This window comes from Mytilus edulis, chromosome 9 (genome assembly GCF_963676685.1).
Source record: "Mytilus edulis chromosome 9, xbMytEdul2.2, whole genome shotgun sequence".
NCBI lineage: Eukaryota > Metazoa > Mollusca > Bivalvia > Mytilida > Mytilidae > Mytilus > Mytilus edulis.
The window spans coordinates 20259316-20403494 of NC_092352.1; the positions used below are offsets into that span (position 1 = coordinate 20259316).

General features: G+C 31.7%; 4 protein-coding genes, 1 long non-coding RNA gene and 1 pseudogene across 7 annotated transcripts; 3 read left to right on the top strand and 3 right to left on the bottom strand.

Moving 5' to 3' along the window:
* Positions 1-237: 237 nt before the first annotated feature.
* Positions 238-26411, bottom strand: LOC139487785 (protein HID1-like). The gene is made up of 21 exons (XM_071272877.1): positions 26248-26411; positions 24627-24840; positions 23601-23710; positions 20310-20354; positions 19695-19748; positions 19083-19251; positions 18547-18604; positions 17747-17975; positions 17291-17347; positions 16135-16275; positions 15191-15281; positions 13030-13181; positions 9560-9638; positions 8734-8795; positions 7987-8089; positions 5952-6182; positions 5427-5617; positions 4797-4904; positions 4130-4221; positions 3620-3778; positions 238-1911 (listed from the first exon to the last, which is right to left on the bottom strand). The coding sequence occupies exons 1-21, from the start codon at positions 26311-26313 to the stop codon at positions 1848-1850; spliced, it is 2475 nt and encodes an 824-aa protein (XP_071128978.1). The 5' UTR covers positions 26314-26411; the 3' UTR covers positions 238-1847.
* A 2481-nt stretch (positions 26412-28892) lies between these two features.
* On the bottom strand, positions 28893-47136 carry LOC139489621 (mitochondrial dicarboxylate carrier-like). 2 transcript variants are annotated; one of them, XR_011656207.1, is made up of 10 exons: positions 46750-47136; positions 44443-44559; positions 43506-43666; positions 42931-42972; positions 39614-39728; positions 38506-38598; positions 37468-37539; positions 35081-35137; positions 29840-31883; positions 28893-29805 (listed from the first exon to the last, which is right to left on the bottom strand). XR_011656207.1 is itself a non-coding variant. In XM_071276236.1 (9 exons), the coding sequence occupies exons 1-9, from the start codon at positions 46849-46851 to the stop codon at positions 31785-31787; spliced, it is 858 nt and encodes a 285-aa protein (XP_071132337.1). In that variant the 5' UTR covers positions 46852-47127; the 3' UTR covers positions 28893-31784. The 2 variants fall into 2 exon arrangements, 1 of the variants encoding a protein (XP_071132337.1); XM_071276236.1 differs by having other exon boundaries at positions 28893-31883; positions 46750-47127.
* Positions 39794-41007, top strand: LOC139489334 (uncharacterized; annotated as a pseudogene).
* A 198-nt stretch (positions 47137-47334) lies between the features above and the next one.
* On the top strand, positions 47335-73189 carry LOC139489614 (NACHT domain- and WD repeat-containing protein 1-like). Its single transcript, XM_071276211.1, has 13 exons — positions 47335-47406; positions 47776-47874; positions 48535-48639; positions 50611-50657; positions 52101-52168; positions 56284-56324; positions 57640-57765; positions 58108-58310; positions 58727-58894; positions 60339-60522; positions 60970-61127; positions 62041-66021; positions 71453-73189. The coding sequence occupies exons 3-13, from the start codon at positions 48594-48596 to the stop codon at positions 71678-71680; spliced, it is 5250 nt and encodes a 1749-aa protein (XP_071132312.1). The 5' UTR covers positions 47335-47406; positions 47776-47874; positions 48535-48593; the 3' UTR covers positions 71681-73189.
* A 5652-nt stretch (positions 73190-78841) lies between these two features.
* LOC139489615 (uncharacterized) lies at positions 78842-99017 on the top strand. 2 transcript variants are annotated; one of them, XM_071276214.1, is made up of 11 exons: positions 78842-78870; positions 80183-80259; positions 81640-81742; positions 82872-82903; positions 85569-85697; positions 89281-89483; positions 90105-90275; positions 90561-90747; positions 92214-92368; positions 93586-97566; positions 98357-99017. In XM_071276214.1, the coding sequence occupies exons 2-11, from the start codon at positions 80205-80207 to the stop codon at positions 98582-98584; spliced, it is 5244 nt and encodes a 1747-aa protein (XP_071132315.1). In that variant the 5' UTR covers positions 78842-78870; positions 80183-80204; the 3' UTR covers positions 98585-99017. The 2 variants fall into 2 exon arrangements, with proteins under 2 accessions (XP_071132315.1, XP_071132313.1); XM_071276212.1 differs by lacking the exon at positions 78842-78870 and having other exon boundaries at positions 80167-80259.
* A 21295-nt stretch (positions 99018-120312) lies between these two features.
* Positions 120313-122539, bottom strand: LOC139487786 (uncharacterized). The gene is made up of 2 exons (XR_011655875.1): positions 122500-122539; positions 120313-121795 (listed from the first exon to the last, which is right to left on the bottom strand). It is a non-coding gene; the product is annotated as an uncharacterized lncRNA (long non-coding RNA).
* Between the last annotated feature and the right edge of the window lie 21640 nt (positions 122540-144179).

Consider the following 144179-nt stretch of genomic DNA (forward strand, 5'->3'; position numbering starts at 1 on the left):
TTAATTCTTGATTAAACTTTACTCACCAAATCCATGAAAATTGAAATTACACAGTAATAACATTATCAAATAGAAGTGGCCTTTAAGCTCTTGTTGATTTTAATGAAAGAATACATTGACCACAATTTTGACGAATGTTTTGTAATAATAAAACCGGACTGTATGTGGAAAATACCATGACATGTTGAGGGATTAAGGCTCTTGTTAGTCCAGATATCATCAAATATTACAATATAATTTCATTTGCAACAAATATTTAATGACATATAATATAACATAGACATTAACAGAATAAATATCATCACAACAGATGTTGACTTTAAACAAACTTTTTGGCCATATTTCATAAATATATCTATATATATATATTTCACATCTTAGATTTCAACAGTGGCATAGGAGTAAGGGAAGACTTACAAAGTGAAAAAAGATCCTTTGAAAAATGTACACAATATATCAGCTATATGTGCCAAGATGTGTTATTTAATAAAACTTTCAGCTGGAATTAATTAAATTCAATCAATATAATAATGAAAATTTGTAAAGTGTTCCCCTCTTACTGTTTTCAAATACTCCTATAACAGGGTCAAAAGTAATATTGCATACTACAATATATATTTTTCACAACTCTAATCTATATCACAGGTTTTTCTTAAGCCCATATTTACATATTGCTTGGAATGATATATTTGAAGACCATAAAATTTATATTTACATTGAACTATACAGAGTATATAATTTTAAAACCTAAAATAACCCACTTTGATGTATTTATTTGTGTCACTGTGTTGCCATTTCATTGAGTTGTAAATTGGTTAATAATGCCATTTCTGTAGTAAGCCAAAAACATACTTAAAGACATGTTGGTGATAACTATAACATTTCATACAGAGCAGTAATCAAAAACAGGTTTTACCAGAAAACATTTGATAGATTTTTAGAAATGGTTTGTCATAAACACTAAATTAGAAATTATCAATTTTTAGAAATTTCTCTGATGGAAATCCCAACTTTGAAATAATGTTAACAAGTCTTTTTATTGACAAAATAAGCCAAATAAAAATCAAACAATTCCATTGCTGGAAAAATTCAGCATGTGTATAGGTTGATGGAGTTAGTGTGAGTTGGATATAAACATATAATGTATGACTTTATCAATAAATTCTCGTAAGTTCTGATGATGTTACATAAAGGGTGTTTGAAAAAATTAACAGATTGGTACTGTCTTAACCTGGACAAATGTGAACTTTAAGCAGACATAACAATTTGTTTCAGAGTCAAGCAAGAAAAAAGTCTGATCATTTGGCTAACTTCCAGACAGGTTATGACGGCATTTATATCATGACCTTTGTCATTATTCTTATTTTAAATACCCATTAAAGAAATAAGCAAAGTTTAACATATGCATCAATAATAGTCTTAAAAATAAGGAAAAATCTCAGTAACTAAAAACCAATGCACTAAAAAAAAGGTAGATACAAGAAAAATAATATAAAGAAATTTGACTAATTCATAAACTCTGCAAATGTTTCTAATATTCTTCAGATAGATATGCAATATTATTCTAAATTTTTGAAATGTAATTTTTAGAGTTTTATAAAATAAATGTCACAAAATAATTTTAATAATGGATGAAAACATTATGAATACTAAGTAAGACTTAAGATTATGCAGTATATGAGATTATTTTTCAAATGATATGAATATTATGCAAATAAAACATTGCATAAGAATATATTCCCCAAGATTTTTATTTTACCCCAACAACTACATAAAACATAAACACAACACTACATGGAAATGTCAGATCTTTGTAACAGGATTTCATTGGCTGTAAGTATTCACTTTTATACTCTCTGGATCTCAAACAGTTTGACATTTGTGTCATACCATATTGGTGGATCAACATTTCTGTAATTAAAGAAAATAGTGTTAAACATAATGAAATACATGAAATGCTTTTTTTGGGTATAAAACAGCATTTAAAGGTACATTTTAATGCCACTGACAAGATCATATAAGATGAATGTCCTGTCTCTGTACCCGTTCTCATTTCTCAAATGGAAAGGATGATCATTCTTTCAAGTTTATATTTATAACATCAAATTGTAATAAATTGCAAAAACATAAAAAAAAACCAAACAAGAATGTGTCCATAGTACACAGATGCCCCATTCACACTTTCACTTTCTATGTTAAGTAGACCGTGAAAATGGGACAAAATCTCTAATTTGGCATTAAAATAAGAAAGAATATATCAAAGGGAACATGTGTACTAAGTTTCAAGTTGATTGGTCTTCAACTTCATCAAAAACTACCTCGACCAAAAACTTAAACCTGGAGCGGGACAGACGGACAAACGAACAAACAGACAGACGAACAGAATACAGACCAGAAAACATAATGCCCATAAATGGGGCATAAAAAAGCTGGCATCCATTTCAGCAAATTGTCAAAAAGAGACATTGATTATATGAAGGAATCAAATCTCCCCTCTTCATGTTGCAAAAGAGTTACGATTCAGACAGTATTTGATGGTCTACTATTTAGAGATATATGTAAGTATAAGAAATGACTTTAATTTCTAAAAGCCTATCTTTTACAAAATGTACTTTAACCTGATGTAAAATTTCAAGGTTTCCAACTGATTGACACATTTTGGAAAATAATATATCAACTCTGCTGATTGGTCAATGGAATCATGTTAATTAAAAGGTGACAACACTTTCTATGAAAGTGAGAACTTTAAAAAACATTGTTTACTTTATTTGAAAATGTCCAACATGAATTTAGTCAAGATTGGTTCAGAGTAGCAGATGGCAATATCAAGTGATGGCATCAATTCCCAAGACACTTGCTAAAAGAAACTCCAAGCTGAGTGAAAAAAAAATCATTTTAAAGCATTCCATGTATAAGGCTGGTCAATTTTTTTTTTAAATCTATTAAAGATATGAGCTGCTTTGGAGAGAAATTGAGTCTATGCAAATGAATATCGATAGATCTGTTAAGCTATTTCAAGTTGAAAAAAAATCTATATGGAAAGTCTGTAACTGTTTGAAAATGGATTTTTTACAAGAACCCTACAAAACAGACCTAAATTCATCTTTTATTTCGTATTTGAATGTTCCAAAATCAATATAAAAAACTTAAACATGTACAAAGTGCACTTGCATAAGATCAATTTCTCTTTGAAGCAGCTCATATATTAAGCAATATATTGTTATACACATAAACTTACCATTACCAAAACAAACATCTAAAATAATATCCTTCCTAAATGTTAAGTGATTCAAACTCATTCAAATGGACTAACTTATCAATTTTGGGACAAATCTTAATTGCTTAAATTAATTTTTTTTTTAAACCTTGACCTTGACTGTCGTTTTTTTCCTTTAGATTTTACCACAATTAGCCAGGAGACAAAAAAGGTGAGCAGAATTATTTAAGCTACTTGCTACACTACATGAAAAATACACCAGAGCCATGTAGTTATTTCAGTGTTGATTTATTTGATCTTTAAACAATCAGATCAGAATCATATCTTAAATTTCAATTTTAAACTCTGAACAGGTTAGATCTTAACCATTCAATTAACTCCACTGTTTACTTGGCATATTACCTCAGATATATAACTCCCCATAGGTAGGTTCTGAACCACATGGTAGTACCAGAGTTAGCCTGGTATTTCCTAATCAGAATAGGATGTGGCACAGGTAACAGACCTACTAATGTACCATGCTGTAGAAATTTCAGGATCTCACTTTCATCTGTTAAACCCCTGTAAATAAAAGAATCATGTACCCTTTCATGTTTGTTATAAATTTTCTATTTCAAATTGTTGATGTTCTCCATTAACTTAATATATGATTTTAATCTCTCGACAATCTAAGAGAAACAAATACATTTCAATTGTTCTTGTACTATATATAACCACTACCTCTGCCTTTCTACTAAGAAATATTTCAAACATATTTTTTTTCATTATAAAAAAGTTATTAAAATTAGTTGATGTTGTAATTCTAAATCAGATTCAAGGCTTAACAAACAAAAAAACTTTCAATCGATTAATACTGATACAATTTGGCATATATGTCAAATAATGTGTTTTATCTTATATATGTAAACCTACTTATCAATACATATTTTCTCCACTTGGGGTACTAATACTTGTAACATTCTCATTATTGTCTGTAAAGGCAACTTCTGTTTCCAAGACTGTACCTATAAATGATAGATATATACACACTCAGTTAGCTCTACTGTTTTGTTAAAAATAAGGTTTATATCAATTCTAAACTACAGATCTAACTTGTATTCAAATTTATATAATGGATTGTATATATAAATTAACAATAGTGAAATACTATGACAGAACAATTACATGAAGTTCGAATCTATATGTAGTGCAAGGGGCCATCTTAAACTTGCAGTGAGATGAGAGTTTTTGTTTGCTCTGTGTTGAAGGCATCATTGTGACTTTGAGAACAGTTATAAGGATTGTTCCTTTGCTTCTGCTGTACCTATTATGTATCATGGATGTTTTCCTATGATTAATTATATCCTTGATTAATTATATCCTTAAAAATTTTACTATTCAGATTGAAATGATTGATTTTCATTCATGCAGTCAAAACCAATGATGAATAATGTCTTTGTTACAACTTAAGGCATGCAAAAGACAAAAGATAATTTAAATTCAGATAGTGCTGTACTTTTTCTTTAGCACCACTTTTTTAGCGTTCTTTGAATTACCAAATGTTTCTTGTATATTATAATCCACAAAAGAATATACCTACCCAATCAGGTGTAGCCACCCAGCCACCGGCTGTGGATCCCATCCTAGATAGTGGAGGCTTGCTTGATTCACTTGTGACAGAATGCGTAGGACTAGAGGGAGGGGTAGGCTAAAATTAGAAATTATGTAGAATGAAGTTATGATCCCTCAGTCATTTCTTTTAAATTAATAGATGAAAATGATATGTTGGGATGGTTTATAAAAATGTTGAACAGATAAAACAAGATTATAAACCACAAACCAAATTCGGAACACGCTTATATAACCTGTTATTCTATTTTTTCTCAACATCTATCAGATAGTAACAATTGATGGTATATAAAAGGAAACTGTGTTCATATTCAGAGTTATAATAGTAAAATAATAGTGAAATTAAGTATTAAAGATAAACAATGTACTAATATTAAACAATGTCTTAATGACATATAATATATTTACTTACAAATTATAAATATATACCTGAAGATACCCTGGTCTAAAGATACTAATATTACAGGGATCTCCACTGAAATAGCTGTACCAGTGAAGAAATCTGTTAACAGCATGTGATATATTGTTGTTGAATAAAAAAAAAAGATTATAAATACATTGTTTGCTAATTAACATCTGGACGAAGAAACAATTTACTTACCAAACTTTTAGATTTTTGAAGTTTTCCTCTGGCTTCCTGTTCTTCAGATTCTGTTGGGTTGTGTATTTCATTTGGAGGCTGAATACTATGGGTGCCACTGGGTGTGGCCAGATCTTGCATAGGTGGTATAGGAGGCGGAGCATCTGCATGTGCTTCATCTGGAGCTGCCTTCTCAGTCATTTTGTCGATTCCTGTAAATTATTTTATTCATGTACATTAAACTCAATTGTCTAGATGAAGAGTAGCAAAATATAATCATTTTTTAAAAAATATATGATTATTTTAGTATTTCAACCTAATGGGTATCTTATGTAGTCTAACAAGATTTTCTTAATTACATATGGTGTCATTCAATCCTTATTCTTTTCTTCTTTTTTTGTATATACCCCTCTTCAAATATCTCACTTAATTGCCACCATTAAGATTTTATGATGTAATTATTCAGCATTTGTCTAATTTGTTCTCTTAAAGTTTAAAACAAACAGAATATAAGGCTTTATTATGTATACACTATACTGTACTTACTAGGCGTAGCAGCTAATGATGTTTTAAGTGTGCCAGGCTCAGCTTCTGAAGCAGGAATAGCTCCCTCCATTGTTTGTGGTTCTTTGTGATCTGCCCCAGCAGCTAAGTTAACAAACTTCTTCCCTCTCTTAGACAATGCTTTAGCTATAGCCGAGTGTTCTACAGGTAGATTAGCCAGCTGGTGGAAAACATTTCTCTTCCGTATAATTGTGTAGATAAGGTTGGAGTTGCCTTTAAAAAGTGATTAGCTCATTCTTAGGTAATTTTGTTTTCATATGTGAAAAGGTTTATTATCTTGTAAGAAAAACAAGAACGTGTCCCCAGTAAACAGATGCCCCATCCGCACTATCATTTTCATGTTCAGTGGACCGTGAAAATGGGGGAAAATCTCTAATTTGGCATTAAATTAAAAAGGTCATAGGGAACATGTGCACTACGTTTCAAGTTGATTGGACTTCAACTTCATCAAACACTACCTCGACCAAAAACTTTAACAAGAAGAGGGACAGACGGACAGATGGTACAACGAACCAATGAACAAACAGACGGACGAAAGGATGCACAAACCAGAAAACATAATGCCCATAAAAGGGGCATAAAAATCATCTTGCACTGCATTTTATTACATAGAAACAAATTACTTCAGCTTATCCATTTGCAAACATAAATAATTTTTTTAATAGACAGTTGAATTCCTTTAAAGTTGTTGTAATCTAAACTTTTCAGAAAATTTCATGTACACACCTCTAAAAACGACAAAAGATGAGTACCTGAAAAGTTTAAATCTAGTGCCTGTTAATCATGAAAGATGTGGATCAGTAGATCCAAAACACCAATAAAATGGGATTTATTTTTATCATTTAATATGTATTTTAATCAACTTTGGTTGAAAGTTAAACATAAAATATATTTAATTTATATCATGAATTGGATTAAAAAAAGAAATCATTTCTATTGTGCTTTTGAAATTATTTTAAGGTGCAGTTACTATATAAATTCATAATTCTAATATGACATTCTTTTTTAGCTTTGGGTACAAAGCCATGTTCTAATTCGAATAGAACATGGGCTGCATGTAATTGACGTCACAATTGAAATTGCAACGTCAGATGAATTTTGAACAACGCTAGAGATCAAAATGGACATTTTTGTTGGTGTTGCGCACTAGAAAATTAATAAAAAACATTCTAAAAGTAAGTTTAAATGTTTCTGATTATTTTATTGATAAACTGCTGATTTTTGTAAGACGTTTTTGTTCATCAAATGAAAATGGCGACATTTGGAGCGCCTGCTATAGGTCCGTCTGCTATAGGTCCGCTTCGAAGTACAAAGTTCAAAATATTCCTATCAGAATCGAAATAATTCTATCAAGCCATGCTCTATGCTCATTTTAACATGGGTAGGCATTATATTTGTAAACATTTAATACCTCGCTAAAGCTCAGTATTAAGATATTAACAAATATAATGCCTACACATGTTAAAATGAGCATAGAGCATGGCATGAAAGAATTCTTAATTAAAAAAACAGAAAATTTTATTTGAACTCACATTCTGTTTAATATCTTTTATTTTTAAGGATAATTAAAAACAGAATTGGAAATATTAATTTGCATTCGAAGACCTTTAGGAAAATCATTTCCACACAATTCAAATCATCCTCAAAAACTAAGTGTTCAAGGGGATATATTAGTTTTCAGATGACTATATAGCTCAAGTTATTTAATCTTTTGTAACAAACAGAAGACGAAAAAGAGGACAGAAGAGACCAAGATTGAAATATAAAAAGCAAAAGTTGAAGAAGAAGAATAGACAAGATATTGGCCAAATAAAGATAGCAGAGGAACAGATAAATAACATAAAGCCCAACAATATTCAGATGTGAACTCAAACAATTGCAATATATTTATAGGTATAAGAATGTTATAAAAATATGAGAGTGATTTTAAAAAAAAACTGTAAAAAGTCTGACTAAATTATAAAAGTATTAATTACCTGAAGAATGCATGTCAAGAAGTACTTATTATGTTACTCACCATCAAATTGATACTGTATGATATTATTGAAGACTTCCAAGATGAAGAACACTAGATGGTGATTAGTAGGACTGGCATACAGAAACCAGGGAGTACTAAATGCCTACAAATCAAATCAAACAATTTATTTTGAACTCACAGTTGGTACAATCCCAGTTTTTGGTGGGGTTTGTGTTCCTTAGTCTTTAGTTTTTTTATGTTGAATTTTTGTTTACTATTATTTGTCTGGTTTTTTTTTTATCTATGAGTTTTAATGTCCCTCTGGTATCTTTCGCCCCTCTTTTTCAAAGCACTTGTGAACACCACTGTGACTAAAAATTGCTTTCATTTATCATTGTACTATGCATCAGAAAATATTTAAACAATATTTTGAATAAAGTTATCTCCCTTTGTCAATAATTAAAGGTAGAAAAGATAACTGCATATGCCCTGCACTACTTTCTGTAACTAATGTAATTTAAAAAAAAAAAATTTTGTATGGTATACAAATACATATCATTTAGTTCCTTGCATATATTATTAATCAATAGCTTGACATGGGCATATATTTACCTTGGTAAAGGTAAACTATGAATTTAAATGTTCAATGAGGCACAAAGTTTCTATACACTGGTAAGGAGAATTTGGCTAAACAATGAAATCAAATATCCACGTTAATACAATATTTCCCTCATTCCACCAAAAATTGTTAATATTCAAAAAAATGAATAATTACACAGTAGTTGTATGTTTTAAATTGAGCATTACCTCTAATAAATGTAATAATTTTGTACTGGCAACCATCGACAAGGTTTTCAGGTAAGGAGATACTGAAATAGAAATGTATACTGATTAGAAAATTTAAGCTTCTGGTTAAAAAAATTATTTGGTGATAAATTTGCCTATAAAAAAATCAACAGCATAAACTATAAAACATACTGAACTAAGTAAACCTAAAAATATCCATTAAATTTCTAAGGCTATTTATACACTTTTAATTCCCAGTATTTTATAACATTTTTTTTAAGGAGCAAATTCAATCATTATTTTATTATTTCAAATATGAATGTTGTTTGCATATATGCATTATACCTCTGAACTCTAGGTACCAGTCTTGTATTACAACTCCAGTTACCGGTGCATGTCAAAACATGGAGGGAAACAAAATAGTCCATTTTTTTTTAAATTTTTTTCTGGACTCAATTTTTTCTGTTTAATTATAGGGTTATGCTGAATTGAAATATATATATATAGATTGAAAAAAAATCTTGCATCTTTTTGGGGATATCAATCCAGGAAAGTCGAAAGATATCATGTTTACTGGAAGTGGTGCAGCCTAGTAAAAACAGCAAACAGAAAGTAGAAAAAAAATGTTTTGACTTCAGGGTTACGTAACTTTTTATTCTTTTTTGACCCACTTTTTTTTTCTGATTAAATCACAATTTCACATGAGTACATACATGATATGAACATGAAAAATATTTTCTATGTAGCATTTTTTTTATTTTCAAAGATCAGCTGTTTTGCATGTAAGCCTATGGAGCAGTCAATTACAAGACTGAAACCTCTAGAACTAACAATATATTCTCCTTACCATTTACAATAATAGTTAGCAGACAATCAAACAGAGGCTGTAACCTTTGATGACCTGTAGTAATTATCTTATGGAACACCTGGAAAACAAAATTATTTCATTACATGAGTAATACAGCTTCATTATAGGTGTCATACCACCAATTAACCCCTATATAATCAACCATATTTTTCGGTCTCTAAATATTTTACCACAAGAAACTTCACTAGAATCATAAATATCCTAGTCTGTTTAACAAAAAAACTTACGACTCAGATTGATCATAAGTCATGAACAGTCTTAGTCGTAAGTTTTATTGTGAAACTGACTCCTGAATTGTACATGTATCCCCTTTCTATATGCCATTTTTCAACCCATTTTTAAAGTATAATAGTGAAGCAAGATAATCCAGAAGTCCCCTTGTTATGAAAATTGCACTCTCACAAACGTTGAGAAAGCATACCTTTCTTTGGTTGGGTTGTTGTCTCTTTGATATATTCCCCATTCCCATTCTCAAATTTAGACTGTGAAGCTTATCTTCAATTGTAATGCACATTCATAGACAAGTAAATTTGAGCTCAAAATAGTCTAAATATATCTCATGTTAAATTTTTTTTATAGTTTTAAAATTAATTAGAACATCATTATGATTTGTCAAAATACAACAAATGAAGTTTTTAACGACCTTGACTGACTAACAGCCCTTGCACAGTCGGTGTTTTGTCAGAATATGGCTACATTTATATATATATATATATATATATGTTCTCGATGCTGATTGGTTGAATTGATGTGACACATAAATGAGTGAATCTCAAGTCTAAATAACATTCAAAAGTAATCCTTACTCACACATTTATTTTCAATATGATATTTCAAAATGTAAAATGGTATTTGTATCTCAAGTATTTCCATTTACATACATGGATTTTTGAAGAGGTGAAAAGAATATTTAAGAATTGAATGCTTCTTTTTGTAACTTTATTGGGGTGTAAAAGCGTTGACCAAAGTACATTTTGTATGAAGCGCTTCATTCTAAAAATGTGCGCACAGTCAACGCTTTTACAACCCTATGAAGTTAAAAAAAGAAGAATTCAATACTTATAATTACATTTTTTAGCTTGGATCATGAAAACATGATTTACATCAAGTTTTTATTTAATTCACCTGTGCACTTTATTATGGGACCTCGTGTCATCATGAATGATAAGTTTTATTGTGTGATACAACTGCTTAAGGAATAACACGTGATGTGCAGTTAGCCAATCAGAATAACGTATTATAAAGAAACATACATCTAATGTAATTATTATCTGATAAAATGTAATGATGCAAAATTGTGAAAATTTCTCAATATATTTCTATTTGAATTGTAATGAACTTCGAAGATGATGTTTGCTGGATAGAATACATTTAGGACAAAAATATTACAAGTTAAAATGAATTATGAGTAATATAAAAGCTCAGGCCTTGTCCCTGCCCTTTTTTCCTAGCAATGTGGGCGAGAAAGGCAGATATAAGTTTTCAAAGCAGGAACCCAGATCCTAAAAGCATCAAAGTCTCTTTAATTCTAAATTGGAGAGCATACCATTATAAAATAAGGTAAACAATTATATGTGGAATGTGTCCATGCTGAGCTTGCATGTAACATTATAAAGCGACATAACTCAAGACTGGTGAAAGACCAAAATGTAACACTACCCAAATTTGAACTTGATATAATGAATGCCAGAATCTATTACTTGACCATATATTATTTTATCTTTATGCTTGTTGTAGGAAATCAACATACTATGTTCATGTCATTATCTATATATAATAAGTTATATAACTACAAATTCAAGAAACCAAATTAACATAGCATTAGGAACCTTAACTTCTATTATTATAGAGGGTCAGCATTAAGAACCTTAACTTCTATTATTATAGAGGGTCAGCATTAAGAACCTTAACTTCTATTATTATAGAGGGTCAGCATTAAGAACCTTAACTTCTATTATTATAGAGGGTCATTAAGAACCTTAACTTCTATTATTATAGAGGGTCAGCATTAAGAACCTTAACTTCTATTATTATAGAGGGTCATTTCTATGTATAGTATCCTAAAAAATAAAAATAGGCAAAATCATGCAAAAGATTTATTTTTACTTAGAATAAAAAATTCCACACCCTTGGGCTGTTCCATTAATAAGCATTATTAAAACGTTTCAATTTATGAGATGAATTGCTGGGTGAAGAGCCATGCTAAAAATCAACAAAAACATGTGATACATAGGAAAATAATGCTCAAAGAAGAAATGAGGAACAGCCCATAATAAAAAGGCAATGTTAGTATTCAAAATTTAATGAAAAAGATGAACAGATAAATAAGTCAATATCCTTTGAACTGAAGTACACAAATCACTGTTTTACAATAAAATAAGACACATGACCTTGAGAAAGTACATCTTAACACTGGAGATCAGCTAGCAAAGCATATGTTTAACAATCTGGTCTGAATGAAGTTAGAATATCTATAGATGTCTATAATACATACAACTAAAGATAGAATATAAAACTCATAATAAAGCAAAGAATACATAATTAGGTAAAATTTTGAATAATCTTCAAAATATTGCCAATTACAAATACAGAAATAAATTAAAGAAAACAAGAAATAGATAAATGCATTTGAAATGTTCACTTTGTGAGTACAGAAATATTATTGCGTCTACAATATTGACACTTGTATTACTTATTTTTTTCTATGGAACAGCCCCTTAAGAAGAAAGGGAAATTCTGACCACTTGTTAGTAAAATCAACAAAAGAAGCAACCTCCCAAGAAATGCTGCTAGAGAATTATTTTTTTACATATTACTTAACTCATAAACAAACTGTAAAATATGTGAAAAAAAATGTCATCAAAAGTCCTCTAGCTGTTATATTAAGAACAAACTTTGGTTAATTAATATATAATGTAAACAATGCAGGGCTATTCTCTTCTAATGACAGAAGTATGAGTCCCATTCCATCTGGTTCTACATGTTAGAATTATGACGATTTTTTGTTTGTTTTACACATACAAATGACTAAAATCATACTAATTTTCTGTAATTGTGTATCAAACATCAATAGACTAGGTTGACATTTTCTCCTCTTTTACTAGTAGATTTAAAAGTAAAGTGTGTTTCTTTGAAGTTTAAACAAGTGGTTCCTTAATTTAGCAATAATTTTCTTAAACTGCAACACGCCAACAGACTTGAACTGACAATCACATTACACTGACTTTTAACTTTAGGACAAATTTTACAACTCACATGGACTTGAAGGTGTTTGTAAGACAGTTAGTAAGCGATCATTTTTTTCTAAAGAGGACTTAAAACCATCTAGAAAATCTTATCTTCATCACTTTTTTATTCATTCCTACGTGACAATGTCAGATTATAATTATAAAACAAGATCCGCTTGGATGTCCATTTTTAATCATTACATGTTATGGGTTAGTACTTACGATTATAAGAAAGTCAGCATGTGTTCCAGTGAATACTGGTATATCCATTGGTACTCTTACAGTATAGGGCTTGTTTAATCTAACACCAAAATTCCTCTCTCCACTCAGAAGTAGCAAAATAAATACACCAATATGCATTAAACCAACACGAGCTGTCAAAATAATACATTTCATATTTAGTAAATAACTACTACATGTATAGACATTAGATTTCAAGGAGTCATGATGTAAATTCCTCCCACCATTACTTGTGATTTTTTAATTTCTTTATCTCACACAAGCAACAACCAAACTGTTAAGCACTTAATCAACCAATTATTTTGGAGGCAAAATTATATGATGACAGGCTGTATTTTAACAATGTTCAGATGATTGCACTGCCATTTGTCAGATAAAACTTTGAATGATCTTTTTTTTGAGGCCAGCTTGAAAAATGTTCATTCATGAACTTATTTTTATGTCTTTATTTATACTTCATAGAGAAAATCTTTTAATACGCAAAAGTTTATTATCAGTGTAATGGAAAGTTATAATCAAAATCACAAGATCATTTTGTAACAATACAGAATTTTCTAAAATAAAATAAGATAATATTATATTTTTATTCTACAAATTGCATCTTTACCGATCTGGGCCTCAAGACATATGTTATCTGAATAATTTTTAAAGTGTGCCATCTCATGAAGGAGGGAATATTCAAACATTCATAGTAAAATAATAAAATTAATTTTGATCCATGTGTTAATTTTTCATTATAAGTGAGACCATCATATCTTTAATTTAATAGATCCCCTTTCTATAAATACAATTAAATATGTAAGTCTAACTTAAAATATGTTGTCTTACTCATAAATATAAAACCATGATAAACATATTGAAAAGTTAGTCACTTTCAATTACGTAACAGTCATACCAGGCATTAAACTTATAACTTTAACCTATATGTTTGAAACCACACAATTTCTGTCTTTTGTATAACTATATCACAATAAGATTGAGAATGATAAGAAATAAGGTACTTTCTCAAAGAAGCTATTCAGAAATTTGCAAGCTCTATTTCAATAAAAATTATTTTTTTCTGTCCTTTTTTAGAGAGAAAAAGGGGAACTAATAAATTTCTGCAATGTGCAAGTGTTGCAAATCAACTACAAGTTCTGTAAGGCAGTTTTTGGTGCTAAAAAAGATGTGTGTTTAGCTATCTTGTATTGAAAGGAAAGTACACATTTACATTAGATGTGTCAGAAAAACACGGATTCTTCTGTCTGCAGCCTAATTTTGAAAAGTTGGTCAACCAAAACTTGATCTGTACGTCATCATTACAAATAAATGTACCAAAAATCAGCTATGGAACTGAAGACGTAACAAAACAGTCCTGACTAGTACAAGTCTAAGGTCTATAACTCTGTGAAAAGTAAATCACTCAGAACAGAAAGAATACTTGATCCATTAATGCTCTGTTTGATTACAGGAGGGCCAAATGATGAAATGACTCAAGGACAGACAAGGGTAACACTAGAGTGGTTAAGGTTTAAAAAAAAAGTATTAGTTTATATATGAATATATTCAAAGCCATAAACTCAGTGATTTCTTATATCTAAAGATCTGTTTCACTCGAAACCATTTGACTAAAAATTGACCAACAAGTACTTTTCCTATCTTTATACATGTATATATGTATATTAATAGGCTATGCAAAAATCATAATTTATTCAAAGTCGTAAACAACTTTTCTCCATTTTTTTTCCATACTCTTTAATTTATTACTGTTGAAATAATAAATAATTTAACATATTAGATATTAAAGCAAAACTTATACTTGGATGTTGGCAGTTTAAAAATACCAACACTGTTATAAATAAAGCCTACATTAAGCATGCATGAAAAGAAATGTGTGTTTCCTGAGATTGTTAGGTTCATCTACAGTCAATAAATTTATTATTACCTGAATCTGAAAACATAAAACATTGGAGATACATGTTGAAATTTATATTTTGTAACGACATTCCTAATATCAAATGTTGAATAAAAACAACAAATAACTTATAAAAATATAAACAATGACTTAAACAAAACTATCTACTGAAGTGAGACAACAAAATATATGATGTGAAAACCTCAGAACATGAATTTTAATAAACTTCTAACAATACAATTAACTTACATTGATCTGCACGTGCGTCATTAAGGAAATACAGTATTGGTACTAATACATCTAATACATCACTACTCTTCAGTACAAAAAACATGAATTTCTGCAAATATAAATACACAAATTTGGCAAAAAGAGAAACCCTGTATTATTCATTTCTTCCTTCTCTGTCACAAAAAATAATATTGTCAGTTGACATGCCCCATAAAGTCAGAGTTCCAGAATAGGGAATGACTTTATAATTTAAGAATTGGGTTTCTCTATGTCTTGGACAATTTTTACCATTTTTAACCTGTTATTTTGATTTTATTACAATTACAAACAATCTGCTTTTTCAGATCATTTGATTATAAAATAAAATATATTTTCAAGTTTTGTCATTGTGATGTCAATGAAACAAGATGACTATTTCTAATGAGCAGAAGGAACTTTATTTTGAAGATCTACGGCCAAGTTCGAATTGATATCTAGAGTAGATGGGATTGACATGGTCATATATAACACCTGTTATGATTGGATATAGCTTTTTCCGCCATTAGCACTTGAGGAGCCCTGGGTTGTGGCAGGGTTCCTTGAGATCGACTCGATATCCCGGATGTTATGACGTCAATCAAATCAAATTTGAATGTAAACATATTCAGAGTAGGGGCCTTGTACTTCCCGTAATCTAGAGACTTTACTCTTCAAAATTATTTACCATTTATATGGAACTCTAGTCAGAACTCGAGTTCCATTCGAACTTGGCCTTCAATAAAAACATTGAGGAACAATACTACTTTATGATATGTATCTGCTTCTTTGTTTTCTAAAGTTTAACTAATATACAAAATTATTTTGTGCTTTCAAAAGGAAAAGCTATGTATTGATTAATTAATTGTTGGTTGCTGACTGTCCAGTGGCAAATATTTGATGCATGTTTAAGACAAGAAAAAGCTATTTATAAAGTATCATTTTACCTTATTTATATCACACATTTTCCAGAACATAACTAGTAGTTCCTGATGAAACTGTATTTTCTTTGTAGAACCTGGTAGATAAGTCTGTGCCAGTGGATTATTTAACAACCTTGTAATGCCTCTCAATATAAAATGGAAATCCTGTAAACAAAGGAATGGATAGCATGTATATTAGAGCTCCCCTTCATTTGATAAAATTCTTGAAGAGATGATTTAGTTTTTTTTTAGTATTTACAGAGCAAGTATTGAGTACAATTAAGAGATAACTGTATAGTATTTGAAGCTTTAAGGACGTCCATCGATTCGGTAGTTTTACTGTCGCAAATTTAGTTTACCTGGCGACGCGGAGCGGAGACAGGTAAACGGGTATTTGCGACAGTAAAACTACCGATGAACGTCCGCAAAGCTTCAAATACAATACAGTTATCTCTAATCTAATGCAAAACAAGTTCAGAATAAAATTTCAATCATTATTTTAGTGTAAAATCTTCATTAAAGAAAATTCCGCGAAAAGATGTTATCTTCTTTGGTCCCTACACTAGGTGACGTCATAGGTATGCTTCAGGCGTCAAACATAAACACCGGGCGTTTTCTGGCTTCTGTGTCGCTTCAGAATGTAATAAAAGTTTGACAAAAGAAAAATTTTATGTGCAACATGTGAGTTTTTTTGCTTATTATTGTAGAAATTACATGTCAATACATTCAGCAATTCAAAATGTCGGCTTCCTTAGTTACAGACAAGGAGATAGAGAATTTTACGCTAACTGTCATCCAATCAGAATCATTGATACAAAATAATTGCATTAGAATAATATACTGTTGATTCATTCATACTATTTATTGGATTTCAATTTTCACTGAATTTGTGGGTGCAGGTTAACCAGGACTAATTTAAGTGTTCAACAATTACACATTTAATAAGCTTGTGTGCAGACTTTGGCATAACCACGAAATCAAATTTGAACAAAAACTAAATTTTTCATCATTAAATTAAATTGTAATATTTATTTTGGTGGTATTATCCCTACAATTTCAACATATTCATACCACATTTTGTTGACCCATTTTTTCCAATATAAGAGTTATGCTATTGTATATTTGCTTTTTGTCAAATCCTGAGAAAACATTTATAAACAACTTAAATCTGTATACTAACTTCTTCCCTGTGTATCCTGGACAGGTAATTAACAAACAGATTATCTGGACCAGCAGCCTGAAATATCCATGAAAGATACAAATATAGAATTCCTAATATCTATCAGTTTTTAGCATATCACTAGATATATAAACAAGAAGATGTGGTATGATTGTCACTGAGACAACTCTCCACAATAGACCAAATGACACAAAAATTAACATCTATAGGTCACTGTATGGCCTTCAACAAAGTTTTCTTGTCATGAGCAATGGGTGCTACTTGTGTAGCAGGAATTGTTACACTCATAAAACACGCCCAATGCTCTTATTGGGTTGATGTTGTGTAATATTTAGTTTTCTGTGTAATATTTTTAATGCAAAGGATCATCAATCTTTTTTATGGTCACATGTTGTTGTCTCGAGGAGTAATATTATACCACACTCGATGCAGTGGTAGAATCTATTTGCTACTTACATCTGGTTGTCCATTTTCCATAGCAGTTCCACCAGAAGTTCCGTCAACAGATACATTCTGATTGTTGGATGCTTCATTTTCCAAAGTAACACATAACACTTGCAGGGCTACTTCCACGAGTGGTTCCCGAGAATCTGTGAACATCAGGTGATTATACGGTAGACCATAACCAACAGGATCATATGAACATACTATGTTGAGTAAGGAGGTAAATAATGGTAGAGCATGTCTGAAACCAATAAGTTATGATATATCAAATAAAAATGCTGCTCTGTGTCCCCCCATCTTACACAAACTATTGATGCATAGAATAGCAATGAAAGTCTGCACAAGCAAAGAAAAACAACTTAACATTTCATTTTTCATTGAAAAACCAGCTTTCAGAACAAAACCTTTATGTTCAAAATTGTCATGTTGCAATATATGTGAGGAACTGATTGGATTTCCAACTGTCAGTAAATAAAATTTGACAAGAAGGAGATTTTAGATGTGAGAAGTGTTAATGTTTGGAATATTATTGAAGAAATCACATATCTATGTTGCAATGATAGAAATGTACATCTCTTTGACCATGCAAAGTCATTACTGACCCAAGGAAGAACTAATGGAAATGTCACAGTACGGTTTCATGATGCTGGATAGTCAAATATAAGTTAACAAAATATTCATATCCCTTTTTTGAATCACACTCCATGCAGTACATGTATAATCAAGAAATATCTCTTCTTTCAAGGAATTCTCTTCATGCCAGAAATAAATAACTGGCCACAACCTTAAGAGAATATTTTGTACAAAGTTACCTGTTATCTGTTGATGAGAAGTAATGAATCCATTGGTTAGGTGATGTGTGGGCATCGGCTGTAAGATAGCAAAAAAAATGAAATATTTTCTACAGTTCAAAGATAGTGAATAGATATCATATTTTTGTAATTTGTATATTCTAAATTTTATCCCTATGAAGACAAACATTTTTTTAAGGATCAAATGACTCATCATATTGACATGAATATATTGTAAAATTGAAGGAACTGTTTCATGATCTTATCAATCGAAAGTTAAATAAGTTTACTTCAGGAAGTTATAATGAGAGAAACCAATAACTGTCATTTAAAAGATAACAACTCGTAAGGATTTTAAAACATATGAAATAAAATTATCTCCCTTTACTCACAGACGGGAATCTCATACTTAAAATAATGGGTTCATTGTTTTTTTTATCAAATGAATAATTTCAGGATAGCAGTAGATTTTATTCTAAAACAAGTGTCTTGAGCATCAGATTTAATTTTCATATGCATGAAGTTTGCTGAAATAAAGAATGGATGCAGGCACTTACCAACAGGGGGCAAGTACATAGTTTCTGAGAAACAAGTGAGTAGAAGTTTGATTATTTCTGTACGATTTTGATCATGAGTATGGTTATGCGTAGGAGAGTGTGCAAATCCAACACCAGCTTCCCATATATATTCACAACTATCTATAGATGTCATATCTTCTGGGTTGTCCTACAAATATAAACAATATTGATTTATTACAAGGAATTATACTTTCACAATAATGCTGCAAAATCTGTCATGTCTGTTGATTTCAGTCTACATTATTGTCTTATTAGCAATTATATCTTGATTTTAAAATTAAGACAAGTAATATAATTTTCGATTTACATCTATTAATGGCAATATTCTAAAATAAAGTTTATACTTGTGTATCCTCATTAGAAAAGATACATTGAAAATAATGAAGCCATTGTGAAATTAAAGAAAAAATGAGATTCTCTTAAAAAAACTCAAATACAAAGTTGATTTAAAATAAATCTTCAATCCTCAATGTATATTATCTACATTATAATATCAATATTTTAACTACTCAAAATTATATTGTAGTACGGTATTAAAGTCGGATACATTTTTTTAAAAGCCCTGACTTTTCCTCCAACAGACATACTTACAGGCCCAGACTTTCTGTTCGACTGCACTGTAAACTCTGGACAAAACAACAGATCCTGTGGAGACAAAAATAATAAGTAGTGGACAAGTTTTTAAAACATAAAATCATTTTCAATAATAAATAATGATTAATCAATTAATATATGTTCACAAGGTTTAATCCATACAGTTGTTTAAATTATTTGACTTTTGTTTCAAAAACAAAATTGAATAATTTATCAATGGATTTTAGAAATAAAAGTAACCAACATTTGTCTCGTAAAAATGAGCGCTATGTTCCTAAGATTTTTTCATAAGATTTTTGTACCAATCACTCATATAGTATCGTTTTATCAAACAAGTTTACAGGAATTAAACCCTTTAATAAAATATATTTTTTGGAGCACCTGAAAGGTTTCTTGAAAATTGTATTGAGTAACATACATATCCATTTTATTCATAATAAAATTATGTCATTGAAAGAATTTGTAGGATTTATTATCTTCTAAAAGTTAAAGACTACTTACATAAGATATTACATTTAGATTCCAAAATCATATTCCTTATCGAAAGAGAACTCTGTTTTACCACAAACAGCCCTATCTTATATATACACAAAGTGATATGTGATAACTTACTGATAGAGCATTAAGGAGTGACTGGGCTAGTGGAGGACTCTCAGTCTGTAAAATAAAACATATTGGTATATGACATGAACAAAATATCCTGGAATAAGGTGTACCCAATTATGTTATTCCTTGGTATTCAAATAAATAATTAATAGTAATCAATTGATAATCATAATTGATGATAATTTGGTGTATCCTGAAAAGTACTTCTTTTCAAGGATTCTAACTTTCATGGTTTGTGAATTCTGAATGCTATAAATTTGGTTCCAATTTCTCTAAGGGGAATGACAACCCAAAAAAGGGGCATACCTTTGGCTGTTTAGAATGTATAAATAACAAGTGAAACTGCGAGCTACTGCTCACTGATGATACCCCCGCCGCAAGTGGATAATATTAATAGTGTAAAAATATGCAAGTGTTCAGTAAACAGGAAGTTGTCGAGTGATGAATCTGAAAACGCATGACATGGTATAGCTGACTTATAAAAATCCTGAAACCAAATTTCAGAAATCCTTGTATTGTAGTTCCTGAGAAAAATGTGACGAAAATTTTTAACTTGGTTATCATGTGTAAAATCATACAAGTGTTCGGTAAACAGGAAGTAGTCGAGTGATGAATCTGAAAACGCATCACACAGTATAGCTGACTTATATAAATCCTGAAACCAAATTTTAGAAATCCTTGTATTGTAGTTCCTGAGAAAAATGTGACGAAAATTTTCAACTTGGCTATCATGTGTAAAATCATACAAGTGTTCGGTAAACAGGAAGTTGTCGAGTGATGAATCTGAAAACGCATCACACGGTATAGCTGACTTATTTAAATCCTGAAACCAAATTTCAGAAATCCTTGTTATACACCCGCTTTAAAAAAGGGGGGGTATACTGTTTTACCTCTGTCTGTCAGTCCGTCCGTCAGTCCGTCCGTCAGTCAGTCTGTCCCATGAAACTTTCGTCACATTTTTCTCAGGAACTACACATCCACCCTTTCTGTAATTTGGTATCAACATTTATATATGTCAGCCATACCGTGTGATGCGTTTTCAGATTCATCACTTGACAACTTCCTGTTTACCGAACACTTGTCTGATTTTACACATGATAGCCAAGTTGAAAATTTTCGTCACATTTTTCTCAGGCGGGGGTATAATTAGAAACATCTAGATTGATTGATGTGGGCTTAACATCCAGCAGCAAATATTAACTGCGAGCTACTGCTCACTGATGATACCCCCGCCGCAAGTGGATAATATTAATAGTGAAAATATGCAAGTGTTCGGTAAACAGGAAGTTGTCGAGTGATGAATCTGAAAACGCATCACATGGTATAGCTGACTTATAAAAATCCTGAAACCAAATTTCAGAAATCCTTGTATTGTAGTTCCTGAGAAAAATGTGACGAAAATTTTTAACTTGGTAATCATGTGTAAAATCATACAAGTGTTCGGTAAACAGGAAGTAGTCGAGTGATGAATCTGAAAACGCATCACACGGTATAGCTGACTTATATAAATCCTGAAACCAAATTTCAGAAATCCTTGTATTGTACATGTAGTTCCTGAGAAAAATGTGACGAAAATTTTCAACTTGGCTATCATGTGTAAAATCATACAAGTGTTCGGTAAACAGGAAGTTGTCGAGTGATGAATCTGAAAACGCATCACACGGTATAGCTGACTTATATAAATCCTGAAACCAAATTTCAGAAATCCTTGTTATACCCCCGCTTTAAAAAAGGGGGGGTATAATGTTTTACCTCTGTCTGTCAGTCCGTCCGTCAGTCAGTCCGTCCCATGAAACTTTCATCACATTTTTCTCAGGAACTACACATCCACCCTTTCTGTAATTTGGTATCAACATTTATATATGTCAGCCATACCGTGTGATGCGTTTTCAGATTCATCACTTGACAACTTCCTGTTTACCGAACACTTGTCTGATTTTACACATGATAGCCAAGTTGAAAATTTTCGTCACATTTTTCTCAGGCAGGGGTATAATTAGAAACATCTAGATTGATTGATGTGGGCTTAACATCCAGCAGCAAATATTAACTGCGAGCTACTGCTCACTGATGATACCCCCGCCGCAAGTGGATAATATTAATAGTGTAAAAATATGCAAGTGTTCGGTAAACAGGAAGTTGTCGAGTGATGAATCTGAAAACGCATCACATGGTATAGCTGACTTATAAAAATCCTGAAACCAAATTTCAGAAATCCTTGTATTGTAGTTCCTGAGAAAAATGTGACGAAAATTTTTAACTTGGTTATCATGTGTAAAATCATACAAGTGTTCGGTAAACAGGAAGTAGTCGAGTGATGAATCTGAAAACGCATCACACGGTATAGCTGACTTATATAAATCCTGAAACCAAATTTCAGAAATCCTTGTATTGTAGTTCCTGAGAAAAATGTGACGAAAATTTTCAACTTGGCTATCATGTGTAAAATCATACAAGTGTTCGGTAAACAGGAAGTTGTCGAGTGATGAATCTGAAAACGCATCACACGGTATAGCTGACTTATATAAATCCTGAAACCAAATTTCAGAAATCCTTGTTATACCCATGCTTTAACCCCGCTTTAAAAAAGGGGGGGTATACTGTTTTACCTCTGTCTGTCAGTCCGTCTGTCCGTCCGTCCATCAGTCCGTCCGTCAGTCAGTCCGTCCCATGAAACTTTCGTCACATTTTTCTCAGGAACTACACATCCACCCTTTCTGTAATTTGGTATCAACATTTATATATGTCAGCCATACCGTGTGATGCGTTTTCAGATTCATCACTTGACAACTTCCTGTTTACCGAACACTTGTCTGATTTTACACATGATAGCCAAGTTGAAAATTTTCGTCACATTTTTCTCAGGCGGGGGTATAATTAGAAACATCTAGATTGATTGATGTGGGCTTAACATCCAGCAGCAAATATTACATGCATGTTCAGAATGACAACACTTTACAGTAATATACTCTGCTTTATACCAAACCAAGCAGATTGAAACAGATGTTTAAAGACTACTAGTAAAAGTTAAATCTTCCTGATGTACAAGAGTACATGTTTACCTACCTAGGCACATAATTTTGACCCGAAGTTCATAGGCTTTACTATTACCAGTAATAGCAGCTGCAATTTTTTTTAGTTTATTTTGACCTAGCTGTTGGCAAACCCTTATTATCATATTATGTTTTGTTTCATATCATCCATTTAGTGCCATAAAAGCAGCAAAGATTGGTATATGTTCAGCTTTTTGACTGATTAGCTTATATTGATAAGAGTCAAAATTGATCAAAAACAAACCTCTGAGTCTTCTGACTGACCAGGTAAAGTTGACCAGAAGAATCCTCTCCAATCTGGGTCTTCAAATATATATGGTAGCACCCTTGTCAACAACCGTATACAATTTAAAACTGAAAATAATGAAGAAATAATAACTGTTGTGTTGGCCAAAAATGTAAATTTCAACAGTGAAAACTTAACTCATGTCTGGAATCTTGTACCCTAATCAAACTTTAAAATAAAGATTATATATATAAATTTATAAGATTAGGAATAACTTTTACTAAAATTGCTTATTATAGAGTTGATGTTGCAGGATTATCATCCAAATGAAATCAGCACTAAATAACAGAAAAAATAAAATGTATACAATATTTGGATATAAGATGTGATATGAGTGCCTATGAGACAACTCTCCTGGCATCCAAGTCACAATTTGTAAAAGTAAACCATATGCATAGTTATAGGAATTAAAGAAAGAATGTCAAAGCATCTTAAAAGATATTCAATTTCTTTACACATGTTACACATGCACATGTATTTCAAAATATCTGTTTTTACCTAATATGCAATTCACTTAATGTGAATGTTCAAATATATCTTCTTATATCTACACAAAAAGTATTTATGTATTCATGTTTTTATGAAATTTAGTTTTTTATCACATTTCTAACAGAAATAAGAACATATAAACTGTTAGAAAACTATTTCCATTCTCAATTTAATATGGTGAATTAATAAATTATTAAACTATTTTTATTGGCACTCTGGCATGGCAGTAAAATCAAAGATATGAAACTTGAAAGAACTAAAATAACTTATAAATAATAACAATAACAATTGTTTTATGTTGTGATATTTTATATGATTATATATATTCTATGATATTATCTCATCCTCTTCATGTGAATTATAATTTTAATTTTATCTTCATTATATGTGTTAAGAATGAGAATGTATTGTGTATTGTTGTCATTATGTCCCGTCAGGGGCCCTTAATTGGAAAACTTTGAACTTTGAACTTTGAACTTTATAAACTCTCTTAACCAATTTGTTGTTCTTTTTGTGAAGGACAACCACTTTCTGCAGCTGCTACAAGTTTCTCCACAGCTTTGTAACATAATGTTGCAAGATTTGACGGAGATTCTTCACGCAGAGCTCGTATCTCTGCGGCAGGTATTAGGGTAAACACATCTTGTACACAGGTGACACTGTCAGACCAAAACTGTTCCCAAAATGATTCATCACTGGCTTCTATTGGCTATTGAAAGAGAAATAAAAATTAAGATTGATAGTTCTCTGTGTGTATGCAATTATTTTTCTCAGCATTGTCCTAACAGCCTTTTAGATTTAGATGGTGAATCTGTACTGATTGATATTTAAGTCTAAGATTCATAAAAAAAATTATCACTTGTTATTGGCTTTGAACTAATTTTCAGTAACTGTGAGTACACTCACATCTGTACTTTATAATGTCTTTTTTGCTGTGAGGGATGTATGAATTTCCTGCCACTTCAGGTCTGTGTTTTGTTAGTTGTTTAATTTGTCTGCTTTGTTTTGATATGATAAGTTGAGCTCTTTCCAACTGGTTTTTATAGCTTGCTCTCATGTTGTACCTTTACACCACTGTACAAGTTTAGGAGTAGGGTTAGGTGCCAGCAAACTAGTTGAACCCCATCAAATTTTGTATGTGCCTGTCACAAGTCAGGTCCTGCAATTCAGTGGTTGCTGCATTTTGATGTATATCATATTTTTTCATTCATTTTTTTGTACAAAATTGAAAAATCTAGTCGTTAGTTTTTGTGTTTTGACTTTTAGAATTATTCTACATCTGTCAACAGGTTTTTTTATGGTTTACTATGTGGTTTTGGTTCATTGTTGAAGGCCATACATGAACAGTAACCTATAGTTGTGAATTTCAGGTCTTTGGGGAGAGTTGACCACTCGTCCACCAAGGCCCTGTGTCACCATAAAAAATATTTCTGCATTTTCCTTTACATTCCTTCAATTAGTCCAAGATTACTCTTTTGTCCAACAGCTGTTTTGCCAGACAAGCTGGGGCCGTGGGATGTCAGAGGTTGTCCCATTTAAAAAAGTGGATGTTTGCCAATCAAAAATAGATGTGCTGCTTCGTTGCCTCTGGAACTGACTGACAGCCTTAGATTTATATAAATCAGGCATCATTTTGTTAATTTTTCATTTCATTCGACATCAGAGTAATCTCAAGACTACATTTGTCATTTCCTTTGTCACAATGCTTAAGCAAATTAAAAATGTACATCATGGCATTCTTTCCACAGATCAACCTTGACAGGTACTATCATACTGACAGTGACATGACGTATTATAGTCCCTGAACTAGGGTAACTGGTGGAACTCATTCATAAAAGACAACACAAGATATATGATAATTCTATGAAAGTCAGAACCTGAGGACATGGAGGAGCAACAACTGGTTGTAAATTTGTTTTATTGGATTCCTATCAATGAATGGTTCCACCTAGCCTTCAAAATTGTAGAAAAAAACTCATTTTACAGAATCTATTTATTGTTATTAATAAAATTGGTCATGCGTGTTGTTTGAGAGGATATTTTTTGCTGTTCTGCTCCGATATGTGACACGTATGAATAGTGTTTTATGTGTTGATCACTCGTTTCATCGTTTCACCTGTGTCTTAGTAGTAAGCTGTATGACAGCTTTCCTGAAATTGAGTTTAGTGTCTGTATTTCCCATTGTTGGCTGTTTCTTTAAGATTTTGGCATATTTTAGAATGTTGTTGTTGTCAGAAAATCGATTAGATTATGATGAAAACCGCAATAATGGGAGATTACTCTGTAGAGGAAATAATCAAAGTACTGAAACACTGTTTTCTCCCAATATCTAATTTCCTTGTATTAAATGACCGCCTTCAACACGTTTAAGTTTTCGTCAAGTGTATGGTACATTGCTATGTGAAGACATATATACAGTGCAAATTTACAAAATTGTGATTATAAACAAAAATTGATAATAACATTTTTAAATAAAGGCAGTGCATATTTTTAATTTATAATTAATTTATTTACACATGATGAATTTACTGACTGTAGTTTTTCGATTGAGACAGATGTTTTGAACGACTTTATAAGTCGCTCATCGCAATACTCAGGGGAAGGATGATCCAGTTTTTAATTGTGCATGGAAAAAATTATTGTTGCCTTTAATATTTGTGTTCTGCAGGATGCCCGATGGAATTTGGTATGAGAGTGTGTGCATGTTCGGGACTGTCTGAGAGGTTGAATTATTCTGTCTGTTTTTGTGATTGCAATGAGATGATAGGTGGTTTTATAAAACATGACCAGTCATGCATCTGTTCTTCTGTGTGCAAGGTCTCTCCATTTTAGATGATCTATCATGTCACTATATATATATAAACGCTAGAGGTGTTTTTGTGTCGTATAGTGACATATCTAGCAGCCCTTCTTTGTACTTTTTCTATTTTGTTATTTACTCAGGTAAATAATTCAATGAGTGATAAATTTGATTATTTCTCTGAGAAGAAATTTAAAGGTCCTAGCAAATAAACTACACAAAGAACAATACCTATTGTATTCATTCAATAGGACAGGTGAACTTACAAAAGTTTAAATAGCCTGGTCAGATAGAAATGGCACAGTGAAAAACTTTCATTGGATTCATAATAATATCTTCAGTAAAGTAAGGGCTTAAGACTGAACAAGCATAATCTAGTGATGGTCTGACTAAAGATGTATATGCCTGTTACTTTACTGAGGTGAAACTGATGTTAAGATTCCTTCTAAGAAAACCTAGTGTACTGCTGGCTTTATTACAGATGGTGTTTATGTGACTGTGCCATTTTAAGTCTGATTGAATTGTCAAGCCTAGATATTTTGCCTGATCAACATGTTCAAGAGTGTGGCCATGTAGAGTGTAATTGTATGTGAATGAATTTTTATTTTGGCTAAATGGACATAACATTACACTTGTCAGGATGAAAAGCCATTTTCCATGTATTTTCCCAAATGGCTAGTGTGTTAAGGTCTTTTTGAAGAGTTTCACTATCACTATTTGATTTTATTACAAGATATGAAAAATTGTCGTCTGAAAATAGGCATATGGTGGAATTTAACCCAACTGGTATGTCATTAATTTAAAATAAAACAGACTTGGGCCAGGACAGATCCTTGAGGCACTCCTGATTTCACAGGGACATAGCCTATAGTCTCACCCTCTAGGATAACTGCATGGGTACAACATGATAAAAAGCCCTGTATCCATTCATTTGTTTTCCCTTGTATCCCATAGTAATTTAGTTTGTGTGTTAACAAGTTATGACTGACTTTATCAAAAGATTTAGAGAAGTCCATAATGATGATAATGAGTACCTGTTTGTTTTGAGTTTTCAATATTTTTAGTGACATCATCTATAAATTTGAAAAGTTCAGTTTCACAATATCTATTTTTTTGAAGGCCATGTTGTAGGGGATACTGTATGTAATGGTTGTCTACGTGTGTCATGATTAGACTAACTACAACATGTTCCATAACTTTGCAACATACGCATGTCATAGAAATAGGTCTATAATTCTCTGGATTATATTTGGACCCTTTCTTGAAGATTGGAGAATCATGTGTGGTTCACCAGTCAGTGGGGACTTCGCCAGTGTCTAATGATTTTTTATATATAAGGCATAGTATTGGTGATAATTCATGTGCTAAATCCCTAATGATGCGTGGCTCACGTTTGTCTAGTCCACTTGTCTTTGATGGATTTAAATTTAAAAGTAGTTTGCAGATACCTTGGATGGTTATATTTATGTTTTGCATGGTAGGGTAAACTGTTTTCTGCTGCATGAACTGATTGTTTTCAAATTCAGTACCAGTAATTTTGTTAGGTTTTGAGAAAACTGATTGAAACTGCCTGTTGAGTGCATAGGATTTCTGTTTTGTGTCCCATTCTGCCTAAGTAATGTTATTCCACTGAAGTCAGTTTTTTTGGCTTCTAATATAAGACCAAAATTCCTTCATGTTGGAAAATTTATTTTCATCTTGTTTTGGTGTTACAATATTTTCTATGTATTGCCAGTATGATTGTCTGAGTTGTTTTTGTACCTCATGTATAATTTGCTTATATTTGTTTCTCATGTTGACATTTCAAGACTTTTACAACTTTTTATAGAGTCTGTCTCTGGTTTTCATTAATTTTCATATTTCAGATGTTACCCATGGGGTTTTATTTTTTGTAGTTATTTTTTTGTGAGGAATATGCTCACTGACTAATAAAGCAAGGCCAAAGTAAAAAGAAATAACTCTCAATGTTTTATGTTTTTATAAGATAAAAATATAAGTTCAGCATGGCTGCATAACATTAAACAAATATAGGTTAACTTCAGCACTCAGTACTTTAGTACAAAATAGTACAGTATATTAACTTTTAATCAAGTATCTATTCTCTGAAAATCTTTTATACAAACAGATTTGTTAATAGTAGACTGGTGAGTTACATAAAAAAGCAAGTTTAATCTTAACAATTTCTGAACATGGATTATGACAATTACCTGTCATTACTACTATCTGCATACAAAATTTATAAAAGTCAAATAAACTTTGATAATAACAATTTCTCAGGAATATAGAGTTACTTCCCATTATATGAATGTTCAGTCTTACAGAAAATACACTTTTAAGCTTATTATACAATATTTCCTGTCTGTTCTTGCTATTATTTTGCACAATTTTTATATATTATTAGAAATTTCTAATTTAGAAAATAATCTATATTGAAAAAATATTAAAAATATGTCTCATAAAAAGAAATTATAATGTGTTTTCCATTACATAAATATCAAAAGTAATTAGAAAAATTCTAATAATCCAATTCTTATTGATAAATTGTAAATAAAATATAAAAAAACAATGCTTTTGACATTTAAAACAAGCTCTGAATAATGTGAAATATATGTGACAAAAGATAAATGACTACCAAAAAAGGAATTAAAAGAAAATTGTACATCCTTATAATTCCTCCTCCACAATAGAGGTTCACTAAGGTTTTCTAAAACAAACTAAACATATTTTCTATCAGGATCAACCTGTTATATCTAATTTAATCTAAAATAAGTTTTTTTTCTATATAACTCAATAAAAAAATATGTAATCTTCAAAGATTATTTAATCTATAACAACAAATATACAACGAATAAAATGAACACAAATTGAAAATACCTTATCCTTCTATTGAGATAGATATAAAAAATACCTTATCCTTCTATTGAGATAGATATCTATATATCTGACAAACTTAATGTCCCAGACATGCTGAATGTCAAAAGCAAACTACATCGGCTATAGGAGTACCTTAAGAAAACAATATCATTCTAACATAAGTAGCAGTTTGTCAAGAGAAAAAGTTTTTAGTTCTATTAAACTTTTATTTAAGTTACTCCTTAGAAAATTAAAACCTAAAGCACTATCACTGTATCACATTTATAAATATTTAAAAAAAATCAACATCCGAAATACACCTAAAAACTTTAAAAAGAAACAGTAAAAGACTTTTTTCACTCGAGAATTAATTAACAATGACCAGCATACCAATAAATAGGTACAAATACTAAATATATCAAATATAAATTGCATTAAATAATCTTTTTTCTCCCTTGCATTAACAGCCTGTTATTATACTTTTGTTAACAATACATCTTATTTCAAATTATCATCACAAAAGTACAAAATTTAATGACTTTCAGTTATCATCCATAATTTCATATAAAGGAAAGCTCATTGAAGAGGGGTTGCCACAAGACTTACACCAAATCAATTGCTAACAGGTCAAATGTATTAGGTCATTATATTGTATAATTGTACATTTTCTGTCCATTGTAATTGATTTTGCAGTTTAAAAGGAGAGGAATTTGTATAAGTGACTTGTTACTTGTTTTCCAATCCATTGTATTGTATTGTATTTATGTACACATTTATTTATCTGTTTCTGAATAAAATATTGTTTACACTAACAGGTCAAATGTTATTCAGGATTAATATGTACACCAAACTAAGCAATCAATTGGTGAGACATTTCTGTGCAGTCCCTGATTGAAAGTAATTGTTTAGACTGGACATTCCAGTTTGGATACCTATATAACTGATTGCCATAAAGCATATTCATACATACATAGAAACATTCCTATGTTTCAAAATCTGCAGTCTACTTTTAAAATTATAATTTATGACTAAATTATTACATTTTACAAATTAAGTAATATATTTTTTTTAATATTTTTTATGTGACATTTAATAAAGGCATTTATCTAATTTACTCTAAAAATGATTTTTTTAAAGTTAATTATTTCTTATTTGGTCCAAGGCCGATATTTGTGAGTTTGATATAATAACTCCACATCTTGTTATAAATGCATTAGACTATGAAAATCCTGAAAATCTTAAATGAATTATAGGAGTGTAAATTGAAGTGAAGCTGAAACCTCAGATTGGCATAAACAAATAGCAATAAAGACAAATGCATGTATACTGCCTAACAATAATATGACACATGTAGTCCTCTCTTGAAAAAAGTGTATATATGTGATATATAATCATATTATATATCACCTAGTAGCTAACAAATGGAATAAATATTAGATTGCAGATTCCACATAGACCTTACAATGAATGGACAAACAAAAATATTTTTTTGACAGCACTTTAAATAATATTCAAAATAACATTCTAAATTTTACAAATTACACTTCTGATATTGCTTTCCCTGATTGCTTAAAATCAAAATTTGTACATGATTTGTTATCTGTATAGAGAGAAATTAAAAAAGTTACACAAAACCATGTGAAAATTCAATACAAAAACTTATGTTTACTGATAAAAACCATAGCTCAAAATACTGACAATCACATAATAAATTAGATAAAAAGGTTTGAAGTGCTTTTTTGTTTGTTGTAAAAATGCTGCTGTATATATGGCACATTACTGAATACTATTTATCCATAAAAATAAAAACATATCAAGCATAACTTTAAGAACTTTAAGAACCACTATTAGGAATGCATAGCTTGACCAAATAACACCTCATATCCATTTTACATGAAATTTGACAAACATTCTACAATCAACTTATTAAAGCAAGCTGATTTTTAAACCAGAGGTAATACTGTGATTTCTAAATCCTGTTTCTTTGGTTGACAAGAAATTTACTTGGGGTCATCTCCAAAGTTCTGACGAATTTGTTCAAAGAAGAGGAAAGTGAACACTGTATGTGGTCCTAATCTCACAAATGCTGGAAAGAAGCCCTGGAAATAAACAATTTTTTAAACATTTTAATTAAAAAGAATAAGTGAAAGTGTGAGCTACTGCTCACTGATGATACCCCAGCCCAAATATTTCGGTAAATAGAAAGTTGTTGAGAGATGAATATGAAAATGCATCACACAGTGAGGCTGACTTATATTAACCCTGAAACCAAATTTCAGAAATCCTTGTATTGTAGTTCCAGAGAAAGATGCGACAAAAATTTTCAACTTGGCTATCATGTGTAAAATAATAAAGTGTTCCGTAAACAGGAAGTTGTTGAGTGAAAACACATCCCATTGTATAGCTGACTTATATAAACCTTGAAACTAAATTTTAGAAATCCTTGTATTCGTAGTTCCTGAGAAAAATCTGACAAAAATTTTCAACTTGAATATCATGTGTAAAATGATACAAGTGTTCATTAACAGGAAGTTGTTGAGTGGTGAATCTGAAAACACACCACACGGTATACCTGACTTATATAAACCCTGAAACCAAATTTCAGAAATCCTTATGATGTAGTTCCTGAGAAATATGTCAGGAAAAATATTCATGGGACGGATGGACGGACTAATGGACAGACAGAGGAAAAACAGTTTACCCACACTTTTTTTAAAATGGAGTATAAAAATAGGAGAGCACTGGCTGAATTGTCTTGTTTGCATTACTTATCATGATTGAAATAATGTGAAAGTCTTAAAGATAAAGGTTTTATTATACTTTTCACATCAACTTTATCATAGCAATATTGCTGACCTGTCATCATGAAAACAAAACCTTGATCACTGACCCATAAAATTAAGATTAAGAGAACCCTGTCTGAACTACATGTAGACATTGACGTAATGCTATATACAAAATATGGTTGCCCTATTACATGATTATTGCTGTTATCACATTGCTTTAAGAAGAACCAGGTGCTCCGCAGGGCGCAGCTTTATACGACCGCAGAGGTCGAACCCTGAACAGTTGGGGCAAGTATGGACAAAACATTCAAGCGTGATACAGCTCTGAATTTGGATTGTGATCAAATTTTTGACATTACATGGTTTTTTTTTACACAAAACAAATGTCAAGATTTTACAAATCAATTAAAGATTTCTTCTTCAAACTTATTTAAATCTAAAATTAAATAGTTGACACAGCATAGGTTTCTGACACAGAATGAATGTGGTCTAATGAACTTAAAAGTTTTTTTTTGCCTTTGAGCAATTCACTATGCTGTTGAATATTAATCCTCTCAAAAAAATGTTTGAAGAAATTTTCTTTTTATTTATGAAATCTGAAATGAGAAAAATTTAAACCCCCCCTTTTTTCACATCCCCGTTTCCCTTTTTCCAAAACTGATATCAATTCAAATTTCTAATGGAGTTTGCAACAATAACTACTCTTTTAAATACATCATAAAATATTAAAATGTAAAATAAAGTGCTTGTTATCACTGAATGGTAAAGATTGGTTGGTAGTAAAAGTGAATATACATTGTTTATTGTATAAAACAATAAAAAAAACTTCATCAGCAACATTTTATATTGGCAAATTTCCAATGAAGTTATTTACATAAAGTTATTGGCAAATAAAAATAGAAAATGACATCATAGTCATGTCTGGCAAATTTCCAACATACATTATCTAAAAACATTTTAGATAAGATAAGGAAAAAAAGCTTCATCAGCAACATTTTATATTGGCAAATTTCCAATGAAGTTATTTACATAAAGTTATTGGCAAATAAAAATAGAAAATGACACCATAGTCATGTCTGGCAAATTTCCAACATATATTATCAACTACTATTCTATACAAAGAAAGATAACTCCAATTGAAAGTTAATTGCTATCATGGCTATTGCACAATATTGTGCAATTAGATATTTCTTGCTATTGTGCAATACTGTGCAATTGAAAATTTCTTGCTATTGCACAATGCTTGATATGGAATCCTGATTTGGACTAACTTGAAAACTGGGCCCATAATCAAAAATCAAAGTACATATTTAGATAAAGCATATCAAATAAGCCCAAGAATTTATTTTTTGTTAAAATCAAACTTAGTTTAATTTTTGACCCTTTGGACCTTAATGTAGACCAATTTGAAAACTGGACCAAAAATTAAGAATCTACATACACAGTTAGATTTGGCATATCAAAGAACCCATTTATTCAATTTTTGATGAAATCAAACAAAGTTTAATTTTGGACCCCCATTTGGACCAACTTGAAAACTAGGCCAATAATTAAAAATCTAAGTACATTTTTAAATTCAGCATATCAAAGAACCCCAAGGATTCAATTTTTGTTAAAATCAAACTAAGTTTAATTTTGGACCCTTTGGACCTTAATGTAGACCAATTTGAAAACGGGACCAAAAATTAAGAATCTACATACATAGTTAGATTCGGCATATCAAAGAACCCCAATTATTCAATTTTTGATGAAATCACACAAAGTTCAATTTTGGACCCTTTTGGCCCCTTATTCCTAAACTGTTAGGACCAAAACTCCCAAAATCAGACCCAACCTTCCTTTTATGGTCATAAACCTTGTGTTTAAATTTCATAGATTTCTATTAACTTATACTAAAGTTATGGTGCAAAAACCAAGAATAATGCTTATTTGGGCCCTTTTTTGGCCCCTAATTCCTAAACTGTTGGAACCAAAACCCCCAAAATCAATCCCAACCTTCCTTTTGTGGTCATAAACCTTGTGTTTAAATTTCATTGATTTCTATTCACTTAACTAAAGTTATAGTGCGAAAACCAAGAAAATGCTTATTTGGGCTCTTTTTGGCCCCTAATTCCTAAAATGTTGGGACCAAAACTCCCAAAATCAATCCCAACCTTCCTTTTGTGGTCATAAACCTTGTGTTAAAATTTCATAGATTTCCATTCACTTTTACTAAAGTTAGAGTGCGAAAACTAAAAGTATTCGGACGCCGACGACGATGACGACGACGCCGACGCCAACGTGATAGCAATATACGACGAAAATTTTTTCAAATTTTGCGGTCGTATAACAATGGTATTTAAGGGATTTCTATATTCTACACAAATAGTCCCATACTGATTATATTATATCATCATCATTTTTATCTATTAGAACTTACCAAAACAAACAATCAAATCATATATGCTTACAGACAACTCAACCCTTACAACTATTTCTGGAAAAAAAATATACTGATTCTTAAAACTTACCTTGAAAAATCCTATAGGACCTTGCTTTGCTATATCAACTGCACATGCTAAGATACTCTGTAAAATAACATAAAATGTATTCATAGCATAGGGTAATTAATATAACTAGAGGCTCTAAAGAGCCTGTGTCGCTCACCTTGGTCTATGTGAATATTAAATAAAGGAGGCAGATGGATTCATGACAAAATTGTGTTCTGGTGATGGTGATGTGTTTGTACATCTTGCTTTACTAAACAGTCTTCCTGCTTACAATTATCTCTATCTATAATGAACTTGGCCCAGTAGTTTCAGTGGAAAATGTTAATAACAAGAATGTGTCCACAGTACACGGATGCCCCACTCGCACTATCATTTTCTATGTTTAGTGGACCGTGAAATTAGAATAAATTCTCCAATTTGGCATTAAAATTAGAATGATCTTATCAAAGGGAACATGTATACTAAGTTTCAAGTTGATTGGACTTCTACTTTATCAAAAACTACCTTGACCAAAAACTTTAACCTGAAATTTGCACTATCATTTTCTATGTTCAGTGAACCGTAAAATTGGGGTCAAAACTCTAATTTGGCATTAAAATTAGAAAGATCATACCATAGGGCACATGTATACTAGTTTCAAGTTGATTGGACTTCAACTTCATCAAAAACTACCTTGACCAAAAACTTTAACCTGAAGCGGGACAGACGGACGAACGAACGGACGGACGAACGGACGCACAGACCAGAAAACATAATGCCCCTCTACTATCATAGGTGGGGCATATCGTAGGTGGGGCATAAAAATTTACAAATTTTATGAAAATTGTTAAAAATTGACTATAAAGGACTATAGATTGAATGGTTCATGAGTAAATGCATCAGCGTGAATGGAAACACCATTTTACGATCTTTCAAGAACCATAACTCCTGAACGGTAAAAGTCAGAATCGTCATTATTGAACTTGACCTTTATTTTGTCATCAGTAACAACATTTAAAAATTTGGGAAGCTTTGGTAGAACAGTTCATGCTTAAATGCACGGACACGACTGAAAACACCATTTTTCAATCTTTCAAGAACCATAACTCCTGAACGGTAAAAGTCAAAATCGTCATTATTGAACTTGACCTTCATTTAGTTGTCAGTAACAACATCTCAAAATTTTAAAAGCTTTAGTTGAACGGTTCATGAGTTAATGCACGGACAACATTTGATTGCCGCCCGCCCGACCGACTGACCGCCCGGCTGACCGACGTACATCCCCAAATCAATAACCGACATTTTTGTCACAAAAATCTGGTTTAAAATTGACTATAAAGGACATTAACTCCTTAGGGGGTCAATTGACCATTTCAGTCATTTTGACTTATTTGTAAATCTTACTTTGCTGTACATTATTGCTGTTAAAAGTTTATCTCTATCTATAATAATATTCAAGATAATAACCCAAAACAGTAAAAATTTTCTTAAAATTACCAATTTAGGGGCAGCAACCCAACAACGGGTTGTCCGATTCATCTGAAAATTTCAGGGCAGATAGATCTTGACCTGATAAACAATTTAACCCATGTCAGATTTGCTCTAAATATGTTTTGGTTTTTGAGTTATAAGCCAAAAACTGTATTTTACCCCTTTGTTCTATTTTTAGCCATGGCGGCCATCTTGGTTTGATGGCTGGGTCACCGGACACATTTTTAAAACTAAATACCCCCAAAGATGATTGTGGCCAAGTTTGGATTAATTTGGCCCAGTAGTTTCAGAGGAGAAGATTTTTGTAAAAGTTAACAACGGACGACGACGAACGATGGACGCCAAGTGATGGGAAAAGCTCACTTGGCCATTCGGGCCAGGTCAGCTAAAAATAGGGAGATGTGGTATGATTGCCAATAAGACAACCATCGAATGAAAATGTATACATGTTTTATCACTTTTATGTTTTAATTGTTCCATCCTGAATTTTCATAAATTTGGCAAAATATATTGACCAATTTCAAATGGTTTTACAAAGGTGTAGAAGTTTTCAAAAATATGTATGTTCAGGTAAAGTCACTCATAATCTGAAACTTATCAACCATACTTGGGGCAGAAAATCTATACCTAAAGAAGTGAGTGGTAGTTTGCAAAATATCAGTAGCATGGTAAATTCATTCATGTATAGTTTTTAAAGGCATAATGGTCACAAAAGTGCTTATTTTCTTAGAATGTGTGGTTTGTCTTTATTTGTTACTTGAAATTTATAAATACTACAATAAGAAGATGCGGTATGATTGTGGATGCAACAACTCTCTACCACAGACTGAATGGTTAATAAGCAACTATAGGTCACCATACAGCCTTCAACAATAAGCAGAACCCATTGTATGTTTATTTAATTGGCCATTTAATTGGTATTAATTAATAATACTTACAGGATATGGATTATTCATCATTCTTGTCTTCATGACATCTAATGGCATTGTCAGCATTGTCGCCAAACATCCCTAAAAGTCAAATATTTCTTCTATTACATGTCAGTGGTCATTGCCTTATTTTGAAATGATGATTGTCCAACTATGCAAAGCATTTTACACATTGAATCAGTCTCAATAGATTTCCAAAATTTAACAAATATTGTTTAAATTGCTGCAGTAAATTTATTACAAGGATACCAGCATAATTATTTGCAATTGGATCAGCACTAATTGACTATGAATACACTGATTGAAATTAAAATAAAAAGAATGTAAGATATATGACTATCTAGGCAGTTATATAACAACAGAAGGTGGTGCTGAAAGAGATATAAAGATCAGAATAGGAAAAACTAAATCCACATTCATATGATTAGGCAAAATCTGGAAAACAACAGTCTTTTCAAAGAAGACCAAGCTCAGACTCTTTAACACCTGTGTACTTTCTGTACTTCTATATGGCTCAGAGTGCTGGAGAATGACTGAGGAAGATATCAACAGACTCTCCAGCTTCCATAACACATGCCTGAGGAAAATAATAAAAATATTCTTGCCAAACAAAATCTCCAACAAAGATCTACATGAGATGACCAGCACCAATGACATGGAGACTTTGCTTACACAAAAAAGATGGAGGTGGTTTGGTCATGTTATACGCAAACCATCTGATGACATGACCAAGTTAGCCCTTAGATGGACACCAGAAGGGAAAAGAAAAAGAGGCGGACCTAAAACAACACGGAGACGCACCATAGAAAATGAGCTAAAAAGGAGGATATACCTGGGGCACAGTGGAAAGAAAAGCAAACAAAAAAGAAGGCATAAGGCATAACAAGGATTAAGTAAGTAAGTAAGATATATGACATGAGATATGCATTATCTAAAATAAATGAAAGATGTATATACTGTGGATTCATTAGTTTTCCTCAATCCTCAAAAACTGGTACCAAACAAAATAAATGAATCCAGAGTAGTATAAAATAAAGTTTGACTTACAGCCATAGTACTACAAGTAAGATGTGTAACTGTGTTATCCTTGAAGTATCCAGACTTTATCAACAGCTGTTTAATCTGATCATATCCTGCAAGCTACAAAAAAAAAAACAATTTATAATTTAGGAAAGCTCAAAAATTATTGTTATTGCTGTATTGATGACTATGATATTAATCTTCATGTTTCAATAAGGGGTCATCCATAATTGTCAACCATTTTCCAAAGTGTACAAAACATACACTTGGGGGAGGGGGTTAAAAAATCAACATTTTTACCATACCCCTTTTTTTAATCATCATATAAAACAGTCACGATATGTTTCATTTTATTTTTAGTGCAAAATTCTATATAAAACTAAACTATGATAGACAAGATCTTTTTTTCTATTACAAATCTTCAAATCTAAAAATTGTTGATATACACTTTTTGAGGGAGAGTGGGGAGTATGAAAAGTGTATGTTTTGTACACTTTGGAAAATGGTTCACAATTATAGATGACCCCCAAATCATATACAGAAGTATTCAAGTCATCCAAAGAATTGTCATAGTAAACGCAGGAATAGTCTTTGAATTTTTAGAAATTATTAGGGAATGTCAGAAATAGAGCACATTTTTAGAAAAAATCTTTCACAGTACTATAATTACTATTGTTATATAAACTTATGATATCACAATTTTCAAACATTGATATTTTTTTTTTTAGAAATTGACACTTCCACTTGTATTTTTCATGCCAACTTATTAAGATTTTTAAGAATATAACATGCATACTACAGGATTCAAGACCAACTCTTTTTCTATGTTTCTAGTAGAAAAACTATTTGACGAAACAATAACTTCATGGTAAACTACCTTAAACTAAACTATAACTTGATATGGGATGGGTAAAGGATGAATGGACAGACCTAAAAAAGGACACAAACTGAAAAACACATCCCTTTTTCTATTGTAGGTGGGTCATAAAAGCTATAAAATTCTCAGGAAAATTTAAACAACACTTCTGTTTACACAATCTCTTTTGAAGGGAAAAATGTTTTATTGTTTTAGAATGGTATCAGTCAACGGTACTTTTAATTCATTTGAACAAAAAAATATATAGCACTAACTGACCTGACCCACTGTCACCAGGACAGCTCTTGAACTGGCCATAGAAGCTCCACTAAACATCCTCGCCAAGCCTCCCTCCTGGTATACTTTGATTAGACCATCAATTGCATGTTTGTAGCTAAAAGAAGAAGGAACCTTTTCATAAACATAGATAATGTGAAACTTACGAAAACTACATGAAGTATGAAATCGGATTGGAAATGCAAGGGTTGTTCGTAAAGTTCGTGGACAAGCTGAAGTTTGCTTAAAAATAGCATTTCAATTCTTTTTGCAAATTTGTAATCCTGAATTATATCCTAGTTCGGTTATATCAATATTTGTCCAATTTTAAATGCAAAATAATAACACTTACTTCATATATTTAATAGTGGGGACCCGGAGCATGGCGAAAATATAACATAACATGCTGGCTGGTGTTTTCATGTTTTTGTTATTCAAAGTTTCAAAATCCGCCAAAAATACATAAAACTTACATTGTGACATCGACAATAGTCTTGAAGTTAAACGTGCTAAATTTGATTGGTCAAAATTTTGAAATGTCGGAGAAATCTTGATTTGAAGCATTGAATCCAAAATCGTCATCACTGAAAACAAAGAAATTTACGAAAAAGGTGGAGCAGCTGGCGGTTATAAAATTTTGTGTAGACATGGGAAAAACGCCAGCAGAAACACAAAAATTCTTAAAACAGTCTGAAAAACATAGCAAAGCAAGTCGTTCATTGGAATTCAAGTTGCACAAAATGTTTGGGGACGGAAGAGACAATTTGGAAGACATTGAGCAGAAAGGTATGCCATCTTTCAGTCAATCATATGCGATAAAAGATGAAGTTCTGAACGTTATCAACAGTAACCGGCGACTAACAGTAAGAAAAGTTCCAGACAAATGTGACATTTCTTAGACTCCAGCAACCCACATTTGAGCAAATGATTTAAATAATCTATGAATCGAGTATGTGCTAGATGAGTACCGCGACTTCTTACAACAAAATATTTAATAAAAAGAATGGAATTGTAAAATCAATTTATTAATTTTATTTCTCATGGTTGCATACGATTTCTAGACAGAATAATTACAACCGACGAAAGCTGGTTTTATAACTACGATCTGGAAACTATACAACAGTCACCAAGACAATGCACTGTCCAACACTTCTCTAAAAAGTCATCTTGAAATTAATTTACTTGGATTCTAATGTCGGAAACATCCTCCGTATAGCCCTGACTTAGCGCCAATGGATTTTGAGGTAATCCTGCATATCAAATCTTTTTCCCAGTGGACCAAGGTTCGATGATTTACCTGAACTAAGACAGGAAGTAATGAACATAAACTTAACAAGAATGTGTCCCAAGTATTCGGATGCCCCATCCGCACTATCATTTTCTATGTTCAGTGGAACGTGAAAATGGGATAAAATCTCTAATTTGGCATTAAAATTAGAAAGATCATATCATTAGGAACATGTTTACTTAGTTTGAAGTTGATCGGACTTCAACTTCATCAAAAACTACCTCGACCAAAAACTTAAACCAAAACTTTAACCTGAAACGGGACAGACGGACCAGAAAACATAATGCCCATAAATTGGGCATAAAAATGAAAACAGAACAGTTTGAGAACATATTTGATGACTGGTTAAAAAGATGTAAAAATGTGTTGCTTTGAAAGGAGACTACGTTGAGAAAAGTTATAATGTTAATGTTGTTGAACGTCAGAACGTCAGAATTATTTGTTTGAGTGCTCTGGGTGAGTTTCTTATGATTTTTAAATAAATGTAAGTACGATAATTTAAGCAGGTACTGAAATAAAAATTTGTACACTTAATCAGTAAATCATGAAATTAGTTATATACTTGTTTTATTTATTTCAGACGGGTAAATAATGTTTTATTGAGATTGTCCTCAAACTTTACAGACAACCCTCGTACAATAGCTGTTATTTGAGTAAAAAATAAACATAATGTCCATATTAGCAAATAAATGATTGGAACTTGCTTTAAGTAACTGATAGCACTCTTTAATACAGTATCAATTCAATAAAACTGGTTGTAAATTACATCAATGCAAAAGAGTTAAGTGTAATTTGAAATGTAATATGTTAACCTTTATTCTAACATGACGTCCTTATTACGCTATGTCAACAAAGCCGTGTTCTAATCAGCACAAAAAATATGTTTGACACATGCGCAAGGACTTACTGTTTATATTAACGTTATTTTCATCGTTATCCTTTAAAATATATACATTAATGCAGCTAACATAAACTTTTATTATATATTTTTATGAAACAACATACATTTATCCTGCTCGTAGTTTTTAAACTTATCAATATGAAATGCAATGCACAGACTCCTTGAGGAGGAAACGGGAACAGCCAAACATTTTTACGGTAATTTAGTACGCTTCGACCTATAAAAATACTATATTTGTCCTATTAGAATCGAAATAAGTCCTTCATGTCATGCTCTATGCTCATTTTAACATGGGTAGGCAATATATTTGACCACATTTTACACCTCGCTAACGCTCAGTGTAAAATATCGACAAATATAATGCCTACCCATGTTAAAATGAGCATAGAGCATGACATGAAGGAATTATTTCTTAATTTTATAAACCGTAGCAATCAAATTAATAGAGATAAGATAATAACTATCACCAGAAGTATCCTAATAAAATTTCACCACTTTTTTTTTCTTGTTTACAAAACCATGGCACCTCAAGTTTACATATAGTAAAAGTAGAGTGGGAAAATGTTCATTCATGAAATATTCATGAATGAAAACACAATCTCGTGTAGATTTCTTGTGATTTTCTCTTTAGCGCATGGCAGATCCACGAAGTAGTGTTTGTGATACTGATTTTCAAAATGAAGTTTAATTCATCTGAATCGTTTGTGAACTTTCATTTCTTTTTTATTCAAGCTGTAATCTTTTCAGTCAAAAGAGTAGTTACTCAAAATTTCAAAAGTATCTTCCAAGAATCAGAATTCAAACACTAGTACTACACTATCTCGGAGCAGAATAAATTGCGATAGTCTGTCACCGGAAGTTTGAGGCCGACGCCTAAGGAAAGTAGCAATAGCAAGCTATAGCAAACTTTCCAAAAAGAATAGTGCTTTAAAATATCAAAGAAATATGTTTATGACTCAGTAATTTTTTTCTGCAATGAAATGCAGGGTTTATTATCCACAACTTTCAGATTCAATGAACCACATGTGATATGGCCTAATTTGGTGGTACATGTATTGCACCTAAATGTGCTAGGAGTTTCTTGTGAGGTTATCTATAGTTATTTTACTCAATTAAATACTGAATGCATACTTTCTTCTTTGTTCCTTTGGCAGTTTCACATCATTCTGCATTCTGTGTGAAAAAAAAAATGAAAAGGTTACTGGGCAATACAAGACATTTTGAAGCTGAATATTATACATTTTGTATTATATCTCGTTATCAAAACTTAATAATCTTTCATTGTGTGCATTTTTAAATGTGAAACAATAATAAACTTCTTTTATTTCCCTCTGATAATTAAATGTCAGGACTTAGTCTAACAGTACTTAATTATTTTTTTTCAACTGAAAATTATATTGATTACTTCCATACACTAAATCTGAGATAAAAATAAAAACTTATACTTAAAAATAGGTTTAATTATTCGAAGTATGCATATTCAGGGCCTTTTATGGCTGACTATGGGTATGGGTATTGCTCATTGTTGGAGGCTGTATGATGACCTAAAGCTGTTTATATCTGTGTCATTGGCAATCATATCACATCTTCTTTTTTATATTCAATAACTGAGTTTAGGCCTTCTTAAGGTACAATGTATGCATGTAAAAAAACTGAATGATGTGAAAGACATCTTTGATATAATAATGTTATCATACAACACTTACCTTACATTGACTAGATCTGGTGGTGTCCCTATAAATCCTCCAGTGGCCCCTGCAAAACCAGCCACACCTACTTTCTGATACAGTGGCATCACACTTCCATCACTGGTTAAATTTTTCTTCACAGTTTCATATATAGCAAATCTGGTCATTGAATATGTAAGCTGTCAAATACATAATGAATATTAATAAAACATCATATTCATTTATTCTTTGATGAGGGTCTGGGACTCTGGATATGTTTTGTCCATTATTCTCAATTCTTTATATCTTAGTACATTGTACCCTGTTATTCTCTATTCTTTAAATTTTAGTACCCCCTTATTCTCTTTTCTTTCTATTTTCTTTTTTCTTACAATTTATTCTGAAGATTTTTATTCCATTATTCTCTTTTATGTAGAACCACTTCCAGACCCTCTTTGATGGTAAGAGTTCTGCTGCAAAGCAAAATGTCTGTCTTTATCCAAAATACTGTGCATTTCCAGTAGCAGTTCAAAAATTGTATTATCAATATTTTTTGAAGACTACTAAACTGGCAAAAAAAACCAGCTTTTCGTAGGCTTACTCAAAAATGTTTTATAGTATTCTGTTTCTTCCCAACTTTCATAATATCTGTTTATTCCTGAGGTAATTTCTCAACAGAAATGGATTTTAGTCTGGGAGAACATGATTTATTTATTAGTTGTAATTTGCTTTGAACTAGCTTTTAGTAATTGAAAGTACTCTTATATTGGTGCTTTGTGTCAATTGGTTTTATTTTATGTCAGTTTTTTTTTATATATTATTTTGACCTATTTAGTTGAGCTATTTGGAACTAATTTTAACAGATTGTTCTAATGTTGTGCTGTTACACAAGTTGCTTACTTCAACTTCATTTGAACTGTGATGGATAGTTGTCTAATAAGAAATCATACAACATCATCTTATTTTCATATTGTACCTGTCTTGTAACAGATGCTGACAATCCATTGTAAAATCCTAAAACTCCATCACTTTTATACAGTCTTCCTATTAATGTGGTGACTTTAACTTTAGTCTGCTGGGTCTGTAGATGCACCTGAAAAATAACTTTACTTGTGAAATATCTATCATAAAATTGAGAATGGAAATGGGGAATGTGTCAAAGAGACAACAACCCGACCAAATAAAAAAACAACAGCAGAAGGTCACCAACAGGTCTTCGATGTAGCGAGAAATTCCCGCACCCGGAGGCGTCCTTCAGCTGGCCCCTAAACAAATATATACTAGTTCAGTGATAATGAACGCCATACTAATTTCCAAATTGTACACAAGAAACTAAAATTAAAATAATACAAGACTAACAAAGGCCAGAGGCTCCTGACTTGGGACAGGCGCAAAAATGCGGCGGGGTTAAACATGTTTGTGAGATCTCAACCCTCCCCCTACACCTCTAACCAAAGTAGAAAAGTAAACGCATAAGTAATTGTGATTAAAGGAAAAACTAATTCACCACCACTTATTGGAAAGAAAACACTTATTCAATTAGGCATGTTACAAATACAAGAAGATGGAACATTAAAAGAGCCAAATGGATTAGGAATTCAGGGTGGAATTGTAAAATTTGAACATAAAATACCAGATATAAGAAACAAAGCAGCAAGGACTAAATCAAACCACGTAAGGAACAACAATCAAACCGAAAACATGATCAAGAAGATAACACAAAGAGACAAGAACACAAAAGCACAAGGAGACAAAGAATACAAACAAAATGTTTCAAATAAGCATTCACAGAAAAGGAGGTACAGAGAACATTCTTTTAAAATCAGTGACCGTGTCTTATTCAAGCAAGAGAAACGGAATAAATGGTCAACTGCATATGAACTTGAACCGTATATCATATACAAAATATCCGGATCAAGCATAGAAGCTCAGCAAAAGTCAGATGGAAGAAAAGTGTTTCGTGACTCATCACACTTCAAACTTGTAAATAACATTGAAATTCCGCACTCAAATGGTAAGTGGCGAGATAGAATTTTGATGCACACTAAACTGAATGGAGACAAACACATGATTGCATCAGGAAGAAGAGAGATGCCGAACCGAACCAAGAGAGCACCTGCTAGATTTAGAGACTTTGTGGTCTGATTTTAAATATGGACTGTAATTATCAAAAATAGATATCATAAGTGAAATATGGACTGTTAAATTTAAACTTTTATTTTTGAACATTAATTTATTTAATACCACTTTATTTGAAATGAAGATCAGAACTTTTGAAGAAATGGAGAAATGTAATGACTTTAACCGCGCGTAACGTAACGCTATACTTTGGTGTTCCATTTGTAACGTCACATCCTTAGTAACTTTGTTATGTGTTCTTGTATAGATTTTAATACACGTTCCACATGTTATATTTGTTGTCTTGTAAATGCCTAAGTTATTTCAAATACGCACATTAAAATTCAGTTCAAGAGAAGTCCGAGTCTGATGTCAGAAGATGTAACCAAAAAAAATAAACAAAATGACAATAATACATAAATAACAACAGACTACTAGCAGTTAACTGACATACATTTATCATTAAAATTAGTAGTTTTTATTGGTGAAATGAATATCTATCCACTTTTGCAGATTAAAAGACAGACTACAAAATTGCTGAATGGCATGTTTCCCCAATATTTTTATCCCCAACTGGCTGTTTCTCAGCCTATCCATCAAAGAATCGTATTAGTAGTAATTTTCTTAGGTACATCCAGACTGATTTAAAATATTGTAAATGTACTAAAACTATCCAGGAAATGAGTTAACAACCTGCTTAATGATTATCAAATTAGTTGTGAGCTCCGATGAGGAAAATTTATTTCCTGTGAACTGTGATCAGCAAATTTAACATCTCATTTACCGTCCTAAGCCTCAGAACACAATTATTCTTCCCCTTGGCTACAATGCATTTTTTGGTTAAAGTCAAGTTGAAAAAAAAATCATTGTCAAACATGAAATAAATTGAACTGCTTATAGACCATTATTATTCTAATAAAATATGCTTGTACCAGAACAATCCACCAGTGCTTTTTCTTTTTAGAGCCCTATATTAACATGCCAATGGTAAAATTTAAATCTTGAATAAATAATGAAGGCTAATTTCTACCCTTCTTTCATTATTGCCAAAATCACTACTTTTACTTTCAACAATATTTTTTTCCACAGTTTTACTTATTTCAATATATATGCAACTGAGAGGACCAACTCAGAGTTATATCCTGGATTGTACACACTAACAAACCTTCATCAAATCAAGTGGGTGTGTACAACAAGCTGCCATGGCACTTGCAACTCCTCCAAAATACCATCTTCCAACTCTTTTTGTCTTGTCAACCTGTGACATGTTTGAATATTCAATTTTAATGAACGATCACGTATCTTAGCAATTAAATTATTTTCTGTGACAATTTGCCTTGCAATTTTTTATGTGACTTTATCAGTTTATAACGAATCACTCATTGTATTCTGTTTAAGTAAATGGAGGGAATCACATAAATATACAGTGGCAGTCACGCTTAAATTGTATCAAATTTTACAAAATACAATTTATTTCATCCTGTTTTTTCTGGCTGAAAGATAGCAGACAACCTTTGATTATCTCCCTTCGGGCACCTGTCCTTGAGAAAATACCTAAATTATGTCTTTGCCAATCTGATCATTCCTTTTCTCTTACTATCAAACTATTCGTCACCATTCAAATCATATCTTTATTCCTTGACTAGAATTTTGTTAAAGTATTCATCCGATTATTTTCTATCCATTTACAACATCAAATCGTGCAAATCACAGTACTCACATGTTCGGGACTATCGGACACAAATTAGTATTTTTATAGGTTGTTGTCTGGATAAACAAATCATGTTCTTATGAACAGTCTTACTGAAATAATCATATATAGGTACTTTCTCTCACCGGTGCCCATTGATCAAACAAATATACCTCATTGCTCCTATTTAAACAGATAATGTTCAGGGCTTCAGCATTGGCATTTTTTGCAGTATTCGTATTGCCATTAATTATTAATTGATTTTTATCATTTTATTTTTTTAATACATCTTTTCCTGTAATCTTTTTTTTTCTGCTGACTAACAATCACAATAAGAATTTGTATCAAAAAATCTCTGAATGATTTTACAGCCAAGAATTTCTTTTTTAAAAATAGTTGAAGAAAATTCAAAAAATAAAAAAATGATTTGTGAGTTCAACATTTTTTTGATAAAGAAGTAAGAGAAAATTGAACTCTATTGCTTTGTTTTAAAATTTATAGATGAACATCCATTGTCAATATGACTGCCACACTTGTAGGACAGATATGTTTGGATTGGATGCCACTGCTCACACAATGTAATCCTAGAAGCTCAAATTGGTGAGATAAAGAATAGCATAAATAGATTTCTTTAAATAAATGAATATCAAAATATTCAAAATGTTTGGGCATGAAATTGTTTCAGTAGATTAAGTATGAAAAACAGTCAGACTTCTGTATTTTTCTTAGAGCACTATGGGATTTTAACTAAGCACTATTTTCATAACACCATATTAAGATTTTATGTTTCCACCCGTTCCTCAATAGAACATAAAGTATTTTTTAAAACCCTTAAACCACAACACTGAGGCTAGTACATAAACCAAATACACCATATATGATTATTGGATAACCCTGCCAGAAAATCTTATTGAATGATTGGCTTAGTTGAAATTTCATAACCTTTATCAGCTCTCTGGATGAATCAAAATGTGCTCACAGGTGTTAGAGAAATTGACAAATTTATATTAGCATGACATAGAAATCAGGAATGTGGAAGTCCCTACACTGTTATTTTGATAATCAATAATTTAAATTTATTTGATAATCATTGGGGAAACAGATTCTTACATAGTTACTCGTGGATTATCTGATTTACTCCATCTTGATAGTCGATAGTAAAATTTTGTAATTTAATAATTATCTTGATTGAACGAATCTGAAAAATTACTGGTTCCAATGTAATAACTATATTTGAATGCTGATATTGTTGTTTTTTAGCAGGTTCACTGAAACTACACAATTGATATGAATTAACAATTTAATTTGGTCATATTATAATGTCTGCTGGTTCAAAGAAGTCTCCCGTGTCTGCCAACATGCCAGGTAACACTTTTATTATGTAATATGAAGGTTTTTTTTACTTGTAACAGCCTGTAGATGCATAGCTGAAATTATGAAGAAGAAAAATACTGAAAAATCCTCAAATTTTCATCTTAAATCATCTTGACCTATCTACGTTGCCATCTTACCTACCGGTATATCTACATTATTAAATCAACAAATTTTATATTATTTTTTTTCATCAAACCAATCTATTAAGTTTTGTCATAAATTGAACAACTATTTTACTGTAAACCACAGAAACAAAACAAATGTGACGAAAAACGAGAGGACGGTCGGGTAACTGGGGGAACTAGAAATGCCTGAACCTGACGACGACGAATGAAAGTGATGGCAATTTCCTAATACTCCTGTAGTACTCCGCTTTCTCTCAGGTTGATCCTCCAAGTTTTGTTAAGTTTCAGGTAGTGTTGTACTGAGAATGTCCCTGGTCACATAAATTATAAATGGATCCTTGAGTAGTGTATAACTAAAAGATACTCGAAGTCAATGATAAGTTCAACTTGTATTAAAAAGACATGTGGAATATACGCAATTTAACAATGCATAGTAAACAGACAGTATTACAATAAATTCACCCTACAGACTATAAAACTCTTGTCTTCTTACTGACTAAAATAATGCCTAACCCCCCTATTTATACTACCCCAATTAACCTGAATAATCATAAAACACTTAACTCCCTTAACCAATGAAAAAGTGACACATAAACTGGTAGGGATAGTAGGGCACCTGGTAGGGCACTACAGCTCCAATGGTAGGGCACCTTGTAGGCTCCGGCTCTGCAAACTAGGTCAACAAAACAGGATATGTCTGTCATTGATAGTTAAATTACAATTATGAAACAAAGAACAACCTTTAAAAACAGTGGGCTGACTAATTATAACTGACAAACTTATATATGAATGATTAAACTTGTTAACCCCACCTTTAAAAGAGCAAAGTAAATGATAACACTATTGCTATAACTATAAATACATACAAAAACATAAAATCTTGAAAAGGGGGAGAATACCAAAATACAATATTCATTACACAAACATAAAGGCAACAACAGGTCACATCAAGATATAGGTTAGATAGCTTAGCAGGAAATAACTTGAAGAAATGTATTTTATTTTTGAAATAGGGTTTTTCTCGTTTGCTATTTGTAGTTAATATTTACAGATGGGAACTAGTATAACTAGTTTGGATACTGGTTTTGTAACAGTATGTACTATTTATAAGTTTGATGTTAGGTGCAGGAGGCACGAGGAAAGTTTTGGCGGTTTTTATGGGTGGGGTTTAAAGGTACTATATAAAGTTTGGGATTTAAATGTATTAGTATCGAAGGTGCTCGCAGTTACGTCGGATTGAAGTTGGTCACATAGGTATATGTGCAGTTGCTGCTATGTTTATTGTACGTACAGGCGTTGGAGGCATTAGCCGGGGGGAAAGAAACGATGCGAAAGAGGAACAATGTTATATGTCATGTGTTTATATTATGTTTCGATTGAAGAAATATGTACAATTCAGTAAAATAAAATATTGTATCGCAAGAGAAAATAAGATGTTACTGCGAGCAACTAATCCTATATCTGTGTTTGTCTTGTTTATAGCCTATTGAATTAGAAATTAAATGCTTTAAATTCGGACGAGCAGGGCGAGGGAGAATTTAAAAGACAAATATGAGTATGGTCTGCATAGTAATTTCAATAAACAAACTGGCTGAAGCAAGAAAATGAGGAAGCACACATATGAGAGAATCTACCTCAAGAATAAAAACATCATAACTGTTAAAAAATAATGAATACATTTCGTATTCCAAGCGTTTTTATTTTTCAGCTGAGATGAACTTCATTGGAAATTCAGATTCTTTATTTTTTAAATGAAATATTGTTTATAAAGAACTAATATTAAAACCTTTTGTTAATTTGATTAAACACATGATAAACTTTTTTTATGTTCTTACAGGTGTGTTGAAGCACAAATCATCTTTTGGTGCAGTTATAAATGGCAAGGTATACCATTATGTTTTATGATACAAATGTATGTATATCTGAATTTCTCAGATCCATAACCAAGACCTAGGTTATTGTATTCATTGACTTTTTTGTCTCGCTTGATTGAGTCGAAAAGCGAGACAAAGGTATTCTGTTTCCAGGGTGGTGGCGACAGCATCAACAATGTATAAGTTAGTGATATTAGATCTAGTTTATAGTGAACCACAAGTTGTAGGTCATCATATTTGGTATGCAGTTGTCTAAGCATTGGCACATCTCGTTTCCATGGAGATAATTTGGCCCTGTCCCCTCAGTTATGGTCTATTGACTTTGAAACATTTGCTTATTTTACATGTATTAGTTTGTGATTAGGTATGTTTATGGGGAACCACTAGTGTTAGGTCAATGATATTGGTATGCAGTTGTATAAGAATGGGCATTTCTCATTTCCATGGAGATTATTTGGCTCTGTCCCCTAAGTCATGGTCTATTGACTTTGAAAAGTTAGCTAAATTAACATGTATTAGTTTGTGATTAGGTCGGTTGAAGGGGAACCATTAGTGGCAGGCCATTATTGATTGTTATTCAGTTGTATAAATGTGAGTGCATCTCATTTCCATGGAGTATATTTGACTTGAAACTTTTACATAGTTTACAAGTTAATGCTTATGTTTTGGTTTGTTTAAAGTGATCAACTTATAATTAATGATATTTGGTATCGATGTATTAGCATTGCATGGCACATCTCATTTAAATGGAGATTGATTAGCCTATTACTCAGTCATGGTTCATTGACTTTGAATATTTGCCTAACTTATGTAACATGTTGAAGTATTGCTATTTTAATTTCAACATTTGCATAATCAAAATTACAAAAAAGCGAGACATATCTCTGTGATAACAGTTTATTTGGCTTTAGTCAGTATATAGAAATCATCCAACAAGGTTAAAGTATTTTTTGTTCATTAAAAGAAGTATGTTTGCATCTCACAAGTTTCATGTGATCTTTACTCATTTTTTTTATAGTTAATTGATTTGAAATAAAGAGATATGATTTAGTAACATTTTGCATACAACTTATGCTTAGTGAACACACATGATAATTGAAAAAATAATGCATTTACCTATTTTTTTTCTCTAAAATATTATTGATTGAATTCTTTCAAAACATTTGTTGAGAAAGAGCATAAAATTGGAAAAAAGATTGCCAAAATCTGTGACATAGCAATTTACTCTAACTTGACCTTAAGTGTGTAAATTATTTTTTGTCTCATCTTTGACAAGTCAATACATGGATCATGTTGCTTCCTCATTTTGAATTGGATAATTTTTGCTGTTGAAAAAAATATTCCCATTTAGGTGCACAAAAGATGAGTGATTTAGATGATTTACTAACTTTTATATTGATGTCATTAAACAAATAAAAAATCTTAGATTAATATGCTACTGTTTCTGTTATAGAGAGCAGCAATGATGATAAAGAAACCAACAACAGTAAAAGTGACAAAACCTGCACCACAAATCTTGAAGTATGTTTTAACTTATATCTTCTACAGTTGATCAAGCCTATCCTTAACTTTTTTCAGAAAGATTACATATGAAATTTTGTAAATTATTACTAGGTGTGGGGAAAAGAGCAACAAACCTTGCCACTCTTTCAGAACTTGGGAGATTTCCTTTACATTTTGATATCACCAAATCTATGATCAGATACTGGCACCAGCTTGAAAATTTGGGTTCATCCTTTCCTTTACTAAAAGATGCATATTTAGAGTCAAAGCTATTATTTGAATCAAAAATTCCCTCTTGGTATGGATCTTTAAACTATTTGCAAAAAAAAATGAATGGGGTTGACAGTCTAACCTTTGCAAGCAACTTTAGATTCAAAATTTTAATTAAAAAGTTTTTGTATGAGCACTATGAAATACAGTGGAGAAACCAAATGCATAATTATGCTGATGGGAAGCTTTGTAGCTATAGCACTTTTAAGACTAATTTTGGTCTTGAAAGATACCTTACTATATTACAATCACCTGAGCAGAGGAGAAATTTCACTCGATTGCATATTTCTTCTCACAGACTAAGAATTGAACAAGGTCGCTATCAGGGTACTCTCCGACAAGACAGAATATGTCTCAGGTGCACCTCAAATGAAGTTGATCATGAAAAACATTTTTTATTTCTTATGTACATCATCACAAGATAAGAGAAATTATTTGAATTCCACTATTGACTTACTATGCCCAAACTTTAAGCATTTGATTCCTAGCCAAAAACTGATATGGCTTCTTAATGTAGAGAATCTTGATATTTTGATATCTGTCTGTGAGTTAATTGATGAAGATAAAATATAACTTAAAAGATAAATATTTAATCAGGCTTTCTGCACTAGGCACAAGGTTGGCATGGTGGGGTACAGGACACATCGTACAAGTTCTATTACCTTCTTGTTTGTGATATTATTTTTCTTTATTAAACTGGTAATATTTTATCTTTTTTGTAATTTGTGCACTTTGGCATGTCAATTAGCATTGTCCCTTTGTGCCTCTTGCAGTTGTGTCACTTTAAATAGTACTGACTCCTCTGCACCAGGCACGAGGATGACATACCATTTATGTGCAACTTCTTACAATATCTTACCATATCATTAATGTCCCGATACACATTTCAATATATACCCACCATGCCATATAGCACTGTCCCTTGGTGCCTCTTGCAGTTCAGCTAGATATATTTAGCCTACTCACAGTATTCTTTTTTGTTACTTTCCAGAGGTGTGCCTGAGACAAAGGTTTTATATATATACTAATATGTGATAACTGTTGTTTCTTATTTGTGTTTGTAACTATGTGTCGTTTATTATATTTGTAAAAGAATATTATATTACAATGATATTATATTATGCTCCTTGTCAGCCCATTTTATGGAAATTTCTTCTTCTTCTTCTTCTTCTTCTTCTTCTTCTTCTTCTTCTTCTTCTTCTTCTTCTTCTTCTTCTTCTTCTTCTTCTTCTTCTTCTTCTTCTTCTTCTTCTTCTTCTTCTTCTTCTTCTTCTTCATCCATAAATTCATAAGGTGCACCTCACAATCCATAAGGTGCTTCCAACAATTCATAAGGTGCATCCTTCAATTCATAAGGTACAGCCCACAATCCATAAGGTGCTTCACTCAATTCATAAGGTTCATCCCTCAATTCATAAGGTGCATCCCTCAACTCACAAGGTGCATCCCTCAATTCATAAGGTGCACCCCACAATCCATAAGGTACATCCATAAATTCATAAGGTGCACCCCACAATCCATAAGGTGCTTCCAACAATTCATAAGGTGCATCCTTCAATTCATAAAGTGCATCCCTTGATTCATAAGGTGCATCCATCAATTCATGAGGTGCATCCTTCAATTCATAAAGTGCACCCCACAATTCATAAGGTGCATCCCTCAATTCATAAGGTGCATCCCTCAATTCATGAGATTCATCACTCAATTCATAAGGTGCATCCCTCAATTCATAAGGTGCATCACCCAATTCATAAGGTGCATCTTTCATTTCTTAAGGTGCACCCCTCAATTCATAAGGTGCACCCCACAATCCATAAGGTACATCCATAAATTCATAAGGTGCACCCCACAATCCATAAGGTGCTTCCAACAATTCATAAGGTGCATCCTTCAATTCATAAGGTGCATCCCTTGATTCATAAGGTGCATCCCTCAATTCATAAGGTACAGCCCTAAATTCAATATTGTGTTATAATCTGTAACAACAATTCCCGAGTCAAAAAATGTCAAAAAACTTATAAAACCTACGTAGAGCTAATAAAACACAAAAAAGTCACATCCAGACAACAAATCAGAAAAATTCATAAGTTGCATCCTTCAATTCATGAGGTGCATCCCTCAATTCACGAGGTGCATCCTTCAATTCATGAGGTGCAACCCTCAATTCTTAAGGTGCATCCCTCAATTCATGAGGTTCATCACTCAATTCATAAGGTGCATACCTCAATTCATAAGGTGCATCACCCAATTCATAAGATGCATCCTTCATTTCTTAAGGTGCACCCCTCAATTCATAAGGTGCATCCCTCAGTTTATAAGGTGCATCCATTAATTCATGAGGTTCATCACTCAATTCATAAGGTGTATCCCTCAATTCATAAGATGCATCCTTCAATTCATAAGGTGCATCCCTCAATTCATAAGGTACAGCCCTAAATTCATAAGGTGCATCCTTCAATTCATACTGTGCAACACTCAATTCATGAGGTTCATCCCTCAATTCATAAGGTGCATCCTTCAATTCATAGTTTGCATCTCTCAAATCATGAAGTTCATCCCTCAATTCATGAGGTGCACCCTTCATAAGGTGCACCCCTCAATTCATAAGGTGCATCCATTAATTCATGAGGTTAGTTTAAACATATTTATTTATAGTGGATTGGGAAACAAGTTTTGCAACTTATATTAATCCCTTTCCACTTTGCGGGTGCAAGTGCTGCCTTGTAGCGGCATTAGCCTACTCTTTTTCGAAATCTACAAGGGTGTCTTTAACGTGCAATATATATGGCTCTCTCTTAACACGGGTCAGCCATTTACCGTCCCCTTCCGACGGACTATCATCGTTTCCTCAAGACCATACTCCCAGATGGTGTCAAGGGAGAGCCGAAATTTCAGTTCCTGAAATTTTCATCCCAAACAGGAATCGAAACGAGGAACCTTTGTGTTAGTAGTCCGATGCACTAACCACTACACAACGGCTCTCTATTCATGAGGTTCATCACTCAATTCATAAGGTGCATCCCTCAATTCATAAGGTGCATCATCCAATTCATTAGGTGCACCCCTCAATTCATAAGGTACATCCCTCAATTCATAAGGTACATCACCCAATTCATAAGGTGCAACCCTCAATTCATAAGGTACAGCCCTCATTTCATAAAGTGCATCACAAAATTCATAAGGTGATCACTCAATTCATTGGGTGCAGCCCTCATTTCATAAGGTACATACCTTAATTCATAAGTTGCATCCCTCAATTCATAAGGTACAGCCCTCATTTCATAAGGTGTACCCTTCAATTCATAAGGTGCATCCCTCAATTCATAAGGTGCATCACCCAATTCATAAAGCGCATCCTTCATTTTCTTAGGTGCACCCCTCAATTCATAAGGTGCATCCCTCAGTTTATAAGGTGCATCCATTAATTCATGAGGTTCATCACTCAATTCATAAGGTGCATCCCTCAATTCATAAGGTGCATCCCTCAATTCTTAATGTGCATCACACAATTCAAAAGGTGAATTCCACAATCCATAAGGTGCTTCCCACAATTCATAAGGTGCATCACTCAATTCATAAGGTGCATCCGTCAATTCATAAAGTGCATCACTCAATTCTTAATATGCATCACATATTCATAATATGCATCACTCAATTCATTGGTACAATGGCACATCTATCAATTTGTTTTATGGGTTACCATTTTTTAATCAAAGTAATAGAATTTGGGATACTTTCTTTTTTTTGTCTGCAAGACCAATATAAAATATTTGATAGCTTTATTATTTACAAGTAGTCCATCTTTCTTCTGTGTTTTGAAATGGTTTGAAAATATTTGTTTATTATCTTTTCTGTATTTAAAGATCCTTACAGAACAATGAAAAGAAGGAAGAAACAAGATCAGGTATATTTAATATTAACAAAATTTAATTATGAGGTAACTAAGGCTAACACCAAAATCAAAGTTACTAAAAGTAGACAAAAAATGTGTGTATGAAAGTGGTTTCTGGATAATAAAAAATGCTTTTTATTAATTGAATTGCAACCTTAATTAAATATATAGTAATGTATGATTAGAAAAAGATCCCTATTGATTTTGAAACCCCTATGTCTAGGATGAAGATCATAGTTACTAGAAAAAAGTACCAAAATTTGTGCTGAAAAGGAATTTTTAAGCATATTTTTTAATGGTTTTATATATACTGATATAGCTGTCATTATAACAAATATGTAGATTTATTTTTTTATTTTTTAACACAGAGAAACCCAGATTCTCCATTTTTATGCAAAATTCTAGTATATTTTTTTTATAGTCTTTTATTCATATAATTTTGAACATGTACAACTACAACTGTATTATTTTATACCACTTAAGTATACCCTTGAATCTTGTTACATAAGAAGAATCCAAAATATATTTGTTGTACTCTAAAGTGGGATAGTCATGCTAAAGTGCGATGGTCTACGCTAAAGTACAATGGTTGTTTGTTTGCTAAAGTGCGATGGTATAGCACGCTAAAGTGTGATAGAACAAAAGAGAAAGGTTCAAGGGCACTAATGTTAAAAACAAGTCTTTTTGCTAAATCTATTTTGCTATGATATAACATATAATGCGATATGCTTTTAATTTAAGTTTCGTATTGGATAACTGAGGTAGCTTGCCGTTTACACATCCTATTAATGTTAACACATCCCCTTGTCAGTTGCAAATACAAAATTCGGTCATTGTCGGAATAAATAAAATCTATTTGTACAAGCTTTAATTTAAATGCAAGAGAAAGGGGTTGTTGTTCAAGCTTTCCCCTTTTTCATAGCGAGTATTAATTCATGTTATATTTTACTACAATGTATGTACACACTGATGTTTTAATGGACAATTTATGATTTACGCTTGAAAACGTGTGCCTTTATTTTACCAACGTTTATACTCTTCAATAAAATCGACAATATTTTAACGTAAACGTAAACATTAATTTGAATCTGTTTGCTTCCATTATTTATTTCATCTTCCAGCATGTTCATTTTTGGTTAGTATAAGCGACTGTTAACGTCATAATACAACTACGCTTCATACGTCTATACTTTCGTGGACTATCAGACTTTAGCGTATGGAGGCATCAGACTTAAGCGTAGACTTTCGCACTTTAGGTGACCATCGTACTTTAGCGTCCCCATCGCACTTTAGAGTCCTACATATTTATTGATGCTTTCATTTTCAGACAAACTAACAGATCAAATAAAGGAAGCTGAAGCTAAGTTTGACAAGTTGTTAGAAGGATGTTTGGATGATCTACCTAATTTACCTCATTCTACAGTCAGGATATTCATGAGCTCAACATTTTCTGGTATGTTACTCCCATATTGATATCTGATTTTGTCAAGTTGAATTATAAGTGTTGCCTCAAATAACCTTTAGATTTTTATAGAATTGTGTAAGCATGGTATAATTAAAAGGTTTTGGGATGATAACTAAGTTGGCTATGAGCTAAGATCTGATGATTTTGTTATATTGTTATTTTTCACATAAATCTTTTCAGGTTCAATTTTCACCATTTTCCATTGCATTAACTCAGAGTTGTGGCTCTTGAATTGTAAAATTTGATTGATAGATAAGTAATATTTAGATAATTTAATAATCTAAATAAAACTGACATGAGGTTGAAGTTTTATCTTCTTTTTTTGACTAGATATGAGATCTGAAAGAAATGCCATTGTCAGAGATGTCAATCCACTGCTGAAGGAGTACTGTGCCAAATTTAACCTTGACTTTCAGTTTGTAGACATGCGCTGGGGTGTAACAGAAGATAGCCAAATTGACCATTCCGTTGAGAAAATTTGTTTGTTGGAAGTAGAAAATTGTCAGAAGATTTCTCTTGGTCCTAACTTTATTGTAAGTAAAATTCTGAAGAGATATTTATTTTATCATATCGCACTGAAAGGCTTATCATGTCTTCTCCTTGCTTTAGTTTTGAATGAGAAAATTATGAGATTTTATGAAATAAGTTTTGATTTATTCAAAAAGTCTGAAAACTATTCTATATAAGGGGAGATAACTTAGATAATTTGATTTGACAAAGGAATCCTATCACTCACCATTCATTAAAATCACTTGAATGCCTTGTATGCCCTTTTTAAATATAATTAAATAGAGTTTGAAGCATATAGTTTCATGAATATAGAAATGCAAGAAAACATATATCTTTTGAAAATACTTTAGCTTATCCAGCCCAATTAAATACTGGGTAATTGTCTTTGGGGGCATAGGAGGTATATTTTTATTGGTTGTTTGTCTTTTATTTATAATAGCTATTGTCAGGAGACAGATATGGTTTTACACCAATACCTACAGAAATTGAGAAGGAAGAGTTTGAAATTATAAAAACATTTGCAGAGAAAGAAGCAGAGAACGCTGCATTGCTGGATATTTGGTATCGACTTGATGAAAATGCTAAACCACCCAAATATATTTTACAGGTAGTGTATATATCAAGTTAATCCTGGTTTATCTGAGCTTAATGTAAAATACTGAGATAATCCTAGTTTATCTGAGAAAATCCAAGTTTATCTGAGATAATCTAGGATTATCTTTAAAAGTGATTCAGGCAGTATATTTTATGTGCACATTTGGGATATGTTCTCTTTCTTAATTGTTTGGAATAGTGAATAATAGACATACTTAAATAGATAAGAAGGGGAGATAATACAGATTTGACTACTAAAACAGTAAATAGAAAAAATGCTGACAAAACTGTGATCAAAGAAGCAACAACAATAAAAAAAACAATTGACAGTTAAAAACAACTGCACAAAAAACTTAAGATTGAGGCAGAGATAGTTGTTAAAGTTTTACTTGGTTTTTTTTTATCATTTATACAGCTGAGTGTTTTCCTGTTCTGATTTGTCAGTTGACCCCCCAAGGAGTCATTGCCCTTTATAGTAATTTTTTTGTAACTTTTTTGTAATCTTTTTACAAAAAACTTCTCCTCTGAAACTACTGAGACAAATATAAACAAACTTGGCCACAATCATCATTAAGGTATCTAGTTTATAAAATGTGTCTGATGACCCTGCCCACTAACCAAGATGGCCTACATGGCTAAAATTAATACATAGGGGTAAAATGCTGTTTTTGGCTAATATCTCTGAAACCAAAGCTTTTAAAGCAAATCTGACATGGTTAAATTGTTCATTAGGTCAAAATCTATCTGCCCTGAATTTTTCAGACAAATCAAGCATCCTGTTGTTGTTGTTTCTACCCTGGAATTGGTAATTTTAAGAAAATTTGGCAGTTATCGGTTTATTATCTTCAATATTATTACAGATAGAGATATACTGTGAACAGCAATAATGTACAGCAAAGTAAGATCTACAAATAAATCAACGTTACTAAAGTGGTCAATTGACCTCTTAAGGCGTTATTGCCTTTTATAGTCAATTTTTATTAACAATTTTCGTAAATTTATTGTAAATTTTTACAAAATATTTTCCTCTGAAACTAATGGGGCAAGTTCATTATAGATAGAGATGATTGTAAGCAGCTAAAATGTTCAGTAAAGCAAGATCTACAAAACATCACCATCATCAAAACACAATTTTGTCATGAATCCATGAGTGTCCTTTGTTTATTATGCACATAGACCAAGGTGAGCGACACAGGCTCTTTAGAGCTTCTAGCTGATTCATTAGTAGAATTTGTTGTTGATTGCAATTTTTTATCATATCTGTTCAATGCAATCACTTGTTTCTTAGACTAAGGACAATTTAGAGAAAGACATATTGTTGAAAAATGTGTGTTGACCTCTAGGTGTTTTTTTTTTTATGTCATTGGGTTGCTGTCACATTGACATATACAAAATGTACCAACTCATCTTATTTTATTCTAATTAGATAATTTAGAGAAAAATATTTTCCTTTTCAGCCAATCAGATCACAGTTTACATTTTATGGTGATCATTCTGTTGGATGTGAAGAACTGAAAGCTAAAGACACACTTGGTTGGGAGAAAACTTTCATGCTTCTACAAAATATTCTAAGACAAGCAGTAATGCAATGTAATGCAGCACAACTTAGTGAAGAGAAACTTCATAATTATTTTAAATCAGGTAATTATTTCCAATAATAGATAAGAAGATGTGGTATGAGTGCCAGTGAGACAATTCTCCAGTCACAGTTTGTAAAAAAAACCAACATTATAGATCAAAGTACAGTCTTCAACACGGTGCCTTGGCTCACACAGAACAACAAGCTATAAAGGGCCCCAAAAATTACTAGTGTATTTCTAATCAAAAGGGAAAACCATTGAAGATGTAATTTTTGATGAATTTATGGCATCTTATACATGTATTAGAATATGAACTAGAATGGGTTGAAATTGCTCATTTGTCATCTTTTTCTTTCATTCAAATACCTTTGGTTTTTATGACTTTCCATAGTCAAACAGTCACTATGTCAAGTACAAGAAGCAAAATTATTTTTTTAACTCTTATAATAATTTATGTACCAGGGAAGATTTATTTTTGTTTATACATGTATCAACATTGTTCTTTCAGTTACTGAATTAGAAGTAAAGAAAGGAATTTTGACTGCTGATAAACCTGAAATGCACACAAGTGTCTACCAAAGAATATTGTTGGGATTAGACATTGACAAAAGTAGAGATATCACAGCTGTAAAAAGATATTTTGATACTAACATGGAAAATGGCAAGGTAAATTCTACTGTAATAACATTAAAACAACCAATGTTTATAATTAGGAGAGCAAGGTAAATTCTACTGTTATAACATTAAACTAACCAATGTTTATAATTAGGAGTAAATTTTTGATGAATTTCTTGAATAGAGAAGTCAATGAACTTTTAACTCACTTTCATTATCTATAATTCATATCTATTTCGTAAACAATACAAATTAAGCAATAGGTTACCCTTATGGACTTTGTACAAGACACCATGAAGTTTTGATATCGACGACATTGACCATATTAAGTAGATATCAACAAATTATGAATCAAATGTCTATCTGCTACAGTTATCTTTTTAGCAATTTAGTTTATCTTGGTTCATCTGCTAAAGATGTCAATACAAACAGTATCAACTGTATATCCCTATATCATTCTTCATTCTTAACTTAATTAGCTTGATATGTCTTGTTTTTATTCATTGTTTCAGTTCATCAATATTGATTTGGTATCTGGGTATGGCTTACACATATATGCTTTTATGTGGTCTTCAAATTTTTAGGCCCCACTTAGGGGCATTATGCGCGTCCATTTGTTCGTCCGTCTGTCCGTTCATTTGTTTGTCAATACGTTCATTTGTCCATCTGTCTCACTTCAGGTTAAAGTTTTTGGTCAATTTTAAGGTAGTTTTTGATGAAGTTGAAGTCCAATCAACTTGAAACTTAGTACACATGTTCCATATGATATGATCTTTCTCATTTAAATACCAAATTAGAGTTTTTACTCTAATTTTACAACCCTGTGAACATAGTAAATGATAGTTCAAGTGGGGCATCTGTCACGATCTGTGTACTTTGGACACATTCTTGTTTGTATGTATATGAGATCTCAAAAAGCATTCAATATCCTTTTTAACATACTGCATTAAAAATATCTTTTCAGTTGATAATAAATGATCAAGTCAAGTTACTAAGAGGGAAAATGGTTGAAGAAAAAGTTCCATTCGCTTTAAAGAAATCAAAAAGAATTCATCAATATAATCTCAATTGGTATGAAGGAGGAGTTGATCCTGAAAAACATAAAGATCATTCTTCATACATCAAACAACTATGTGATGATCTCATCCAGGATGTTTCTGAACTTATTGATAAAGCTAGAGAAGACCAGAAAAACCTAATAAGAAAATGGGAATTTTACATGAGCTATAATGAAGTACTTCATCATCTGCATTTTTGTAAATTAAAATGTGAGGCTTTCTGTGGTAGAGTTGATGTTTTAGAGCAAGCCAAACAATATATTCTCAAGGACAAATCTAGACGGCCTCTTATTTTGCATGCTCCTTCAGGTGGTGGGAAAACATGTGTTATTGCCAAAATTATGGAAAATTTACAAGTGTGGTTCAAGAAGGAGCCTCACATTGGAATTATTAGGTTTTTAGGCACATCTCGCTATAGTTTGAACATATATGATGTACTTTTTGGACTCTGTGGACAACTTGCTGACTGTGCTAAAATTATGATGGAACCAGTAGGCTACAAAAATATGAAGAACATGCTAGAATATATGCCAAGATTCTTGCGTCGAGTGTCAAACAAGGTGAAAAAGCCAATTGTTATTCTTCTAGACTCTCTTGATCAGCTGTCTTCAAGAGATGATGCTTTTATATTGAAATGGCTGCCAACAGTCCTACCAACAAACATAAAGATGATTTTGTCAACATTACCACAGGAACATGAAATTTTGAACACTCTGCAGACAATGTTTCCAGATAACACCAACTTCATAGAATTACCTAAACTTCCAGATGATACAGGATTTGAAATGACAAAAAAATATCTAGCAAAAAGGAAGAGAGCTGTTACTCAGAATCAAGCAAACCAAATCATAAATGCATTTAGAAATTGCAGAGGGCCTTTATACCTTAAACTGGTCCTAGATGAGGCTGTAAATTGGAGTTCTTACACTTCTGATAATGCTTTAGTTTTGCAAGATTCAGTACATAGAGCCATAAACCAGCTGTTTGACAACATGGAAAAGAAATTTGGGCAAGTTTTGATAAGCCATGCTCTAGGTTACATTACAGTTGCCTACAATGGAATTTCTGATATTGAATGGGAGGATGTATTATCCTGTGATGACGAAGCACTGAATGATATCTACCGCTATCATAATCCGCCTGTCTCTGGCATTGTACGAATGCCACCGGTACTTGTAGCAAGGATAAGATATGATCTCAGAGAATATATTGTAGAGCGAAGATCATTTGGAAAAACAACTCTGAATTGGTATCATAGGCAATTCTTTGAGACAGCTCATGGAAGATATGCTTTTGGCAGTGCAGGCAAAAAATTACACAAAGTATTGGCAGAATATTTCATTGCCAATGATGGTATTCAAAGGGACATAACCCTACACAGAAGAAATATGACAGCTGAGAATGCAGATAGGCAAGTCACAAAACAACCACTTGTTGTGAAGAATAAAAGAAAACTGATAGCTGCCCCATATCACATTACCCATGCTGGAGATCAGATAGATCCTTCAATTGCCAAGTCAGAATGCTTTTGTAATTTGAAATTCTTGACAATGAGAATGCAAGCCCTGCCTTTATCAACCTTGGTGGACGACATGACAGAATATTTGGACAAAACAGATGATGAAGAGGTGGCCTTCTTGAGAAATTACTTCCTTGTCTCTAAATCAGAAAACTTATATGGTATCAACTTTGCCATAAATCTACTGTCAAGGTTATACATTGCTGAGAATCAACCATATCTTCAGGAATTACTTCAACAAGCAAAAGATACAGTGTCCTGCAGTAAATCTCCACTACTTATCCCTGTATTTCCATGTTTAGCGCCAAGAAAAGACCCTTCAACAGCTCTATTGAAGACCTATAATGATATAAATAATATAGTTTCTCACGGTACAGAATCAGTTTTGATGACAAATTCTAGAGTCAAAGATTCAGATGGAGCATATTATTCAATTTATGATGCAATCAATAATGAAATTTACCAATTGGATCAAAATAAAAATTTCAAACCCATAATGCTACCCATACTTGATAAGTCAGAGAAAAGAGTAATCCAGTTAGGGAAAGATAGTTTGCAGACTTTCCATCTACACAATCAGCTGTCAAACCAGTATATGTTTTCTAAAGTTAGTAAAGATATTGGAACCAAGAAATGTTATCCAATAATGAGCTGTCTCAGTACCGATTCTCTACACTTAACAATTCTGTTCAGCAATGGTGATGTGCTAACGCTTGACACAAACAGTTTTAAAAAGGTTGATTTGATCACATTAGAGAAATCAGATAGTGTTTCTAACATCATAACTACAAATGAAGAAAATTTAAAGGTTATCTTGAGTATAAGTGCAGAAAAAAAGGGAAAGAATACAAGTAGTTGTGTCAGAATCCATGCTATTGGAAGTACAGACAATGGAAAGATAGTAAACACTAACCATACTTTTACTAAAGGCCTTGCTGCAGTTGGATATAACGAAAGTCTACTTGTTGGAAGTAGTAATAGGGAAAATAGAGGAACTTTGACAGTAATAAACTTAGAAGATGCCAGTAAAGCTATCGATAAAGATCTCTCTTCCAAAGTACTGCAGTTATCTGTAGCACATTCCCATGCACTGGCTGCCATTTGGTTGGAGCAAGGCTTTGTAGCTGTGTACGACATCTCTAATGGCGAGGTTGTCCAACAATTGAATGTAATAAATACTATAACTAGCTTTGGAGTGAGTTGGATGAATGATTTAGTCTTCATTGGTGACAACCAAGGACAGTTATTTATGTACAAATCTCAGACAGGGAAACAGTTTGGAAATTTCAAAGCTGATAGTGATGAAATCATCAAAGTCGCAGTACTTGAAGATCAAGTTGTAACTGTGAGCAAGGAGAATACAGCTAAGGTTTGGGAGTTGACAACATTACTTACAGCTAATGTCAACAAGTTATCCATTGTAGAAGTCAGTACAGAGGGATCTGATTTGTTGGCACAGAAAGGTATTGTTGGTTTTGATATTGACCTAAAAGGACACTCCATAATAACCGCTTCAGAAGACAGAAATCTGAGGATCTGGTCTGTAGATAATGTGAAACTACAAAATAAAATCCACATTGGAATCCTTGGTCAAAAAGTATTAGCAACAATTAACTCAATGTGTATTGTTTTGGATAGAATTACCAAGACCCTGAAAATAGTGGACATTAAAAAAGGAGCAGAAAATATGGTCACCCACAATGTGTTAGATTTTTGCCAAGGAAAAGATTGTAGGACATTGTATCTAGTGAAATCTGCAGAAAACAACCAATTTATAGAAATCATTGATGTAGGACTTCTTAAAATAAAAAAATCATTCCTGTTGAAACAAAATATTACTACTGACAGAATTGATCTTGCATTGAATGATTCTGAACGTTTTTTAGCAATAAGGGTGAAAGTTAATGAGAAAGAATATGAAGACATTCTAGCAGCATGGCAAAAACAAAGTTGGCGCAATGCTGGGTTTATGCCTGAATCTCATAAACACAGGTTTTATGCTATTGATCTACCCCAAGCTACAGGAGGTTTAATGCCTTGTAATAGAGTTTTGACCAAGACTCCACATCTAGGACAGATTATACAGCCATATAAAGGCAATGTTATGATGATCACTACACGTCGCTTTGTTTGTTTCTGGGATATTCCTACTGGCAAATGTGACTATAGAATTATCAAGAAAGAAAAGCTTGGATTTTTGTATCAGCCAAAACATTTGGATGAACCTCCCTATATATTAAACATGGAATGTAGCCAAGATGGTCTTTATGTTGCAGGTGGTTCAGAGGAGGGATACATGCTTATATGGGAAACCAAAACAGGTCTGCCTGCAGGAGGAAATGAACCCAAGAAAAGGCATTCAGCTTCGGTAGGTTAAACTCGTTTATCTTAAATAACTTTCAAAATCTAATAATTATTTTTAATTTTTTAAAAGGACACGCAAGCTTTTGCTAAAACTTGGTGTTTTTTGGCCTAATCATTATTTTTAAATCTTTTACTTTGAAATTGGTAGGCCCAAAGGTAAAATCACAAAAATACTGAACTACCAGGAAAATTCAAAACGGAAAGTCCCTTATCAAATGGAAAAAAATCAAAAGCTTAAGCACATCAAACAAATGGATAACAGCTGTCATATTCCTGACTTGGTACAGGCATTTTCTCTTGTAGATAATGGTGGATTAACCCTGGTTTTAAAGCTAGCTAAACCTCTCACTTGTATGACAAAATGTTACTTAATTTTACCTGAATGTTCCTTATGGTATCATGATTTAACTATATTCAAAGATTTATTGCCCCTGGAATATCATTTTTTTTAAATTTCTTTATACAAAATTCTCAGAAATGATCCTGAATATGTTTAATTGTCATTTGTTCCATGTTTGCAATGTGTTCTGATTCTTTGTAAATATTTTTTAGGGTAAATTTATTTCTGTTTGATGTGATGCTGTTCTAATCTTATTTTAATTGTCTTTTGTTTATACTGTATCTTTTCTGTGGTAATCTGTTATGTAATAGGGAAATGTGTGTTAACACCTGAGCAAACATCCAACCTCATATCTTCTTGCAAATTCTTTGACCTGACAATTAAACCATCCTGATCTAACTTTCGGCCCTATATTTTAATTTTGCTAATAAATGTGTCAGTGAACAAAATCCTCAAAGTCACACATAATGAGTTCATATTAATTTCATAGTAATTTAAATAATTTAATTACCCCTGATTTCTTTCAGAACACACTGTTTGAACTCATGATATGTAAAATTAAGGATTTAGTGCTCACATTATTATCAACCTAATTTTTCCTGCTATCACCTATCTTGTAAATAAACTCCTGGGAAATACTGTGTAGCAATGCCATTGGTATCCATGTTTGAATTAAACATAAATCATAATTTAATTGCAACTTTTATTTTATATATATACATCACGATTATAATTTGGCCCTTGGGGAAACTACTCAGCTAAAAAATTTAATTTTTTGCTCCATGCCTAAACCAAGAGCCTAGCTATGTGCATACTGAAAAGTAGCAAAGTATAGACCCCTGGCTTGACATCACACCAATCCAATTGGAACGATGGTTCAAAATAAATGCATGAGGCTATCAGGAAGCCTATGAGGCTATCATTCCTAGAGGCTATCATGCCTATGAGGCTATGAGGAAGCCTATAATGAGACAATGAGGAAGCCTGTAAGGAGGCTATGAGGAAGCCTAGTAGTGTTGATGTTGAATTGGTGTTGGAATGAATTTGTATGAAATTTGACAGTTTATCCCCAGAAATTCTTGGGGGATGAGTGAAATTTTTGAAACAACCAGTGATAAAATTTCATAAATGAAATCAATAAACATAATGCTGAGATTGCTTCCCCTGTCATGGCAATATTGAAGGTGAAAGGAGGGGTCGGTGGGAGGCAAGTTTTTAGCTAAAACACTATTAGCACTATTAGCCAAGATTATTCTATAACTGCTTAATCTGCATTTAGATAAATGAATACTCAAGGCAGCATACACAGGTTTTTAATACACAACTTCTTAATGGGATACTCCTAAGTGGGAGGAGTTAAAACTGCACCCAGATTAATGTATCAAGAAACAAAGGACAAAGGAAGCCAAATGCCACAAGTGGTCACTAATTAACAAGACATGTATATTTGTATTGGAACTGATGAAATTAGACCTCCTGCTAAGAACATGTGATAAACTTCATATCTAACTGATTGACATATGATAATAAATCTGTTTCATCTCAACAGCAAAGAAAATACACATCCTGGGAAAATCCTAAAATAATGACTACTGAGTAATTAAAATCAAATTATGTATAAACATACTTATATAACATATAAGTACCTATTTATACAAAATTCTCAGAAATGATCCTGAATATGTTTAATTGTCATTTGTTCCATGTTTGCAATGTGTTCTGATTCTTTGTAAATATTTTTTAGGGTAAATTTATTTCTGTTTGATGTGATGCTGTTCTAATCTTATTTTAATTGTCTTTTGTTTATACTGTATCTTTTCTGTGGTAATCTGTTATGTAATAGGGAAATGTGTGTTAACACCTGAGCAAACATCCAACCTCATATCTTCTTGCAAATTCTTTGACCTGACAATTAAACCATCCTGATCTAACTTTCGGCCCTATATTTTAATTTTGCTAATAAATGTGTCAGTGAACAAAATCCTCAAAGTCACACATAATGAGTTCATATTAATTTCATAGTAATTTAAATAATTTAATTACCCCTGATTTCTTTCAGAACACACTGTTTGAACTCATGATATGTAAAATTAAGGATTTAGTGCTCACATTATTATCAACCTAATTTTTCCTGCTATCACCTATCTTGTAAATAAACTCCTGGGAAATACTGTGTAGCAATGCCATTGGTATCCATGTTTGAATTAAACATAAATCATAATTTAATTGCAACTTTTATTTTATATATATACATCACGATTATAATTTGGCCCTTGGGGAAACTACTCAGCTAAAAAATTTAATTTTTTGCTCCATGCCTAAACCAAGAGCCTAGCTATGTGCATACTGAAAAGTAGCAAAGTATAGACCCCTGGCTTGACATCACACCAATCCAATTGGAACGATGGTTCAAAATAAATGCATGAGGCTATCAGGAAGCCTATGAGGCTATCATTCCTAGAGGCTATCATGCCTATGAGGCTATGAGGAAGCCTATAATGAGACAATGAGGAAGCCTGTAAGGAGGCTATGAGGAAGCCTAGTAGTGTTGATGTTGAATTGGTGTTGGAATGAATTTGTATGAAATTTGACAGTTTATCCCCAGAAATTCTTGGGGGATGAGTGAAATTTTTGAAACAACCAGTGATAAAATTTCATAAATGAAATCAATAAACATAATGCTGAGATTGCTTCCCCTGTCATGGCAATATTGAAGGTGAAAGGAGGGGTCGGTGGGAGGCAAGTTTTTAGCTAAAACACTATTAGCACTATTAGCCAAGATTATTCTATAACTGCTTAATCTGCATTTAGATAAATGAATACTCAAGGCAGCATACACAGGTTTTTAATACACAACTTCTTAATGGGATACTCCTAAGTGGGAGGAGTTAAAACTGCACCCAGATTAATGTATCAAGAAACAAAGGACAAAGGAAGCCAAATGCCACAAGTGGTCACTAATTAACAAGACATGTATATTTGTATTGGAACTGATGAAATTAGACCTCCTGCTAAGAACATGTGATAAACTTCATATCTAACTGATTGACATATGATAATAAATCTGTTTCATCTCAACAGCAAAGAAAATACACATCCTGGGAAAATCCTAAAATAATGACTACTGAGTAATTAAAATCAAATTATGTATAAACATACTTATATAACATATAAGTACCTATTTATACAAAATTCTCAGAAATGATCCTGAATATGTTTAATTGTCATTTGTTCCATGTTTGCAATGTGTTCTGATTCTTTGTAAATATTTTTTAGGGTAAATTTATTTCTGTTTGATGTGATGCTGTTCTAATCTTATTTTAATTGTCTTTTGTTTATACTGTATCTTTTCTGTGGTAATCTGTTATGTAATAGGGAAATGTGTGTTAACACCTGAGCAAACATCCAACCTCATATCTTCTTGCAAATTCTTTGACCTGACAATTAAACCATCCTGATCTAACTTTCGGCCCTATATTTTAATTTTGCTAATAAATGTGTCAGTGAACAAAATCCTCAAAGTCACACATAATGAGTTCATATTAATTTCATAGTAATTTAAATAATTTAATTACCCCTGATTTCTTTCAGAACACACTGTTTGAACTCATGATATGTAAAATTAAGGATTTAGTGCTCACATTATTATCAACCTAATTTTTCCTGCTATCACCTATCTTGTAAATAAACTCCTGGGAAATACTGTGTAGCAATGCCATTGGTATCCATGTTTGAATTAAACATAAATCATAATTTAATTGCAACTTTTATTTTATATATATACATCACGATTATAATTTGGCCCTTGGGGAAACTACTCAGCTAAAAAATTTAATTTTTTGCTCCATGCCTAAACCAAGAGCCTAGCTATGTGCATACTGAAAAGTAGCAAAGTATAGACCCCTGGCTTGACATCACACCAATCCAATTGGAACGATGGTTCAAAATAAATGCATGAGGCTATCAGGAAGCCTATGAGGCTATCATTCCTAGAGGCTATCATGCCTATGAGGCTATGAGGAAGCCTATAATGAGACAATGAGGAAGCCTGTAAGGAGGCTATGAGGAAGCCTAGTAGTGTTGATGTTGAATTGGTGTTGGAATGAATTTGTATGAAATTTGACAGTTTATCCCCAGAAATTCTTGGGGGATGAGTGAAATTTTTGAAACAACCAGTGATAAAATTTCATAAATGGCCATAACACAGATGGTAACAGCTGAGTGTCCCCAAGGATTTGTGAGGTTAGGGAGGGGGTACCTTCAATAAAGCCATGAAATAAAAAAAAATAAAAAAATAATAAAAATAATAAATGTTATCACATAATAATACACAATATCAAAATCAATTGTCAAACAAAAACAATATCATCTAGAAACTCTGTAAAAAACATGTGTATGGAATATTTGAAAATGAGCATGCCCTTAAATTCTACCTAACCTACTTTGAGCTTTTTTTAAATTTCATAATTTTGGCTTATACTTAAAATCTATAACAGTTCTAGGAAAAGTGACATGGATATAATTATCAGAGGGAAAGGTCTATCTTCTTTGAAATTTACTAAAAATTAGACAATCCATTTTTGAGCTATTGCCCCTAAATTTGATCAATTTTGACCAAACTTTTAAGTATTTGGTTATTATCATGATTATCTTAAAAATGGTATTAGATCTTGATAGAGAAAAATTCTGAACTGTAAAAATGAGACCTTCAAAGAAGTCACATGGACATAATCAACATTTGACTCTTTATAAGAGTTGTTGCCCTTGAAATGCATACATATTTTGCACTTTTATCAAATACTCTAATAGAAATTGTAAAAGCATTAAGCTCACCAAAATATAATCTACAAATAAACCAACATGACAAAAATATACTCTTATTGGTTTCATTGCCCTTGAAGACTTGAACTTTCTAAATTTGAAGCCATTAATTATGGTGTCGGACCCAATTAAATGATTGACTGAACTTAAAGTGTGATAATGTGAGTGAGGCATGATCTGCCTTCTGGGCACATTTTCTTGTTTATCTTAAGATGAATAATTTCATTTGTGTCTTTTATTTATTAAATGATAAGTTTTGATGTTTATTATGCAGGTGGTTCATATCACAATATCCCCAGATAGTAGATGGGTTGTGTCTAGCTGCCTAAATAACATGCTGATACTATGGGACATCATTACTGGAATAGATCTGGCTAGTCTGAAGATCCCCTCAGATGTCCAACAGATGAAATTTACAGCTGACTCTAAGCACCTGGTAATCAATACAGGGTTTCGTAGTACTAGGATGTTAGTGTATAGACTTCATACTGGTGAATCATAACCTGGTCACGGCACCATAATATTGTGAAGGAAACACAAGTTGTAATCTTTTTAATTGTATTGCAGTAGAGCCTCATTCAGGTATAGAGTAACAACAACTTAATAAAATGACGTTACAATAAACGTTCCTTACCGACGTTGCAGGACGTCACGTGAAAGTTTGTGGGTTTCTCAACAACAGGGTTTCCTAATACAAGGATGTTAGTGTACAGACTTCATACTGGTGAATCATGACTCTAAACATCTGGTAATCAATACAGGGTTTCGTAATACTAGGATGTCAGTGTACAGATATCATACTGGTGAATCATGACTCTAAACACCTGGTAATAAATACAGAATTACTGAATGTTAGTGTACATTTCATAATTATAATGGCAAAACATGACAAATAAATATAATTATTACTTAGTATAGGATAAAAATCTGTTCAGTTTGAAATAACAATAATTTCGTAATGCAACAAATTTAATATTTATTTTTATACATGTATTTGGCTTGGCATATGATATGATACAACAGGGTTCACAGCATCTTAATATCTACCATTATGTTGAAACTTTCATATTTTTTTTTTGTTTAATTGTTTTTGGATAGTTTAAACCCTTCAGTCCAATTTATTTATGTTGTTCACCTACTAGAAATAGATATACAGCACATGGACAAATGTTTTTCACTTTTCAGTATTTTCATCATTAATCTATAAAAAGTTTTTAAAAGTTCCAAAAAAAATCATTTCATGAAATTTCCATCATTAAACTCAAAAATGATTTGTAATCTTATTTTAATGTCATTGGAAGCATTGCAGAAAACTACAAGAATTTTTAAAAGAAAGCTATGAAAATGAGCAAGATTTTAAATATTATATTGTTCCATTTTTTCACGCAGTCCTTTATAAAATTAAACTCTTCTGGGTTTTTTTTCATGCACATTATAAGCAAGCAATAGTATGTATATATAACACTGTGTTCAGTTTTTGGAATGTTTTTTCCCTCACATGACTGTAATCATAGAAAACCGGGTGTCCATCCTTTAAGGTTTATATCAGCACTGTCTGGGACAAGTATACTATCATCTCTCCTGAATTACTTTTTTTCAGGAGTTATGTTCCTTAGAAATGAAAATTGTATAAAATAAAAAATGCATTGTTAGGGTTTTCATGTGTTAAGAATTTGTATATAACATGTATTGTAAATCAATTCATCATATTTGATACTGGAAGTATACTCAAATAGTTTTGCCAAAATTAGCCATTTTACATCTTTCATCATTTTATCCATATATTGCAGCAGGATCTCTGATATTAATTAGTTGCCATGAAATCATAGAACAAAAAAATTTAGCATAGTGCATGAAGTCTGGTGGACAGTTATCTCATTTATCAATCATACAACATTTTCTTTTTTTTTTATTAAAAATAACTCACTTAAACTGCCTCCATCACAAACATTGTTTGTTTTTTTTTTCACTGTTATGGTATATTTTATTACCAATAAAGTATTTAATAATTCACAGGACTTCTGGTGTTACATTTAAGCCATCTATAGTTAATGGAGAAAGTGTCCAAATAACTTCCTGAGTGTTATATCTGTATGGCTGTTAGCTAGCATACTACTTGAATAAAAAAGAATCCTTGTCAGAACTATGAATAAAATATGGCATACTATAGGATAGTGGCTCTTCTTCTGGGCTTGATCTAATAACATTTTCTATATTCAAGTACTTATGAAATGTTGTTACAAATATAAATGAAAAGTTCACATTGGAGAATTTGTGAAGTTATTTTTTTCAGTAATTGATTTTCATTCTCAATACCTTCGCTGTAATATAAGGATCTGGGTAAATGTGCTTATGGTTCTATTGTCTCTTAATTCATGTGTATTTCAAGTTTAGTTGGAAAAACACATTCACACGCTATCACAATCAGGGGAATCCGACCAATCATGTATATAACTTGCAGTAAAGAGTAGATCAAGAGGTTACATGGAATAGAACGTTAACTTTAACATTTCTACATCATTTTGGATTTCTTGAAAATCTAGTTTAACCCAGTCAAATGTGCAAAACTTCTCAGATATTTTTAGTTCTCTTGTTCTCTGTTCAATCTATTCACCTTTTTCACTGAAGGGTTTTAATGCTGTCATGAATGAAAAATATAGTACAGTGTTTGATGCAATAACAACCTATTATTGTAATTTTAATACTCTTTTATGTTTTACTTAACTTGGAAGTTGAAACTATTTTGTTTCAATTTGGTTATTTAGGCATTGGTATGGATATTTTTTTGGAAACTGTGTTTTGCAGGCGATAATCAACACAGAAACATAGCCTTTTTTTTCTTTTTTAGTAAAATTGAAGTGAATAAACTTGATCTCTTTCAATTATGTCCGTCTCTGCTTAATATTATGCAGTATTGTGGTATTTAAACATTCAAACTCGAGTCGTAAATAAACTCACAATGCCATGGCTAAAAAAAAAGAAAAAAAAACATAAAAAGACCAAAGAGGGTATACAACATTCAAAGTATTGTGGTATTTAAACATTCAAACTTTTTTTAGTAAAATTGAAGTGAATAAACTTGATCTCTTTCAATTATGTCCGTCTCTGCTTAATATTATGCAGTATTGTGGTATTTAAACATCAATTCTACATTGGCTAGAGGTATAGGGGGAGGGTTGAGATCTCACAAACATGTTTAACCCCGCCGCATTTTTGCACCTGTCCCAAGTCAGGAGCCTCTGGCCTTTGTTAGTCTTGTATTATTTTAATTTTAGTTTCTTGTGTACAATTTGGAAATTAGTATGGCGTTCATTATCACTGAACTAGTATATATTTGTTTAGGGGCCAGTTGAAGGACGCCTCCGGGTGCGGGAATTTCTCGCTACATTGAAGACCTGTTGGTGACCTTCTGCTGTTGTTTTTTTTCTATGGTCGGGTTGTTGTCTGTTTGGCACATTCCCCATTTCCATTCTCAATTTTAAACTTGAGTCGTAAATAAACTCACAATGCCATGGCTAAAAAAAAGAAAAAAAAAACATAAAAAGACCAAAGAGGGTATACAAAATACTACATATAAAATAAAAAAACTGAGTAACACAAACCCAACAAAAAGGTGTGATCTGAAGGTTGGCAGATCCTGCTTTACCCGTCTTGTTGCTCATACTCTATAAGGAATATTGTTTTATCTGAGAGAAAGATATTTCATATGCAGACGCTGCTGGAATGTTGCAATATAGAAATTAAAAACTCATTGAAATCATCACTTTTGTCCTTAACCGATCCTCATCGTGAATTCTAGATGTTAGTCAATATATGAGGCACACTGAACTGTGTCTGTTGTGTCCTTTATTTCAAGTTCGATGCGATAGATTTGTTTAACATAGTCACCAAACTTTAAATTATTTAGTAAGAGCCCAGTGGAAAGTGAAGTTAAAGGATATCATGCTAGCTTCTTTTAACTCTTCTGAAGACTGAAGTTCCTGCATGAAATCAGCCTCATATGACAGCAGGAACAGGTCGACAAGAAGAAACACTCACAATGCCATGGCCAAAAAAAGAACCCCAAAAAAAGAGAGTATACGAAATACGACATATAAAATGAAAAACTGAGTAACACAAACCTCACAAAAACAGGGTGTGATCTGAAGGTTAGCAGATCCCGCTTTACCAGTCGTGGGGCTCATATCTGTACGGAAGTAATAGTGTTTCATCTGAGAGGGATAAAAGTCCATATGCAGACGCTTTTGTCATAAAGTTTTCTTCTTAACCGATCCTAAACGTCAATTCTGGATGTTAGTCAATATATGTTGCACACTGAACTGTGTCTCGTGTGTCCTTTATTTCAAGTTCGATGCGATAGCTTTGTTCAACATAGTCACCAAACTTTACATTATTTAGTGAGAAGACAGCAAAAAGTGAAGTTAAAGGATATCATGCTAGCTTCTTTTAACTTTTCTGAAGACTGAAGTTTCTGCATGAAATCAGCCTCATATGAAACAAGTCGACAAGAAGAGGAGTTCAGTTTCAGATAATTTTTTGTTTTAATCCGAGTGATATTTTACAAAGTACGATATACCTTTTCATAAGACAAGATAATTGTATCTTTAAATGTATCTGTGGTATACTTTATTTGAAGCCTGTGTTGAAGTCAACATATCTGTACACAGGAAAGTGAAATTAAAGGATAGAGCCAGCTTCTTTTCTTTATTTTTTTTGTTATGAAGAAGCTTCTGTATTAAGTCTACGAATAAATGATATGTATTAGTTACCATGACATCATAGATTTTTAATCAGTGGAGAGTAGATAAAAACGTTAATAGGGTTTTAAATTATTTTTTTTTTATTGAGATTGTTTGTTAATTATGGTTTTACTATTCTAGACAAAGCCTAAAAAAATAAGTGATGTCGTCCGTTCAACTTTCGAAGGAGTGGTTTCAAATTAATCACTTGAAACCTTTGGTGCAATAGCTTCCTTGTAAACAGCAACCCTCTATGAATCAAGGAAATCATGATAGATCATGATAAGCTTCAATAAACCGTTATAATCTTCAGTGGAAACATATGGCAGTTTGCCTTATTTACCTTAATAAAAAAGATAAAAGGTAAAATCACAAAAATACTGAACTCAGAGGAAAATTCAAAACAGAAAGTCCCTAATAAAATGGCCTAATCAAAAAATCGAACACATCAAACGGATGGATAACAACTGTACTATTCCTGACTTAGTTCAGACATTTTCTTATGTAGAAAATGGTGGATTAAACTGATTAGAGCTACCTTAACCTCTCACTTGTATGTCAGTCATATAAAACAATAGTGAGCTCCATTTAGTTGTTTAGTTCCATCTTCTGGACGAAGGAGTCTAAAAAAATGGGGGTCATCGACATAAAATCTTTTGTAACAAACTCTGTAAAGATATATGTGTAAAATATATGAAAGGACATAGACGAAAAGAAAATAACAATAAAATAAGCCATGACATAATACCAGTTTTAAAAAAAAACTCCGGTTGTTGTTGTTCTATAAAATTTTCCTTTCAACTTTATCATCAATTCTTTAACTAAAACAGTATTTTCTAAATGCATTGTATATAAAAGGTTTTATCTGTATGAACTGATTCGGAAATATTAAAATTTTATATAAATATCGTGTTAAATACTTCATCAGGCCAAAGGCAGGTCGTCAAGTTTCAATAACTACTACATGTGTCATGATTTATAATAATGCTTTCTCTAAATTATATATTCATGCTTTTTCTGAATTAGATATTCATGCTTTTTCTGAATTAGATATTCATGCTTTTTCTGAATTGGAAATTCGTTCTTTTTCTGACTTAGATATTCGTGCTTTTTCTGAATTAGATATTCGTGCTTTTAAATATTCATGCTTTTTCTGAATGGATATTTAGTTTTTCCATATATTTGAATGTCCGGCATGGTGTCGGTCATACATATAATAAAACAAGTTGTTGAGTAAATATCTATCAAAGATTAACGTCAGTGCGACGATATACAATACAAAAGAAATCTAGAGGTCAGACGTCCATATGCATGTCTTCATTTGAACTTTGGCGGATAGCTGTCTTATTGGCAAATTGCCGCAATCATCCCACATGTCCTTGTTTTTATATCTGCTGAATGCGGTTTCTATTGTAAATATGCAAATGTTCATTGAAGTCATTGAAACTAATAAAATTGGTACATAATATTCTTAAATGTAAACTGGCACCAACAAATGTATATTTCTAATTGTCTAGCTAAGACTTGCTAAGAACCACATTTAATTACTTTGATATACAAGTTTCAGATTGGGAGATGTTCTACTTATCATTTATTATTCCATATAGCCAGTGCGAACTCATTTTGCATATTTGTTGCTAGTAGCCAAACAATTGATAAATGTAAAGAAAGGGATATTTTACGTAAAAACGTATTGTTATATGAATACCCGACTTAAAATAAATCTTTTATGCTTTATGCATTATGCTAAGACGTATAGTTTTGTTGATTTAAGGTAGTATGGGTGTCTTCCTCCATCTTGGATTGTAAAAAACAGAGAACCAAAGGTCCAGATTTTCTATCAGCAAAGTTTGATGCAGGAATGCAGATATTTAATGAAAATTTTCATTTAAAAGAACCAATTTATAAGAATATAACTTATAAATATTAATATTTTTGCAAATTTTGATTAATTTTGGTTGTTTTTTTTTTTTATTGGCATTTAAAGGGGAGGTAACTCTAAAACAGTGCATTTTCTGAAGGAATCTACATGGAATTTTCCTATTTTGTATTTTAGCCGGGAAAAACGTACGGTGACCATATCTTTTGTTTTTATATTCTCATAGCATTGTCTGAAAGCTATCTTTTCCTTAAGTATCATATGTTAACAATTCTATCATTTGGTTCAGTTTCTAATCCCAAAATGGTGTTTTTGCCTGTATAATCCATACAAAATGTGTCATTTTGTCATGTCTTGTAGCTTGAGAAAACGCGCGGTGACCTATCATTTTTATTATATTTTTCAACATATATCAATAGATACTACGTTTTGGCAAAGTATGAACAAATTTTATCATTTTTATTTTAGACTCCCATACCACCTTAAATGCAACTTTAGTTAAGCAAATTGTTCCGTGGTTGTGACTTCAGAAAAAAATCTTAATTTTCGTGTGTATAAATTTCAATCTTTTAATTCACTCCAATTTAAATTTAAAAAAAAATATTTGATTCATATGCCAAGAAAATAATCCATTCACCTAAATCAACATAACAAAATGATCCAAATTTTAAGCTGGATCCCAAAACAAAGAATTTTTAAATATATCGTAAATTAATACCAAAACGGTTCATATTGTTAATGTACATGCATATAGTACTTTCACTGACTTTGATTAATTTTAAAGTTGTTCTTTTGGGTTATCTCCCTTTGAGCACCGACACAGCTTTGGCAATCCATAAATTGTGACTAACTGTTCCGGACAATTTAGGATATAAACAATATTAAGCGTATCTTTTAACGAATATCTTTTTAAATATTCCCAACTAAGAATTAATTCATTTTTTTGCATTTTTCATTAAGAAATATGCCTCCAATTCAAAGGTGAAAGACATATGTAAAACTAAAGAGTTCGGGAGAAGTGTATTAAATTAACAAGTTCCTTTTTCTGTCTCCTGGGTAAACAAACTTTGGAAGGTTTTAATTTTAACACATTAGAGAAAGAAAGAAACTTTAGCAACCAATTCACTTATAATTTAATTATTTAGTTCTAAAATTTTCCATAAAGTCCTAGATATGCAAAAACCTATACAGCAGATAGTAGTACTAAAACATTAAACAGGTTGGGACCAATAAAAAATCAAAAACTCATGATAGAAGTTGAAATTGTGTATGTAGAAATATTCATCTGTATTGCCTGTAAATTTAAGACAGCTCTCACTAGTATTAATGAAGAAACTTAAATTCAATTTGTAAAAATTAAAAGGAAATATCTTTACTCTTTATAATTAAAAGTGAGGCGTAAAATACCAAACATGCCAAAGGGATATTCAAACTGACCTAAATAAAAATTAAAAAACCCACTGACAATGCCATGGCCAAAAAAGATAAAAGATCTAAAGACTGAAAACATTCAACAAAACAAAACAAGAATACTAACGACTAATCTTTATGAACCTCACCAAAAACTTGGGGTGATCTCAGCTACATGTAGTAGTCCAAATAATTATGACGTCTTGAAAGGCTATTATAATTTTTTTCTTTGACGCCTTACATCTAAGGCGTCAAAGAAAAAAATTATAATAGCCTTTCAAGACGTCATAATTATTTGGACTACTACATGTAGGTGCCCTGGAAGGGTAATTAAGCAGATAATATAGTGTCACCTGTTGTGTTGGGCAAGTTAACACAAACCTTGTGAAAATTTGACTCTGCAGATCACATCACTGACACAGGAATGGGTAATTACAATTGGAGCATATTCATTCCCATCTGTGAAAGAGATAATCCACAAGTTACGGTCAACCTACTTGTAGTGGCATCTGTAAAATTTTCAGGGGATGATTTCAACTTGGCCACTTGGAATTCTTGGTTTGATATCTTCCTTGAAGAGCAGCAACCCTTTAATCAAAGAAATAAAAGCTCATTATAGCTTATTCCCATCTTAAATTGTGTGGGGTTTTCTTATGTTGATCTCCACATAATCACTCAAGTCGGAAATCCAAAAAGGATGACATATATATACATTGTAGAGCCCAATCATGCAATATTCACTTCAAATTTTGATATACTGAAAATGCTTGTTGATTAGGGATAAGAAATCATTAATGGACTTACAGTCCAAAAAATACAGTTGTTTTTTTTTAATTATCTAACCAGATTATTCAGTTTCTTTGAAAAAAAAAAATTTATTAATATTGGTCTTATGATTAGATTCTAATCAAAATCCGATTCTAATCAAATGGATTTTTGAATATTTTGCTAAAATATTTTTTTTTTTCATTTTCAGAGTAATGGGTTAACATTTAATTATGGCTACAACTTCTGCTAAAACAGACAGGACATCTGTGTCTAAAAAAAAGCAAGGTATAAGCTTAATGTTTTGTATATTGATTTTGATAGTTTAGAAACTGTTAATTGGTACATTGTATCTTTAAAGAAATGATATTACCATTTAAAACTCACTTTTATCTTTATGGTGACATAAATATGTTGAAAGATAGTTGTTTTAAAATGTGTTCAAATTTACTTGTCTATATTGTCTTTGAAAAGAGAATAGCAGCCTCTATCTTTTATGCTATTATCTCCCTTTGTTGCATTGTTTTGTATTTAATATGAACATTGCTCAAATGAAAAGTCACTGGTATGAGATGTTAATCTTTGCTGCACACATAAATGATGTTTTCAGTTAATGTTTCTTGTTTGTGAGGTGTTCTGGTTCAGTAATTACAATGATTGATTCTTCTATCCAGTTGGAATTTTTTATGTACCAAACATACAAACAAAAAGATATGGCATGATTGCCAATGAGATAACTATCCATAAAGACAAAAGGCCAAAGATGTGAACGATTACAGGTCACCATATGACCTATAAAACCCATACCTTAAAGTAAGCAATTCTGGAGGTTCGAAATAACTAACTTATACTTAACCAAAGTACCAGATGTACATGTATATTAGCAATGGAATTAATTTCAATTTTTGATTCTCTCCCTTTATCACACTATCTTAATTAAAAAAATATTAAACATCACAAATACAATGTTGGTTTGCAAGATACATATAGTATAGGTTATGTTGCTTCAGTATTGTTGTTTTCTCCTCTATTTAAGGGTGTACTTAGGTGAGTTTTTGGAATTTGTGTCAAATGTTCGGACTCCTTGTTTTTTTCCATACAATACAATGTAAAACATTTTGCCCCATAACACCCATTTATTTTTTCATATAAGACTTAATAGTTCATGAAAGGTCATTTATCAAAATTTTAGAAGATTCTTAATTTTCTTTCTTTTGTTTTGAGACCTAATAATACCAATGCAAATAAAAGGTAAAAGTCCGAGATAGCCTTTTCCCGCCATATTTTAAATCTCAAATATCTCGAAAAGGAGGACCATGACCTATCAATTTTTGTAGCTTATTTTTATCCCTAATTGATGCTCTACCAGCTTATAGAATCAATTTTAACTTCTTAATTTATTAATTTTCACCTAACCTCACCTAAGTACATCCTTAAGCTTCAAACGGCACATGTATGACAAAATGTTAAACAATTCAAAAGAGAAATCAATGACCTTATTTCCCTGATATTAAAGTTTCACTTTGCTTTGTTTATGAGTATTAAAATATTTATCAGTAGATAAACAAACAAAAAAAGATCACATAATGTTTTTAATATTTTTTCACAATTCAATCTGAACTTGAAAATCAAATGTTTATATTTATTTGTGTTCTATGTTTGTCATAGGTATAACAAGACAGTCATCCTTTTTGGATACAGGAAATATGATGGTCAAGAAGATACAGCCAACAAAACAAAAAGTGACAAAACCTGTTACAAAAACTTCCAAGTATGTTGGGGGAAAAAACTTTTCCCATTTATATATTTATATATACTTAGAATTGAAAATGGAAATGGGGAATGTGTCAAAGAGACAACAACCCAACCATAGAAAAGACTACAGCAGAAGTTCATCAGTAAGTGTTCAATGCAGCGAGAAACTCACGCACCCGGAGGCGTCCTTCAACTGGCCCCTAAACCAATATCTATACTAGTTCAGTGAAAATGGATGTCATACTAAACTCCGAATTATAAACAAGAAACTAAAATAAAAATTAGCCTATTCAAGAAGGAGAAGACTGAAAAAAATTAATCACATCAGCAATTTTTTTCTTTTCTTTCAAATTCATATTACATCACATCTTTTTACCGTACCCAAGGGTGACTGGGTTTATGAAAGAAATATGGTCTGTTTGGTTGTGCATGATGCATAAATTCTGAGCCTTATCCTGCCAGAATGGAGAGATTAAATGGAGACATTAAATCTTATGCCTGTTGTAGATAGAGTGTGCATGTTAAATTATCCTTGTGATAAGTCTTTGAAGAGGTACTACATGGCCTGTTAGGAGACTCATTTTCTGTCCGTATACAATATACCCTAATTTGCATGTTTCATTTCCTCCTTTCATCTAATTTGACCCATGTTACAGAACCTCATTATTTTATAAATTGATAATTATTTTGTCCTTGACATACATGAAATATTTGCCACTGGACGTAAAGCAAACAACAATAAATCAATATACTTGTACTCTTTTCCATGACTGAAAGGTTTCTACACACTTTTACAATACAATGCTGTAGTGTCATGTCAGTGTTCAGTAATAGACAAGTTTTAACTTTGTGATTTATGACACTAAGCTTCATCTGGTTAAACCCTATATTGTGACATATGATAATTTTACTTCATTTTAAGTTCTGCTTTCTGTTAGAGGAAAAATAGTTATTTAAAGTGTCATGCAAATCAAAAAAAGATCCTCATATTTAGTCAACAACATTGAGCATAGATATAAGTTACTGTACATGAGCATAGATATAAGTTACTGTACGTCTTGTTTTTATTTTGTGTATTATATTGTGTTTGACTTGTTTTTTATTTTAATTTTACCACAATAAAATTAAAATATTTTCTTTTGCAGAAATGTACAGCCCACAGCAAGCAAGGAAGAAAGTTAGTTAATATATTTTTCTAATAATATTGTGTTGTAAAAAAAATAAAATGAAATGGAATCTATTTCATTATAAACAATATACAATTGTTCTCAAAAATGCAACTGACCATATATTAATTTGCCATATACAGTCACTGACCTTATATTCCCTTGTTTATGATTTTGGCTATAGAGTTTTATTTATTCAGTTTGATTAAGAACATAATAAGTTTGTTGAAATTTTCCACTTCATAAGCAAATTTTGAAATCTTCACCAAAATATTTGATTTGAAACAGTTGTAAGAGTTGCATTATAAAGAGAAATAACTTACATGTACATGGTCATGAAATAAAAATTTGATTTGTACTCAGCTGGAAACAGGATTGAAATGCTCGGCATAGCCTCCTATACAACTTGTTTCTAAGCCTTGTACAAATAAATTTTATATTTCTAGTTAATGCATAGTTATTCTATATATAACTAAAAAAAATCTTGTTTAGTTTTGACATTGTTTAAGTTTTATCCAAAGCTTACACAATATACATCAACAGGAGCAAGACTTCAATATAGTTCTTTTTGTGTAATATAATTTATGATCAAAGATTTTACCTTTTTTTGACAAAAATTTCTATGGTCCATTTCATGTCTTAAGATAAAAAGTGTTATTTTAGTTAATGGAGGAAATAAAACATTTATAAATGTTTTACACTATGTGTTATCTTCACTTGTTGAACAAATGGTATATTTGGTTTTCTATTCTAACATCATAATTTTTTCTTAACTAGTAAAAGAAAAAAGATATAATAAGGTACAATGTATATAAATTTGAAATTACTTTCATTTGATGATACTTTGAGTCTTGAGTGTTTTTTGTCAAATTGATAAAATAATTTCTGTATAGGTTAGAAGTCTTAGTAGGACAGATTTTGTTTAAATATATACATAAACATCTATATAAATAAACTTACTTTCAAGCACATGGATCTATGTTATTCCTGTGTTGAATAAATTTTCTATGAAAGTTATAATAGAGGGCATTTAAGAAGAGTTCGGATCCCGAAATCGTGTGCCTAAAAACATGAAATCCGGATGTCTCCAATTGCGGGAAATATAATTCCGGCCTTCTGAAATTTAAAAAAAAGAATTCCCGGATCCTATTTGATCAATCCCGAAATCCCGAGCTTGAAAACACCTGATAAAGGTCCATCCCCCCTCATAATATAAGATTCAATACAATAAAAAAATTTTTTACTTCATATCCCATAAGCATAATGGTCTAAATCCCTACATTGTATACTACCAACTTTGAATTAAGTAAAAGAATTACACTGATATAAAAAAAAAAATGGATGCTCTAATCTTACAAAAATTTAGAATTATTTCAAAACAGAAACAAAATATTTTTCAATTTTTGATCCTGTGCTGTAGAATGAGTAATAATTAAAATTTTATGACTCAATAACTCAAAGAACAAACAATCATATAACTGTGGCCAAAAGGTATGAGATATAGTAGCAAGGGGAGATAATACCATTTTCACACTGGGAATCTGTCATTTGTCAAAATACACTCAAGTTATCAAATCTGTTCACAATAATTTGAAAGTGTTTGGAAAGGAAATCAGCAGTACCATTTACCATAGGAAGGAAAATCAGCCACAGTGCACAAAGCTTGAGGCAAATAAAGAATTTGAGTGAATTTTTAATCATCAATTATAATATGCAGTTGTAAAAAAAAAAACGATTTACAAAATGAAAGCATACAAAATGTTGTTACATGTAGTGAGAGTATAATGGTATTTTTTATAAACATATTTATTTATAGTGGATTGGAAAACAAGTTTTTCAACTTATATGAATCCCTTTCCACTTTGCGGGTGCGAGTGCTGCCTTGTAGCGGCATTCGCCTACTCTTTTTCGAAATCTACAAGGGTGTCTTTAACATGCAAGAAATATGGCTCTCTCTTAACATGGGTCAGCCATTTATCGTCCCCTGCTGATGGACTATCATCGTTTTCTCAAAACCATACTGGTACTCGCAAATGGTGTCGAGGGATAGCCGAAAATTGAGTTCCTGAAATTTTCATCCCAAACGGGAATCGAACCAGGAACCTGTGTTAGTAGTCCGATGCGCTAACCACTACACCACGACTTTCATAATGGTATCTCACTCAGCACCAAAAAGTAAAATGTTGTTTCAAGTAGAGAGAGTGTAATGGTATCTCACTCAGCACCAAAAAGTAAAATGTTGTTTCAAGTAGAGAGAGTGTAATGGTATCTCACTTAGCACCAAAAAGTAAAATGTTGTTTCAAGTAGAGAGAGTGTAATGGTATCTCACTCAGCACCAAAAAGTAAAATGTTGTTACAAGTAGAGAGAGTATAAAGGTATCTTACTCAGCAACAAAAAGTAAAATGTTGTTACAAGTAGAGAGAGTGTAATGGTATCTCACTCAGCACCAAAATGTTGTTACAAGTAGAGCGAGTATAACGGTATCTCACTCAGCAACAAAAAGTAACATGCACTTTAGTAGTTTTTACTAAATGTACATTGAATATTTTTAAAAGATATACTTATAAAAAGAAATAAATCCAATTGTGTTCTATTGTTGTAATTTTTAGATTTTGATTAGCTTCAGTGTAATGCTATAATACATGCAAATATAAATTTGCTGGATTTATTTCAGACAAAACAACAGAAGAACAGATGAAGAAAGCTGAAGCTAAGTTTGAGAAGTTATTGGAAGGATGTTTGGATGATCTACCTAATTTACCTCACTCTACAGTCAGGATATTCATGAGCTCAACTTTTTCTGGTATGAATCTCACTAATGTAGCTTGTAAAATAACACTAACTTTGTCAAACCTTCCTCCTTTCATAATCAGAAAAGAATATTTAAAACTTTCTTATTTTCTGATATGTATTAAGCAGCCGGAGGTTATTAAGGGAAAAGTTTCATAGACTTCTTCATTCTTTAGTCAAGACATTCAGAAGCTATAAATTTTGTAGTGGATGTTAGAACTTGTTAGAGCATTACTTGAATTTGCACTAAACAACCTTTGATGTAAGTCATGGCGCCTCATATATTGCACAGAACTTATAAGAATTTCTATTCATCTTTTCTTAAGTCTGACCTAAGAAGATGAATAATGTCTGTAAGGTCTATATGAACATGCTTTCTATTGAATGGAAGAAATGGCTGCCTGACTAGAATAATAAATCATCTCTGAAATTACAAGACTCAACTTGAATATGAACCATGTATTAGATTCCTATTGCTGTATTTACTGTTTATATTTATTGTTCTTTTGAAAATCATGTAAATAAAAATCCTTATTAATATGAAATATGTTCTCCTCTTCTAAAATGCAAAATTAAATACTGAACTGTTTGCCTATACAAAAAGAAATGCACTTATATAAAAATACTGGCTGAAAACAATGCCGTTTACAAAGAGACTTATAAAAGAATATTTTGTCAAAAAAGAGCTAGACTTTTAGTTAAAGGTGTGTTCTTGGGAACAATAAGATAACCCAAATGTCCAGATGTTTGAAAAAAAATGCTTGTCAATAAAAATAGTAAGAACATTTTTTATGTCCTACTTGACAATTTACTTTTTAAAATATCACCACCAAAGCTAATTTACAGAGACCTCGATTAAACTTATGTGGCCCCAAATGGACATTTGATTTATTATGTCAACATATGTCAAAACATCTTAACAAGCTTCTACCTATTTTACCAATGACTATTAAATTCATGCTTTACTTCCATGTATGCTTTAAAAAATAAGTATGCAGTTTTCAATAAATACTTGAATGAAAGTGATAAATGTGTATCAGAAATACTGCCGTAAGTTCTCCTTAAAACCCCACTGCAATACCATTAGTATAAAATAGTTGACAGTCAGAAGGAACAATCTTATAAGTTTACATATGGTTTACTATTGAGCCCCTACTTATCCATTGAGGGTTAGTATATAGCCTTCGGATTTATGCAAAAGGAAGATATCATCATTTACTAAATGTTTCTTTTTATTAGTACACCACTAATAATTTGTAACAGTAACTTCAAGCTGGGAGGAAACTGGCTTAGTTAAGCCTTCACAAATCATATCCTATTAGTTTTTATACGACCGCAAAATTTGAAAAATTTTTCGTCGTATATTGCTATCACGTTGGCGTCGTCGTCGTCGTCGTCCGAATACTTTTAGTTTTCGCACTCTAACTTTAGTAAAAGTGAATAGAAATCAATGAAATTTTAACACAAGGTTTATGACCACAAAAGGAAGGTTGGGATTGATTTTGGGAGTTTTGGTCCCAACATTTTAGGAATTAGGGGCCAAAAAGGGCCCAAATATGCATTTTCTCGGTTTTCGCACTATAACTTTAGTTTAAGTGAATAGAAATCTATGAAATTTTGACACAAGGTTCATGACCACAAAAGGAAGGTTGGGATTGATTTTGGGAGTTTTGGTTCCAACAGTTTAGGAATTAAGGGCCAAAAAAGGGCCCAAATAAGCATTATTTTTGGTTTTTGCACCATAACTTTAGTATAAGTAAATAGAAATCAATGAAATTGTAACACAAGGTTTATGACCACAAAAGGAAGGTTGGGATTGATTTTTGGAGTTGAGGTCACAACAGTTTATGAATTAGGGGCCAAAAAGGGGCCCAAATAAGCATTATTTTTGGTTTTTGCACCATAACTTTAGTATAAGTAAATAGAAATCTATGAAATTTAAACACAAGGTTTATGACCATAAAAGGAAGGTTGGGTTTGATTTTGGGAGTTTTGGTCCTAACAGTTTAGGAATAAGGGGCCCAAAGGGTCCAAAATTGAACTTTGTGTGATTTCATCAAAAATTGAATAATTGGGGTTCTTTGATATGCCGAATCTAACTATGTATGTAGATTCTTAATTTTTGGTCCCGTTTTCAAATTGGTCTACATTAAGGTCCAAAGGGTCCAAAATTAAACTTAGTTTGATTTTAACAAAAATTGAATCCTTGGGGTTCTTTGATATGCTGAATTTAAAAATGTACTTAGATTTTTAATTATTGGCCTAGTTTTCAAGTTGGTCCAAATGGGGCTCCAAATTAAACTTTGTTTGATTTCATCAAAAATTGAATAAATGGGTTCTTTGATATGCCAAATCTAACTGTGTATGTAGATTCTTAATTTTTGGTCCAGTTTTCAAATTGGTCTACATTAAGGTCCAAAGGGTCCAAAATTAAACTAAGTTTGATTTTAACAAAAATTAAATTCTTGGGCTTATTTGATATGCTTTATCTAAATATGTACTTTGATTTTTGATTATGGGCCCAGTTTTCAAGTTGGTCCAAATCAGGATTCCATATCAAGTATTGTGCAATAGCAAGAAATTTTCAATTGCACAGTATTGCACAATAGCAAGAAATATCTAATTGCACAATATTGTGCAATAGCAATTAATTTTCAATTGGAGTTATCTTTCTTTGTATAGAATAGTAGTTGATAATATATGTTGGAAATTTGCCAGACATGACTATGATGTCATTTTCTATTTTTATTTGCCAATAACTTTATGTAAATAACTTCATTGGAAATTTGCCAATATAAAATGTTGCTGATGAAGCTTTTTTTCCTTATCTTATCTAAAATGTTTTTAGATAATGTATGTTGGACATTTGCCAGACATGACTATGATGTCATTTTCTATTTTTATTTGCCAATAACTTTATGTAAATAACTTCATTGGAAATTTGCCAATATAAAATGTTGCTGATGAAGTTTTTTTTATTGTTTTATACAATAAACAATGTATATTCACTTTTACTACCAACCAATCTTTACCATTCAGTGATAACAAGCACTTTATTTTACATTTTAATATTTTATGATGTATTTAAAAGAGTAGTTATTGTTGCAAACTCCATTAGAAATTTGAATTGATATCAGTTTTGGAGAAAGGGAAACGAGGATGTGAAAAAAAAGGGGGGGGTTAAATTTTTCTCATTTCAGATTTCATAAATAAAAAGAAAATTTCTTCAAACATTTTTTTGAGAGGATTAATATTCAACAGCACAGTGAATTGCTGAAAGGCAAAAAAAAACTTTTAAGTTCATTAGACCACATTCATTCTGTGTCAGAAATCTATGCTGTGTCAACTATTTAATTTTAGATTTAAAAAGTTTGAAGAAGAAATCTTTAATTGATTTGTAAAATCTTGACATTTGTTTTGTGTAAAAAAAAACCATGTAATGTCAAAAATTTGATCACAATCCAAATTCAGAGCTGTATCACGCTTGAATGTTTTGTCCATACTTGCCCCAACTGTTCAGGGTTCGACCTCTGCGGTCGTATAAAGCTGCGCCCTGCGGAGCACCTGGTTGTATTATTTTAATGTTTATTATTCAGATATGAGAGCAGAAAGAAATGCCATTGTCAGAGATGTGAATCCACTCCTGAAGGAATATTGTGCCAAATATGACCTTGACTTTCAGATAGTAGATATGCGTTGGGGTGTAACAGAAGATAGCCAAAACGACCATTCTGTAGAGAAAATTTGTTTGCTAGAAGTAGAAAATTGTCAGAACCTTTCTCTAGGACCTAATTTCATTGTAAGTTGAACGACTTTCAATCAAGACTTTACTACCAACATTTCAATTTTTTTTTGCTTTAACGAACTAAGGGCTGTTCCAAAATTTATTAGGTGAGGGGATGGTGGCACTCAAACTAATTGATTTTTTTGGTTGTATTTTCCTTAAAAGTTTGTGTCATGATACCATTTGATGTTTATGACAAGTGTTTATTTCATTATTGGTGAACGTTTTATTTATAGATTCTCTTTTTTTATATTAGTTTTTGCAGTATTAAGAAAGTAACTGTATAATGACTAAAAGAGATATCATAACTTAACAGTTCAATAACTAACATGGACTTGCTTATTATTATATCAGGAGAGGGGAAGTAACTCCTTTTTGAAAACAGAGATATTCCTATGAAAGGTCTCAGTTCAGTTGAATACCTAAAGTAAAAAGCAAAATGAAAAAAAAATTGAAATACAAGAAATTAAGTTAAATTAAATAAAAATGAAGAGACAGAATTGGTCTTTAGAATCTAGTTTTCATATTTAGAATATCACTACCTAGGTTTCTAATGTACGAATAGACATGTAAAAGGCATTAGAATTTTATATGCTAAGCTTTATAGTTTTTACATTTTTGTTTTTTATATTTTAGTTTATATCAGGTGATAGATATGGATTTAGACCAATCCCAGTAGAAATTGATATGGAAGAATTTGATATCATAAAGAAAGTTTCTATGGAAAACTCTCTACCTGATATTAAACTATTGGATGTTTGGTATTTACTGGATGAAAATGCTAAACCACCTCTCTACATTTTACAGGTATTGTTGAGTTTGCTATTGAGCTTAAAAAATCATATATGAATAACCTCAGTTTTGATTAAATTCCACATTACAGCTTAAAATGTGTTTTGCCTGCAGTATTAAAACTTTGTTCTGGACTTTATTTAAATATAAGAATTGTTTGTTGAGGTACAGGTAACCAATTTATGAGTGAAGCCTCTTGAATGGTTGCTTTATTTCAAGCTTTCAATGGCATTGACTTAATAGGTATTATTTACTCTTTAACCTTTGTAAATGTTTTCAAGACAATTGTAATACTTTCAGCCAATCAGATCACAGTTTACATTCTATGGAGATTATTCTGCTGGATGTGAAGAACCAAGAGCTAAGGACACAATTGGTTGGGAGGAAACCTTTAAATCTCTACAGACACTTCTGAGGAAAGCAGCAACTTTAGCCTGTAATACTAAACAACTCAACAAGGACAAACTACACAAATACTTTTATTCAGGTTATAATCTTTTAAATTGATAATGAAAAAAACTTCTATTTTAGAACATAGAAGTACCAGGCATTCATAGATTAAAATTAGTTTCTAGTATTTATTTTAGTAAGTTTATATAACATGTAGAGTGGGGCGCTCATATTCGCCTTGGACACAATTTCGCTGTTTTATGATTTTGAGGTGTAAAAACTTGAAAGGATGGTTGAAATTGAAGAAATATGCAGGTAAATTATATTTTTATTACAAATATGATAATTTTTGAAAATGAGACCAATTTTCAGCACTTACCGCAAAGGACCGAAAAATGGACAACAATTTTCAGCCAATTTCCTGAATGAAAAAAACGATTTCAAAGAAGTATTTCTTTAGTAATTCTTTGACTGATTGCCCTAAATTTCAGTTTTTTTTACACCTTTCAAATGTCTGCTATTCATCTATAATGAAATTTATTTGATACATATTGTTTAAAGCTGCAGTTATTTGATTTTAAATTGATATGTAACAACGGCGAATATGTGTCCCCGGTTGACAAAACATCAGGAAATATCAAACACCCTTTAATCCAACATTTCAAATGATTTTTCTCAAAACAAAGACGTTTTAAAACTAAGAATATTTTGCATTTGAAGTTATCTTCATATAGAAATATCAGTATACTTCAAAAACATAAGGACCTGAACATAAACTGAAGAAAACATGGAAAGATATTGGGAAAATGAGCACCCCACTCTAAAGATAAAAGTTTAAAAAAAACAATTTTTATTCATATTGAAAACCCTTTACTGAACCAACAGTTCCAGTTTTAACCTTGACATAGCAGAAATAATGTACAGATAGTCAATTTGGAAAATTTTGCGCAGCATTCTTATCTGCCCAAACCGTCTTTTAATTCATGCATTTATTAGTCTTTTTATGCCCCACCTACGATAGTAGAGGGGCATTATGTTTTCTGATCTGTGCGTCCGTTCGTCGTACCGTTCGTCCATCCGTCCGTTCGTCCATCTGTCCCGCTCCAGGTTAAAGTTTTTGGTCAAGGTAGTTTTTGATGAAGTTGAAGTCCAATCGACTTCAAACTTAGTACACATGTTCCCTATGATATGATCTTTCTTATTTTAATGCCAAATTAGAGTTTTTACCCCAATTTCACGGTCCACTGAACATGGAAAATGATAGTGCGAGTGGGGCATTCGTGTACTGAGGACACATTCTTGTTTTTTTATATTTTGCTGTATTTAACTGATAAAAGGACTCTACAATTGCAGGTGAGACCCAGTGTCCTGTGTATCCCATTCTTAAACAGGTGAGACCCAGTGTCCTGTGAAACCCTTCTTAAACAGGTGAGATCCAGTGTCCTGTGTAACCCTTCTTAAACAGGTGAGACCCAGTGTCCTGTGTAACCCTTCAGACCCAGTGTCCTGTGTTACACTTCTTAAACATATTTTTCTTCAATATGATAACCATTTACATTACAGTTACTGAGATTGAAGTTGATAAAGGAATCTTGACTGCCAAAGAACCCAATCTTCATACCAGTACCTATCAGAGAGATTTACGTGGTTTGGATGGCTATAATATCACAGATGATACAGCTAAAAGATACTTCGACACTAAAATGAAAAATGGAAAGGTACTCATACAATTGAAATATCTTTCAATGCTTTTGCAGGATTTTTTTTTTTTTTAATTTTAAAAAATGGTGATGATTGATGGCTGCTTAACATTCAGTGGCAAATTAATATGCATATTCTGGATGATGCTGAATGTTAAGTGGAGAAGCATCAGAAACAATATGTTAAGTCTTTGATTAGACCAAGCAGTGGTTTTGAAAACAACAACCTCCTGCACTGGAGGCAAACACATATCCCAGAGGCAACCAAGGGGGTGATTATAAAAAGATATTGGCAGCTACATGTATATTGGCAAAACAGAAATTAATAGATCCCCAAGCATCTTGAGTAGATATCCATAAAAAAAAAATGTAATTATACTTTCACTTAAAAAAAAAATGAAATTGAAAATTGTTTCATAAACATTCTAAGTTATAATTTAAGAATGTCTTAAACAAATAGACTATTTGTTATAACTGAATTTAACTATGTTTGCATATAAACTTCATATTTTTGTTCTTATTGCCACAAAGGTAATGTAAACAAATCAAATATCTGTATAAATTACATACATGGTAGCATTTGGGTCTTTTCTGCTTTTTGGTTGGGTTGTTGTCTCTTTGACATATTCACCACTTTCATTCTCAATTTTACATATCAATTTCACTTGTAATATATTTTCTTTTTTGTTCAAATATTGAAAGTTTCAAAGACAAATAATTCTTTGTACCTGAGTTATGAATCATCAAATGCACCATGTAATTAAAATATCTAAGTAAAACTCATTTAATTTCTTGGGTACCAATATTCATGGATTAAGGAAAACATACATTTTTCATTGATATTTGATTTCGTGGTTTTGCGAAAGTCTGCATACAAGAACATTTGTCATTTGTTGAACACCATTACCCACGAAATCCATGAAAATTGATATCCAACAAATAATAATAAATCCACAGTGTTATGAAATATTCTAACTTTTAAGAATCATTAGTACAAAGTATTTAAAATGTTAAAGTCTTAGCCGTATTTGGCACAACTTTTTGGAATTTTGGATCCTCAATGCTCTTCAACTTTGTACTTGTTTGGCTTTATAAGTATTTTGATAAGAGCATCACTGATAAGTCTTATGTAGACGAAACGCACGTCTGGCGTACAAAACTATAATCCTGGTACCTTTGATAACTAATTAAAGTACAAGTTGCAAATACAATATTGTTGAAAACTCTACTTTTAGATGGTAATTGATGAAGAAGCAAAGTTGCTAAGAGAGAAAGTAAGACAACAAATTCCATCTGTATTGAAGAAATCTGGCCGAATCCATAAGTATCAAGTTAAATGGCATAGTGGTGGAATTGATCCTGAAAAACATGCAGAGCAACGTGATTATGTCAGGCGTCTTTGTGCTGATCTTATCGAAGACATTTGCGAACTTATTGATAAGGCCAGAGAAGACCAGAAAGGTTTGATTAGAGATTCAGAATATTACACAGACTATCAAGAAGTACTGCATCATCAGCACTTTTGTAAACTAAAATGCGAGACTTTCTGTGGTAGAGTTGATGTTTTGGAGAAGGCCAAAGAATATATTCTAAAGGACAAGTCCAGACGGCCTCTTATTCTGTATGCTCCGTCAGGTGCTGGAAAAACATCTGTTATGGCCAAAATCTTGCAGAGTCTGCCAGAATGGTTTAAAATGGAGCCTCACATTGGAATCATAAGATTTTTAGGCACATCTGGTTATAGTTTGAACATATATGATGTACTATATGGAATTTGTGGACAACTTGCTGACTGTGCAAAACTATTGATGGAGCCAGTTGGGTACAAAAACATGAAAAATCTAATAGAATATATGCCAAGATTCTTACGTCGAGTGTCAAGCAAGGTGAAAAAGCCAATTGTTATTCTTTTGGACTCTCTAGATCAGCTTACAGCAAAAGATGATTCCTACTTGTTAAATTGGCTGCCTACAATCCTCCCATCAAACTTGAGGATAATTGTATCTACATTACCTAGGGAACATGAAATTTTAGACACATTACAGAAACTGTTTCCAGATACTACAAACTTTGTAGAAGTTCCGTCTTTACCTGATGATACAGGATTTGAAATGATTGACAAATATCTTGCAAAAAAGAAGAGAGCTGTTACACAAATTCAAACTAAGCAGATAATTAATGCATTCAGAAATTGCAGAGGTCCATTGTTTCTAAAACTTATCTTAGACGAGGCTGTTAGCTGGAACTCATACACACCAGAACATGCTCTTGTTTTGCAAGATTCTGTACAAGGGGCCATTAACCAGCTATTTGACAACATGGAAAAGAAATTTGGAGAAGTTTTGATAAGCCATGCTCTAGGTTACATTACAGTTGCCTACAATGGAATTTCTGATATTGAATGGGAGGATGTGTTATCCTGTGATGATGAAGTTCTAGATGATATTTACCGCTATCATAATCCACCAGTCTCCTGCATTGTACGAATGCCACCAGTAATTGTAGCAAGGATAAGATATGATCTCAGAGAATATATTGTAGAGAGAAGATCATTTGGTAAAACAACACTGAACTGGTATCATAGGCAGTTCATTGAGACAGCTCATGGAAGATATGCAACAGGGAGTGCAGGCAAAAAATTACACAAGGTATTAGCAGAATATTTCATTGCCAATGATGGTATTCAAAGGGACATAACTCTTCACAGGCGAAAACTGACAGTGGAAAAAGCAGATAGACAAGTCACAAAACAACCACTTGTTGTGAAGAATAAAAGAAAACTGATAGCTGCCCCATATCACATTACCCATGCTGGAGATCAGATAGATCCTTCAATTGCCAAGTCAGAATGCTTTTGTAATTTGAATTTCCTTTCAGTGAGAATGCAAGCCCTGCCTTTATCAACCTTGGTGGAAGACATGACAGAATATTTGGACAAAACAGATGATGAAGAGGTGGCTCTATTAAGAAATTATTTCCTTGTCTCAAAATCAGGAAATGAAAGTGGGACAAACCTTGCAATTAATCTACTTTCACAATTACATGTAGATGAGGATCAGAAATATCTAAAGGAGTTACTGCAGCAAGCTAAAGATAAAGTCTACTCTAGTAAGACTCCTTTACTTATACCAGTGTTCCCATGTCTTGCACCAAGAAAAGATGCTTCATCGGCTCTTTTGAAGATCTATGACGATGTCAACGATATCATTTCAAGTGGTTCAGAGTCAGTTTTGATGACAAATGTGAAAGAGGAAGATGATGATGAAAAAGGGTACCTAGTTTATGATGCCATTAATAATGATGTTAACCAACTAAGCCATGACAAAGACTTCAAGCCAATAATGCCACCCATAATGGATCATTCTGAGAAAAGAGTAATAAAGTTAGGCAAGGACAGCCTTCAGATATTCCATTTACATAATCAACTTACAAACATGAAGAAGTTTGCTGATATTTTTGAAGATCTAGGGAAAGAGATGTATCCCACAATAGTTTGTCTCAGTACTGATTTCTTACATTTGACAATATTATTTAGCAATGGTGATGTTCTAATATTGGATACAAACAGCTTCAAGAAAGTTGACTTCATCACCTTGAGAGAAGAGGCAAATGATGTTTCTAACATTATCACTACAAGTATTGACAATTTAAAGATTATTTTCACTATAAATACTGTTGTTAGTGAAAAGGAAAATGAAAAAGATGGAGTTGTTAGAATCCATGTGGTTGGTGCTGCAGAAAATGGAAAAATGGTGAAAACTAGTCATCCTTTTACCAGAGGTCTTGCTGCAGTTGGTTTTAATGAGAACCTGCTTGTAGGAAGTAGTAATAGAGAAACAGATGGAACTTTGACAGTCATTGACCTAGATGAGGTCAAAATAACTATCACTGAGGACTGCTCTTCTAAGTTACTGCAGTTATCTGTAGCACATTCCCATGCACTGGCTGCCATTTGGTTGGAACAAGGCTTTGTAGCTGTGTATGACATCTCTAATGGGGAGGTTGTCCAACAATTAAACATAAATAATACTATAACAAGCTTTGGAGTGAGCTGGATCAACGATTTAGTCTTTATTGGAGACAACCAAGGGCAGATAATTATGTACAAAGCACAGACAGGGAAACACTTTGGGGATTTCAAGGCTGAAAATAATGAAATCATGAAAGTGGCAGTGCTTGAAGATCAAGTTGTAACAGTGAGCAAAAAGAATACAGCAAAAATTTGGGAGCTGACAACATTACTTAATACTGATGGTGATCAATCATCCAGAACAGAGGTCAATGGTGGGGGTTCAGAGTTACTGGCACAGAAGGATATTGTTGGTTTTGATGTTGACCTCAAAGGAAACTGCATCATAACTGCTTCAGAAGACAAAAGTTTGAGGATCTGGTCCGTGGATAATGTCGAACTTCAAGATAAAATCTACATGGGAATCACTGGTCACAAAGTATCAGCAACTATAAACTCAATGTGTATTGTTTTAGACAGTCAAGCTCATACTTTAAAAGTGTATGATTTTGAAGAAGGATTGGAGAAAATGAGCATCAGACATGTAGAAAGTTTTTGCCAAGGAAAAGATCATAAGACATTATATGTCTTGAAAACTTGTGAAAAGACTCATTTTATTGAAATAATAGATATCAGTCTTCTCAAAGTAAAAACATCCTTCCTGTTGAAACAGAAGCTGGCTTATGAGAGAATAGACCTGTCCATAAATGATTCAGAACGCTATCTCATACTAAGAGTTAAAATTCTTGAAAAAGAATATGCTGATATCCAAACATCATGGCGTAAACAAGGTGGAGGATTTTTACCACAGTCTCATAAACACAGGTTTTATGCTATAGACAAAACACAAGCTACAGGAGGACTAATGCCATGTAATCGAATTCTGACAAAGAGTCCACATCTAGGAGAAGTTGTCTGCCCCTATCAAGGAAATGTCATGATGGTCACCACTCGTCGTTGGGTTGTGTTCTGGGATATTCCTACTGGCAAATCTGATCAGAGAGTGACAAAGGGAGTAAAACTTGGATTTATGTATCGAGCCGATCACTTGAGTAAATCATGTGAAGGGACAAGTCTAGCAGTGGAACAAAGTAAAGATGGACTGTATGTAGCTATAGGATCTGAAGATGGCTACATGATTGTGTGGGAGGCCAACACTGGCTTTCCAGTGGGAAGAAAAGAACCAAAGAAAAGGCACACAGCTTCGGTAAGAATATTTTTTTATTTTATTGGGTCACATGCAATCAATGTGCAAGAAAAAGACTAAGTTATTGTTTTCAAGTATGATTGACATTATTATTGTTGTCATTGTGGTTGCATATTCTTTTCTGGTAATGTCCAGTTTGTTATAAGAATTTACCATATAGCTGCAATAATGATATAAATATAAGCATTATCATCAATACTTTGCAAATTCAGACTTTAATGCATTTTTTATTACTGTTTATTACATACCACATCTCCTTATTTTTTTTAATGAAATAATTCAAGATTTACATTTCAATTTTTGCCAGTAATTTATTCTATGACAAGAATTCAGTGGAGTAGGTCTGGTTACCATCTAATATCTCCTATGACTAATAGTCCATGCTCCTCCATTGACTTTGAAATTAGAATTGCATATGAGTTTATAACTCAATATTTGTTTTGCTTTTCTGGCTTTAAATTACTTAACATACTGTGCAGAACAAGAAACACTTTGTAATTTGTATAATTGATTACCTATGTTTTTTCAGTTCAGCACTTGTTTAGTAAAAGATATATCTAAGTTGCATGAATAAATTTCACATCGCAGTCATCATAAATAAATGCAAACAATAATTTCCATTATATATTTTTATATATTTTCCATTGAACTATATAATTTTAAAGAGTAATTTTGAGCTTAAATATGAAAAATGTCTATATGACTCGTGAGTCAGAAAAATCTCAAGAGCCAGAAAAAATAATGTAGAAATGTTTTTCATAATTTAAAAGACATGTAATATGATTTGCAGGTGGTCACCATTGCTATATCACCAGACAGTAAATGGGTTGCCTCTAGGTGTCTGAATAACATGCTGATTCTCTGGGACATCACTACAGGAACAGACGTTGTCAAACTGAAGATCCCCTTGGATGTCCAACAGATGAAGTTCACAGCTGATTCTAAACACCTCGTTATCAATACAGGAGTTCATAATACTAGAATGTTAGTATACAGACTTCATCCCGGACAACAGTAATACACAGGAAAAGTTTACACAATGTTATTTAGCTCAAAAGTTTGTGGTTTTTTTTTAAATCTACAAACTCACAATCTTTAAATCAAACAGTTGTCTGAGTTTGATATTTTCTAAAAAGGAAATCTTTGAGTGTTGAAACTCAAGGGCTTATAGACACAAATTTGATTAATACAGTGATGCTGGAGGATTCTGTGGTTGATATAAAAAGGTGTGAGATGTGGAGAATCTTTTTAACTATCACTTGTATCAGAGATTTTGAGACAAGCAGGTTATTTAAATACAGAACTAGTCCATTTCTGTTGTAATTTTGCTATAGTCAGTTTGGAATACTATTATTTAAAAAAAAAATACAACATATAAGTGTGCAGATTTTCAGTATTGTAATACATTGTTCAACTTGAGAAAGTTGTTGGTACAACTAAATTTGATAAAACCAGACTTTTTTTTTTATTTTGAATTTGAAACTATTTATTTTACATTGCTGAAAAGGTAAATAGTCTTCTTTGGTTTTTTTGCCTTTCATTTATTTTTTTTACTCTTTTTTAAATCACAAAAATATTAAAGAATGTAGGATAGAACCATCTATCCAGATAAACTTGTATCTATAACTAAATGTTATTCATTGTTTACATTGTCAAAAAAATTGTGATCACATGTATTGGCAATGAAAAAAAAAATTAAATTAAAAAAAAATCTAAAAATGGCTGTTTTCTCTTTTACATATGATTAACTCATTTTCTTGTTTAATTAACCACATTTCGAATATAATATATACAAAAACAATTGTATCTATTTGTTTTATTTATTTGACTTGTAATACATATTATTTTGTTAGAATATCTATTTTAATGTGCATTTAAAACTATGCAATATGCTGGTTATTCCAGCATGATTTTTTTTGCATTATTTCCTACACAACTTACTATTTAAGCACAGTTTTTTGTGTGCTGTTTTTACACTTAGTTTTAATTTTAATGGTTTAGTTATGTGAGAACATTTGCTATTTGTGATACCATTTTTGATAAATTTAATATTTGTCCCTTTGCTTTACTGGTTTCAGTAACATTATTTTGGTTAATATTTCTAATACCTAATACCCAAAGTATTACTGTATAGCGGGTTATTTTCGCGGACTGTAGATTTCGCTTACTTTCGCCGATAGAACAAAATCACCAAAATAAATTCCGCCAATTTAAAAGTATTCATGCAAAGGTATTGATAAAAGTTTTAAATCTGCCAAAGTAATAACCACCAAAATATTTCGTATACCTTATTCAATTCAAATCGTGAAATTTTACACCTGTGAAAATAACCTGCTATATGGTATATCAATGAATTTCACTCCTGAAATACTCGAGTAAAAGTCAACCATTTCTGAATATATATTTTATATTTAAAGTTTTTACCATACCTAAAATTTTACATGTATATCATTTTTTTCAGCCCTCTTATATAGCCCAACCCATATTACTGAAAATAAACTGTATCTAATGCTTCAATGACTTTAGGAAAATCTAGATTTTTTAAAGACCAAATGTCTTGATAGTTATTTCAAATCAACAGTCATTCTTTAATGAATAAGGAATAGTTCTGTTATAAACTTGTAAGTACCGATATATTAAAAAAAATATAAAATAGATGTAAATCTTCATGACAGTGGCGATTTAGTGTTTTTACCAACTTATTTCCTAGAATTCTCAGGTATATATTAGAAATATGATAATTTTTACTTAGTCTTGTTTATTTATATTATTAGCAGTAGTTGTCACATATGTTATAGTTTTATATCAAATTTTATGAATTTTTATACAGTTTGTCATCTTGTCCTATGCGAATGTCTGTGGCACAGCTGTGGTAGATATGTTGGGAAAAATAATTCTTGGAGGATAAATTGTTCTACAACTATTTTTTATAAGGATTTTGCGGTACAGATGTTATATACCATGATTTTGACATCATTTTTGAAATACAGGCATTAAAACTCATAGATGCAAGAATTGGATTTTACTTGTCTTCTCCATCAAAATTAAGAATTGATGAAATTTATTGATAAAAAAAATAAGAAAATGGTCAAATATATAAAAAATGTAAAACTAAATTCTGCTACTCTGTTCCCCTTTTGTAAAAATTTTCAGATAATTTATAATAAAAATATGAATTCAATATTTTTGCTTTTAGTTGTTAAGAACAATAACTGTAGTGTTTTAGTAATTTCAGAATTAAGAATAATTTTAAGTAATCTGACAAAAAGAAGTAAATTGTATTATCAAGAGGTTTATATCCAAGTAGTCTTCGTTACTTTGCATTCTTTTTGGTTAATTTTTCCATTTATCAAATTTACTAATTTATTTAAGCATGATAATTTTCATATAAAATATTTAACAAACTGAAAGTTACAATGATATAATAAAGGGAAGTTCAAATATGCCATCAAAACTTTTTTTCAACACTAAAGGAAATACTCTCTATTCTTCAATTTTTGTCATTGATATTGTCTTCACAGTTTTCTGATTTGCAAAACCAATACATGAAATATCCATTAGAATACAAGTTTTTTTCTCAATCGACAAAAAAATGATATCCACAAAATACATGAACCCACAGTATAAAATATGAAATTCCACCTATTTGTTGTTCTCAATTAAATATGGATATTTTATGACTGCTTCAAATGTTAATACTTCTTATTACCTCTGGTTTTTCTTTGTCTTGATTTTCCATTTCTATCTTAACATTTTAAATGCAATATGAACAATATTTCCTGATTCATGTCATGGTTATATTCAGATGATAAAAGGATTTTTTAATTTTAGTTATTTAAAAGAATATATTTGGTAACATGTTGCATTAGCACCCATGTGTCCAAAGTGAAAGCTCAGGTACTTGTGGATAGATAAAGGCAACAGTAGTACACTGTAATACCACTGTTCATAGGATTCTTTTTTTGTTGAACTGAGTGGGAGTACAATTCCCAATATAATTAAAATTTGATTAGTTTTAAAATAAAATTTTATATGGATTGTTTTCACTTGGATTAAATGTTACTGACAGACAATAATGAATATTTGAGATTTTTGCCTGTCGACTGGTAAACCTTCAACATATTTTTATGTAAGGGGTCATCTGAAATTATAATTTTACTGACCTGAATTATATAATAAATGGTTGAAATTTTTAGATACCTAATTAGTACTGGTTATAAAGAATGTGTTGTAGACTGTTGATACTTGATTTATTTTTAGTAGTATATGTACTTAAATATACTTAACCAATATGATTTAGAATCCTTAACATTAAGTTTTTTTTGTTGGTAAGATATATCCAATTCTTATGAAACTTTGCATGTAACAACAATTTTGATTGGATGCTGTCTGCAACCAATTCCACAGTTGACTGTATGAATCATGGGCACAAATGCTCCTCAATCCCAGTCATGTTATGGAAAATTAGAAATGTATAATTTTGAACTTAATATGGGTATTTATTCTATTAGAATAGGAATGGCAGTACTGTATTTGAACTTGAAGAGTCGCTAATGTCAGATTTTGATTTGATGGTGGCCTGCTTTTCAAATACAGCTGTGTTATTCCTTAAATATTACAACAATGGACATGGAATTGCTATTACATGTATTAATTTGAATGCAAAGCAGCCTTGATAAAGTTCAGTTAAATAATAGAAAATTATATAGAATTTAGATATAGTATAGTATATTTAAACTTAAATTGTGCCTACAAATTGAGTGCAGAAAATATTTTTTTTAATATAATTTTTTTTTTATTACTACTAGGCACAAACACTTGTCTCTGGAAACAAATTTCCTGTATACTTTAATATTTTTTCATAGACAAGTGCCTGTGCTTATAGAGCCTCTAATGACCCTGAAGTCCCAGTCAGGAAATATCACTTTTATTTAATCTTTTACAAATCTCCATAGATGTATAAGTACAATAAAAATAGGCTTCTACTTTGTCTTTATTGAATACTATTGGGCTTCTTTAGTGTCTCTATTGTTTCATTTTATTGTCGGATGATTTCCATAGATACTAAGATGGTCTCCAAAATTGGTAAATTGGTTTAAAAAATAAAAATTCAATTTTGAAATTTTCCCCTGGAGTAGTGACTAGATATGAAAAGATTAGCTATAAGTTATACTAGTATATAACCCCAATGACAAGTTCTTGCTGAGTGTTGTGCAGGAAACATTTGCTCTTCAGAACAAAGTAAATGTTATATTAAAATGGTTTTAATATCGCCTACTATATGACATGCAGTTGTGCTTTTGTGTAGAGTTTGTTTAAAAAACTATCAGATATTTTTCTTTATATAGCTTAACAAATATTTGAATCAATTATATTTTATTACTTATTTTAAATATTTCATCCTTTAGTGACATGGTGCATTCCTTGTGATTGCTAAACACTCTAAAAGGTAACACATCAAGTCATTTTGATTATAGACAGTCAGTCAAAAATTGATCTGTTTTTAGATGAATGAATCCAGGTTATTGAAGCATCCCTGAATTAGAGTAATTTTATCCCAATTTGGGTACTTTGATAACTGATGCGAGGGCAATCAATGCATTTGGTAATAAATTAGAATTTTATTTACAATGAAAAGAGACGCCAAGACTCTTTAAAAATATTATTCATTGTTACAAAAATTGCAAGTAATTGTAATTCTGATTAAATAATACGGAAATTAAAAATACATTAGGAGACTGGTGGCAGCCTTTGGGTGTTACATAATTAATATTTTGTATTTGTAGTTTACATCAAGTCTTCAAAGGTTATTAGTTTTATTATGAATTAAAAAGCATCATCTGTTCAAATATTTTTCATTATAAACAACAAGTTTTTATTCCTTATTTTTTTAGTAAAGAACTCAAACTTGAAAAAAATACAAGAAATTCCTAAAATAATTATTAAATATGGGTAAGAAAATTTGCATTTCTTAAGATTAAAAACTGCTTTGTTATTTGAAATTATAACTACTGTAAACCTTCAAATTTGAAGAAGAAAAAGAAGGTATTTTCAGAGAACTTAAGAAGTAAGTTTTTATATATACATTTTTTAATATCTCATTTGTTACTGTAATGATGTTTGGTACTGTAATGATGTTTGGTACTGTAATGATGTTTGGTACTGTAATGATGTTTGGTACTGTAATGATGTTTGGTACTGTAATGATGTTTGGTACTGTAATGATGTTTGGTACTTGTATTTATATCATACTAATATGTGTTTGTTTGTGTTCTTAATTGAAATTTTGACTCTGAAAACTCCAAAGATATGAGAATTGTGAGATAAATTCTTGAATAACGAAAAGTAAGGATGGTCTTGTGTGTAGTTTTTTTCTTTCTAATATGTTTTATTCAATTGTACTGAATGGTGCATTTATTACTTTAATATTTAGAAAAAATCAAAAGCATTTCACAGAAAGAAAGTGTGTTGAAATGACTGATTCTGGACATTGTTGAATAATGCACATCAGTATTATTAATGTGTATCATAAAAGGATTACTCAAATGTTATTACAACTCATTCAATGCATACCTTTATTACTTGTAAATGCTCACCTTGATGCTATTAGATTCATCTCCCAGTGCATTCCTTTATTAAGTATGCTTGTCTAGATGCTACATGTTTCCTCTCTCTAAATGAGACTTCTTGCATAAACTCTTTGAGGAGATATTAGTTTGCTTGTTGCAAGGCAAAATTTCTGCCACTATTAAGCATTTTGTCTTTTGATGTTTCGATTTATGTGCAAAGAATTCCTTCTTTTTTTGTCCTGGATTAGCCACTTACCAGAACCTAACTATTGTTCTTCTTACTAGTTCATGATCTTTGTTCTTATCCTGTGAGTGCATCCAATTATATTCATTTGATAATAAGTAAGCAATAATCTGTCAGGTTATTTTGTACACCAACTTTGCTGACTTTACAGTCATGGTTATTTTAAAAACACAAATTTTATCATGGTGCCATTATAGATATTGTTTTAGATGACAGCCATGCTCACCAATAGTGAATGTGATATCTGCTAGTACAGCACAAATTGTGGCAAACTCACTTGCGATTTTTTTTTTTTTTGAGAAATGGATAAAAGAATATGACTGATCATATTTTATATAAAATGTTATATTTTTTATAACTGTTTTTTATGTCGTGTGATATTTTTATATCCCCATTCAGTGAATTGGGGGATATATATTTATCATTGTTTGTAAAAATGTATGTGTTTATCTGTTTTCTGTTTGTTGTTTGCACTCTTAATCCACAACTCCTCTAAAACAGCTATTTACAGATTATCTTTTGTGACGTAATGAGCCTTACTTTTTTTATACATATGAAATTTTGGGTTTCCCGTAACAAAGGTTGGACTTTCCCATATACTGATGTGGATAGGCATCTTAAATTGTGAAGGGGAACATTCTTTGAATCTTAATTACAAAATGCAACTTATTTCATATTTTTATCTGAAATACATTTATTTTTAGACAGAACTTCACATCTTTATGAATAGGGTGAGACATCTTGTATTGGCAATTCCTCTCAGGCATTTGCAGGATTGCTAACCTTTTTGCTCTTATAATTCAGTATATAAAAGTATTTGGAGTTGTGGATATATTAACTTTAGCTCGACTTAAAGTTTTTCTACTTATACATTTAATTTATTTGTTATAAATTTGATATTTACACTAAAACTATTTAATGATTAAAAGACTTTATTTTGATATTGTTATATTTGTTGTTTTTTTTGGTGATACCCCTTCAAGCTACAGACTTTTATCAATCTCCAAGGTATTTAAATATAAATGCTTCTACATCTACCACAAAATGCATCCAGTTGACCTGATTTTTAGTGTTTGCTTAATGTTTGGTGGCAAATATTTCATTCATGTTCAGAATGATAATTTTTAGTAAAATTCAAGTTTTACATCTAAGGTGCTACAAGGGTTCAAACCATTTCAATGTATGAAGATGATGATGTCATCATCACAAAAGCGAAGAAAAGAAATGCAGTTAACATGACTATGGGAGAAAACTGACAAGTAACAGTACCATTACTTAAAAAAAAAATGACCCCTGAGCAGAATTGACAAATTCATATTATTCTGCATCACACTTGTATTGATGCATTAAGTCACTGTTGTGATTTGAGAATGCCTAATATTACTGAGATAACATATGACATACAACAAAAAATATTTCTCATAACAAAAGTAGATCCAATTTTCCATGAATTCATGTTCCATCTAGACCCTTTTCAAAAGTTCTTTGAATTTAAGTAAATTTGCCAAAAAATATTACTGAACAGTTTAGCACACCACATCAACCATCAATGAATTAAAAATTAACAGAAAACAAAAAACAAAGAATAAGGAACAAGGCATGGTCCATATGGGTTGACATGGTACTATCATAAAATGTGTTGGGGTTAAACCAGTTTTACTGAAAGTCACAGCATTTACAGATTATGTGTCTTCTTCTGAAAATGTTGCTCAATTGTAGCTGCTTAGAGATTAATCAAAACTTTAACAAATATTGATAATCAGACATATAAAAAAGAAGATGTGGTATGATTGCCAATGAGACAACTGTCTACAAAAGACCAAAATGACACAGAAATTAACAACTATAGGTCATCGTACTTTTCAACAATGAACAAAGCCCATACCGCATAGTCGGCTATAAAAGGCCCCGAAATGACAATGTAAAACAATTCAAACGAGAAAAAATCCGATGAATGTAAATCTATTTGTTGTATTTCAGATACAAATCTTTTAATTTCAGTTATTTGTATTTAAAAAAAAAATGCAATAGTTTTCAAATGTATTTCTGCAATAGAACTGAATGACATATCTTTATGGAATCTAAAATTGTTGAGCATCCCCATAAGTACAACAAAATGTATATATATTTTCTCTCTTAAGTTAAAGTTTCTCTAAAGTTTTAACTTCCTGATGCTAAGCAAGTTCACTCTAGCTTTTTGGATGTGTTTTGTCATTGGATTTTTTCATTTGATTGCATTATCAAGTCGACGACATGGGTATCTTTCAAGTTGGATGTAGAAAATGCATAACCTCCGATTTTTTTAATTTTTTTTTACCACGGACGGAAACATATCAATCTAGTAGTTCAGTAATTTTCGTGTCTGTCCTTCCATTATGTGACTCAAAAAATGGGTAATAATTGTATCGAAGAGGAAATCGAGTGCCCCTTTTTATGTTAGGGCGTGTTTGAGTTGAATATTTTGTCTTGATATCGAACTGGCGTAAATTAATAGGGAGATAATTTTGACGAAGTAGAATCCTGACTGATTAGCAACAGATAAAATAAAAAAATTGGTTTCAGGAACGGTTGCAAGGTGTATAAGTCTGTCTAGCAGCGTTCATCTGACCATAAGGTCATTTCATGGTTCGTTTGACAGCGTAATTGGCTCTGTTTCTCCGATACTAGTAGCAATTATTATATGTCAACTATTTTTGGTGTACACAAACAATGTATGTAATTAGTACATGTCTATCTGGTAGGATTCATCTGCCCGTGGTCTTGATATGTAAATTTTATATGAATCATGTAGTAAAACCTTGATCTTAGACTTTCAACATTAAAAAATGCAATCATGGTAAACAAGTAAATAAAGAAGGCGACTTTTCAGCGTTGACCTAAAACTTGTATAGTTGTCATTTTGTCTTCTGTGGATAGCTATCTCAATACCACAACCTACCTATTGTGTTTTAATATTGTTTAACCTTGTTCTTGTCCTGAATATGCATGAAATATTTGCCACTGGACGTTAAGCAACCAACAATCAATCAATCTCAATTCCACACCTTATTTTTATATTGCCTGAATTTCACAGTAAACTTTCATGTTTGTAGAAACGTTTAAAACCCATCTTCAGTTTGATTAAACAGTTTACCCCAAACAACTGTTTGGTCCCCCATTTGACTTTCGGAGACTACCGTTGCAACGGAACTTTACATCTCCAACACTATACTTAAAACATTTTATATCAGTACGAGACTAAAAGGTCTCCTTATTAATACTGGTACCATATATTGAAAGGTATATGATTTGTTCAGGGTAATAAAAAATGACGAAGACGCTGGATAGTAGGTAGCTCTATATAAGCAGGATATCCATTAGAAAATCCCCTGTTGCTCTATCCGGCTAGTCATAATCGGGACTCTGAAGACTTCCATACCACACATAGTGTCAATCTAAACAAATCTACAGTGCGACCAACTGTACAAGTAATATATTATCTAAACGAGGTAGGTTTAAGCAGAAATCATCTTAAAAGTAAAACATTAAAATACAAATATAGTGGATTAATTGCTGCTTGCTTTAAGTCCAGTGGCATATATTTCATGAGTTAGAAAATATACAAGATGGTTATAACTAAACAAAAATACAATATACACTACATAATTCCATAAAAAGGATAGATCATATAGTCGAGTAGCTAAAGGTTTTAATAATTGATTTAAAAACAAATTACAATACTGAAGTTCTGTTTGAATTGTTCCTTACCACATGCACCTGTATTAAGGTATGTACGAGTCTACTGCTTGTGGGGTAGTAAGTAATAGTATATGTAGTATATTTAATACGATACTGAAGTTCTGTTTGAATTGTTCCTTACCACATGCACCTGTATTAAGGTATGTACGAGTCTACTGCGTGTGGGGTAGTAAGTAATAGTATATGTAGTATATTATCAATCAGTTGTTCGACCTGTTCGTCAAATGTGTTTTGTTAAAATATACTTTTTCACTTTCTTTATCTTTTGGAAAATGTTGTTTGTGCTGGATTTAGACCCCTCTAAAACGAAATTTGTTTTACGTGCAATCGTATAAAAATTGCGATTTTTATCCAACGCAATCATAGGTTTGAACGTTGTTTTCAATTTAGACAAGTTTGTTTATTTTTTTCCTTTCGGGCTTGTATTACATCTTGTGGTCAATTTATTTGGTAATCGTCAATGCAATCTAATTGAAAACCGATCTCTCATTGCTCCCGTTTTCTGATATGTCGCTGGGAGCTCCCATGCGACATATCAGAAAACGGGAGCAATGAGAGATCGGTTTTTAATTAGAATGTCGTCAATGGCAATCAGCAGGGTTTACGAACATCAGTTGTTCACCTTTTAGTCAAATGCGTTTTGTCAAAGTATATTTTTTACTTTTTTGGTCTTTTTGAAAATGTTGTTTGTGCTGTATTTAGACCCCTACACAACGAATTTTGTTTTACATGCACACGTATAAAAATTGCGATTTTTTTCCAACGCAATCATAGGTTTGAACGTTGTTTTCAATTTAGACTTGTTTTAAAAAATTTCGTTTGAGCTTGTATTATATTTTCCCTCCGGTTTGTATAATCCATTCATCCTGTTTCGACTCTTTAAAATTCAAGAGTCGATCCTAAATTGAGATAAATTGTATAGCCTTCTAAATACTGTTTCGATCCCTAACATCACTGAAGAGACATTAATTGTCAAAATCCGGATATTGTGTACAAATTTTTGCACCTCATTTTTGTGATATACCATCTTGTCGCAATTTTATTCTTTTCTGTTTGGTATTAAATTAATACAAGATCCATTTTGTTACATCTTGTGAATAATTTATTTGACAATCGTCAATGGAAGTCAGCATGGTTCAAGAACATCAGTTGTTCGACCTTTTAGTCAAATTTGTTTTGTTAAAATATACTTTTTCACTTTTTTGAACTTTTGGAAAATGTTGTTTGTGCTGTATTAAGACCCCTCTAAAACGAAATTTGTTTTACATGCACACGTTTAAAAACTGCGGTTTTTATCCAACGCAATCATAGGTTTGAACGTTGCTTTCAATTTAGACTTAAATATATATACATTACCACACAGTTTCCTGAAGATAAGCTTTTGTAACTCCAACGAGGAAATGAAAGCTTTTTCAACAGTTGGCGTCTGTCTTCCTGTATAAAATACGTTCCTGCATGTAAAATATCATTGAATAATTAACACGTTTGCATTTATGGTGTGTTAGTTCAAGGTTATAAAATACCAGATGATCTCGACAATCAATCGAGTTTGCCCCTATGACTGATCACCTTCATTCAATCACTTAAAAATTGTGCCTTTTTAGAAGGATTTTTTATAGAAATATTCTTTTTCGTAACTACAAATGACCCCAATCGGAGTAAATTTACAATAACACAACATAAGAGTTTACAGATACTACATTATTACACTGCAATACACCATTACAACACAGAGATACAACATTACTACACCATTACAACACAGAGATACAACATCAGTGGCGGATGCAGGAATTTTCGAAAGGGGGGGGGGGGGGTGCTAGCCCAGGGCAAAGGGGGGGTGCAGGGGGGGGTGCAAACATATTTCCCGATTCAAATGCATTGATCGGCCAAAATAAAGGGGGGGTGCGGACCCCCGGAACCCCCCCCTCTGGATCCGCCACTGAACATTACTACACCATTACAACACAGAGATACAACATTACTACACCATTACAACACATAGATACAACATTACTACACAATTACAACACAGAGATACAACATAACTACACCATAACAACACAGAGATACAACATTACTACACCATTACAACACAGAGATACAACATTACTACACCATTACAACACAGAGATACAACATTACTACACAATTACAACACAGAGATATAACATTACTACACCATTACAACACAGAGATACAACATTACTACACCATTACAACACAGAGATATAACATTACTACACCATTACAACACAGAGATACAACATTACTACACCATTAAAACACAGAGATATAACATTACTACACCATTACAACACAGAGATATAACATTACTACACCATTACAACACAGAGATACAACATTACTACACCATTTCAACACAGAGATATAACATTACTACACCATTGCAGCACAGAGATACAACATTACTACACCATTACAACACAGAGATACAACATTACTACACTATTACAACACAGAGATACAACATCACTACACCATTAGAACACAGAGATACAACATTACTACACCATTACAACACAGAGATACAACAACATTACTACACCATTACAACACAGAGATACAACATTACTACATCATTACAACACAGAGATACAACATCACTTCACTGAGATAAACCCTTATTGACTGAGATAATAGTACACCATTATTGCACTGGAATGCATCGTCATTACACAAAGATACACCATTATTACACTGATATACACCATCACTACACCCAGGTACACCGATACTACACTGAGATAAACCCTTATTGACTGAGATACAAGTACACCATTATTGCACTGGAATGCATCGTCATTACACAGAGATACACCATTATTACACTGATATACACCATTACTACACCCAGGTACACCGATACTACACTGAGATACACCACACCATTATTACACCCTTACCACACTGAGATACACCACACCATTATTACACCCTTACTACACTGAGATACACCATTATTGCACCCTTACCACACTGAGATACACCACACCATTATTACACCCTTACCACACTGAGATACACCACACCATTATTACACCCTTACTACACTGAGATACACCACACCATTATTACACCCTTACTACACTGAGATACACCACACCATTATTACACCCTTACCACACTGAGATACACCACACCATTATTACACCCTTACTACACTGAGATACACCACACCATTATAACACCCTCACTACACTGAGATACACCACACCATTATAACACCCTTACTACACTGAGATACACCACACCATTATTACACCCTTACCACACTGAGATACACCACACCATTATTACACCCTTACTACACTGAGATACACCACACTATTATTACACCCTTACCACACTGAGATACACCACACCATTATTACACCCTTACTTCACTGAGATACACCATTATTACACCCTTACCACACTGAGATACACCACACCATTATTACACCCTTACCACACTGAGATACACCACACCATTATTAGGGGGGGGGGGGGGGGCAAGGGGTTTAACTGTTATGCTGTTATGGGGCAATTTAATTCTTTGTTATCTGTTATTTTGAAAATACATTTACTGTTAGCTGTTATTGTCTTATTCTTTGTTAGCTGTTATTGGGCTTTTAGTTTTTTTGTTATCTGTTATTGTGATAATGTATTTGCTGTTAACTGTTATTGAAAATTGGAATGTTAGCATATTTTTTGACAGTCAATATTCGGTATAAATTGAAGATCATTGGCCATTGGGGTCTACCACTACTAATATGTTTGTCCCGTGTTCAGAGAAGGATTCCATTAACATATACACATCACAGAAGTGAGGTCCGGGACAATTCAAGTATATCTTATGATTATCCTTTGTAATAAATTCCATTTTTTTATGAATGTGTATTTAGATTTATCTTAATTTTTTGTATGAGAATAATGTTCCTTGTTTTCCGTACGAACATATTAAATTAAAACAATTCCTAATATGACAAAAAGGAAAACATATGGCCAGGAATATCTTACAAGGATCTCAATTAAGGACTAGGTCCTAACAACCACTTAACCTTTTATATTATATGGTACATAGACTCAGCTCTGTGGTTCTTTTCAAAGCAGAACCAAATGCATTGTACAATGAAAGTTCCAACCATGTACTTGAGTCCGAAGCTGCACATAACTCATTACAAACAAAGATTTATTTTGTTTCAAGCCATTGTTTCCCTACTAAACTATGTATTCTACTTACTAGTACACTTGGTACAATCAAAAACCTCAGCGGATAAAAAATTGTTCAAATAAGGCCTTTGAAAATAGTGGAATAAATTGCTTTTAGAGAGTCAAAATTCGTTCGAAGTACTTGATAAATTGCATGCTTATAATTGGTGCTTTTGATTTTTCTACCCTATATACCACTTTGCCTCATCGTTTTATTAAGAAAAATTCACTCACCTCATGAAATGGTCATTTAGAAAAAGTCAGAATATTCAAACTCTTTTAGGTCACTTTTTTGATTAGCAACAAAGGGAGCTTCAGTCAATATATATAAACAATACACCAACGTTTCATAAGAACTGCTGACAACATTTTTGTGTTAATGTCTGAAAACTGGAAAATCACCCCTTTTTAATTAATAAAACTCGTTAACTCGGAAACGTAAAATCTAAAATTTATAAAAATTGAAAGTTACCTCATGTTAATAGATATAAACAATTCACCAAAATTCCTTGCTTTCTGAAAGCATTTTTGAGATATTATCAGAAAACTGAAAAAAAAACCACCAATTTTATTGAATAAAAACCCATTACCCAGAAACTTAAAATCTAAAATTTATAAAAATAACCAAAACCAAAAAGGGAGCTCACGTCAATAGTTAGATATAAACAATTTCCCAAAGTTTAATGCAAATGGTTATAGTGTTTTTGAGTTAATGTCCGACATGTTGAAAACAGACGGGCAACAGTATACCATAATACGTTCCGTAAACGAGCGTATAAAAAATATTATAATATATTGAGTAGTAATTTAAACACATTCTAGACACATATAAAATTAATACTAAAAACATAGTCATAAAAAATGGAATGCATTACAAAGGATTATATCCGTAATAAGAAATACTGATTTGTCAAAGACCGAATTATTTTAATATTTCATTTACTGTTATCTGTTTTTGTCCATTTTAATTCCTTGTTATCTGTTATGAGCCAAATCAATTTGCTGTTTTGCTGTTATTGGTACCCCCTTGCCCCCCCCCCCCCCCCCTTATTACACTCTTACTACACTGAGATACACCACACTATTATTACACCCTTACCACACTGAGATACACCACACCATTATTGCACCTTTACTACACTGAGATACACCATTATTACACCCTTACCACACTGAGATACACCACACCATTATTACACCCTTATCACACTGAGATACACCACACCATTATTACACCCTTACCACACTGAGATACACCACACCATTATTACACACCTTACCACACTGAGATACACCACACCATTATTACACCCTTACTACACTGAGATGCACCATTATTACACCCTTACCACACTGAGATACACCACACCATTATTACACCCTTACTACACTGAGATACACCATTATGACAACGAGATACACTGTTATAACCATTTAAAAAGATTTGCTTTACGGATATTAGTTTTAATAGAACACATACGAATTAAGAATAAATCCATTGATTTAATGTCTTCAGTGGCATATGGACCCAAAAAAAATAGATGCATATCAACATGATTCTGATGCTTCCTTCAATATTGCGATCTTTTTTTTGCGGAGTTTATTGTGTTTTATTACATTAAAACTAATATTGTTAATTCTTTAAAAAAAGTTTGCTAGACAATATGGCGTTATTTTTTTCAAGCCTTGTGATTTTGATAGAATTCAACTTATTGCAACTAAAAGTTTCGCCGAGTATCTGTTGAATGCCTGTTCCAGGAAAACGTGCCATGTACACTCAAATCAGTGCCATAGATGAATAAAACCCAACTATAAGGTCTTTTAACTACGGGGCGCCGAATGGGACTTGAACTTTTTGTAATCAAAATCAATTTTGTGTACACAAAATTCAATTCTGTCATAACAAAATCATTTTTGTCTTACAAAACTATGTGATACATACTTGTTTTATGAGAACTTCAATTTTGTAATGACAAAATTCATTTTTGTCGCAAAATGGACTTTTGTTACCTGATATGAATATTAAAAGTTTGAAGTTTGTGTTTATTTTTGTGTAGACAAAATTGACTTTTGTGACAAAATGACTTTTGAGACACCAAATTTACTTTTGTGACAAAAATGACTTTTGAAACACAAAATTGGCTTTTGTGACACGAAATTGACATTCGTGGCACAACATTGACTTTCGTGGCACAACATTGACTTTTGTGTTATATTTTCACTTCTGTGTAACAAAACTCAATTTTTTTCTACACAAAAATAAACACAAAATTTGATTTTGTGACAAAGCTCAGTTTTGTATGCAAATTAGTTCACAAAATCCAAACTAAACTAATTTGCATACAAAATTGACTTTTGTCGCCCAATTTTCAAATTAGGTAACAAAAGTCAAGTCTGTTTAGTTTAAACATATTTTATGTTCTAAATATACAATAGGATTGGATACAAGTTATAACAACTTAAGATAATAAATCTCCATATAAGTACAATATACAAAATTTCAAGATGACAGCAATTATATATTTCAGTACAATATGAAAAATATATACAATAGATATAGTATGTTTAAACAGTATAACAGTTGGATACGCGTACATTTTAAGATACAGCAAATTGCCAATATTAATCAAAGAATCTTTTTGTATGGCGTATATAACTATGTACATTTCTGAAAAGGATTTTGTTTTGTTCAACAGTAATTTCGTCTGTTCCAAATAAAAATGTGTTCTATGGAGATATCAGCTAAGTGTTGAATGTTTTTAAAGAGCTGATTTCTAAAGTTTATGTAGAGTGGACATTCTAAGAAAAAAATAATCGAATCTTCTAATGGACACCCACATTCCCAACTTGGGTCATTTACTAAATTAATACTCTGTATAAATCAGCTTTTAAACGACTACATCTGTGTCGTTATTTTGTATGTAGTATATTTTCCATCCTGTTTCCAAGGAAATAATATTTAGGTACCAAAAATGAAATATATAACTCCGGATGGTGTTTTTGAAATTTGGAGATGATTGTATGGATCTAATATCTAATGGTAATAAATTCCATGCTCGAATTGAAGAAGGGAAAAAAGATTTATAAAATATGTCCAATCTACATCTCGGTACTCTATAGTGAGAACGGTTTCTAGTATTATATAATAATTATCATCTGTATAATTCGAGATACAATCCATAAGATATTCTGGAACATTGTTGCTGTGTATTTTATGAAGTCAAATCTGTGTTACAAAAATGAATTTTGTCATGACAAAAGTAACTTTTGTCCACTGAAAGATAATTTTGTATGACAAAATTAATATTTGTAGTATGATACAAATTTTGTTAAACTGAATTCATTTTTGTTGAACAAAACTCACTTTTGTCCGTACGAAATTGAATTTCGAGTACAAAACCACAAGAGTCCCATTCAGCGCCCCGTAATAACGGGTTAAATTTTTCATACAAACCATTATCAATTCAATTGTGAGCAGAATTGTGTCGGTTTTTGAGCGAATATTAATTAGAGTTACTTCCCCTTACTTAAAAAAAACTAAAAACTTATGATATCTCACATACTTAACATATAATTATAAAAGTACAACGTTCCAAAAGAATATGATAATCTCTTTATATATTCATAAGTTCAGCCACATGTTCTATATTGGGCCATTCTTGATTTGAAAACAAAGAATTATAAAGGAACGGCAACTTAATATGTAAACATAATTTTTTTTAACCACTTGAGCAAGCTAATATTAGTTGTACATTCGAACTATAATATTTCCAGATTAACACTTGCAGTAAGTGCATTTTATTGCAACTATATCTCATTGATTCACTCATATTATTTTTAGTTAAATGTCAATTTTGATTTTAAAAAGGAGGCAAACGGAACTGTTATGACATTTTTCTCTTCGGAGCTTCTCGTTTTACGACGACAGAACGGAATGAAAGGCCTGCTTGTAAAGAACCCCGACTTTTCTACTTGACATCTCATACACATTCTAGTAGGAATGTCGACTAGATAGTTTTATTTCAAATATGAATCCGTTTTGCCCACAATTACTGCATACGACATTATTGAATAGACATATAAGTGCACTCTAAATAGTTTCTTCTCTAGCGGGTGTCATATGTGGAGCAGAATCTGCCTACCCTTCCTTAGCATCTGAGATCACGCCGTTTTTTTTTATCTAGTTTGCGTTGCTCAGTTTTTGGTTTTCTACCTCAGCACTTATCTCAGAATTTTTAATCTCCAATTATGGGCATTTGTTTTCTGGTCTGTGCGTCCGTTCGTCCGTTCTTCAGGTTAAAGTTTTTGTTAAAGTTTATGGTCGAGGTAAATTTTGATGAAGTTGAAGTCCAATCAACTTGAAACTTAGTATACATGTTCCTTATGATATGATCTTTATAATTTTAATGTCAAATTAGAGTTTTTACCAACATTTTCAAGGTCACTGAACATAGAAAATGATAATGCGGATGGGGCATCCGTTTACTTGGGACACATTCTTGTTTTATATACAAAAGTATATGGGGAAAAAATTCTGAGACAAGTGCCTGTGTTTTCTGCGTTATGTTTTGTGTACTGCTGTTTGTCTGTTGGTATTTCTTCTTTCTTTTTTTTTTAAATATTTGCATTGTCAGTTCAGTTTCGACTTATGAGTTTGAATATCCCTTTTGTATCTGTTGTTCCTTTTTTTAAAATTCAAGACCATCTCTTTGATCTTGTGGTAGTGTTCCTTCCTCGAATACGATAGTTCAAACCTGTACATCGTCAAACCAAGTAAGTGTAGTGGTGAGACATGTAGGAATACGAGCAAAAGATTTTTCGGTCGGAGTCTTAACATTATGTCCATGTAGGCGACAAGTCTTCCTATGGCCTATTCATAATCATATATAAATATGCCCATCATATTTGCCATTGAACGTTTTTAAAATACATATAGCTTAATACAAGTTTACTATCTGCAGGAAGACGTGTAGGATTTAATAATGTCCTCCATGAAAAAATGTCCACTGGACACATTTTGACAATATTTACTTATTTAAATATTAAATGATTCCATTGCCTTGTTATTACTGGACGCATTTTAACTTTAATTACGAACTTGAATTAATTGTTACTTTGACATAAAAATTGTCTCATTGGCACTCATACCATCCTTATCTTCATATCTATATTTTTTAATATAATTATATACATGTTAGATGCTGTTCTATTTTATTTTCCTTTGAAGACACAATTAAATAACATTCACTACGAAAATTTGTTCAGCAGATGGACCATATTTCATAACTGTTGCTGTAAAATGCTGTCCACTTAAATGACAATATTTTATGGCAATGGACATTATTTATTTTCTATTGCCTTCTTATCTGACATAATAAATATTACAAAGTTCTTCATATTTGATTTTACACTTCCTTCTTATTGTTATTCTTTCATTGTCATAACCATTTGTTGGGAATTTCTTAGAACTTTAAAAAATTTCTATATATTCACTTCCATCCATTATTTATTTGTTTACAATAGACACTAGACAATAGACAATAGACAATATTTTATTTGCACAAACACATTTACATTAAATGGTTATGACAATAAACTAACAATAGTTAAATTGTATATTGATCAATATACAAATTACATTTGTATATTGATCAATTTCTCACCAATCCTTCATATTTTAATTAAAATTTAAGTATAATAAAACTTTGTAATGACCTTTGTATTACTTCCCTTAGAGGACACAATTTAATAGCAACTACTATGAAAATTTGTCCTGTGAGTGGACACTATTTCATGTTAGCAGTAAAAATTGTCCTTTTGAGGGACACCATTCCATGGCAATGGACATTATTAAATACCAAATTTCAATGAAAAAGTGTCCATGTGGACACTTTTTCATAGGACACAATTATGTCTTACAGACGCGCCACACTGCCCGGGCTCATATTTCTTATATGGGCGTTTTTCAATAAAAACATACTTTCTTGTCCCAGCCACTTTAAAAAAAATGTGTTTGATCTTTGCAAGTAATTTTTTGTGCAGTCAGTACATTGAATTAGATATAACATTTTTAAGCAAAGAAACAGTTTATTTTTTAGAGAGATTGATAAGATATTGATTCCTGAATGGTCCAAAACAACCAAAATGGCACGTCCCTAGACCGCCTGTTCAACATTCATACTCTCAAATATCGTAAAAAAATGAAGAAATAAATATTCATTTTACTTAATATAAGTTCTTTAATAATTCAAAAGTATGTTTAGAGCCAACATATTTTAATAAACAGCTTTTAACATAGGATTTTTTATTTTAGAAGGTGTGTCCCTAACACAATGTCCACTACGAAACGAAGTCATTAAAACTTGCTTATAAACAGTTTTATAAAATCAATGTAATTTTTTGTTTGCAAGAGATATAAACATTAGGGTCTTACAAAAGAAGTGATGCTTTTATAACGGCAATTAAACTGTTGGTAAGAAAAATTGAGCACATCAAATGGACCAGAGTGATACCGTATTTTTGTAAATGTCCACTACGAAACGGGTCAAATCTCCTTCAGTAACTGGTTTTAAAATTATGAAAAAAATATCAGTGTACAGCTTAATAACGCTTTGATGAATACAGTCAGTCTTGTTACTATTGCAATATTGGGGTTGTGAGAAAAAAATAAAACATGTGAATACGTCCCCTACGAAACGGTCCCCTACGAAACAAGTTTGGGAGAAAAACGTTTCGTAGTGGACACTACCACTACCATGCAGTCTTTTTTTTACTCTTTTTTCAATCATATTCGTGCTAAGCAAATAACAAAGGTTAGTTTCATGTAATTTTTATTATGTTTTTATTAACATAGAATAGGGTTGATGTCAACTACGAAACTGTTTGTCCACTACGAAACGGTTTTGTCAACTACAAAACGCATCAAAATGTCCACTACACTGAAAAAAATACCTAGTAATCTCTACTAGGTAAACTAGTAAACTTACTGTCCATGAGATTACTAGGCCAGAAGTATATTTACTAGCCTACTTAGTAACTATACTAGGCCATCAAAGTAAATTTACTAGGCTACTTAGTAATTACACTAGGAGTCCCTAGTAATTTTGCTAGACTGCTTGGTGACTTTACTAGTCTGAATAAGTAATTTTACTACCTTTTAGTAACATAACTAGGTCCTCCTAGTGGCAAATCCATGGTAAGACTAGTGATTCTACTAGCTTCAAGTAACTCTACAAACATTTCCTAGTAGGAATACCTCCTTCAGCTAGTAAATTTACTAGCTATAAGTACTTGTACCAGGTCACCCTCGTGTGGTACTTTTTCGTACCTAGATGTAGCAATGTTACTGTATTAAGGATTCTTTTTTATTTTGATTTGTATGCATAGTTTCATAGCAGTGCAATTTCTTATAACTATTTCTCTATTGTACTGGTACAAAGTTCAAAATGACAAATCCAATTTTTTTTAATAAGAGGGACTGCCATAAAAGGGGGCTCACTCAAGTCATAGTTAAATTTTTCACCGTATAATCAATTAAATTTTTCTAATGAAAGGGGCCTAAGGGCTCCTAAATCCATCACTTAGTAAAATCAACAGGAAGCTTCTAGGTAGTAATATGTGTTTGTGATCTTTCAATTCAGGGAACACAATGACAATAGCAATAATTGTGAAAGATAAATATACAACAATGACATGAAAAGACTAGCAAAAACATCAGCAATAGGTCACAATATCCTCAATATGAATTGACTTACAATGTATACTTTGGTTGCCAATGAATGCAGATAAAAATTTGTTGCATCTGTAGTGATAATTAACCTTCAATGTCAATAAAGACAAAACTATTTCTTTTCACTCCTTCTTCTTGTTGTTTTCTCTTTCACACATTCTCACTTAAATTTCGCCATATTAGGCCTGAAAGCTTTACAGTTACCTAACAAAATTTGTCAGTGTGTCAGGTTCAGCAAAATAATTTTAAAGATAAATTATACCTATTTTATTTACATAAGATGCATAACATCAGAACTGTAAAAATACATTTTAGTAGACAATACAAAGTAGTTAATTTCAAGTATAGAAAAAGGTGTTCAACCAACAACAAACAAATAGGTAACATGTTCTCAATTTACTTCAAAGTAACCAATTAAATTCATGTTTCAAAACTATTAATAAGCTGTACCCTAATAATATTAACAATATTTCATACATGTATTAAGAATATTCAGTTTACAATTCTAAAGTTATTTCGATGAAAAAAATTTAAAACGTCAGGTTAATAAAATAACACATCTAGTTATTGCACGGCCCCTGTTTAAATCAATCAGCTCTCCTTGCAAAACCAAAATGAATAAACTCTCCCTCAAATATTTATTTAAAAAAAAGAACAAAGTAAGACTTATCAGTTATTTTATGTCTTCTTGCTTCAAATTTTACATTTTAAAACACTTAGAGGTAAAAATAAAATTGTCAGGAAGTAAGAATACAGATTGTACCTAACAGTTTATAACTTTATAAAGCATGATCACTTATCATTTTTTAAAGCACTGTAAATTTTAGTTTGAGCAAACAGATCCAACTCAATGTCACCCCTCTAGAGCACCAGGATCTAAATACATGTCACCCATCTCATATTGCACTAGGATCTAAATCATTTTCACCGTTTGCTCCTACATTGATATTTTATATCATGCAACTTTGTTTAAACTTATTTTGACCTTAATAAACTTGAACAGGCCTAGGTCAAAACTGATTTTATAGTCTTAACCTATTGAATTCTAATATTGGCTTGTATCAATTTTTAGATGAATGAATAAGTTGACACAAAAGTTGGTTATCATTTTCACGGAACTGTCATGTATACAGATAACACTTTCTCTGAGTTTCTCAAAATTGTTTATACTATACATGTATGTCATAGATCACAACAAAAACAAATAATCATACTTGTACTGAAACATCAATAGATATAAATATAAATGTTCATTTAAACTTTTCATGCTATATGTATCTGCATTGTTACATGGAAGGTCCCAATTCTGGCTTGAACTTGACGGGAGAGCGGACTCCTATTGACGGCCTTGGTGAGCTGTTTCAAAGCTCTCAACTGACTTGGCGCACACTACGTCTTCTTTCAATGAATCACAGTTTTGACAAAGAATGTGTTTTTAAATTGCTCGTTTTCATAGTTTGTTGTTTCAATAGCCTTAACCAAATTTATAAATTATCACTTTCAAAGTCTGCAAAGCGTGTCGGCTTGATGTTCCTTTTTAGTAAAGATTGCTTGTTACCAATAATTTGTCAGGTTTGGATAGCTGGGACCATACCCTCAACCACTTTGTACGGTAATACTAGTCTTTGGCTTGTTCTTTTGAATTGCAGGTTTTTCAAGTTCCAGTAAGTGTAGCATGTTGGTGGTCAATCCTTCTTATCTAAATTTATCATCCCCTGTGATTTTTTTCAGAACCTGAAATTATACAAAAATCCATAATAAAACTACATGTAGTGTTGTCAATATTAATTAATATAGATTAACTAGAACTCTACTGTCAATTTCTACTAATACATTGTATTTAAAAAACTACATTTCACTTTGTTTCTTATGTGTGATAGGTGAGTCGTCATGTCAGACATATATAGATACACACTGAACATTTATGTCCTTTTTTATAGCTTTTTAATGCAATTGCATACAAGTATTTCAAGTTAGACATTAACGAGTGTAATGTGTATGCATTAATATTAAATCTACAATTATACTGCTATACAGAAAGTTAAAATACTGGCAAAAACAATAATTTTCCCAGAGCCATGTTTAAAATATACTTTTATAAATATTTTCATATTTAATTAAAAAAAACAACAGTTAAGGCATCACCCTTTCTAATCCAGTGTTGGTAAATAATCCCCAAAAAAACATTAGTAAATTAGGAAAAATTGTATTAGCCTTTATGAATTTTAACACTTTCTACTTTCATCCTGAAGCTAAGAGCTCGGCTAAGAGACGGCTAGCTTTTTAGAAAAGCTATTACTTGTTTGAATGCATTTGTGCACTCAGAGTCAAGATGCAAGTGTACACCTACATGGTGCATGTATGTCATCAAGTACATTCTGTGGTGCTTTCAAATGTTTCTCAATTTCATATTTGATGTGAAGATATTGAAGATATACCATGTATTGACTGTGTTTGTTTTGGCAGGTTCATATTTTTGGGAAAACGGTAGTATTTAATTGTCCCAGCATTAGGTTGGCCTTTTGTGTACCCAAGGCAGGTGAAGGAAGTCAAATTAGGAGCGCTGTGATTGGATGTTAGGGTACAATATATTTTTTATTTATCTATGAATAACTGCAGTGTGTATATTTACAATATAAATTTTGAAACCTATTGAAATATTTTCTAGAGAATTATTCGAAAAGACTTGCAAAATTTCATAAATTTGGTGCAAAATGACGGTGGGCATGGATAACATAAACAAGCTCCGTTGGAAGTTGGTCATGATACTATTTGGCTTTAATTTTTAAAACACAATAATAAAGTGCTAACACAACCTATAGCTGTTTTATCCAGGTTTTTATCTTAAAAAGTGGTAAATTTAGAAAATGTTAACATTGTCGCCTATGGCAAAATAAATAGTACCGTTTTCCCTTTTTCACACATGGGCGCAGCCATATTAATTTCATAACGAGGCGCACTTTAATTATATAATCATAAAACGTTTCGGATTTAAGTTACGGTTTTCTGTGGTGAAATAGAAGGATACCCTATTAATTAATTTAGTGTTCGTATTAAAAAAGAAGACAAGATGTTAATATTAGAATAACGAAATCTGCATCTTGTAAATCTTAACTTAAATAGATAAAGTTTGTTCCACGTGTCACAAGGGTTATCTTGACCATCTTCTGTACATTTTATTTTACGTGAAAGGCGAGATGATGTGGTTCTTTTTTTGTGTAAACAAGTTAAGACGATAAAATAAAACACAAATTAGTTAAAATACTTACAGCTTTTCAATGAATCAGGCCAAAAATCACTCAGGTTCTTTATTCGTTTGATTGCGGCCATCACTTCATGTACAACAGAACTTGGCCACGCGAATATGATACTCGTCCGGCGGGAAATCCTGTTATCAGTTGCACAGCTGGTTCCTGGTAATACGATGCATCCACGATAGTAAACATACTAGTCTAATTAGTTGTTTGATAATCTACGAGGGACTTTTAATGAAGTACTAGCCAAACTAGTAATAGTTACTAGGTATTTTTTTCAGTGTACGTAACATGAGTTGTACCTTCATATGTGAAGTACTGTCTAATCTTTATCAATAAAAAATGGTTCTCCAATTCAGAAAAAAATGAGATTTTTCTAGTATATAACGTCAACAAACTGGAATGTCTATAGGAAACATTTAAATTAGCAAAAATATGTGTGTTTAGAAGCAGTTTTGTAGGGGACAAAAGTCCCCTACGAAACAGTACACAAGTTATGAAAATAATATCATTTTAAAGAGTATTTAAGATTGCACTTTTTGTTTACAAACAGGTCTATAATAGAGGTATTCAAAATAACTCTTGAAAATAAATTTTAGACTAGTTGATTTTCCATTTTTTTTAGGTCTGAAAGGAACGCTTTTATTGAAAAACGCCCATATAACATGTATAGCAAAATGACCCCTTCCCTTAGCACACACATCCCAAAACTGAAGATACAAGAAGAAAAATAACACGTAGACAGAGATGGTATATCAGTGGCGGATCCAGCCATTTCAAAAAGGGGGGGCACTGTATATGTTATACGTCTGTAAAATATATCTTCCACATAATATAGAACCCCTTAAAAAATATATATAAAAGAAATATACAAATTGAGCGAAGATCAAATGTCCAAATATTCAAGATTCTGGAATTTTACACAGTTATAAATAGATCTGTCAATTATGACATGAGTCACTTAAAGGATATGTTCAGACTTGTCTGTAAAAAAAATGTTGCATCATCAAGTTTGAAAGTTGTTCATTGCATACCTGTATGGAATTGAAGATGGATTCTCCTATTAATTTATCCAGAAAGAATAAGGTAACACAAAATGCATTGAAATTGTAAAAAGAAACAAATGAGAAAGGACGTTGTATCAAAATCCAGTGTTCCATAAAGAAATAACATGTCTTTGCCACTCAATTCATATGGGTTTTACTTACCAATATGTTGGAAAGTGTTAAAAAGCAATTGCATATACTGCAAAAAAAAACCTTAAACATCAACTTAGCCGAAAAAACTGATTGGAAAATTTGTGTCTTAATTTATAAAACCATGTTTTGAATATGCAACTGAGGTTTGGGAAATTGCGGAAAAGGATATTCTATTAAATTAGAACTTTCGCAAATTCTGAGACTGTCCTAAAAGACTTGGTTAGTGGAGAAACTTTAGATGAACAAAGAAAAAGAAGAAAAAATATATATATAAAATCCAGAATAATAATGCCCCTGAATATGTATACGTAGTCTCGTGTCCATTACAATTTAAGGTGCATGTGGACCTTTAGACTAAAATGTTCTAGATAAATAAAATTCCAATACATTGTATGATTTAGAAAATTCCAAATTTAACTGGATTTTGTAGTGCACTTTTTTCGTCCCTGTAGATGTTTTGAAGATGATATGGTCAAATCAGGTACTACACAATTTCTCTTGCGGAATGGACGAGATATTTTTTTTATCATTTTGCAGTTTGCCTCGAATGCAGGAATTCGTGAGTTTGATTCATATCAACCACATATTTAAAACATTTACTGCCTATCATTTAAGGAGCAAAACCAAATATTGCATTGTTGGCTCGCAGTTTTAATTATGTGTCCTGCATGGAAGGTGACATGTCTCCCCGGAATTTTACTTTCTAACTAACTAAAATATGACCCAGCGAGTCGGTATAGTCAAATCAGGGTTTCATATTCACATCATATTAACATGATATTGCCATAAATATGCATTAAATTTGCTACTGGACGTTCAACTACCATTCACCATCCATCACCCACTGGGGTGAAAACCCTTTAATATGTTTTTGATAACAATACCCATTCAAAGACTCATAATTGTTGACAACCAATTGCATAATTGTTGATAGCTAATTGCTAATTCTGCTTTTACAAGATAACAAATAATAATAAAAAAAGAAGAAGATCTGGTTTGATTGCCAATGTGAAAACTCTCCACAACAAGAGACCAAATGACACAGAAATTAACAACTACATGTATATTTTATCGTACGACCTTTAACAATGAACAAAGACCATGCCACATAGTCAGCTTAAAAATGAACCGAAATGACACGGCTTTTAAATTATGTACAAAATATGGACCTAAAGACAAATGTTTAACTAATGCAGCAACAAACAACAACCACTAAATTACAGGCTCCTATAATATAAAATGGAAAACAAGTGGGTTTTTATGGCCCCGCAACGAAGTTGTCGGTGCCATATAGTTTTACCCTTGTCCGTAATTCCGTAATTCCGTCATTCCGCAACAAATCATTATATGGAGGTTTTTTTTTCTAAACGCCGTCAGATATTTGGCTGATTTATGATATGTGAGTTAACCATTCAAGTTTAAGTTTTGTTCCGCTCCGCTAATTTTTGCCGAAATTACGGGCTTTGGACTTTGATAAATTGTTGAAAATCACTTTTTTTCTAAACGCTAGATCTGACATTGTGCTGACTTTCGGCATGTAAGTTAACCAAGATGAGTTACAGATCAAGTTAAAGTTTTGTTCCGCTCGGCTAATTTTTGCCGAAATTACAGGCTTTGGACTTTGATAAATTGTTGAAAATGACAGTTATACGGACTTTTTTCTAAACGCTTTCAGATATTGGGCTGACTTTTGGTATTTGAGTTACTCATGGTGAGTTACAGATCAAGTTTAAAGGGAAAATTCGCGATTTTTTACTTATGGTTCAAATATGTTCATTATGACAAAATATATATATTCACAAAGTTTTATCGCTATATGTCCAGTAATAAAGGAGAAATTCAACAATTAATGAAATTTTTTTAACTACTTCCTGTAGGTCGTGACGTTTTCTCCTGGTTTTTGCATGCCGGGATTTGAAATACAATCAGTAAAAGTCTTGGTTTTTAATGATATTTAAACGTAATCGTAAGCGCGCCGATGACTTATGGTTTATCTAATAAACATCCGATAATAAGAAGATAAGACGCACAGACGTGCAATTGTACACATACATGAGATAAATTTTCTATGTTAAACGTATATATTCGAATTATTTTAGTAGACAACCAAAAAAGTTATAAATTTATTAATTAATGCATTTTCGGACTGATATATGAGGTGAACAAATTAAAGTACAATAATCTGTAAAGACAATATGTTGGTGTACTCTTATTGACCTTTTACTATCTCTGCTTTGACTAGATTTATACGATGTGTGTATTCACGGTTCTGTGGCAAATTGAATACTCTTAGATGGCTTGTTGAAAGGTAAATTGTTATTTGCACTTCGGTATTTAACCACGCCTCTAGGGCACACCTTGCCAGGTGTGACTGTCTATTCGGATCAGTGGATTATAAAACAAGGGAGCATTCAATATACACATCTATAATACTAATTCAAGTTTCAAGTTTGTTACAAATAAAAATAGATCGCCGTGGAATTATTTAATTATATTTGCTGTATCATTTATTTCAATTCAAATAAATTAATTTACTAAGTAATAAAATTTAAACAATTTTCGGTTAAGACGGGAAACTTAATTCATGTCTCAGAATGAAATGATATACACCTCTTGTCCTTGATGTATGTCTCATTAAAAAGGGGGAATTAGAAATAGCTTTACCAAAGCATTTTGATTTTCTTTATTAGGCAAAAAATGTACGAGAACACTTACATTTAGACTTTTGAAAGCCATGTATTAATGTATATCTGAAACTATCTGAAGATAAGTAGATAAATCTACCGAAGCGGAGTATAATATGTACGAACAAAGAAAAATACTTTTGTTTTTAAATCTTTGCACATTCATGATTAATTATTGTTCATCTATTACTCATTCAATTACTTAATTGGTACCTAAAATATGTCTACCGCTTGGCATTTAAACTCGGTGTAGTAGGAAGGGTTTTATTACATATACTAGATTATATTATTTGGATGAGGATTTGAGCTATCCTATAAAACACAGATTCAGATTCAATATTTTATTATAGTCTCACCACATACAAACATAAAATGAGATTCACATACATAGATTTAAAACATTAAAACATTTGCATTGCATGTACCAATCTTAAAAAGATTTATGAGAGACTTTTAAGATATACTATATACATATAAACTTATTTTTACACATTCAGCTGACATTTAGAATTAAAAATTCTGACATAATATACATTTTTACTAAATGATATTAAAACATTTGTTTCTTTAAAAACTAGTGAAATAAAATACTATTTCTTCTTAATAAAATGTTGTTGCAGGTTTTGGCAACTATAGCAGCAACATTGTCATTACTAAATAAAAATATAAATTTTTCATTATCTGATAAAAGGTTAAAATGTTCATTAAAATGTAAAGCTTCATGTATCATGATTTGTCTTAGATCCACATATAATGGGCATTTTAAAATGACATGCATTTCATCTTCAACAATAGAGCTACAGTTAAAACATGTCCTCTCGTGGACTTCTTTCTTTTCATATCTTCCAGTTTCTAGTTTTAGTGGAGCTACCCCACATCTAAATTTAGCAAATGAACTTCTGTTATTTATTAGTTAACTACATTCGAGCCCAAAGGATATTAACTTAAATGATTCAATTAACTTTACTCACATATTACTTATATTTCTATCTTATGATTTTTGCGTGCTTGTTTTTATAGAACAGTTTATATATGGTCCAAAAATTTATCATAAAATCATAAATAAAAATATCTTGTTCGGAGAATGATAGTACTATAACAGTGGTTCCAGTCAGTCAAAAGAGTCAGATTTTGACGAGTATGGTCATATTGGGTACGCACTAGAGCCAGGGTATACCGAAGAAGAGCTCCATAAAATGGAAGCTGCAGAAAGTTCCCGAAATCAAGATATCCTTAGCAACCATCGCTAGTTTTTAAAACACAGATTGGTGTTCGTGTACTAACTGCATAATTATGCCGTTATTAACGGAATGTCTATGTTGCCACTAATTTACTCTCTTTGATCGTAATATTGAATTGGGTGAATGCATAAGTAACAGCATCGATTTCATAACAGTTTGTCTGAACCCGGTTGTTCTTGAAACTAACTATATAAGTTTTTTTTAAGTACAATCGTATTCATATTATACATGTTAAATGAATGAACAAATATTAAACCTATCTGTTTATTGTTTTCCGTCCATGTCTGCTCATCGCCAGAAATAAAGTTTGTCGCACGAAAAAATGGTGTTAATTCCAGAGTCAAAATTTAAAGAACTTATTTTCCATGTTTTCTGGTATTGTTCGAAAGAGAATTGACCTAACAGAAGAATTACTATCTTAGGCTGTCAGTAACACATGTAGAGTAGTGGGTCGTTGTTGGAAATGCAAATCTTATAAAGTGTATCATCTGTTAAATTTGCAGGTCACTGAAAGGGGAAGTTCCATACGGAAGTAGGTTTTGAGATTGATTTTTTTTTATATCCAGTGACACATTTTACATGCGTATTCTTGAACGTTTGATACATCATTTACTCTCAAATTGCAAAAAACGAAAACTTCCACTTGTATTTATAGTATTTGTTGAAATAGTCCTCGTCTCACAACGTATAATACTCTCTCTATTTGACCAACGATGTTCAAAAACAAAAGACAGCGAATTTTATGTCATCTTTCCCTATTTTTGAATGTAACTTATAAGGCTGTTCAACTGGCAAGAATACCGCCAAAGACATATATACATGTCTCTGATACCGCTAAAGCGAACAAGCAGTTTATTCTTTCAATTGCTATCATATCACGACAAGAAAGAAAATAAATCCCGAAATTGATTTGAAACTTTAATACTCAATAGTTTTCCTAGAAAATACTCACACCCCTTTGGGATTATTAGTGTACGTCCAGTTGCATATATTTTACATGAATGTCGGAACAATTGTGATGATGACGAATTTCTTCCTTTATTCGAGAACAATCTAATTGATACATAAAACTGGGATTTTACTATGTTCATAACTTCGATGAACCAAAGCAAGATATATATCGACCTGTATTTAAATCAAAATTGCACTATAGTTCCGTAACTTTCTATCCAGGCGTATAAGCCAACATCGACAAGTGCGTACATTTTTTAAATCAATATTTTTGGTATGTACCAGTCTGTCCTTTACTATAATTGACAAATTACATTTTCCCAAATTAACCCTCGGAAAAAATATGTATATAGATTTTTATTTCTTCAAATCTTTTTTTTTTTTGTGGTATTTTTTATATTTTCATAAATAATATTCTTTGCACCAGAAATGTTATTTATAAACAAGCGTACGAGTTAAATTATTGGCATCATATCACTTTCGGACACACAAGACAGAGATGTGTATTATACACCTGATAGTTCAAAATGGAAAGTTATAAGTCTGCCGTGTACACTGATCAATACCTACAGAAGTGAAACGATGCATGAACTTGCAAGCCCGACAGGAAATCACTTGAATACCCGGACGTGTCACCTGAGTCCTCACACCCCTCACAATACCTTTGGGAGTAATACCTTTAGCCATGCTGGTGATCAGATGAGGAAAGATCCGAATTTATTTGAATAAAGTTTATTACTTTAAAGAATTATGAACGAATTAGATTTTTGATAACAATTTTCACGGAACACTTATTTATTATTTGAACTGTGACTCTTTAACTAATTCCAATATTAACAGTTTAAAAATAACAGATATATAATAATGGTCATTTAAAAAAAAATAAGAACATTTTCTGTATCAAGTTTATAGTTAGTCAGATAAAACAATCGTACGATTGACAAGATATCGACACGCAATTACGACTACATCGGTTACTGTAGTTTTGGTCCTTTGTGTTTTATAGACATATCGTGATTATAATCGTAGAAGATGACAAGATGGCGGAGCGTAGAAAATTGATACTCAAATTTTAAAATCGATGTTGATCTCTTATCTAGCGGAATAAAACTTTAATATCTATAAATTTGAGCCTTTTTATACAGAATGGACATAATATCAATTTTTGATTTTTTTGCGAAGTTTCCCTTTAAGTTTCGTTCCGATCGGCTATTTTTTGCTGTAATTTCGGGCTTTGGACTTTGATAAATTTTTAAAAATCACAGTTATACGGATCTTTTTTTTTTCTAAATGCTTTCAAATATTGGGCTGATTTTGGTATGTGAGCTAACCATGATGTGTTACAGATCAAGTTTAAGTTTCGTTCCGCTCCGCTAATTTTTGCCAAAATTAAGGGTTTACAACTTTGAAATTGTTGAAAATTTCCAGATTTTGAGCTGATTTTTGATATGTGAGACTACCATCATGTTTGTGTCCACATGTGTTATTGAAATTGCAGATTTTTCAACTGTTTGAAACGGGGTCATTCGTGTCGCTTTGACACATCTAGTTGTTTCGAATCACTGTGCGTAGCTATTACTTTCAGTCGACATACACGCCATCTTGAATAAATTACTCATCACATATAGATTCCGATTGGATGTGGCTGAGATACAGCAACAGCTATAATATTGGACCCTTTATTGTCTTGAATGAGATAAAGAATTACAGAATTTTCTCAGACAGAATAAGACATCAAATGCGGGAAAATTGACTGTGTATTTCAGTTCCGATCGAATGTTATTAATTCATGTTCGTTTTATTATGCATACATTTCACAGATGAATTCAATATTGAAATCTTTGTTACTCTGCAATTTGGACGGTTTTCTTTGCTAAACAATGTTCATATACAGTGTTAAATTGTTTACAAAATTAATCGGAAGTTTATAACTTCTGGCAATCTAGGCACACCTCCAGAAAGGCACACCTCAAGAGTCGTTTCTACTAATAATTGTTTTAATTTTCTACAAGAAATTTAGATTTTTTAAAAGCATGGGTGTAAAACCCACACGCTTAAAGTATATATATATATATATATATATATAATTATCACATTTCCAATACTAATTAACAACCACATGCACACATATTACCTTAAATTAGGGTAGAACGAGGCAGTCCATAGCTTTTTAGAAAGCTAAAACTTGTTTTCTATTGTGGTCCGTTTACATCAACAAGAGTTTCTGTTGTAAGTTATATAATAAAACGGGAAACAAGTGGGTTTTTTTCTATTGTGGTCCGTATACATCAACAAGAGTTTCTGTTGTAAGTTGTAAGTTGTAAGTTATATAATAAAACGAGAAACAGGTGTGTTTTTTTCTATTGTGGTCCGTATACATCAACAACAGTTTCTGTTGTAAGTTATATAATAAAACGGGAAACAAGTTGGTTTTTTTCTATTGTGGTCCGTATACATCAACAAGAGTTTCTGTTGTAAGTTGTAAGTTGTAAGTTGTAAGTTATATAATAAAACGAGAAACAAGTGTGTTTTTTTCTATTGTGGTCCGTATACATCAACAACAGTTTCTGTTGTAAGTTATATAATAAAACGGGAAACAAGTGGGTTTTGTTTATTGTGTTCCGTATACACATCAACAACAGTTTCTGTTGTAAGTTATATAATAAAACGGGAAACAAGTATGTTTTTTTCTATTGTGGTCCGTATACATCAACAACAGTTTCTGTTGTAAGTTATATAATAAAACGGGAAACAAGTGGGTTTTGACTATTGTGTTCCGTATACACATCAACAACAGTTTCTGTTGTAATTTATATAATAAAACGGGAAACAAGTGTGTTTTGTCTATTGTGGTCCGTATACATCAACAACAGTTTATGTTGTAAGTTCTGTAATAAAACGGGAAACAAGTGGATTTTTTTCGATTGCGGTCCGTATACATATGTTGTAAGTTTTGTAATTGCTTTTTGTGTAAAGATTCCATTGTTTTGTTGTTTAAAGATTTCAGCTAATATTTTTTTTACGTATATAAATTAAATCCAGACAAAATTTTCTTGCGGTAATTAATATATTTTTGTGCCAAATGTTATATCACTTTATTATCATTTATTCAAATATTTTATTTAAAGATACACATGTAGGAAACTATTCAACTGTTTCTATTTCATTTCAAGTTAAACTGGTTCAGAATACACTGACTGCCAATTCGTTCAAAATACGCAAATTGTTCAATCCTGACATTTTTTTTACCAAGTTTTGGATATGTCTTCAATGCTATATCGTTGCACCCTTCTTCTCTTAATACAAGTTAAGTAGCTGAAAAGTACTGTGGTGCCAGAGTTAAGAAGAAATCCATTATATGTTAACTTGATTATACTATTTAGATTATTGGGCGACTGCAGTTTGGTGTATAAGCTACTTATGAAGATTATTTGGTGTTCAGATAATTCTGTAATAGTAGACACTTAAAAAAATGATGCGTAAGTTAATTTGAACATAAAATATAAAATTGAAATGTATTTTACCGCTAGTCTTTTGTAGTCTCGAACGTTAAAAGTGAAAGAGTTAGATTCAGTAAGACCCCTTTTTGGCCCCAATTTATAGCAGTTTTACAAAATTGTTTAAATGTAAAGTTTTAGTTATTTTTTGGAAGGTATAATGCATCTGCTACATAAATATGGGCTGTTTTTGGCATTACAATGCACATATATCGGGTACTTGAACCGTAAAGTCATGCTAAATTACTGAAATCATCACAATTTCAGCATGTTAGTTAAATTTTAGACGGTTTCCGTCTTAAATGAAAGTGGCCGCATTCGTGTTCATTCTTGATATTGAAATGTAAGTTGTGTTTAATGATAATACATAACATATAAAGGTCGAGGATGAACACGGATGCGGCCACTTTTATTTTTGACAATCACCATATGAAAAGTGACAGTTTTTGGTATATTTGATAGATTTTTCATATTTAAGCTAGAATTGGAGCGTTTTTAATGAGTGAATCAGTTAAAATCTTTAACAAAAAATAATTGAATCAATTAAAATACACATTTAAGTGTTTAAAAAGTGTCCAAAATCTTACGTCATATAAACTTGAAATTTGAGGCCAAAACCGCCCCTTACCGGACCTACTCCTTTAATAATTTCTAGAAAACAAATAATTAAGATTTGTTTCTGAAAAATACCTTCAGTGGAATAATTCTTAAAAAAGGGCAAACATTTCTTTTTTTAGGATGACAAATTTTGTTCTATTTTTTTTTTTAGATGTAATCACTGTCCTGCCATTTTATTTTTCACTCTATACGGTCCTGTCTTTATTTTATTAGTTTATCCTGACTATTTATTACATATATTGTCATCCTATTTTTTTTTTGAACAAGTTGCTCACCCTGCCTTTTTTACTCAAAACTACTGTCCTGCCTTTTACTTCAAATTTCATCCAAGCCCACCTCCCTCATAAAATCAAATGACAGCTCCCTGAAAATATTATTTATCGCCCTGCGTTTGATCCAGTAAAAAGAGAAAACAGTCTTTCTGACATATTATATTTAAACGTGATCTTTAATAGATAACTTTGTCAGAAGCATCTAGTTTTTCTCTCTTTTTTTGTATTTAAGAAAGTAAAATTTTGGTTTGTTAAAACAAGGAGGTTATATAACTATATAACCTCCTTGGTTAAAATAAGATTAAATAAATGAAATATAGGCATCATAAGTATCATAATATATATAATATAACATTCGTTGTCTGCCTTGTACATATTTTGATTTTTACCTTATTTTAAACTTAAACAGGAAATTCTTATAATCGCACGTCTTATATTTGTATTTTACTGTCTGTTGTACAATATATCTAGATTCCATAACATTAAATCGTTGCCAATTTTTTAGTAAGTAATACATTGTACGGCGAGAAAAAAAATAACAGGTCATTTTGATTTATCAAATTTATATTTTTTTCTCCCTCAATTAAGATATGTGATACAGTGAAAAATGATAATTTGTTTTATGTATAATCAATCCAAATTTATTGTATCGCTCCTTAATTCCTACTTAATTTTGTTGTTGGGATATACAAGTACCCGGCCACGTCCACTCTGTGTATTTTTTGGGGGTTAAATTTATGTACATAAATAAGACTGTTAGTTGTCTCGTTTGAATTGTTATTCATGACCTTTCATAGCTGACTATGCCGATATTGGCTTTGCTCATTGTTGAAGGCCGTACGGTAAACTAAACTATAGTTGTTAATTCTTGTTGTCATTTGGTCTCTTGTATCTTGTAGAAAGTTTTAACATTGACACTCATATCAGATTTTTTATTATGATGTGTTATCTTGTATAATATTATGAAAAATATTACGAAAAGAGAGGGAGATAAACTTATATATGAAAACCATGGTCTATTTTAAAATACATATACCGTTATTCGTGCCAAGTTCTAATACCAGTAAACTATATTGTCATAATTATTTAGAGACTGCATGAACTCTACGATCATACTTTTCGGCAAAACCTTGATAACAAAAATTTTTCGTTTGCAGTAATAATAAAATGATTATAGAAATGATCAGAAATACAAAAACTATTACTTTTACGTTTAGGATTGGGAGAAACAAACAAAAACAGAGCATTTTGAGTAGAGATTGTGGACTTTGGATAAATTTCTCTAGTCCTGCTCTATTGCAGACGAAATAGATGATTTTTTATTTTTATTTATTTATTTATCTATTTTTTTTTATTTATTTATTTATTTATTTATTTATTTATTTATTTATTTATTTATTTATTTATTTATTTATTTAATTATTATTATTTATTTATTTTATTTATTTGTTTCAAAAACCTATATTTTATTTATTAATCTATTTATTTTAATTCGATTTAGTAATTTAGAGATATCTAGATCACTTTATTTTGAAACAAACATTGTATCGTCGGGTTTTATCAATTGTTGCTAAGTTAAATCAGCTCATTTGTTTTAATGAACCACATGCTCTTCATAGTTTGAAATATCATTTATAAGAAAAATTAGCTGTCACCGAATTTTAAGATTTGAAATGTCACTTTATACTCGTGTCTTATAGAATATGTCCCATGCAGTTTAGATATAGAAAATAAAATAATTTTCAAAAGTTTTGAATGGCAGTGGAAGTTGAACATAAACAAGTATTAGAAGTAGAATTAATCCGACTGTTGCATATAAGAAACATTTCTAGTTTCTAATCAACAGGACCGTATGGATAAGTTACTCATTCTATAGTAAATCAGTATGACTGGTCTGAGGAGGATCATGGAGTACCGTATTAATTACTCTACGTTGTAATGGGCGAGGATCTTTATAGGACTTTGAGGATCATGGAGTACCGTATTAATTACTCTACGTTGTAATGGGCGAGGATCTTTATAGTCTTACCACTAAAATCAGTTTTGTTTTTGGCAAGTTTCAGTTATTTCGAAACCGAACTAAATAAATGACATTGATATTTTTTATTACAGGTGTCTATAAGTGTAAACGGCTACTTCAAATAGGAGTATATCATTTTTTTTTTATTATGGAGTTAATAGTACACTCAAAATACACCCAATATATTTTGTTTAACTAGTTTTTGGAAACTCTTTAAAAACTATTTTCCCTTTTTAAAGCTGCACGAGAAATCAACTAAAATGGTCACTGTCCTTACGTAAAGACAGAAACGCCTTTGAATATAACACATTAAATTAAAAATGATAGAATGTGTTCATACTTTGTCAAAACGTGATATATTGTATTGATATATGTTAAAAAAATATTATTAAAATGATAGGTCATCGCGCATTTTATCAAGCTACAGATTATCACAAAATGACAAACTTTGTATGGATTATACAGGAAAAATATCATTATAGTGATAAGAAGCTAAACTTACTGATAGAATTGCAAAATAAAATACGAGAAGATAATTTTTAGAAAATGCTTCAAGAATATCAAAAGAAAGATAGGGTCACTGTTTGTTTTTTTCCGGCTAATATACAAAATAGCAAAATTCCATTTAGATTCCTTCAGAAAATGCACTATTTTAGAGTTAACTCCCCTTAAAGTGCTAATTTAAAAACATTAAAAGACAAGCAAAAATTATCTACACATGTAAAAATATTAATATTTAGTTACAATCCTATAAATTTGTTCTTTCAAATGCAAATTAACATTAGTTATCTACATTCCTGCATCGAATTTTGCTAACTTGATTGAAAAATGTACCTTCAATTCTCTTGATTTTTTTACAATCCCATACCACCTTAATCCCAGAAGCGGGAACGTCAGAGGCATTTTATTAATCAAAAGTTTTCAAAATTTCAGATAAAGGTAAGCTGTCTTGTTTATTTACATTGTAAATCTTAATGTAATTGGTTAAAAAAAACTTAGAATGAAATAAACAGAGACCATGTTTAGGTTGTATGTATAATGAAGTACTACATACCTATCTAGAAATTGAGCGCTGGAAATTAATATTTTCCAAACATATATCTTTATTTTGGTTATGGCTCTTAATTGTTAAGAAAACATTAGACATGTACTGAACTAAGTAGTAACTAATGCAAAATATGTGCATATATACATGTACTTAAATATTCATGAGAACCAACCGGTGTAAAAAGTGTACATTAAAAAAATTCTCTGCTACTTTTATGCTAAATGGTATAAAATATTCTTTGAAGTTGAAGCACAAAGTAAGCAGCCCGATGTAAAAGAAGTTTACACCGATTGATTTTTGTTTGATCCTGTTTATGTGATGGAATCGTTCTATTAAACATGGTTCTGTGTCAAAACCCATCACAGACTTTAAACCAATATTTTTATTACGATTCCATTTCTTCAAATAAATATAATTATGATCAAATCTCATTAATTTAAGATTGTATGCAGGGGTCATGTCATTGAAAGTATCATATCATATGTCCCAAGATACGTCTTAGAATCTAAGTTAGGATGGTTTAGAACTTTGCGAAGACATGTCTTAGGATATAAAACAAAGCCTTATTCAACTTAAAGTTCGTTCTTATGCTGTACTGTTACACCACTGTTCCAGTTTAGGGAGAGGGTTTGGAGGATTGTTTAACATTTAATATATGCCTGTCGCAAGTCAGGAGCCTGTAACTCAGTGGTTATCGTTTGTTGATGTGTTACATATTTGTTTTTCGTTCATTTTTTGTACATAAATTAGGCCATTAGTTTTCTCAGTTCTCAAGCTGACTATGCGGTATGGGATTTGCTCATTGTCGAAGGCCGTACGGTTATCTATAGTTGTTCATTTCTGTGTCATTTGGTCTCTTGTGGAGAGTTGTCCCACTGGCAATCATACCACATCTTCTTTTTTTTATAAAACTATAAGCTATATGATGTTTATATTATCGTAAGACCACCCAAATTAAGACTTTTTTTAATATTTGTATTTCGTCAGTGTCATAGAAGGGGGAGTATCATATTAGTTATGTTCTAAAAAAAAACATAAACTGTAACAAGAACAACATCACTATACTGTTGATTATCAAAATAACTTAATGATTTGAAATCACAATATATTTGTTTTTTTAATCGTTCTGTGATTAATGTGAATAAAAAACTCGCCCTTTGGTACATTCGTTTTCATCATCAGTTTTTGGTTTACACGTTATTCTTTTCTTCGATTCAGTATTAGAGAGAAAAGGAGTTCATTTATGTTTAAAATTTGGAAGGGAGAAAAAACTTTAGAGAAAAAAATATGACATATTATGTCATCACATATTATGTCATCCTAATTTCCGTTAAATTTCTTTAACAAAGATTTTCTTATGTTTTAAGACCATCCTAATTCATATGTGTTTTTTCCATCTAAATCAAAAAACAAAAATCCGCTTAGACAGCTTTTCTGGCATGATCCTAGCGATCTGGAGATGCACCTAACACGCTCTATAACTTCTTATATTAAACTGAAAATGTTTTTATAAGTTTCTGATGAGTTTTCCCCTATTTTAGACATTTTTAAAATAATTTTGCTAACGAAATTTCCATTAACAAAAATTAGAATGAAATTCAAAACAGTGTGGCTGTGGCCATTGATTGACACATTAAATTCATCCATTGACTGGGACAATTTAGGTGAACGTTTGTATGTAACGACCACTTCTCACTATGTACTTTTTAAAGACACTTAAACTATGGGGTCACCAAAGGTTCTCAACACCTTAATAAAGTAATTCGAAAAATTAATCAGAAATAACACGATATTTTGATTTATATCAATTATATAAATCAAAACATAAAGGTTATTCCTGATTAGTTTTTCGAATTATTTTATAATTAAAGGCGTTAAGAAACCTTTGGTGACCCCACAGTTTAAATGTCTATCGTAGGTACGTCGTGAACAGTGGTCGTTACAGACAAACGTTCACGTAAATTGTCCCAGTCAATGGATGAATTTAATGTGTCAATCAATGGCCACAGCCACACTGTTTTGAATTTCATTCTATCAACAAGAGAATATCCAAAATGACTTAACTGGCCGAAAACTCCAGTCAACTTCTTATAGGAGTTATTGTACTTTAATGACAGTCCCCCCCCCCCCCCCCCCCCGACTGTCATTAAAGTACAATAACTGTCATTAAAGTACAATAACTGTCATTAAAGTACAATAACCCCCCCCCCCCCCCCCCCCATTTGGGGCATACAATATAGTGGACATCAAGACACAGAACATAGCAAAAATTATCAGTAAGACAAGATCTTCAAATAATCCAACAGAACCAAGTTAATTGGAGTTATTGCCCTTCAATGACGACTTTGACATGTTTTGGTGTGTTTGGTTGAGGGCGTAATCTTAACAAATCTAAAAAAAAAAATTAAAGTAAAGGAAAATTTAAAACTGCAAAAATTATCGTGATTAAGCACAACAAGACAGGATCCACAAGTAAATTTACATGGCCGAACTCATCAGTAATATCCTTTTTGCAGTTTCTTCCATTTAATGAAGTCAGGTTTTTATTTCTTCCGTTTATGCGAAAACTGACGTATAAAAGAGAAACGGAAAACAGCAAAAAATAGATAAATAATTGTCATTTGACTGCTATCATGAAATAACGGCCCAATAACGACCTTTACTAACTTAAGGTCACCTGCCACAAAGGGCCAATTGAGCTTATTCATACGTCGTCGTCCATCGTCGTCCATCGCTGTCGTCGTTAAATTTAACAAAAATCTTTTCCTCTGAAACTTCTATTCCAAATTTAACCATATTTTAATAGTCGTCATTCGGATATACAGTTTAAAAATAGAACAAAGAAGTGAAATACCAGGTTTTTCTATTATTTTGAAAACCACTATAAATTGAAAAATATTACGAGGCAAAACAGTTCAGATGATGAGATCTACTATCAAAAAACTATTTGCAGTACTTATTGTTCTTAAATGACGAATTATGAATTTGTTCATGTTTACCTTTCATCTTGAAAGTTATAATAGATAGAGAGAAACTTTAAATGCAAAAATTTCAAAAAGACAAGATATACTAATAAGTCATGTTGCCGAATCATCTGACAACCCCTTATTTAAGTTATTGCCCTTTTATGGCGATTTTTTTGTGTTTTGGCTAATCTTAATACTGTATTAGATCGATAGAAACTTATATAAGCGAAAATGATCCACAAGACAAGATCTACAAATACTGACTCGACATGGTTAAATCATCTGAGGACCCTTTATTGGAGTTATTATCTTTTAATGACAATTGTTTACCCATAATTTGCGTTTTGTCTCACATTTAGAAGGGAAAAAAAATATGATAGAAATATTGAAATTTAGATAAGAAAAAAATCTCAGCAAAACCAGATCTACAAATTCGACAATATTGTTGAAATCTTCTGATGAACCCTTATTGGAATTGTTCTTTTTTAATGACGATTTTTACTTTTTGTTTTATTTTTTCTACCATCTGAAAAAATATATGAGATAGATAGAAACTTTGATAAGCAAAAATGGTCAGCAAGACTATAGGTCATGAAATAATTGATTTGTGTCATGCAATCTAGTATAGTCGACAAAGATGGAGAGTGTCCGTCGTCGAAGATGCTCATAGACCTATAGATGAACGAGAAAAGGTAGTTTAGGGTCTTTCGCCATCTCCCCTAAAATGATCTTGGATTGTAAATAACAGAGAACCTAAGGTCCAGAATTTCAATCAAAGTAGCAAAAACATTATGCCAGAATGCAGATAACTAACGTGAATTTTCATTGCAAGAACAAATTTATAAGATTTTAAATTATGAATATTAAATATTTTTACAAGCATCGACCATTTTTGCCTAGTTTTAAATGCTTTTAGATTGATTTTTAAGGGGAGGTTACTCCGAAATATTTTTGTCCATCTGATGAGTTAAGCCTTTTCAACTGATTTTTATAGTTAGTTCTTATGTTGTACTGTTATACCTCTGTCCCAGGTTAGGGGAGGGTTGGGATCCCGCTAATATGTTTAACCCCGCCACATTATTTATGTATGTGCCTGTCCCAAGTCAGGAGCCTGTAATTCAGTGGTTGTCGTTTGTTTTATGTGTTACATATTTGTTTTTCGTTCATTTTTTTTACATAAATAAAGCCGTTAGTTTTTTCGTTTGAATTGTTTTACATTGTCTTATCGGGGCCTATTATAGCTGACTATGCGGTATGGGCTTTGCTCATTGTTGAAGGCCGTACGCTGACCTATAGTTGTTAATGTCTGTGTCATTTTGGTCTTTTGTGGATAGTTGTCTCATTGGCAATCATACCACATCTTCTTTTTTATATTGAAAACTATTTGATATTGAAAACTATAATAGAAATGGACAGTGAAATCATTTTTGTGATGTGATGGAAACTTACTTACATTTGTTTTACTATATCTGATCATTAAGAATAGATCTCAAATATTTCGAAAACCATGATGATAGACACAGAAAACTGACATGGCCGAGAAAACTGTTTTAATAAGATGTCTTCTTAAAGGAGTTAATGCCCTTTCGTGACGATTTTTGAACATTGTTTTACTTATATATTTTTACTGTCATAATGGTCATAATGTTGATATTTCCTCCGCCACACTCTTTATGTGCCTGTCCCAAGACAGCCAGGAGCCTGTAGTTCAGTGGTTGTCGTTGGTTGATGCTGATAGTTGCTAAAAGATTCTTGCACTTGGTAGCCTCTAGTAACTTGAAAATTCCTGGTTCAGTAAATACGTTGTTTTTCAGGAAAATATGGAGGGGGGGGGGGGGGGGGGGGGGGGGGGTAGCAGTTGGGTATGGTGGTTTTCAAGGCAATTTTGCCTTTCAGCATTAAAACCTTTTTTTAACTAATCCTTTATATGATTCTTTCCTTCTGTGTGGTACTGAGTCGCAGAAGAACTGAAATGATCCAGGTGAATTCTTATCTAATAAGTTTAAATCACGCAATGTGGAGCAGGATCTGTTTTCTCTTCTGTGAGACCTGAGACTCCCATTGTTTATAATTAGATTCGTCAGAGTCGTGTTCCACATTCTTCAGTTTTGTATGTTGGGTTTTGTGGACTTGCTTGACTTTTTGTAGTTTTTCGTTACGGCGTTGTCAGTTTCTCTTCAACTTATGAATTTCGAACAGTTTCCTTGGTATTTTCAACCCTTTTAATTATTCGTTTCATTGACCACCTACCATCTGATTTATTCCTTAAATGCCTTTATCCTTTTTTTTAAGTTGATCTGCCTACAAAATATTAGTAAAAGTGTCGATATAAGTCATTTATAATGAAACGTGACTCTTCATTTATTTGATTCAATTTAGTTTTGATTTTAATTTTTTAAAGTTTTTATACCATTTTTCTTTATATGATTCCTATCCATTTTCATTCAATTTTTATCATAAAAAGTGTTGTTAGGGTGCAAAATGTTTTTTACTTTCAAACCCTTCCTCATAATTATATTTTCTTCTAAAAAAACTACACCCATTCACTAAAACATCGGGTTTGGTTAGCTTTTAAGGAATAGATATTTCATAAACTATAAGCATTACAGTGAGACACTGAAAAGAACTTTAATAATTGTGACAGGTGTCTTATTTCCTTTATTTTTTTTTTATTAAAAATGTCATTATTTAGACATAAATGATATTGGCTACATTTGAACACAATAATTGCAAACAAAAAATTCAAGGGCCATAAAAATTTGAATCCAGATGCTAGCTTAGAGGGGACACAATTAGTGGGATATGGTTTAAAACCTTCCTTCAAAGAGTTAAGACATTGTGTTATTTCTTTAACAAAAAAGCATACATCCTGTATATAAACTTATTGTTTACAAAAAGTTGAAAATATGACGTTTCGAAAGGTTTTCGCTCCGAATGTAAACTTATCGTCATCAGGGTGCTGTTAGAGATTCCAATTGATTGCATGCTATATTAGGCTGTAGGCGAGTTGAAAAGGCATGTTGCCACTTTTTGAAGCTGTTTTGGTCCACTAGTTTTGAATTTTGACCTTAAACTATTGCACATACCACTGTGATATCACATGTCTGTCTATACCTAAATTTATTATAGACAAAAATAAATTGTTAATAGCAATAATGTTCAGCAAAGTGAGATTTTTAAATAAGTCAACTTGACCAAAATTGTCAATTGATCCCTTAAGGTTTAATTGCCCTTTATAGTAAATTTTTTTACAATTTTTTGTAAAAGGAGTAGGTCCTGTAAGACCCCTTTTTGGTCCCAAAATATAGCAGTTTTACAAAATTGTTAAAATGTAAACTTTGAGCTATTTGTAGGAATACTTATGCTACATAAATATGGGCTGTTTTTGACAATACAATGCAATCGGGTAATATCCTCATTAAGTCAGGCTAGTTTACTGAATCTTCACATATATAAAGGTTGAGAGTGAAAGCGGATGCGGCCACTTTCAATTTTGACAACAACAAAAAAAACATATGAAAAGTGAGATATTATGGCATATTTGATAGATTTTTCATATGTAAACTTGAATTTGACCGTATGTAATGACTAAATCAGTTAAAATATTCCACATAAACTAATTGAATCGACTGAAATAGACACTTAAGAGTTCAAAAAGTGTCCAAAACCTTTCATCAGACGAACTTTAAATTTGAGGCCAAAATCGGCCCTTATCTCCTTTTTCGGTAATCTTTAACAAAAAATCTTCTCCTCTGAAACTATTGAGACAAATTTTGGCAAACTTGACCGTCATCATCATAATGATATTTTTTTTAAAATGTGTCCAATGACCAATCCTACCAACCAACATGGCGTACATGGCTAAAAATAGAACATAGGAGTAAAATGCAGTTGTTGGCTGATATCTCTGAAACATCAGCATTACGAGCAAATACGACAAGCTAAAAAATTTCATAAAATTAGATTTGTCTTCCCTGAAATTTTCAGATGAATCAGACAGTTGGGTTGCTGCCCGAGAATCGGCGATTTTAAGGATGTTTTACAATTTTTTGTTATCTAGAATACTAATATAGATCGAGAAAAACTGTAAGCAGCAATAATGTTCAGCAAATAAAGGTCTTCATCTCTAAGTCAACACGATCAAAATTGTCAATTGACCCCTTAAGGAGTTATTGCCCGTTATAGTCAATTTTTAACAATTTTTCGTTGATTTTGTAATCTTTTACAAAAATATTTTCCACTAAATTTACTGGGTCAAATAGAGATACCTGATAAAATGCAACTGATGACCCTGTCATCCAACCAACATGGCCGTCATGGCTAAAAATAGAACATAGGAGTTTACTATTCAGAAGTCTTAAGGAAAAT

Bases quoted from the DNA above. Each gene is read 5' to 3' on its own strand.
- LOC139487785 (XM_071272877.1), bottom strand. From the start codon at position 26,313: ATGGGAAATACAGACACTAAACTCAATTTCAGGAAAGCTGTCATACAG. The intron at 24,841-26,247 runs GTGAAACGATGA...CTCTTTCAATAG, and splicing joins AGCTTACTACTAAGACACAG to CCAATAGAAGCCAGTGATGA. The intron at 19,749-20,309 runs GTAAGTTATCAC...TTGTCTCCACAG, and splicing joins CACTCCTTAATGCTCTATCA to GATCTGTTGTTTTGTCCAGA.
- LOC139489621 (XM_071276236.1), bottom strand. From the start codon at position 46,851: ATGTCACAGGTTGACAAGACAAAAAGAGTTGGAAGATGGTATTTTGGA. The intron at 44,560-46,749 runs GTTTGTTAGTGT...GTTATTTTTCAG, and splicing joins ACCCACTTGATTTGATGAAG to GTGCATCTACAGACCCAGCA. The intron at 39,729-42,930 runs GTATGCATTCAG...TTCTTCTTTTAG, and splicing joins CCAAAGGAACAAAGAAGAAA to CTACAAACATGCAATTGATG.
- LOC139489614 (XM_071276211.1), top strand. From the start codon at position 48,594: ATGTCTGCTGGTTCAAAGAAGTCTCCCGTGTCTGCCAACATGCCAG. The intron at 48,640-50,610 runs GTAACACTTTTA...ATGTTCTTACAG, and splicing joins CGTGTCTGCCAACATGCCAG to GTGTGTTGAAGCACAAATCA. The intron at 57,766-58,107 runs GTATGTTACTCC...TTTTTTGACTAG, and splicing joins CATGAGCTCAACATTTTCTG to ATATGAGATCTGAAAGAAAT.
- LOC139489615 (XM_071276214.1), top strand. From the start codon at position 80,205: ATGGCTACAACTTCTGCTAAAACAGACAGGACATCTGTGTCTAAAAAA. The intron at 90,748-92,213 runs GTTATAATCTTT...TTTACATTACAG, and splicing joins ACACAAATACTTTTATTCAG to TTACTGAGATTGAAGTTGAT. The intron at 97,567-98,356 runs GTAAGAATATTT...TATGATTTGCAG, and splicing joins AGAAAAGGCACACAGCTTCG to GTGGTCACCATTGCTATATC.